A 107,232-nucleotide genomic window follows, 5' to 3' on the forward strand; every position below is an offset into this window, starting at 1 on the left:
TTTCTGGACTAGAAGCCACATTGAAAGTTCTAGGAATTTTCCGGGTTGACTGACCTTCACATATTAAAGTAATAATGGACTGTCCTGGGGCCTCATGTACAAAGACTTGCGTGGATTTGAAACGTGGCCAACGCTCAGATCCAGAAGCACATTTCCTTTGTACATCCCAATCAACGTGGAACTGAGCGCACATGTTGTACTCGACCCCTCCCTGTCCACGCTCTCATTTGAATATGCAAATTATATTTAAAATTGACCCTGCACCTGAGATTCCCCTCTCTGCACGATCAGAAAATTAAAACATAAGAATGAGTAAGACGGGAAAAAAGAAGAACTTCACAGAAAGTGAACTGGAGACGCTATTCACTGGAGTGGAGGTGCGCAAAAATGTCCTCTGCAGTGGGAGAGTGTGTGTGAGGCCACCTTGCCACAATGTTGGTTAACTTCATGTGCACATCATATATGATCGGTACACTGATCAAAATAAAACGTTTCCTGTTGACATATACAAATTCATCATGTGATAGAGGCTTTTGTAGCAATGGGTGTGCAGGCGAGAGCTCAGATTACATTCGGGAAATCAGAATCAGAATCAGAATACTATACTACTAGTTATAATAGAATAAAAGAGCAAATACAATGAAATAAAAGTAATACAAAAATATATAAAAATAAAGTAAGATCCATTCAAAGTAAAAGAAACAATATTGCACAAGTATTTACAATATACAGAAGTAAGAGGTTGCAAATAAATTAACAGCATCTGAATGAAGTGTTAAAGGTGTTAAGAGTGACCAACACTCAGCAGGAGGAGTTATAAAGTTTGATGGCCACAGGCAGGAATGACCTGGCGTTCTGTTGTACATTTTGGTAGACATGAGTCTGTTACTGAAGGTACTCCTTAGACTGGCCAGTGTGTTGTGGAGTGGGTGAGATGTGTTGTCCTGGATGGTCTCCACGCTTGCCAGCATCCTTCTCTCAGACACTGTGTTCAAAGAGTCCAACTCCACCCCGACAACATCACTGGCCTTGCGGATCAGTTTGTTGAGTCTATTTGCGTCTGCCACTCGCAGCCTGCTGCCTCAGCATGCAACGGTGTACAGGAGCACACTGGCCACCACAGACTCAAAGAACATCCTCAACATTGTCCGACAGATGTTGAAGGACCTCAGTCTCCTCAAAAAGCAGACTCGACGCTGGCCCTTCTTGTAGAGTGCCTCAGTGTTCTTTGACCAGTCCAGTTTATTGTCGATGTACACTCCCAGATACTTGTAGTCCTCCACAATGTCCACCTGGGCCCCCCGGATGGTAACAGGGGTCAGCGGAGCCTTTATTCTCCGCATGTCCACAACCACTTCCTTTGTCTTCGTCACATTCAGCTGAAGGAAGTAGTCCTCGCACTATGTGACAAAGTTTCCCACCACAGTTCTGTACTCATCCTCCTCCCCATCACTGATACGTCCTACTACCGCAGAGTCATCAGAAAATTTCTGAAGGTGGCAGGACTCTGTCTGGTAGTTGAAGTCCGCGGTGTAGACGGTGAAAAGGAAGAAGACTGTCCCTTGTGGAGCACCAGTGCTGCTGACCAACCTGTCAGACACACAGTGTTGCAGCCGCACATACTGTGGTCTTCCAGTGAGGAAGTCAACAATCCAGGACACAGGGGGGCATTAACCTGCATAGCTTTGAGCTTGTCACCCAGAAGAGTCGGCCTAATGGTGTTAAAAGCACTGGAAAAGTCAAAGAATGTGACCCTCACAGTGCTTGCCGGTTTATCCAGGTGAGCATATGCACAGTTGAGCAGGAAGATAATGGCGTCCTCTACTCCAAGTCGTGGCTGGCGAACTGGAGAGGGTCCAGTTGAGTGTCCACCATGTCTCACAGCTGTCCCAGAACCAGTCGCTCGAAGGTCTTCATTATGTGGGAGGTCAGGGCCACCGGTCTATAGTCGCTGGGGCTGCAGGGGCGTGGTGGCACTCGGACGAGGCATGATGTCTTCCACGGCACAGGTACCCTCCGTATGCTCAGGCTCATGTTGAAGACCAGTTGAAAGACTCCACACAGCTGAGTGGCACAGGGCCTAAGCACTCTGGGGCACCACCCAGGCCTGCAGCCTTTCCTGCATGGAGTGTCCTCAGCCGTCGCCTCACCTGGTCAGCTGTGAAGCAGGTCGTCGTTATTTAGGTTCATTGGTGATTCTAAATTGGTTGTAGGTGTGAGTGTGATTGGTTGTCTGTCTCTCTGTGTTAGCCCTACGACAGCAGGACAAGTAATTACAGAAGATAAATGAATGAATGAATGAATGAATGAATGGTTAATGATGTTTTGTGTAGAAGCAGCCTTATTCAAGACAGTAGCTCCACCTACTGTTAAAACTAAATAGTACAATGCAGTCGAGCACAAGTTTCATGTTGCATTATATTTTTAGATGGTAGTATGGTAGAGTGTGTTACCCACAGCCAAGCAATAAACTCTGTGGACAGGGTAATTTTAGTTGCGCTATATTTAGAATGTTATCACCATACTACGTTGCCATCACACAAAATTTTCTGGTAGGGAAGTGAAGCTGTGATAGCCACACTCTCCTCAAAGCCACAAGACAAAATGACAAAATCAGAAATTTGAGAAAGCGTGAGTGAATTAAATGCATTTAATCACGCTGGTTTGATGCTTTGCTGTAAATGATAGGAGCGCAGTTACTATGAATGGTCATAGCAGAAGTCCACCGAGAAACATTTTTTTCAGCTGCGAACACCAAGTGAATAATGAACAGCGCTAAAGGGCAGAATAAATGCTTTCTGTTTTATATTAAAGCTCTCCTGAGGAACAATCCCTTCCCCTGTTTTGGACTACCACATGTTTAATGTCAGGGGATCTCTTGGCAGATACTGGAAACATCTTTGGAAACAAGCAGCCAGGTTATTTCTGACTGGATGTTGGACGTGCTTTGGTAATGTGACCCCTGCCCGGTCAGTGTTTTCCAGTAAGTCCCTCTTACTTTCACTTTCTCCTTGGTGGTTTAAAAGCAGTGCGGCAGAAGAGTTTCACAGGCCCTCACTAAGGGAGACAGCTCTAAGGTCACATCAAATCTGTTAACGGCACATTGGAGGGGTTTGTGAGAGCAGATATAATGAGAATCTAATCTCTGTATATATACCTGAGGAGGACTGAGGGGATTTCTGATAAGGCAGCCACTTGATTTGGGGAAACACAGGAAAATGTGAGTTTTACAGACTATTTTTTAATTTTTTTTTCACAGACGTAAACCGTGCACAGTAAGTACTGGCTGCTCTGACTTGTGTGGATGATGTTGTTTTTCTGAGTGTGTAATGTTTTCCATGTTCACTCACAATAAAATTGTGTTTTTTGAAAAACACACTTTGTACCTTCAGTTGTTGAGACACTTTTAATGTACTGTTTATTTTTTGTGAATTATTTTAGTGATGAAGAGCAGATAAGAGGGAAGACAACAATGACAATGAAGCAGCCAGAGGGGGAGAGAATCTGAAACCGGATCTATGACTGACAGCAAAGGTAATTTAACATTTTGTAAACAACATTGTATGAAATACACCGATCAGCCACAACATTAAAACCACTGACAGGAGAAGTAAATAACATTGACCATATTGTGACAATTCAGTGCTGGGAAACTTTTGGATTCATTGGTGTAGATGTTACTTAGACATGTAGTACCCACCTAGACCAGACCAGGCACATGAAGAACAGCACAAGGTTGACCTGGCCTCCAAATTCACTAGATCCCAAACTGATCAAGTGTCTGTTTACTGATCCACAGAGGCCCCTCCCTTCAAAGCTATATTTAGAATATTATCAACATACAACGCTGCCATCACACAACCTTTTCTGGTAGAGAACTGAAGCCACACTGACAAAAAAAACAGTAATTTGGGAACATGTGAGTTAGTAAAGTGAAATGCATTAAATCAAGCTGGGTTGATGCCTTGCTGTAAATGATTTGACGGTGGTTACTATGAATGGTCAGTGCCAACATCAAGTGGAAACTGAACAGTAGAGCCCGACCGATAAAGGATTTTGAAGGCCGATACCGATACAAATATTTGTTGGTTTTAAAAACCGATATTCCGATATATCGGCCGATATTTTTTTTTTTCAGAAACGCGCTACAAAACATTAACAGATTTCCCTAACATTAGCTATTTGTAGTTATTTATGAGTTTTAACTAAAATAATATGATAATGCATCCCTTTACCTGCACTTTTTAAATTCTTTCCATCAAGCTTCATCAAACCATTTTCAATCATCAGTTGCTGCCTGCCTTCTAAAACCTACTATTTAGGATCTAAATCCATTATGTGACTCGTTAATGCTGCGGCTGAACGACAGTCTGCAACGCACACTTGGTGTCACTGGATTTCACACACGTGTAAAAGAAAAGCTGCACAAGCTACGTTTGATACTTTTTCTCTATGTCTAAATGTTCACTCCTCGCAAGTCTAACTTACATTTTACAATGCAGGGACTGTAACTGGAGATATGCTAGTTATAAATACAGTAATCATCACAGTACTTTATTTAGACAGAATAAGTTCGTTGTGGTTTCCAAGCTCATTAATGTTAACGTTAGCGGTCTTCCACTGACAGTGGCATTAGCTAGCTTTGTGGGTAGCTAGTCTATGATGAGCCATAATTTAGCAATGGATAACGTCATACTGCAAATTGTAAAACATACATTTTCAATATAACAGGCCAAGGAGAGATGATACGTCTCATTGCTATAACTGTCACGCTATTAAAGAAATACTTCAGTCACATTGTCAAAAGTTAAAAGGACAGTCAGTCAACTACACTGTAACAACGTAACGTAATTAGCTAATTCCGCTTCACTCTCGGCTTATTTAACAGCAGCAAAACTGGACATGATAGTCACGAATTTTGTCATGCTTATTTGAGTTAAGAGAACTGATGGGGATGTTCTTTTAATTGTTATTCAAGCAATGTATGTCTCCTGACCAACTCACCATGAACACACTTCACCGATGATCTTACTCGCGGATAACTGGTTCTCTCTGCCCGACTCTGGCTGGATCAGCACGAGTTATACACGAGTGTTGCCAACAGGGACGGTGTAGAGTGCCCTCTGGTGGACAAATTAAACTATACAACGCCAACACTCATGACATGGTTGAAGGGTGTTTCGTTTTTATTTTATTTTTGAAATATTCATTTATCGGCCATTATAAATGCCGATACCGATAGTTTTGAAAATGCCTAATATCGGCCGATAATATCGGCCGGCCGATATATCGGTCGGGCTCTACTAAACAGTGTTAAAGGACAGAAGAAATACTTTCGGTTTTATTTTAAAACTCTCCTGAGGAGCATGAGTGTGTTGAATGTCAGCGGCTCTCCTGGCAGATATTGGAAATGTCTTTGGAAATAAACAGCTGTGTCACTGGAAGTGTGTCAGAGGTTATTGTTGAGTGGATGTGTTAATGTGTGTGAACAGCCTTTTTAAATTCCACTTTTTCTCTATTGGATTGAGGCCTGGGCTTTGACTCAGCCACTCTTAAACCATGTCTGCATAGATTTCTCTGTTTGGGTCATTGTATTGCCACAGTCGTAGTTCTCTTGCAGTCTGAATCACATTATCCTAAAGGATTTCCCCATATATTGCTGCATCCATTTTACCCTCTACCTTTAGAAGCCACCCAGAGCCTGGGTGGCTTCCTTGCTTGGCCTTGGCCTTGCTTTTTTTATATAGCGCTTTTCTACCTATTGGTACTCAAAGCGCTTTACAGTCATAGACACATCTACCCATTCGCTCACACAAGCACACACACATTCACACACCAGGCACCACGCACTGGGAGCAACTGGGGGTTCAGTGTCTTGCTCAAGGACACTTCGGCATGTAGCACATTCCGGGGATCGAACCGCTAACCCTCTGGTTCGTGGACAACCCGCTCTACCTACTGAGCCACAGCCGCCCCTGCACCACTGCTGCCACCACCATGCTTCACAGTGATGGATGGTGTGTTTGTTGGTGGTGTGCAGTGTTTGGTGTATGCAGCATTTTGGAGCCAAAGAAGAAGATTTAATATTTTCTTCAACACTATTCTATAGAGCTTTGACTGGTGAAGAACCTGTCCTACAGCTGTTGTATTCAGAGTCTTCCCAACTACTAAAAACTATTTGAAGTCAGCTAATCTAAGTAAATCTAATCTGGAGAACTAATTATTGCATACATTTCTTTTTCTTAGTTCTTAGATCCAATGAATGATCCTCATAAAGTTCAGTGCTCAGAGAATATGGATAAAACCATGTCTACGTTAGCTGCAAGCAAAGACAAAGGTAAGACTTCATAATTAATTTTATGGACTATATTTCCTTATCAAATTTACTCTGACGTCTAACTTATTGATGTTCTTCTGTTTGTTTTCAGTGGTGCCTGACCTCACACTTCTGTTAATCGGTGATAAAAATTCTATTGAGATTGGACCAAAAAACATCTTACTTGACCATGACGAGCAAACAAGTGTGGAACATTTTTCATCCAAACTATATGATTTGTGTGGTCGGCACATCTCTGTCATTAACATGCTTGGTTTTCCAAACACTGACAGAATCCCGTTCAATCAGGGAGTTCATGCCTTTCTCTTACTGCTACCAAATGGTCTGCACGTCAACCATTACAAGTCAGCAGTGCAGAGGATAGAAAAAGCTTTCGGCAAAGACTTTCTTTCTTTTGTAGTGACAATAGTGACTCATAAGTTGGATGAAAAATGTGAACGTGCGCTGGAAGACCTTAAAGATTTCTCCAGTTTTGCTGAACAAAGATTCCACACATGTATAAGAAGTATGACAGATGCAGTAGAGATAATAGATCTGTTGGAAAAAATAGACGTCATGGTCTCTGAGAACAATCAGCTCTGCTACAGTAGACTGATGTGTGATGAGAATAAAGAGAAGAAAGAACAACTGGAACACAAAGAAGAAAGCGCAGGAACAGGTGAGATCTGAATGTGGATGGAATTAATTGTACAACATGCAGCCCAATTAAAATGACACCATAAACACATCAAAGCTTTGATTTTGAGCTTCTCGAGAAAAGAGAAAAAAAAAAAAATAGGTAATTTCTATTTGCAGCATTTTGATTTTTAAGTATTTTAAAGTATTTCCAGTTTTGGTGTACACAGGACAATGACCTATTTTGTCTATTTTGAGGACTTAATAAAAACTGTTATCCTGCAACCGTTCCGTGTCTAATAGCCATACCACGATGCAGTCTATATGCACTCTGATGTTGACTAACCAATAGGTGAAAAGCTAACACTGACACATTGACGCGCAACAAAAACTATAACCCACTCATCTGCATAGTGAAGCTGAAGGACTTATCCACAGATTATTATTGTCAAATTTGAAGCAGTTGACTGTGGTGGTTTGTGAGATATAAACATGTTGCCGTTGTAGCGCCCCCTACAGGCCGAATCTCACAAAACTTGGCATGATTGTACGCAAACATATTATAATGATGGTTGCTATAGCTTCATAAAGATTGGGTGAATACTTCAAAAGTTATAGGCCTTAAGGTCATATGAAATGTTTGTGTGTCACCTGTAGCGCCCCCTGTTGATGTAATGTCACGCAATTTGATGGGCATCTAAACAATATGTTACAGATTGTGTATGGCAAATTTCATGAACTTATCTATTGCAGTTTTTGAGATATTGAAATGTTGCTTTTGTAGCGCCCTCTAGAGACCAAGGGTCACAAAAGTTGAGGTGCTTGTACAGAATCATATTATTATCAATGATATGAAGTTTGATTAAGTTTGGGTATATACTTCACAAAATATTAGCTTTGGAGTTATACTGTTGCACACCATTAAAAATGAATTACCCATTAACTTTGTAATCAATAACCCTGCTAAAGTTCTTTTGAAGAATTTTCATTATATTTGGGTTAGGGTTAAATAATGTTAAATAAAATACAGACTAAAATATCAGTTTTATGAATGAATGTAAGCATTTATAGGTAATATTTTCATGGTGCATGTAATGACACTGTATGTAATATATGTAATTTTTTTATCTAATCATAAATTTTCTGGTCCTCCATATGAAAATAAATTAAAACTGATACTCAAACTAACTAAAATAAACTAAACAACAACAATAAATACCAAACTGAAATGACGAAACAAAACATGACTTTGTCCAATCTGTTTTTTCTTACATTATCCTGGAGCTGCAGAGAGGATGGTTACAGCTGAAGCAAAGGAAAAGGTAAGATTGTTCTCAACTTCCTCAGTGATCACAATTCCAGCAAACAGTTTTTTGGAATATTTTGGATCAGGTCTACAGGCTACCACGTGAACAGTTCCAGTATTTATAGTTAAAACATTAAAAAGATTGTTAACTCCAGATGCTTTAATCAGTTGAAGTAAAGTTGACCTTTTTTCTTAGTCTGCTGTAGAGAATGAAGCTGGTGCAGCTGAACACTCTGTGAAGACTGATGAAAACACAGAAGGAGACTCTGTCAAGTCTCTACCATCTGAACCTGAGGAGAAAGGTAACGTTTGAATGAATTTTACCAAAAAAAAAGACATACATACTCATTCAAGGGTTCTTTAGTTTCCTTTTCTGGGATATATAACAAAACTGAAGACATCTATACTTCTCCTGGAGGTTGTTCACATCTACATCTAGGGAATGTGTAGGAAGTACAACCTCTTTATGTACAGTTCTCTATTTTCAAGGGCTCAGAAGGGAAGAAGAATTAATTAAACTAATAAACCTAAATAAAGGGTTCATTTTAAATACTTTGTCCAGAATCATTTGTCTACAATTAGTCTTTCTGCCTCAATAACAGCAAATTCATACAACATACAGATAATGTTAGGAAATCATACTGTGGACAGTTAATCTCACAATGTCTTGTAAAAAGTATCGTCGTATTGACCCCAGCTGGTAATACAGTCCGAGTAAAAGTGTTTGGAATACATCCACAAATTTTTGCTTGTGAGCCTTTACAGCTAAGCCCAGAGCAGCTTACATGGCAGGAACGCTTCATTGTTGATGTGTATTCGATGCTTGCTGAAACAAAATGTGGCTTCGCTTTACTAGCGTCGTCACTACCTATGTACACGGAACAAGGAGGCTGTTGTTAGCCGGGTAGGCATCACTGACTGACAAGGCAGAGCGATCTAGTTACGTCACAAATGAGTCAAATTTGGAACGGCTCGCTGAATGACACATTTCCAGTCTCAGACCATTCATAACAAACTGACTGCATGACTTTTCAACAGCTTTTCTGAACTGTCAGACATGCCACACACCTGCTAAATGCAGGGGTCTCATCAAAGTCAATAGTGTAAACTTTGAGGAATCTATAATCTGCAGCAGATTTTGGTTTGTTTACAGTTTTTTTAATGAAAAGAAAAATCCATATGTTATTTCGTACATTCATGACTTCAGTATTGTTCTACATCGTTGAAAATAGTAAAAATGAAGAAAATCATTGCTTGAATGAGTAGGTGTGTCAAAACCTTTCACTGGTAGAGTCTATATTTTCTAGGGCCGGGACTTTAACGCGTTAATTAAGATTAATTAATTACACAAAAATAACGCGTTAAACATTTTTTACGCATTTTAATCACACTTATTTTTGCACCGCGGAACGTTTCTCACTGGATGAGTTTCGGCGGACCGATTATACTGGAGCACCAACTAGCGTTCATTACTTCAGACAACAACAAACCACAGTGAACATGAACGAAGAAGCTGATGAGACCACTTTGGTTGGCCCCGTGGATGGGAAATATCAGTCATTATTCAATGGTATACTAAAAATCCATATGAAAAAAATTACTTCTCACTGTTCTCAGGTCAAATATTTATATGCGATTAAAATGTGATGAATTTCGATTAATTAATTACAAAGCCTCTAATTAATTAGATTAATTTTTTTAATCAAGTCCCGGCCCTAATATTTTCCTTATGTGTTGTAATTTGATAAATAATTTCTGTTTTGCAGAAGAGAGCATCAGAAAGAATTGTCAAAGAGAAACTGAAACACTGCTCAGAAGACTTCACCTTCAAGATCAACAGAAGTTGTCACCAGCAGACTTTCTCAAAATAGGACCACCTGTTAAACAGAGCGAAGAAATATCTGAGAAAGATCTAGCTTATACTTTTCTTCAGAGGTTAATGATATTAGACTACAGAGCCAGGTATATTCCTGAAAGACAAGACAGTACTGATCTGAGACATTCGCAGTCTGTTCCAGTGTTTGAATCGGATGACAATGACTTAGATGGTCTTTTTAGCACCACTGCACATGTTGATCAATCAAAACAAACTAATTTCCATCCAATGGATGTTCAAATGGCAGTATTTCACTGCTCAGACAGCTTCCTTAAGCAGAACATGATAACAAAGTTATCACAGTGTCAGTACGCCTTGCCTTTCCTTTTTCCTAACCCTGACACCGCAGCAATTGAATGTCCTCTGTGGACATTTCGACAAATAATCAAAACATGGAAGACAACTCAAATCAAAGATGATTCAAAACTTGTCACGATGAAGAGTATGCCCATCTGCAATGCTGAGACACACATGGTGTCATTTTTTCGCCTGGGTTCAATATCTCAGTCTAAATCACAGCTCATGAACTCTTTGATCAACGACCGTCACCACACCTTCTTCCATAGAAACTGTCCAGGCAGCACCAAGTCTCGCCATCTGATGGATGGTGTGGCAGAGATTGCCTGGTACTGCCCTGCTGGAAAACCCAATGATTCCTTCACTGACTGCATTGCCTTCTGTAATCTTCATGGTGATGCTCTGATGATTGAAAAACAAACTAAAATACTGATTGAAACTTCTTCAGTCAATGTAGTTCTTGTACCAACTCTGAAAAGAAGCCACAGAAGTACAACGGTCATCTCAGATCTTTACAAGTCTCTGAAGCCTCTCATTATTCTCATTGCTGATAATGATTCTGATGCAGTTCAGACGAAACCAGGAAAGTACAGAATGGGTCTGGAAGACAGAAGCCAGTCAGATGTTTCTAAAAAACTGAAAGCAATTATTGGACATTTTTTGTCTGGACTCCAAACCTCCTTCCAGCTCAAATCTATAGCCAACATCTCTGGAATCAGAGTGGATGAAGACGACCCAGTGTGTCAAAAAGGAGAAAAGGCAGCAATGAAAATATTAAATTTGATTCAGGGGATGGACATCTCAAAGATCAAAGATACATTTCTCCCCTGTCAAGGACAACTGTGGCACAAGTGGTCGAGAATAAAAAAAGAACTGTATCATCTCAAAGGAAACGTGGAGAAGGAAAAAAGTCAAAAGAATCAGCAACTGATGAAAATCAGACAAGAACAATGCTCTGCTTCCTGTAGTGAACTGATGAAGTCATTCACTGAAAGCCTCATTACTTTGTCATCCCAGGAGAAAGAGTACTTCCTGAAATGGACTCAGATCTTAATAGATGCTCTCTGCACGGACGATCTGTCTTCAATTCTCCAAAGCTATGATGAAAAGTGGTCTGAGGTCTTGGTTCTGAAGAAGAAACACCCCAAATCTCCACTGTTAGAAGGTAAACAAGATGAGCTTGAGACAATATCAAAAAAACTGCAGTCAGCAACTTTTGGATTGGAGCATATCTTTAGAGAAATGGGACAGATCTATGAAGCTCATCAAGCTCTGAAGAAACGACCAAACAGTGGACAGACCAACTGGTCCAAATACCCAAAGCTGGCTGCAGATCTGATGATATCAGGACACCCGATGGAGCTGATGGATGGAGATGCAGGTCATGTGCCTCTGACATGGATATCTATTGTTTTAGAAGAAGTCATCAAGAAACTGGGCGACCAGAGAGTTTTTGTGTTGTCTGTTCTGGGCGTACAAAGCAGTGGAAAATCAACAATGCTGAATGCCATGTTTGGATTGCAGTTTGCAGTGAGTGCTGGTAGGTGCACCAAGGGTGCCTTCATGCAGCTGGTCAAAGTGTCAGAGGAAATCAAGAAAGATTTCAAGTTTGACTATGTTCTCGTAGTGGACACTGAAGGACTACGTGCTCTTGAATTGGCAGGTAACGCCACTCTTCACCATGACAACGCACTGGCCACATTTGTTGTTGGCCTGGGAAACATGACACTGATCAACATCTTTGGTGAGAATCCAGCTGAGATGCAAGATGTCCTGCAGATTGTTGTCCAGGCTTTCATGAGGATGAAGAAAGTTAAGCTTTCTCCGAGTTGTGTGTTTGTTCACCAGAATGTTACCGACATTGCAGCTGCAGAGAAAAACATGGACGGAAAGAGACGACTGCAAGAAAAACTGGACCAGATGGCTCAGCTAGCTGCCAAAGAGGAGGTGTGTGATGTTGAGTGTTTCAGTGATGTCATTGCATTTGATGTACAACAAGATGTGAAATACTTTGCCCAACTATGGGAAGGAAGTCCACCAATGGCTCCTCCAAATCCTGGTTACAGTGAGAGTGTCCAAGAACTGAAGCGCATCATCCTCACTAAGGCTTCACAATCTGCTGGAATCCCTCTCTCACATTTTAAAAGCAAAATTCAAGACCTGTGGAATGCCCTGATGAATGAACAGTTTGTTTTCAGTTTCAAAAACACGCTAGAAATTGCAGCATACAGAAAACTTGAGGTCCAATATGGGAACTGGACCTGGAACCTCAGGAGCAGCATGCTGACCATTGAAAACCAACTTTACACCAGGATTGAAAATGGAAAACTTGACAAGGTTGACCGTACTTACCTTTTGAAAGAAATGAGCAAAACATATGAAAAAATCAAGAAAGACATGACGTTGTACTTTGAGGACGACAGAGACAAAGACATGTTGGTTCAGTGGCGAGGCCGATTTGAAAACAAAATCAAGGAGTTTCATGAGGAACTGGTGAAAGAAGTGAAAAGGAAACTGGATGAAGTTATCCAGCAGAAGAATGCTTGTAAAAAGCTCGATGATAAGAAGCCAGAGTTTGAGAACAAACTGCTGCAAAAGAGCAAAGAGCTCGCTCATCAGTTAAGAGACAAGGCAAAAGATGAAGAGGAGCTTCAAAAGCAGTTCAACTCTGTCTGGACAGACTGCATCAGTGAATTAACTGGAGATATAAAACCCATTAAGGACATAAACTTGGAAGGAGACCAATTTTTCATCCTTCAGGAGCTGGGGATTGAATGGTCTCTCATAGATGAATCCAACAGCAGTGGAAGATACAAAAATATATCAAAAGTTGGGAATTACCATTGTTATATAACCCATAAGAAGTACCAAAATCTCTGTAATAATAACCAACAATCTGAGGGAGGTAAGAAAGGAACCAACACAAACACAACAAATCAAGAAAGACAATTATTTTCAGCAGCATTAAAAGCTGGGTGGAACATTGCTCAACATATTTTGGGATTTGGCAGCACAGCAACAGCACAACAAAATGTTTTTCCACATGAAGAAGAGGAAGTGATCAGAACCTTCATTAACAACATTGACCAACAGTCCTTTGATGCAATTAAGACCAAGCCTGTAGCAACAAGAGGCTACAGCCCAACTTACCTACAAGAAATGGCCAAAAGTATTCAAGAAAAAGTGACAGAATTTGAATCACAGATTAAATATTCATTCAAGAAGGAGTTTACAGTTGACATCTTGTTGTATGTTTTTGAAAGGTTGGAGAGCTGGCTTTCACATTCTCACCAGACATTCAAAAAGAACAACGATGCTCTCACTTACTTGAACAACAATAAAACACAATATTACAATGTTTTCAGAAGCTTCTGCAAAGGAAACTCATCTGCTGTGGTGTTTGGAGAAATGATCCGTGAAAAACTAAAGGTTTCCATTGTTGAGGCTGTCTGTAACAAGACCGCCATTGATCTTGCTGGAGAGATGAGGTGCAATTTCCCAGCATTCAGTGGGAACAGGTTGGACTTGGAGAAACATCTGCTGAAATCACTTGCAGAGAAAGAAGAGTTTGATGATTATATCAACTACATCCGACATCCAAGGAGACAAGTAGAGACTTTTATAAAAGAAGAAGTTGAGAAATACATCTTCAGACAACAAAAAGGCAAAGCACAGAAGACACTGAAGAAAAATGTTGATGACATCAGTCAGCTTGTGAGACAAGCTTTATTTGAAGCAACAATGAAAGTCAACACCCAGAAAGGAGGCACAGAGATGTGGGTGAAGGAATTTTCCTCTTTCCTCAAGGATGAGCTGCCACTTGATACCATTTGTTGTCAAAACTTCAAGGACATAACCAACTTTGACTTTCTTAAAGAAGAGATAGAGAAAGGTCTGGATAACATCACTCAAGAGATGAACCAACTCTCCCTGGATAAGATGAAGGAATTCAGGCTGAGACCTGATCAAATCCTCATTGATCAACTGTGTAAGTGCTGCTGGGAAACGTGTCCATTCTGTGCAGCTGTTTGCACCAACACCCTGGAAGATCACAGTCCTGATGACCACAGTGTCCCTTTTCACCGATCTGGTGCAATCAAAGGTCGGCACTACAGAGATACAGTCACAATGAGTGTTGATTTCTGCACAACAAAAGTTGCAAGTGATATGAGATTTTACCCTGATGAAACTGAAAAATGCATTCCTTACAAACAGTATAGAAATGCTGGACCACCTTTTGATAACTGGAGAATTACCCCTGATGAGTCAAAGCTGAAATACTGGACATGGTTTGTGTGTCGATTTCAAAAAGACCTGGAAGACTACTATGAGTTAGAATTCGAGGGCAAAGGTGAAATTCCCAGCGAGTGGAAAACACACACAAAAGAAGAAGCTATTCAGAGTCTGGATGAAATGTTCAAATATTAATGACCAATGACAACTACAAGTCTGCTGAAAATCATGACTATCATGCAAATGCTAAATATGTACACCAATAAATCGTAACACGCTATAGGTAATTAAATCTGACAAAATGATGAGTGAGGATTTCTGGAAAGAGAAGTAAAACAAAATATACATTGATGGTTTCAAATTCCAGGTAAACGGTGAAATTCCCAGCGAGTAGAAAACACACACAAAAGAAGAAGCTGTTCAGAGTCTGGATGTTCAAATGTGAAGTGAAGTGAAAAAACGTGAAGTAAAATCCTATAAAACGATGTGCACATACTAAATGAGAGTCCATAAATCATCACAAAAATATAGATGATTATACTCAAATGCAAAAAGAATACCGAAACAGTAGTTTGCAAAAAGTGAGTCATAAAATCATAAATATTAAAGACAAAATAAATCACTGTCACTGACAATGTTGGCGAAGAGAAGCATAACAAAATAAATTGATGTTCTTAAAGAGAAAGTCAAGTGCATGCTGCATGTGAGGTTATTATATTTTATTGAATGAAAACAATTTAGTTTTTTGTTGAGACATACTGTTAGTGATGAGTTTAAGTCAAATCAAACAATATTAGGTGTTTGTAGTGTTTAAGTTGTATTATCTGCATTTTAAGTTGAAACATGTCAAAGAACATACTGAGGTAGAACGATCTAAAGTGTGTTTTATTAACATCATTTCATATAACAGAGTTTTTCTGTATTTATTTTTAAAACACAAACAATATGTCCAAAAACTGTTATAACTGAACCGTTAATTGACAACACAATTAATGTTGACTTTGACTCTGCATGCTATAGTGAGAATGAGCTCCAATAACATAACTGCTTTTAATCTGTTGAAAGACCAGGTTTGTTTCCATTTCTTTTTGTAAGTCTAAGTTCAGAGAAATTAAAATAAAGAATAAACTTATTTAGTTGTCAGTTTGTATGTAGTGTTCTTTTGTTTTGTTTTTTTCACATTTAAGGGTTGATTCATACTATCATTAAGAACAGAAGAAAACAGTATTTACTGTTACATTATTGTTTTAGTTCATTATAATCTTGCTTAGTTTGAGCTTTTAACCTTAATGCAAATAATGACAGTTATATGGAGACAATACGTATAAAAATTATCTTGTTCTGAGTTGTTCATTCATTGACAACACAATGTTGACTATGACCTTGCATGCTATAAATGGTGAAAATGAATTTGTAATAAAGTTGTAAATAAACAGCTTTTTATCTATTGAAAGTCTATTTTTTTGTGTTCCTGACAAAGTCTCAGTTTCTCGATAGAGGCCACATTCAAAGTTCTAGGAATTTTCCAGGTTGACTGACATTCACATCTTAAAGTAATAATGGACTGTCCTGGGGCCTCATGTATAAAGACTTGCGTGGATTTCCTACTGAAACGTGGTGCACGCTCAGATCCAGAAGCACATTTCTTACAATTAACGTGGAACTAAGTGCACATGTTGTATCTGACCCCTCCCTGTCCACGCTCTCATTTAAATATGCAAATTATATTTAAAATTGACCCTGCACTTGAGATTCCCCTCTCTGCACAATTAGAAAATTAAAACATAAAAATGAGTAAGACAGGAAAATAGAAGAACTTCACAGAGAATGAACTGGAGACACTACTCACGGGAATGGAGGTGTGCAAAAATGTTGTCTTTGGCAGCAGCTGTCCTCCAGCATAAACAATAAATGCAAGAGGAGTGGGAGAGTGTGTGTGAGGCCACCTCACCACAATGTTGGATAATTTCATGTGCGCATCACATATGATCTGTTCATTGATCGAATTAAAATATTTCCTGTTGACATATACAAATTCATCATGTGATAAAGGCTTTTGTAGCAATGTGTGTGCAGTCGATAGATCAGATTCCATTCAGAAAACCGCTCTCGCTGCAAATTGCCCTTTAATGTTGATGTGTTCAGATAAATTTACGGGAATTTGATAAACCTGGTAGACACGCAGGCGGAAAATTCAGTCCCATACGGCTGGCATGGCTCTGCTCAGGGTCAACCAGCACAGTCCCGATCGATCGGTCGGACTAATTGTTTTCACATTTATGACAGTTTCCCAGCATTAACTCTCAGTGTCACCAAAGGATCAACAGCTGTAGAAGACATGTTCACGGTCATTTCACTCTTGATACATCTGAACTTTTCCGTGAACAAGAACGTACGGAACATGCGCACGCGCCCTTCGTACATGAGGCCTCTGGTTATTTTGTGTTCATGACCAAGTCTCAGTTTCTGCCCGAGAGGACTTAGGCTGCGTTCAGACTGCAGACGGATCTGATTCAAATCTGATTCCTTCTCATATCCGATTTTTAGGGCTGACTGTTCACACTGCCTTTAGCAAGTGTCCAAATCGGATATGGTTCTGTTCAGACTGGGCCACATTCTTCACCGGTCTGATAGGTTGCTGTAGCAACGAGCGGAAGCGTCATTCAGCACGTGTATTTGTCAGACGTCATATAATTGCGACAGCGACAAGCAAAACAACAACAAACAACACGATGGATGTACGTCACGTCAGTGTAAAGATTTATAAGGCATGCAGTTTCTTCCTCTGTCCAAGGCGAATTGTTTTCAAAGTCCTCCTCCATTGTGATAGCTGTAATATCACTGTCCGTGGCCGTAACGTGGCTCCTCCACAACGGAAATAGGCACGCGGTCTGGCGCATTGGTTCTGGCCTGGCGTCGCGTAAGTGACGTCACGGACAGTCAAAACCCATCTGAGTGTTGGGAGCTGTTCAGACTGAGACGCATCTGTCCATATCCGATACGAATGCGATATGAACACCTCTGGATGTGGTTTGCAACCGTTTGGCAAAAATCGGATTTCATGTGATCTGTCACTGTTCAGACTTCAAAATCGAGATCCGATTCAAATCTGAATGGGCTAAAAATCGGATTTTGGCTGGCAGTCTGAATGCAGCCATAGAGTTCTAGGAATTTTCCAGATTGACTGGATGGGATGAGGTTCTGATGCTGGAATGCAGTGGTTTCATCTCCAAACATGATGCCTGTTTTTAATTCATTCGCAAAAACAGAGTTATGCAAAGGTAAACAATAATAAAATGTCTTTGCAAGTTTTATTTACCGGCCAGCTGGGAGAGGAACTGTCACTGAAAAATTATCTGGCACTGGAGGGAAGCCACGGCCAGCCTTTTAAAGAGAGTTGATTGGTGATAGGCCACAGCTGAGTCGGGTGCTCCTGCCAGTTTCCTGCCCAGGTGAGCCTTATGAGATATCTATAAATGCTACAAAATGGAGTCACAGTCTCTTAAGTGGAGTCACAGCAAGATTTGGGGAATTATAATCACCTGGATCAGGGATAAAGTCAGGGACATTTGTGTAGTTTTGACCTAAAGGTTGGAATGCTGTCATCTGATGAGAGACAGAGTTATCTATTGCTCTGACAACGAGTCTTCTAACACAGGGAATAACAACAGCCACATTGAGCTAGCATTGCTATAGCTATAATGAGGCCAGTGAGTAGAGAGAGGATGAGAGTTTTTCATTTACTAAACACTGAGTCAAACCATCCAGGGAGAGAAGTGTCAACTAAATTTTCTGCCAGCTCCTCTTGCAGAGAACGTAAGCCTTCTAGTGCACAGGTTACTGACCCAGTAGGAGATGTGTTGTTGGGAATGTATGTGTAGCACGAATCACCTATCATAGTTTGGAGTTAGCTGTTCTGCTAAACCTTGAATGGCATCTTGAAATGTCTAAAATTGGTGAATCACTGTTGATTATAATACAAGTAATTGATCCAATCTACATTTTTATTGATGGTTGGCCACAAGAATATGGACTCAAACCCTGCTTTTACTTGGTATCTAGCCTTATATTCATCTGGGAACCCACAAGGGACTCCTATGGCATCCATGTACACCTTCTTATCAAAGCTTCACTTCAGTTCAATTCAATTTTATTTATAATAGCAACAATAACAATACAAATTGTCTCACAACGCTTTACAAAATCCAGTCTGTAACCCAGCCTGAAACCCCCAGAGCAAGCCTGAAGGCGACAGTGGCAAGGAAAAACTCCCTTTTATCAGGAAGAAACCTTGAGCAGGACCCAGCTCATATGGAGGGACACATCTGCCTAAAGCCAGAAAAGAGAAAGACAGAAAAGAGAGACAAGAGAGAGGATAGGAGGAACAAGATAAATATACATCTAACTAAAGGAGAGGAGGGGAGAGAGCGACACACAGTAGTTAACATGCTATACAGTAGTAGCACAGAACTGCATGACTAGTAATAAGGAAGAAATTAGATAAAAAATTAGAGGACATGTGCTCAGTGCATCATCCCCCAGCAGCCTAGGCCTATGCCAGCATAACTAAGGGCTGGTACAGTCCAGCCTTAACTATAAGCTTGATCAAAAAGGAAAGTCTTAAGCCTGACCTTAAAAGTAGAGAGAGTGTCTGCCTTCCGAACCCAAAATGGGAGCTGGTTCCACAGGAGAGGAGCCTGATAGCTGAAGGCTCTACCTCCCATGCTACTTTTTGAAATTCTAGGAACCATAAGTAGGCCTGAACTTTGAGATCGAACGATATTACGCAGGTGAAAGAAGGCATAAAGGACATAACCGCATCGAATAGAACACCAAGGTTTTTCACAGTAGCACTGGAGGCTAAGGTAATACCATCCAAAGAAAACCAGGTGATTAGATAATGAATTTTTGAGATGTTTAGGGCCAAATACGATGACTTCTGTTTTGTAGCTTCCTTCTGCTATGTCACGTTTATGAATGGTGTATTCCGCATGAGTGAAATGATCAGCTGCTATATGGATGTCATACACAAATATCCACATGGATATACATCCTGGAGTGAAAGGACAATAGGTCCGGTTGCAAGGAATTAGATTCTTCTTGCAGCCCACCACTGTGTCTCGCCCCCATGTTACAGGCACAGTGATATCACAGTGAGCAGCAGTAGATGTGCCTTGAAGCTTTGGGGAGGTACAAGTGTGGCATTGGTCTGGTTGTAATGGAAAATCGGATTTTTGTTTTCATATACGCCGTTTGCATTACTTATGTGACCTTTAAGCTCACATGTGAGTTCATATTATATAAGTTCATGATAAGTGTTAGGTCCAACTGCAGACATGTCCTAGCCTGGCTCCGCCTGCCTACGTACTTCCGCTCATTTGCATTCCCTACAGTACTCCGTCTGGAATAGCTTGATCCGCTAACGTTTACTCCGGCCAACTGGTTGGCGAACCAATCAGCGAACAGAGGGCGGGTCTGAGAGCGATTACGTTTCAGTTGCGCGCCGAGTTTGAAATGTTTACACGAACGGAGACGGATATACTCGAAGCCATTCGCTCCGTTGTGGATATGCTTCCTGGCATTACAGCACTTTTATTCCAATTTCGCGTCCTTAATTGCAATGGGGGATGGTAGAGTAGCGATTTGTTTACTTGTTGCGTTCTTGAAAGCGGAAGTACGAGGCAGCAGAGCCTGAAGGCTCTGGCGCATAACATTACCAAACGTTAGTGATTGGTTAAAGGAACTCCGATGATTTTAAACCTCAAACTGTGCCCTCCCACCAGGAAATAAGCGTTTGCCAATGGAGCTAGGCCAGACTCTCTGCGAAGTCAGAGAGTCTGGTATCCAGGCTAGACATGTCCTGCAAATTCTGCAACAAGCCACCACCCCTGCACACCTTCTTTTTAAGGATAACGGTACTTTCCACTGCTCTCAGACACGTAGTCACCCCACACTCAGTGTGACATGCTGTCAGGGCTTTACTCTGTGTGTATGTCTCCTTCTATGCAGAATCATTGCAATAAACCAACTGAAGTAATCACTGAGTTTGAGTCATTTCCAGGGGTGGAAAAAGTACCAAAAAAATCTACTCAAGTAAAAGTACTGTTACCTTGATGAAATTTTACTTAAGTAAAAGTACTGGTGTAAAAATCTACTCAAGTAAAAAGTATCTCATTTAAAATGTACTCAGAGTAAAAGTTACATAGTTACTTCTTAGGCGGGGTGTATAATCTCTCCCCATGCAATAAAAAAGTACAAAAACATACACAAAACTCAAACTCACTTTTTTATTAAAGAAAATACATAGATCCCAGATAGATCCAGATTACAGTTCCTCTTTAAAGTTCCTCTCTTCTCTAAAAGCAGGTTGTTCAACCACAGCAAATGGATGAAGGCCCACAAATTAAGTTAATCAGAACCTTGTCAACTTTTGCTTGCGGCACACATTTGGTTCCACCCACCGCCACCAAGTCAGATATTTTTGCTTGCTTGGGTTTTTTTTCTGGTTCCAGGGTCCCTCTGTGCTGCCATGAGGTCAGTGTAGACTTTCATCTTTGATGGATGTTTCCTCTGTGAATAAAGAACAAACATCATCGTATAAATAATCAATACCATGTTTTTATTAAACATACAGTTAAAATATTTTTATATTAATAGATTAATTCATATTTTGAAGTGACATGTAGAAAGAGTAGACTATATCATGGATAGGTCACTGGCAGACTTTAAGTGTGGTCCCAGATCACCTGGTTTTATCCTGCATATAAGATTACTGAATGAAAACATTCACCAATATATCAATCAATCAATCAATCTTTATATATATATATAGCGCCAAATCACAACAAGTCATCTCAAGGCACTTTACACATAGAGCAGGTCTAGACCACACTCTTTAATTTAATTTTAAAGAGACACAATATCAGAACAACACTAGAAGATTTTAGCCAAAACTTTTTGGTGCATTTTTCAATGTGTTAATACACTCATAAGCAATTTTCATCGCATATCATAGCAATAACAGCATAATTTTGTGTGAAATTAAGGAATGAGTCAAATTTGATTGTTTAAAATATAGCTTACTAGCTTACCAAGTTAGCTAACGTTAACTAGCACTATGAAGCTGGCTGCTAACACTGACGTTAGCATACCATGATTGAGTAAAGTTATTAATTGCATGTAATGTTATTTAGCTTCATGTGAATTTATCGTACATGCTTGCGCAGGTTGGAAGCAGAGTTTTTGTAGGTGGATAGCTGCGTCTCTTTCGGCATACAAAGTTTACATTGCATGATGAAATTGTTGTCATTCGCTAACTTGAACTCAAAGAAGTCCTTTAAGTATGGCCTGGGATTGGCCTCACGTTCTCCGTGCGTGTATCTGTGTCCCAAATTCGACCCTTCTCCATCAATACACTTGCCTCCAACAGTCTCCATCATCTTTTAGCTAGCTCCTCTGTGTCACCAATGTCTCGACGTTTCTGACCTTCTGGCGCTGCAGTTGTCCAGAGCCAATCAGATGGACAGTTAGTGGCATGCAGATGCAGTGCAAGTTCATCTATTTTTATTTATTTATTTTACTTTGTAACGGAAGCTATTTAAAATGTAGTGAAGTAAATTACTTCCAACAATATGTACTTAAGTAAAAGCAAAATTACTGATTTTAAAAATTACTCAAAAAAAGTGCAAGTACACAAAACTACTCAATTACAGTAACGAGAGTAAATGTAACTCGTTACTTTCCACCCCTGATGTGTTCAGTACCTTCTCAATACATGTAGTTAGTGTTTTCTTGTAAGTCATGAGGTCTCAAAAGGAAAAAACTCCCTTGCTTGCACTTTCCCCATCACTGTTTTCCAGCAGTCATGCAGCAGAGCAATCACATCGCATGTTTAGGGTTAATGGGAGGGGTTTGTGAAAGGCTGGCACTGCGCTGGGACATAGAGCATCACAGTCATAGACATATACACAGTCTGGCCCACAGCTGGTGCCGGAAGTAAGAATCCAATGCAATTTCTCCATTGACAGTTCGGAAATAAGCCATAAAAACTTAACTGCACATGGTTGACTTAAAACCAGCTACGGCTGTACTAAGCGATTGTATATGCTCATGTAGACACCAAAAGTTCATGGGGCACTAACCTTGTTTTGAGATAAATGCCTTTTATTCGCGATGTCTTGGATAAGTACTTCATTACCCACAATCCTGAACAATCCCACAATCCCACAGTGATGCATCTGATTGGTGGAACTCGTCTGGTTAAACCCCGCGAAGGTCCGAGAAGACTGAAGAGTCTGTGCTGCTGTGTGGGCTACTGTAACGTTACTGTCTACTGTACGATCACAAATAAATAAATAAATAAATAAAAAAGAACCTGTGTTGCGTTATTGCACGGTAGACTTATCAGTGCAATCATGATCTCCTTGGCTGCCATGATGGCTTTTTTCAAGGATGAAAACAAGAGTGTCCAGAGGGGTGAAAACCACTTCAAATCGGGTCATGTTGTTGAGCGTAGCGTGTCCGAGGGTCGGTTTGTGGGGTTTGTAAGGGCGAGCATGAGAGATAAGACCTACAAAGCACTGCACCATGTTGCTAACGTTATAGAATTTAAAATCCTCCTCCTTACATACAAGGCCCTTAAAGGCCTAGCTCCATCGTATCTTAAAGACCTTATTGTACCATATCATCCCAGCAGATCACTTCGGTCTGAAAGTGCAGGCCTACTTGTGGTTCCTAGAATTTCAAAAAGTAGAATGGGAGGTAGAGCTTTCAGCTATCAGGCTCCTCTCCTGTGGAACCAGCTCCCAGTTTGGGTTCGGGAGGCAGACACCCTCTCTATTTTTAAGGTCAGGCTTAAGACTTTCCTTTTTGATCAGGCTTATAGTTAGGGCTGGACTAAACCATCCCTTAGTTATGCTGCTATAGGCCTAGGCTGCTGGGGGACGATGCACCAAACACATGTCCTCCTTCTTTCTTCTCTCTCCTCTCTCGCATCCTCCACTTTCTTTTCTCTGGCACAGAGCTCTTGCCCTCTAATTTCCTATATACTACTGGTCATACAATTCTGTGCTATTACTATGTAGAATGTTTACTGCTGTGTGTGTCCCACCCCCCTTCCCCCCCCCCCTTCCCCCCTCTTCCCCCCTCTTCTTGTGAGTATCTCTGGCCTGGAGTGGTGTGTTTCCTGTGGAGCTCTATACTACATCTGTTGTCGTGGTCTCATCAGCCTGCCCAGTCTTCATGGAATCCTGCAGTTATCCACTCCTACCTGAATGAACAATTCTCCAACCTGCCTATGATTCCTCTTACATTTTCAACTGTCATGTAACATCATCAGTTTGTATCATAAGATTCCACATGTACACTTTAGTCAGACATGTGTATCTATGACAGATGTATGTTTATCTTGCTGTTCTCTTCTCTTCTCTCTTTGCTGTTCTCTTCTCTCTTTCTTCTGTCTGTACCCGGCTGGCCTTAGGCAGATGGGTCCCTCCATATGAGCTGGGTTCTGCTCAAGGTTTCTTCCTGTTAAAAGGGAGTTTTTCCTTGCCACCGTTGCCTTCAGGCTTGCTCTGGGGGTTTCAGGCCGGGTTTTTGTAAAGCGTCTTGAGACGATTTGTATTGTTATTGACGCTATATAAATAAAATTGAATTGAATTGAATTGAATTGAATCGTTAACCGCTTTCACACACGCACACAATATAAAATACACGATGCTAAATATACAATTCAATACACAATACCTATATAAAACGCTATTATTGACACGATTACTACTGAAAGAACTGATATTAACTGCACATTCACTATATAAAAATCACTGGAGGAAAAAGTTCGCGTGGCCGTCGTCAGATTTGGAAGTCGCTGAAAAGGCTCTTTCGAGGTTGTGGCTTCAAGTCGACTTCAGTGAGGCGCAGTGGTTTATGGGATGAGTAGTTCCTTCTCTCGGAAATGAAAACATGTACACCAGAGCTGCCAACTCTCACGCTTTCGCCGTGTGACACACGGTTTTGCCTGTTTTCCCACGCACTCACGCCACACATCCAATTTCTCACGCAAAAAAAAAAAAAAAAAAAAATCCGATCTTGGTCCGAGACTCTTCCGTTCCTTTTCAAACTCCACGACGGTAGATGGCGCTGATGAACGCCCCTGAACCTTTGCGCTGCGCTACACCTGCAGTGCACCCCTTTACTATCTATGCCTGCACCCCGAAGTAGACAGAAGAAGAGATACAGAGACATCGCTAGGACAGCAGGAGAAACCAGAAACTACTTTGAGAAGTCTGATAAAGAAGAGAATCTGAGCTGAGACTAGGCCAGTATAACCATGCACACAGATCATAGACAAGGACTTTACCCAGCTTCTGATCTGCATCTGATACTGATTATGCCTCATTTTAGCTATTTTTGTAATGCATTCATCAGTTTTATTGCTTGAAAAAGTTGTACTGTTTAAGCACTTTATTTGTTGCACTTTATTTGTCTCTGATGGACCATGTGGTGGGAGACTTTGAATGAAGAATAATGTCCCTCCCTAACTAATGTTGTGTCGTTTTTGGCTGAACATAAATCATTAAGTGCTCTTAAGAATACAATTATTCACAACATAGGTTAGGTTTTAGTTAAGAATTAGTTTAATACCATTTTAATCAAAATATCAATCAACCTACCTAGGTCAAATCTTAAACACTGATCTATGAATAAGGCTTTATTGTCATTTAGGCACACCGATAGTTTTCTGGTTGAATGTTCAGATCAAGTCTACAGACTAAGACCTACAAGTCATGATGCCGAACATGAATCAGAATAAGTTCAGGTATCGCACATCTTTAGCAGACCGCCCAAAAATCCACTAGAATGCTGGAAACCACATCTACTTAATCCAAAATCTCCTGGGGGTGGACCTTCAGCTATGTCTGCTTCACAGAATGTAACTAATATTGTCCATCTTCAGTGGGCTGCCCCTATCAACAGCTTTGGACCTCCCCACAAACCACCAGAATGCAGGGTACAACATGGGTACAACATCAGTTAATTCCAATTATCTTATATCTGAGCCACCAATTTGTGTGACTGCATGCACGGCATAATTTTGGTCACCCACGACAAAATCTCACTCCAAGGTTTTTTGAAAAGTTGGCAGGTATGTGTACACAGTCTTGTACCTTTGACTTTTTTTGGACTTTCTCTTCGTTTTTTCACTCGAAATGATATGTTATATGCTTATGAGTTCAGCCGTAGCTGGTTATCCTAAGACATGCTCTAAAACTCTTTAGATACGGATTTTTCCAAAAGTCAATGAGAGAAATGAATGGGAACCGTACTTCCGGCACCACCGCTCTCTTTGGCTGTGGGCGGGACTGTGATGCTCCAATAGAGCGGGACTGTGATGCTCCAATAGAGCATAGAGCTCTACATTTGAGGGTGACAGAGGATTACAGATAAAGCAGCCACGTCTGCACAGAGCAGGGAGAGCTGAGGAAACGCAACAGGTGAGTTTTTGCAATGCTAGTGTTATGCAGATGTAAATGCTTTCCTTACCCTAGTGAGTCGAAATGTTTGATATGAAAAAGACCTGTTGTGTGTTTTTAGTTATTGTGAAATCAAAGTCGACTCAAGAATCATGGATCTAGACATCTATTTAACCGACTCAGTTGAGTCCTACCACATTTAATTGATATATAATCAATCAACGACACCATTCAAACATCTTACATCTCTCTCGGCAGAGAAACATAATGTACCTGACCACTAGCAAGCAGCGCAAACTGGCACTCAGCCACTCAGCCACTCATTCACTTACGCACAATATGCAGAGAAACGAAACTCAACCGACTCTGCTGGATTCTTGCCTCACCGAGAGCAGAGTTAAGTTTCGTTTCTCTGCTGAGTGAGTGGACGAGTGAAGCGCCATTCTCATCTCAGACAAAACACAAGTGCTCTTAATCTGTTGTCGCCCACAGCCAGTCAAAAGACGAAAAAAAAACGGACCATATTTTATAATTTATCACAGACACGAATGTCTGTTTCTTCTAGACTGTGAGTAACGTTATGATAGGCCTACTGAATCTCACTCGGTAGCAGGGACGCGCACCATGACCGTACAAGTTTCACATGTCAGTGGCGCCCTCTCTGGACATGCTGAATAAAACGGGATACTTTTTATTATCCATCTAAAATCTGTTATTATAGGAAAAGTGGTACTTCTTATGAAGGTTGTGTATTTGCAGGTTTGAGGGTTGTTGTTTTTTTGCATTTGTGAATGAATTTAATGAATAAAATAAAATCTTTTCCTTAGCTTGATCCAATGAACAATGAAGCTCAGCACTCAGAGACGAATGACAGAACCACAAGAGTGGTGACTGAAACAAAGTCTGCATCAACTGCAAGCAAAGACAAAAGTAAGATTTTAAATAGGAACTCTGATTATAAAATGGATTTTAAAGATTTTATTATGGCATTTCATTTCCTCCATCCATTGTAATGAACCTGGTTGTCTAACCTACTAATGTTCTTCTGTTTTCAGTGAAGCCTAAGATCACACTTGTGTTAATCGGTGATACAAATTCCATTGAGACTGGGCCAAAAAACTTTTTACTTGACCATGATGAGCAAACAAATGTGGAACATTTTACATCCAAACTGTATGATTTGTGTGGTCGGCACATCTCTGTCATTAACATGCTTGGTTTTCCAAACATTGACAGAATCCCGTTAAATCAGGGAATTCATGCCTTTCTCTTACTGCTGCCAAATGGTCTGCACGTCAACCATTACAACTCAGCAGTGCAGAGGTTAGAAAAAGCTTTCGGCAAAGACTTTCTTTCTTTTGTAATGACAATAGTGACTCATAAGTTGGATGAAAAATGTGAAAGTGCACTGGAAGACCTTAAAGATTTCTCCAGTTTTGCTGAACAAAGATTCCACACATGTATAAGAAGTATGACAGATGCAGTAGAGATAATAGATCTGTTGGAAAAAATAGACGTCATGGTCTCTGAGAACAATCAGCGCTGCTACAGTAGACTGATGTGTGATGAGAATAAAGAGAAGAAAGAACAACTGGACCACAAACTCTACAAAGAAGAAAGCGCCAGGACAGGTGAGATTTGAATGTGGACAGAATTTTGGAACCTTTTTTCCAGGAAACTGTAGATTATTCCTAATCATCGACTTTGGACGTTTTCAAAGATCTGAAAAACTTCACACTTGTACTTAATTCAGTTCAATTAAATTTTATTTATATAGCGTCAATAACAATACAAATCGTCTCAAGATGCTTCACAAAAACCCGGCCTGAAACCCCCAGAGCAAGCCTGAAGGCGACGGTGGCAAGGAAAAACTCCCTTTTAACAGGAAGAAACCTTGAGCAGAACCCAGCTCATATGGAGGGACCCATCTGCCTAAGGCCAGCCGGGTACAGACAGAAGAAAGAGAGAAGAGAACAGCAAGATGAACATACATCTGTCATAGATACACATATCTGACTAAAGCGTACATGTGGAATCTTATGATACAAACTGATGATGTTACATGACAGTTTGAAAATATGAAGCCATTTGATACCAGATTGGAAGAAAAGTATGTCTGATGTTGGTGTACACAGAAATATTACTTCTTTTGTTATATTTTGTTTTCTATGATGAGTGAGGACTTGATAACAATAAAAACTTAACTAAATATTTTTAATCAGGACAAATAAACTGAAAATGTAAAATGGAATAAAAACAAAAACTACTTAAAAATGAACTATAACTTAAATTATAGGTCTGCTGGGGATGCTTAGCTAATTCAGTTATATATAAAACCACGACATTGTCGTCTGCTTTTTCTTATTTCAGTAGAAGAGCTGGAGAATACAGATCAAACCAAGGTAAATTATTCAAATATTGTGCATTATTGTTCTTAAGTGTTGTTTGTTTGTTTAACTCTGTTTTTTTTCCTGACATGATGACTACACCATTATTCCAAATGTTCTAGCCAGGGGAAGTAAAGCTAATGTCAAATGATATTTTTCTTAGAGTAACGTATTGAATGAACCAGAGGGAACTGAACATTCGGAGAAGACTGATTACAACACAGGAGGACAATCTGAAACCGAGGAGAAAGGTAACATTTTGGTGAAGGATTACTTTTGAAAAGATTTGTAAAAAACATTAGAGGTTTTGCAAAGATACATCTGATATTAGAGCACATTTATTATTCACTTATTCTCAAATTAATGATGTATAAAAATGTATAGGAACGTTATCCTTAATAAGTGTAAAAAATGTTTTATCTCCAATGAATTCAAGGAAAACATTCTACAATTATCCATTTGTACAGATGAATAATTGTAGAATGTTTTTCTCTGTGTCTTAATAAATTGCTTTTTCTGCATGATTAACATTTTCACAGCACGAAATGCTTTTGTCTGTACTGACCTACGTGTGATCTGAGGCACTCTTAAATTTAGAGTTTACCTACTCTTAAGTTTATTTGCATATATTATTTATATTATTTACTCTAAGTTTATTTGCATATATTTAGATCTGTATGTTTGCACAATCCATGCATTAGGGCAGGGGTGCCCACACTTTTTTGGCTTGTGAGCTACTTTTACAATGACCAAGTCAAAGGATAGATAGATAGATAGATAGATAGATATACCCATGTAGTCATTGCTACAGTGTTAAAAGCTCTATCCATTTTGTTTTTATTTTTATCAAGAAAACTGGTGCACTGCACCTTTAGAAAAATAGCGCTTTCCCTTTAAGAAAGACGGTAGTCTTGAGTAAAAAAAAAAAAAAGATGAACATTTGTCTTGCTGTTTGTTTTGGAAGTGCAACAGATAAATGGTTAGACTAACATCTAAAACTTTTTTTCCCAATGGCACGCGATCTACCGTTAAAGGTAGTGAAAGTATGACAGTAGAGATAATAGATCTGTTGGAAGAAAAACTTACGTCATGGTCTCTGAAAACGATCAGCGTTGAATTAATTGAACATGCGCTTAAGATGAAGGAACATTTCAAAGTAACTTGAAATGAGGTCAATGCCAAGTGATGCAGAAATATCAGTTTGTACTGCACACAAAATTAAGTCTCTAAAGTTGAACAGAACACATAAAATATTGTTTGTAACTTAAAAGTATAATCTAAATCAATCAATATTTTTTATTGCATTGTGACAATGCATTTAATTAAATGGTTGTAACAGGTCCTCTGAATTGTTTTTTAGAGTGCAGTAGACTGATGTGTGATGAGAATAACGAGCAGAAAGAACAACTGGACCACAAACTCTACCAAGAAGAAAGTGTCAGGACAGGTGAGATTTGAATGTGGACAGAATTTTGGAACCTTTTTTCCAAGAGACTGTAGACTATTCCTGATCTGAAAAACTTCACACTGGTTCTTGTGTAAAACCACGACCTTGTCGTCTGCTTTTTCTAATTGCAGTAGAAGAGATGGAGAACACAAATCAAACCAAGGTAAATTCTTCAAATATTGTGCATTATTGTTCTTAAGTGTTGTTTGTTTGTTTGTTTGTTTAACTCTGTTTTTTTCTGACATGATGACTACACCATTATTCCAAATGTTCTAGCCAGGTGAAATAAAGCTGATGTCAAATTATATTTTTCCTAGAGTAACGTACTGAATGAACCTGAGGGAACTGAACATTCAGAGAAGACTGATGACAACACAGGAGGACAGTCTGAAACAGAGTCTTCAGCTGAAACCGAGGAGAAAGGTAACATTTTAGTGAAGGATTACTTCTGAAAAAACGTGTAAAAAAAACAGTCGAGTTTTTGCAAATATACATCTGAAACCGTCAGGCAAGTACTGTATATGTGAATATATTGTGTGTACTTTTTTACAGCACAAAATGCTTTTGTCTGTACTGACTTACGTGTGATCTGAGGGACTCAAAAAAATAATTTTTTTTAATCTAAATTTAGAGTTAACCTACACTAAGTTGAGGAATGCTGGAAAAAAATTCTTGGAAGAATTCATTAGGGACTTTGTGGTGTTTTAGCTTTGATTTTAAAATGTGATCTGTTACATGGAGAGTCAGACTTCTCTTCTGGGAACTTTGTGCAGCTTAGTTTATATTCCTGCAACCAGTCTATGCCAAGCCTAAGCCAGCAAAAACATTTCTACCTGTTTGCTGGTGAGTCTGCAATAAAACGCTAGGCGATGACTAGCCTGTACTTCACACAATGTTGGGTGGAAAAGAGCGACTCATGTTGGAGTTCAAGTTAATAAATGTAGATCAACACTAACTTGCAATGAAATCAGTGAAACACAGAACAAAGAGTAGACATCTGAGTAGATGGTTTGTAGGAGGCTGAACAAGGCAGAATTCAGTGTAGGGCTGAACGATATGAACAAAGTTTCATATCTCGATAAGTATGCCAGATATCTCGATATCGAGCGTCCGAACCATTTTTTTAAAGCCCTCTTTCGAGACTGTGTACACGGGTACCATGTCTTTTGCAATGTGGTATGTTATAGCGTCTGTAATGTGTTTATGTCTGGTGGACGTCGACTCATACGGTGTAATGCTACTGAACACATCAGCAAACAAACTTTGATTGGGCTTATTTTGGGATGACTGAGAAGTCCCCGGTGTTTCTCTCATTGCAATACACTCTTCGTGCAGCACGCAATGTATGTTTGTCATTGGTCTATATCGTTTATATCGTTGCTTTTTCAATATTAATATCTTGACTGTTCATATCTAGATATAGATATGATAACGTTATATCGTTCAGCCCTAATTCAGTGCTTGTCCGGCCGCTGAAACACGTGAACAAGGAAATGTATGTCAGACTAATCAGTTATGGTCTGCGTCTCTGCGACGCATAGTAACATTTCTGGCGAGGTGCAAATCAAGTGATGGCGTCATTGTCATGCGATTATACATTTTGTCTAACACGCCACTAACTGAGACTAAACAAGTCATTTATCCAGCAGCTATGACAACACAGACTGCCTGTTAAGTTAAATCAATGAGGGCAACAAACAGGTCAGCGCTTTGATCTTTGGAAAGAAATCAACGGAGCAACATGTCTATTCCAACTTGAATCATCTGAACAAGGCACAACAAAGACAGCATTCCTCACTGGAATTGCAACTTTTCCCACCTGGCTCAAAAATAGGCAGTTACCATCTAATGAAGCAGCACACACTGATGTTCTCAGTTCCTCTAACGGACTAGTAACTATCTTGGCAGACACATTTAAGATAGAGTAACTGTGTACACGTGGCTTAACATCAATTTGACTCACTATTGTCAGTATTATATTATTGGGTAATTCCTTTTTCCTCACTCCTGAGTTAAGGTTTATTCACACAAAAGCCTTGCATGCAAATTCTTTTTGCTAATCATTATTCTATCTACATACACACATACATTTATAACGTACAGAAGAACTTATTGCCAATTCACCATCTCTAAAGAAAAACATGATCCAACACTTACTTCGTGCAATCTGCTTTTTCTTACATTATCCAGCAGTTGGAGAGGTGGAACATTCAGCTGAAATCAAGGTAAATTGTTCAAAGCTAAAAACTGTACATCTAGCATACTTTTCTTATTTTTTCTTGTTTAACATAATGTTGATGAAACTGGAATAAAATTACCTTTTTCTTAGTGTAATGTATTGAATGAACCTGGTGAAGCTGAACACTCAGAGAAGATTGATGGCAACATAGGAGGGGAGTCTGAAATCAAGTCTACACCATCTGAAACTGAGGAAGAAGGTAATATGTAAATAAATGCTTTTACAATAACTTATAACCTATTTAAAAAATAGAACTAATTAAGGAAGAGTGTAATACCAATATTAGACAAAGATACAGGTATACATGTTATTTATTTATTTTAGTTCTTTTATAATTTATAGAACTGAACTGAAAATACCAAAACTATAAAACATGTTTTATTAAAAAGTCTAAACAAACTAAGCCTTTCAACATATGCTGAGCGCTTGATGGTAGCTCTTAATTGCAGGTATCTTCAACTTGAACCCAAAACCAAGTGTTGCACCAAAAGCTAATAATAGCCTCACTTAAATAAAAAACTAAAACTTGAATGAGTAGGTGGGTTCGATCTGATGATTGATACTGTACATGTTTTCTATGTCGTTCCCTGTGGTAATCTGGTAAATTGTTGTTCTGCAGAAAAGAACAAAAGAAAGAAACATCAACTGGAAACACTGTTCAGAAGACTTGACCTTCAAGATCAACAAAAGTTGTCACCTGAAGACTTTCTCAAAATAGGTCCACCTGTCAAACAGAGCCAGGATATATCTGAAAAAGATGTAGCTCACACTTTTCTACAGAAGTTAATGATGTTGGACTACAAAGCCAGGTATATTCCTGTAAGACACGACAGTTCTGGAGTGAGACATTCAGAGTCTGTTCCAGTGTTTGAATCGGATGACAATGACTTAGATGCTCTTTTTAGCACCACTGTAGATGTTGATCAATCAAATCAAACTAATGTGCATCCAATGGACGTTCAAATGGCAGTATTTCACTGTTCAGACAGTTTCCTTAAGCAGAACATGATTACAAAGTTGTCACAGTGTCAGTACGCCTTGCCTTTCCTTGTTCCTAACCCGGACACTGCAGCAATGGAATGTCCTCTGTGGACATTTCGACAAATAATCAAAACATGGAAGACAACGCAAATCAAAGATGATTTGAAACTTGTCACCATGAAGAGTATGCCCCTCTGCAACGCTGAGACACACATGGTGTCATTTTTCCGCCTGGGTTCAATATCTCAGTCTAAATCACAGCTCATGAACTCTTTGATCAATGACCGTCACCACACCTTCTTCCACAGAAACTGTCCAGGCAGCACCAAGTCTCACCATCTGATGGATGGTGTGGCAGAGATTGCCTGGTACTGCCCTGCTGGAAAACCCAATGATTCCTTCACTGACTGCATTGCCTTCTGTAATCTTCATGGTGATGCTCTGATGATTGAAAAACAAACTAAAATACTGATTGAAACTTCTTCAGTCAATGTAGTTCTTGTACCAACTTTGGAAAAAAGTCACAGCAGTACAATGGTCATCTCAGATCTTTACAAGTCTCAGAAGCCTCTCATTATTCTCATTGCTGATAATGACTGTCATGCAGTTCAGATGAAACCAGGAAAATACAAACTGGGTCTGAAAGACAGAAGCCAGTCAGATGTTTCTGAAAACCTCAAAGAAATTATTGGAAAGATTTTGTCTGGACTACAAACCTGCTTCCAGCTCAAATCTATGGGGAACATCTCTGGAATCAGAGTGGATGAAGATGACCTCGTCTGCAGAAAAGGGGAAGAGGCAGCAATGAAAATGTTAAATGTGATTCAGGGGATGAACATCTCAAAGATCAAAGATACATTTCTCCCCTGTCAAGGCCAACTGTGGCACAAGTGGTCGAGAATAAAAAAAGAACTGTATCATCTCAAAGGAAACGTGGAGAAGGAAAAAAGTCAAAAGAATCAGGACCTGATGAAAATCAGAGAAGATCAATGTTCTGCTTCCTGTAGTGAACTGATGAAGTCATTCACTGAAAGCCTCATTTCTTTGTCATCTCAGGAGAAAGAGTACTTCCTGAAATGGACTCAGATCTTAATAGATGCTCTCTCCACAGACGATCTGTCTTCAATTCTCCAAAGCTATGATGAAAAGTGGTCTGAGGTCTTGGTTCTGAAGAAGAAACACCCCAAATCTCCACTGTTAGTAGGTAAACAAGATGAGCTTGAAACAATATCAAAGAAACTGCAGTCAGCAACTTTTGGTTTGGAGCATATCTTTAGAGAAATGGGACAGATCTATGAAGCTCATCAAGATCTGAAGAAACGACCAAACAGTGGACAGACCAACTGGTCCAAATACCCAAAGCTGGCTGCAGATCTGATGATATCAGGACGCCCGATGGAGCTGATGGATGGAGATGCAGGTCATGTACCTTTGACATGGATATCTAGTGTTTTAGAAGAAGTCATTAAGAAACTGGGCGACCAGAGAGTTTTTGTGTTGTCTGTTCTGGGCGTACAAAGCAGTGGAAAATCAACAATGCTGAATGCCATGTTTGGATTGCAGTTTGCAGTCAGTGCTGGTAGGTGCACCAAGGGTGCCTTCATGCAACTGGTCAAAGTGTCAGAGGACATCAAGAAAGATTTCAAGTTTGACTATGTTCTCGTAGTGGACACTGAAGGACTACGTGCCCTTGAATTGGCAGGTAACGCCACTCTTCATCATGACAATGCACTGGCCACATTTGTTGTTGGCCTGGGAAACATGACACTGATCAACATTTTTGGTGAGAATCCAGCTGAGATGCAAGATGTCCTGCAGATTGTTGTCCAGGCTTTCATGAGGATGAAGAAAGTTAAGCTTTCTCCGAGTTGTGTGTTTGTTCACCAGAATGTTACCGACATTGCAGCTGCAGAGAAAAACATGGATGGAAAGAGACGCCTGCAAGAAAAACTGGACCAAATGGCTCAGCAAGCTGCCAAAGAGGAGGTGTGTGATGTTGAGTGCTTCAGTGACGTCATTGCATTTGATGTGCAACAAGATGTGAAATACTTTGCCCAGCTATGGGAAGGAAGTCCACCGATGGCTCCTCCGAATCCTGGTTACAGTGAAAGTGTCCAAGAACTGAAGAGAATGATCCTCACTAAGGCTTCCCAGTCTGCTGGAATCACTCTCTCACATTTTAAAAGCAAAATTCAAGACCTGTGGAATGCCCTGTTGAATGAACATTTTGTTTTCAGCTTCAAAAACACGCTAGAAATCGCAGCATACAGAAAACTTGAGGTCCAATACGGGAATTGGACCTGGGAACTTAGGAGCAGCATGCTGACCATTGAAAACCAACTTTACACCAGGATTGAAAATGGAAAACTTGACAAGGTTGACCATACTTACCTTTTGAAAGAAATGAGCAAAACATATGAAAAAATCAAGAAAGACATGACGTTGTATTTCGAGGATGACAGAGACAAAGACATGCTGGTTCAGTGGCGAGGCCGATTTGAAATCAAAATCGAGGAGTTTCGTGAAGAACTGGTGAAAGAAGTGAAAAGGAAACTGGATGAAGTTATCCAGCAGAAGAAAGCTTGTAAGAAACTTGATGATAAGAAGCCAGAGTTTGAGAACAAGCTGCTGCAAAAGAGCAAAGAGCTCGCTCAACAGTTAAAAGACAAGGCAAAAGATGAAGAGGAGCTTCAAAAGCAGTTCAACTCTGTTTGGACTGACTGCATCAGTGAATTAACTGAAGATATCAAGCCCATTAAGGACATAAACTTGGAAGAAGACAAAATCTCCATCCTTCAAGAGCTGGGGATTGAATGGTCTCTCATAGATGAATCCAACTGCAGTGGAAAATACAGAAATGTATCAAAAGATGAGGATTACAGTTGTTATATAACTCATAAGAAAAACCAAGATCTCTGCAACAAAAGCCAACAATCCGAAGACAGTGGGAAAGAAACCAACACTCACACAAGCAGTTTTACATTTGTAAATGTATTTAAGTCAGGACTTAAATTTTTTAAAAACAAGGTTGGCATTGATTCAACACAACAACAAAATGCTTTAAAACATGAAGAACCGGAATGTATCAGATCCTTCATTCATGATGTCGAACAAGAATCTCTCGATGCATTTAAGAAAAAGCCCATAGCAACAAAAGGCTACAGCCCAACTTATCTTCAAGAAGTAGCCAAAAACGTTAAAGAAAAAGTGACAGAATTTGAAAGAGAAATGAAATATTCATTCAAGAAGGAGTTTACAGTTGATCTCTTGCTGTATGTTTTTGAAAGACTGGGGAGTTTGCTTTCAGATTCTCACCAGAAATTCAAAATGAACAATGATGCTTTCACTTATTTAAACAACAAGAAAACACAATATTACAATGTTTTCAGAAGCTTCTACAAAGGAAACTCATCTGCTGTCGTGTTTGGAGAAATTATTTGTGAAAAACTAAAGGTTTCCACTGTTGAGGCTGTCTGTAACAAGACCGCCATTGATCTCGCTGGAGAGATGAGGTGCAATTTCCCAGCATTCAGTGGGAACAGGTTGGACTTGGAGAAACATCTGCTGAAATCACTTGCGGAGAAAGAAAAGTTTGATGATTTCATCAGCTACATACGACATCCAAGGAGACAAGTAGAGACTTTTATAAAAGAAGAAGTCAAGAAATACATCTTCAGACAACACAAAGGCAAAGCACTGAAGACACTGAAGAAAAATGTTGATGACATCAGTCAGCTTGTGAAACAAGCTTTATTCAAAGCAACAAAAAAAGTCAAAACCCAGAAAGGAAGCACAGAGATGTGGGTGAAGGAATTTTCCTCTCTCCTCAAGGATGAGCTGACACTTAAAACTATTTGTTGTCAAAACTTCAAGGACATAACCAACTTTGACTTTCTTAAAGAAGAGATAGAGAAAGGTCTGGTTAACATCACTCGAGAGATGAACCACCTCTCCCTGGATAAAATGAAGGAATTCAGGCTGAGACCTGATCAAATCCTCATTGATCAACTGTGTAAATGCTGCTGGGTAACGTGTCCATTCTGTGCAGCTGTTTGCACCAACACCCTGGAAGATCACAGTCCTATTGACCACAGTGTCCCTTTTCACCGATCATCTGCAATCAATGGTTGGCACTACAGAAACACAGTCATAATGAGTGTTGATTTCTGCACAACAAATGTTGCAAGTGATAAATCTTTTTACCCTGACCCAAGTTCAAAATACTCCTATCCTTTTAAACGGTACCGAAATGCTGGACCAAGTTATGCCAACTGGAGAATTACCCCTGATGAGTCAAAGCTGAAATACTGGACATGGTTTGTGTGTCGATTTCAAATAGACCTGGAACACTACTATGGTTACAAATTCGAGGGCAAAGGGGAAATTCCCAGTGAGTGGAAAAAACACACAAAACAACAAGCTATTCAGAGTCTGAATGAAATGTAAAACTGTGAGTGGAACAAACAAATCACGATCATTTCCTAGTAAAATTCTGTAAAGCATTGTGCACACAATTATAAATCGAAAAAAGAATATCTGATCTTTTGTATTTTTTATACCATTGTTCTTCATTCAGAGTTGAAACAACCATCTGTGATGGAAGGATATTTTTGTTTCTGTCCTCAATCCTCTTCTGTGCAGTTTGCACTAGGATTGTGGAGCACGGTGCTTTTACAGCTTTTTCAGTTTCTACACATTCAAGGGTTGTTTCATAATTTATCACTTTGCTCAGAATTTATTATATATACCTAACTTTACATAGGAGTTTTTCATCGTTCATTATTTTCAATCATTCTTTTGCTTTAATTGATCTGCAGTCTTAAGGAAAGCCACATTAAGAAAATATGTTTACTCATACTCATTTATTACAGTATTCCTTCTGTGATACAAATAACCATGTCTGCTATAAATAGTGATTATGAGTTGTAATAAAATAACTGCTCACTGAAAGACAAGATTTTATTTTGTTGCTGACAAAGTCTCAGTTTTATGGTAGTATTTTGTTCCTGTAAGGAATCTCAGTTCTGAATGTTTTACTAGAATTCCATATTAAATTCATGAATCATCGAAGATGATATTTGTCTGTTTGTTTGTTGAATCTCTAAATCTCAGGATTCTGTCAAGACTTTTGTTTTTATTAGTGTCACTAGTCATACAGAAGAAAACATATTTATCTGTAGGATGACAACTTAGTATTTACACTGAATCGAAATACTGTGCTGAACATTCACTACTTCTGGTGTCATTGGAGGAAAATGTGTCTGATTTTTCCTGAAGTTCCCTAATACTAACTTTCTCTTTTTTGTTTTATATGTAAATGTAGTCAGAACAGAGTATAGAAATGTCATCTCAACGTGTCCTGGGGTGTTCACAACTGTCTTTTATGTTGGCTAGTTGCAATTGGATTCCCCAAATTGGATCTTAATGCAAGGTCTGAACAGGCCCTAAGATCCCAGACACAAGGATGCATGCTGCAATATTACTTGAAAAGAAGATACCTTTGTAAAAATAAATAAATAAATAAATAAATATAAAAATGAAAAAAAAAAAGAAAAAAGACATTTACTTCACTTAGATAGATAGATAGATAGATAGATAGATAGATAGATAGATACTTTATTAATCCCAAGGGAAATTCAATTATAAACTGTAGAACACTAGGCCCAGTTTAATATAAAACACAATTTTATACAATAGTAGTAGAGGGTCCAGCTCTATATCTCTGTCAGTTTAGGGGCCCTTGCCCTGAAAAATGCTGAAGACCACTGGTTTAAGCAACATTTGTGTTTTTAAATCCCCTCTTGCCCAGTAGCAGTTAGCAGTTAGGCAGCTAAACTAACTACAAACAGAAGAGTTCTGAAAGGGCAAGGTTATTGCCTCAGCATAGCTATTTATTGTTGGGCAGGGACTGCATAGAGGTGGACTAATTTACCTTCTGAGCTGGAGAATAACTGTAGCACAATAATTAGTTTCAACACAATTAGTGACAACACACGTACTCGTCGACTTCACAGTTCGAATATTAAGCTCCTTCACCAGTTCACACAGAAAGGTTACCAAGACCCCGTTGAGAGCTTGAATTAACATCCGCATCTGCAAATCTATTCATTTTTGCTCAGTTTCAGATTGACCAAGCAAACTCACAACTTCTGCTGTCCCCTGGAGTCAAAACTTTTAACTGTGGCTCAAGTTACTATGGTGAGATTATGATTGTGTATTTCCTCTGTCAATGTGTACACATGGCGGGGCTTTGGCCAATCCAGTGTGTTGGCCCTAACCTGATTTGCAAAGGAACAAAGAAACTACACTAGAAAAAGTCTTTTGGACCGTTAACTCACTGTTACTTTAGACCTCTATCCTTCTCTAATTAATTGATCCTTCATATATCATAATTTATGAAAGCTTGTCATTTATTTTAGAAACCGAAACATTTGTAGATGTAATTGTTCTTCTCATTAGACATCATTCCTTATTTATTTCAATTGATCTTTTTCAGTGTATCGTACTCCAAGAATGGCGTAATACTGTGAATGTGGTGCTTACATATAACCATGGCTGGATAGCAGCAGGGATTGTCAAGCAAAAATCCTCTGACTGGAATTTGTGTAACTGTCAATCTACTCTCAAGATGAGCTGCAGTCGGATATTGCAACATAACGAACGGAGCACGTCTTTATGAAAAGAGCACATAGTGAAATATATATCATAAATCATAGGCTTATCATGTTACGAGGTAAGGTGAACGACTGCGTATAAGAGGCAAGATCTAATGCTGGGCTCATTTTTGCATTTGACCTTTTATCTTCATTTTTTTGGTCAAATTATTCAATTCAGTTCAACGAAGTTATCGTTGTTTTTGCAAAATAGTACTTTTTAATTAAAGACACATCTTGTAATGATTAACATTTCTTACAATTACTGGCCTACTGGTCTCAAAGTCTCATCTTTAACCAAACTGTTAAACACAGCAGTCGTGTCTCTTGGGAGATCTTGAAACAGGTCAGTCTGAAGTGCCCTGCGACTCTGATGTACATGACATCCATTCCAACATGGTTGAGAAACTGGACTTCATGTCCATCAGCAGAGGTATAGCATATTTTCGGGGATGGCACAAAATAAATATAAAATCAGATTATTTGTTACATTTATATGAACGAATATCAATCGCCCTGCACGCTGCTTCTCAATTTGATGATTTCACTTGGTGGGCTGAACTTTCTGATAAGTAGGCCACCTAAGTGGACCTCTGCAGTAGACTACTATGCATTTAAAATGACACCATGAAGCATTGTCTAATGACCCACTCATTAACTCATTCATTATACTGTTATACTACATTATACTGTAATATAGGCCCACAATTTCACAGACAATTGCATCCATGTGCCAAAATTTATCATCATCTCTCCCCTACCGAGAAGACACTGGCAGGATGGAACTGAACATCTGATTCTGGTCTGGACTAGATAGCAAAGAGACTGAACTCACGTCAAGCCCAGTGGTAGTTATATTTCAACCATTTCAACTTTACCCTAACCTACCATCCTGGAACTAGGAACTTCAAACCTGACGCCCTCTCTCGCCACCTGTGGGGGAGGAAGGAGACCATCCTTTCTCCATCCAGTGTGGTTGTATCCATTATCCGGGAGATTGAGACCAATATCAGGGATACCCGTCAAACTGAACCCAACCCAGGTATCTCCTGTCACCCATCATACCTTGGCCAGCCTAAAGCTGCACTTCTGGTGGCTGGTGATGGTGTCCTACTCAACATAACAGTATGTTTTGTGACAAACTGAACATTTTGCGGGTGTCCACTGCCTATTATCAGCCATTAGACCAGGAGGTTGTATTGTTGTTTATATATTGTACTTGTATCTATACCAAGACGAATTCCAACTTGTACTAATACAAACTCTTGTATGTATAAACATATGTGGAAATTGATCTAATTCTGCTACAGAAAGCTGCAGAAAAATTACATGTGTATTTAAGTGTCACATTCACAAATCACATCTGATCCTGAAGTCGAAGACACATTTGCCTCCACTTCTCCCCAGTAGTATTCTGCAGGTGTGTTCTATGTTATTAATATTAAACAAACTAAATTACTTGCATGGCTACGTATCATCAGGGTCATCATATCTCAGATCCACATTCTTTAGTTTAAGTTGCTGAGAAAAACAGATGTGTAGTTTTCAGTTCAGTTAAATTGCTGTTAGTCACTGAGGCATTAGGCAGTCAAACAGTGATGTCTGAAGGGTTTCAATACAACAAAAACAGCACTGTATGAAGGTTGTTTGATTTAAATGATCATCATTAAAGAGGAAATACACATCATTATTATTGTTTACATTTATTACAATCATATCGAATACTTTCATAATCAATAATAAATCAACTACAAACAGTCATTCGCTAGTTTGACTCCTTTGATACGCTGCAGGCTCTCACTGTGACCACCAGGTGGTGGAACAAATTTTAATGTCTTCTTTTGTTAAGTGATGTGCACTTTAAAGGTTAAGCTTTTAATTTTGTTGTGCAATGACAATATTTTATTTTATTATGAACTTCCATAGTTTAACCTTAATTATGTCTCAAATAATGAGTTACATGGAGACAATATGTCTAAAAATAATTATCTTGTACTGAGTTGTTCATTCATTAACAATACAATGCTGACTTTGACCTTGCATGCTATAAATGGTGAAACTGAGTTGTAATAAAAAAAAGTTGTAAAACAGCTTTTTATCTATTGAAAGTCCATGTTTTTTGTGTACCTGACAAAGTCTCAGTTTCTGCACTCGAGGCCACATTCAAAGGTCTTGGAATTTTCCGGGTTGACTGACCTTCACATCTTAAAGAAATAAAGGGCTGTCCTGGTCTTGTCTCTTAGTTGAATTATTCTTGTCATGATATGGATTAAAACAGCAGCTGAATGGTGCTTTTCACTATAGCGATCTGTGTACCACCCTACATCTGTACAATACAACTGCGGGTGTCAAACGTATTAAGATAAGAAGTTCTACACATTCACTCTTGACAAGACACACCTAATGACTACCTCATGAAGCTGACTGAGATTGCCAAGAGTGTGCAAAGGTGTCAGTGACACATAAAGGTAGCTGAAAGTAGACAAAGATAATCCAATCAAAACAATGAAACTGCATTTATTATTCAAGAAAACAAATCATTTGTTCATATCTGGGAGTTGCAATGGTACATGTACGCTTGTTTTCAGTATCTGCTGTGACCTCCTTGTGCAACAATAACAAACTAAATATTTCCAGTAACTCAGTTATCAGTCGTCTATAGCAGCTTGGAGGACTTTTAGCCCATTCCTCAGAACAGAACCACTTCAGTTCTGAGATTTTGGTGGGTTTCCTCACATGAACTGCTTGCTTCAGGTCCTTCCACCAACATTTCTATTGGATTAAGGTCAGGACTTTGACTTGGCCGTTCCTAAACATTCATCTTGTTCTTCTTTAACCGTTCCTTTGTAGAACCACTTGTGTTCTTGAGCTTGTTGTCTTGCTGCACGACCCATTCTGTCTTGAGATTCAGCTCATGTACAGATGTCCTGACAATTTCTTTTAGAATTCGCTGGTATAATTCAAAATTCATTGATCCATAAATGATGACAAGCCGTCCTGGTCCAGATGCAGCAAAACACTAAGACATTACCACCTCCATGTTTGATGGATGGGATGAAGTTCTGATGCTGGAATATAGTGTTGTTTCATCTCCAAACCATGATGCATTTTAATTTAAACAAAACTATTCTAAAAAGTAGAGTTATGCAAATGTGGCAAAGCGGTGAGATGATTGGTAAACAATAATCATCTTCCAAAAATGGTCATTAGTTGACTTAAAGATTTCAGAATGCTTTATTTGTTTTTAACTGTGCTCATGGCCTCACTGCACAGTATCTGTCTGACCTGCTCCAGCCGTACACTTCCTCACACTCTCTCAGGTCAGCAGTTCTGTCACTTCTGATCGTCCCTAAGACAAAGAGGAAGTTGAGAGTTGACCACACCTTTTCAGTCGCTGCCCCTAAACTGTGGAACGACCTGCCTTCGCACATCAGGCAGGCTGACTCACTTCTTCTCTTTAAATCCTCTTGTAGCCCACTTCTCCCGATTAAGTCAGAGAAAGGACCATGAGTTTGTAAAGAAACTAAATGCAACTGGCAATAAACCCTTTTAAGCAATATGTGTGACTCTCCCCTGATTTGTAATAATTTTGGCTGTCCTGTGTTGCTTTAATATCTTCTTAATAACCTAAATAATAGTAATAATAATGATAAACACACAGGTAAGAAGGTCACTGTGCTCACCTTTAACTCAAAAAGGGGCGACGAACATAAGTAATATTACACCAGACTGTGTTTGAGACATCAGTAATCAATTATTTACTTAAACTTAAATGCAAACAAACAGAAACCAATACACTTTTATGAAAAAATATCTTAAATTCTTTGTTCTCATCCTTTGTAGTCAGAAACAATTAAGGCACAAAAAAGTTGAAGTTGAAATAAAATTTACCTTCAAGCTACTCAAAGTATCTTTTAAACACCCGAGATATGTAGCTTTGTGTTACAATCTGTAATAACTAAAACTCAGTGGGCCCACACAACATCAGCACACACACAGCCGACACAACCGAAATAAAACCGTGTTTGCAGGCCTGAGTTTACGACGCTTGAGTGCGAGGAAATCCACAGTTTTTAATCCGCACGATACACAGAACAGTAAAAGGAAAAGCGTTACCTCGAGTGCAGCTCAACTCCGGAGAACAATAGTTTATCCAGTCCGAGTCCCTGATGAAAGGGCGAGGCTTAAGGTAATGGCCCAATATGGAAGCAGACAGCTGAAAGAAAGATGGAGTCCACAGGCAACCCGCGACGATGTCCGACTGATGACTTGGCAAATGAACACAATTCTATGTGTTGGTTTAGCTACGCAGCAAAATGTGCACAACTACAAAAGAAACTTTGAGTAGAAATGACTCTAGTTGTCCACAACCAGGTGTAGCTCAGCTATCCAGGTCCAGCATGTTGAGCAGACAGTCTTCTAGATACTGAAACTACTAGTTTATCTCATACAATTACACACTATTGGCAGGTGACCCGTCATCTCTCATTCCAGTTCACTCTTTAATTTTTCACACTCACTCTCTCTTCCAGGTCTGACCCCATCAATCACACACCTTTGACCAATTAAGGACCAGTATTATCCTCTTTCTCGATTGGTACTCCCTCTCTCACCACGAGCTAGTTCAAAATAAAATAAAATATTTAATAATGCACCTTTGTGTCTTTTTAAAAACATTAACATTAAAAACATTTATTATTGATTACCATTTATGTGGGTAGGGATTTCAGCAGGGTTACACTCTCTTAAAACATATTTTTTTCTCTTTGGCTTTTAAATCAGTTTGAGATGTTTGTTCTTATTGTTTTTATTGTTGGATTGTTTTATGATTTTAATCTTGTTTCTAATTCTTCTCTGTGTTTTATACATTCTCATGTCTGTGTACAGCACTTTGGCCAACCGTGTTGTTTTAAAAGTGCTTTTAAAAGTACCAATACCATGCACAGTTAGAGTCCAATCAGTGTTTTCTTGTAAGTCATGAGGTCTCAAAAGGAATCAGGTCCCTTGCTTGCACTTTCACTTTTTCCATCACTGATTTACAGCAGAGCAATCATATCGCATCTATGTGTTTGAGGTACATGGGTTTGTGAAAGGCTGACACAGCGGGACATTGAGCTCTATATATACTTGAGGGTGACGGAGGATTTCAGATAAGGCAGCCACTTCTACACAGAGCAGGGAGAGCTGAGGAAATGCAACAGGTGAGTTTTTACAATGTTAGTGTTTTAGTATGCAGATGTAAATGTTTTCCTTACCCTAGTAAGTCGAAATGTTTGATATGAAAAAGACCTATTGTGTGTTTGTAGTTGCTAAACTTTCTTCCTTTTTGGGATTATCTGCAAATTATAAACTATCTCTAGACTGTTGATAGTCTGGCCCTTCTCCTCGTCAGATATCAGTTTTTATGTCTGTGAATGTTCCAGTCTGTTTGTGTTTATTTTTATGTTGTTTTTTTGTTTGTTTGTTCAGAGTGTTATTTGAGTTTTTGTACTTCTTTCAGATTTTTGTATTTGTATTTCTGGTTCAAGTCAATCTCATCTCATATTTGTAGACTTCCTCCTGCTAACCCTCTTTTAAACAGAAACATAAGACCCCATTTATTTTCTGCCGTTTAAAAAAATATTTTCCATGCTCAGACACATTGAAAATAGACATAAAGCGATCATTTGCATTTCATGCCAAATAATCTCTAAAACACTCTACATGTTTCAAATGTATGTGGCGCCCTCTCTGGTCATGCTGAATAAAACAGGATAAACACAATTTGGCAGCTTTTAAAATAACTTTTACTTTTTATTCTCTATCTAAAATCTGTTATTATAGGAAAAGTGGTACTTCTTATGAATGTTGTGTATTTGCAGTTTTGAGGTTTATTTGCATTTTGTGAATAAATTTAATAAATAAAACGAAATCACCTTTTTTCTTAGCTTGATCCAACAAATGATGAAGCTCGGCACTCAGAGACGAATGACAGCACCACAAGAGGGGTGACTGAAACAAACTCTGCATCAACTGCAAGCAAAGACAAAAGTAAGATTTTAAATAGGAACTCTGATTATAAAATGGATTTTATAGATTTTATTATGGCATTTCATTTCCTCCATCCATTGTAATGAACTTGGCTGTCTAATCTACTGATGTTCTTCTGTTTATTTTCAGTGAAGCCTAAGATCACACTTGTGTTAATCGGTGATACAAATTCCATTGAGATTGGACCGAGAAACATCTTCATTGACCATGACGAGCAAACAAATGTGGAACATTTTTCATCCAAACTATATGATTTGTGTGGTCGACACATCTCTGTCATTAACATGCTTGGTTTTCCAAACATTGACAGAATCCCATTAAATCAGGGAATTCATGCCTTTCTCTTACTGCTGCCAAATGGTCTGCACGTCAACCATTACAACTCAGCAGAGCAGAGGATAGAAAAAGCTTTCGGCAAAGACTTTCTTTCTTTTGTAATGACAATAGTGACTCATAAGTTGGATGAAAAATGTGAAAGTGCACTGGAAGACCTTAAAGATTTCTCCAGTTTTGCTGAACAAAGATTCCACACATGTATAAGAAGTATGACAGATGAAAAAGAGATAATAGATCTGTTGGAAAAAATAGATGTCATGGTCTCTGAAAACGATCAGCACTGCTACAGTAGAGACATGTGTGATGAGAAGAAAGAGAAGAAAGAACAACTAGACCACAAACTCTACCAAGAAGAAAGCACTGGGACAGGTGAGATTTTCATATGGATGTAACTTTGGAACCTGTTGGGGGGGGGGGGGGGGGTCGTAAATTCTTCCTAATTGTTGCCGTTCGATTTTTTCAAAGATCTGAAAAACTTCACACTGATACTTATGAGGCCATTTTATGCCAGATTGGAAAAAAAGTATTTCAATATTACTTATTCTGTTAATTTTTTAAGTGATTGAGGACTTGATAACAACAATCATCCTGCAACTGTCCAGTGTCTTATAGCCTGACTATGATGCACACTTCAACCAAAACATACGAGTTGCACAACTAACAGCAGTGAACATCATGACCAATGCTGAAAACAACTATTAAACCTTTTAATGTACAGTATACATTGGCAGTATATCCTCTACAATATTCAGTAGGTAAATCAAAGGATCAAGCTAATACAAACCTAAATATTTTTAAATTATCAAAACTAAGCTGAAACCAAACAAAAAAATTAACTGACAAAGTTACACAAGTTAAAAATAGGAAGAAATAAGAAACAATAAGTAATCTGAAAAGATGAGCTATAAATGACCTTGTGCAATCTGTTTTTTTTTTTCTTACAACAAGCTGCAGTTACTATTGCACCTCACAGACATATAATATTGGCTCATTTTTCTGAATAAACAAAAATACAATAATATTTCATTTTATTTATGAGTTCTCTTTCTCTGCTTTTAGGAAAATCTGCTGAATATTTTGAATAATTTGTATGTAAAAAAGGAGAAAAGGGAAGGGCACACAAACATTTAAGCGGCACCATACATGAAATTATGCAATGAACAAAAAAGCACAAACAAATCATGTTTAAAATTTAAGTTTTCTCAAAACCCGAGAGTGAGTTTGTTGCTGGGTGCTTTCCCAACAGTCTTGAGCAGTTCCTACATAAGTTAAGCACTTGTTGGTTGCTTTGCCTTCGCAATGCAGACTAACTTATCCCAAACCATCTCAGTTGGGTTTATAGCAAGTGATTAAGTAGGCCAGGCCATTGCATGCACCACTCTGTTTCTTGTTGTTGCTTTAAAGGGGAACTCCGGCGCAAAATGAACTAGGGGTTAATAACACATGTGTACCGAGTTCGACCATTCTCTGGTATTTGTTTTCATGCATTTGTTTTGTTAGTCAAATGTGACCAGTTTTCTTGCAAACCGCTATTTAGCGTATAACGCTAGCCTTCGGGGCACACCTACACATAAAAAGAAATCGCTATTTCTATACCACTAACAAGGCTCACAATATCACCACACTTACACGGTAGCATAACTAGGGTCTCTACATGTAAACCAAAGCATTGAGAACTTTGCAAGTATACAGGCAGTTTATTAAAAAAGGAACACAGTACCGTTGGCGTCTGGCTCGCATATCCAGGCGGGCGCCATCTTGGGGAAACTGAACTCTCTTCGTTCAGTGCTTCTCTATGCTCTCAGTGCTTTCTTCCGGCAACAGACAGTTCAGTTTCCCCAAGATGGCGCCCGCCTGGATATACTTGCAAAGTTCTCAATGCTTCGGTTTACATGTAGAGACCCTAGTTATGCTACCGTGTAAGTGTGGTGATATTGTGAGCCTTGTTAGTGGTATAGAAATAGGGATTTCTTTTTATGTGTAGGTGTGCACCGAAGGCTAGAGTTATACGCTAAATAGCGGTTTGCAAGAAAACTGGTCACATTTGACTAACAAAACAAATGAATGAAAACAAATACCAGAGAACGGTCGGACTCGGTACACATGTGTTATTAACCCCAGGTTCATTTTGCGCCAGAGTTCCCCTTTAACTGCTGGAAAACCAATGAAGGTCCCATTAGGCCTGGTCCCATTACGTCCATGGCTGTCCTTATGAGAGACAGTTTAACCACACAGTGAACTAGAAGAAACTGAGTGCTTGAAAATAAACGAAAGGACAATACTTGAGACAAGCAATTCCTGCCGTAAAGCAGTTGAATAGAGCTGTCCAGTATTTTTCATAGATTGACGTATTCAGCATGTTTGACTGGTACTGTCCATTTTTTCCATATCTGTTCCTGTGGTAATTTCATTAATCATTTCTGTTTTGCAGAAGAGAGCAACAGAAAGAAATGTCAAAGAGAAACTGAAACACTGCTCAGCAGACTTTACCTTCAAGATCAACAGAAGTTGTCACCAGCAGACTTTCTCAAAATAGGTCCACCTGTTAAACAAGATGATGATATATCAGAGAAAGATCTAGCTAATACTTTTCTTCAGAGGTTAATGATATTAGACTACAGAGCCAGATATATTCCTGAAAGACAAGATGGTTCTGATGTAAAAGATTCACAGTCTGTTCTAATATTTGAATCAGATGACAATGATTTAGATGCTCTCTTTAGCGCCACTGCAGACGTGGACCAATCAAAACAAACTAATGTGCATCCAATGGATGTTCAAATGGCAGTATTCCACTGCTCAGACAGCTTCCTTAAGCAGAACATGATTACAAAGTTATCACAGTGTCAGTACGCCTTGCCTTTCCTTGTTCCTAACCCGGACACTGCAGCAGTTGAATGTCCTCTGTGGACATTTCGACAAATAATCAAAACATGGAAGACAACTCAAATCAAAGACGTTGCAAATGTCATCACCATGAGGAGTATGCCCATCTGCAATGCTGAGACACACATGGTGTCATTTTTCCGCTTGGGTTCACTATCTCAGTCTAAATCACAGCTCATGAACTCTTTGATCAACGACCGTCACCACACCTTCTTCCACAGAAACTGTCCAGGCAGCACCAAGTCTTGCCATCTCATGAATGGTGTGGTAGAGATTGCCTGGTACTGCCCTGCTGGAAAACCCAATGATTCCTTCACTGACTGCATTGCCTTCTGCAATCTTCATGGTGATGCTCTGATGATTGAAAAACAAACTAAAATACTGATTGAAACGTCTTCAGTCAATGTAGTTTTTGTACCAACTCTGGAAAAAAGCCACAGAAGTACAATGGTCATCTCAGATCTTTACAAGTCTCAAAAGCCTCTCATTATTCTCATTGCTGATAACGATTGTGATGCAGTTCAGATGAAACCGGGAAAATACAAAATGGGTCTGAAAGACAGAAGTCAGTCAGATGTTTCAAAAAAACTGAAAGCAATTATTGGAAAGATTTTGTCTGGACTCCAAACCTCCTTCCAGCTCAAATCTATGGCCAACGTCTCTGGAATCAGTGTGGATGAAGACGACCCAGTGTGTCGAAAAGGGGAAAAGGCAGCAATGAAAATATTAAACTTGATTCAGGGGATGGACATTTCAAAGATCAAAGATACATTTCTCCCCTGTCAAGGCCAGATGTGGCATGAGTGGTCGAGAATAAACAAAGAACTGTATCATCTCAAAGGAAACGTGGAGAAGGAAAAAAGTCAGAAAAATCAGCAACTGATGAAAATCAGAGAAGATCAATGCTCTGCTTCGTGCAGTGAACTGATGAAGTCATTCACTGATAGCCTCATTTCTTTGTCATCTCAGGAGAAAGAGTACTTCCTGAAATGGACTCAGATCTTAATAGATGCCCTCTGCACAGACGATCTGTCTTCAATTCTCCAAAGCTATGATGAAAAGTGGTCTGAGGTCTTGGTTCTGAAGAAGAAACACCCCAAATCTCCACTGTTAGTAGGTAAACAAGATGAGCTTGAAACAATATCAAAGAAACTGCAGTCAGCAACTTTTGGTTTAGAGCACATCTTTAGAGAAATGGGACAGATCTATGAAGCTCATCAAGCTCTGAAGAAACGACCTAACAGTGGACAGACCAACTGGTCCAAATACCCAAAGCTGGCTGCAGATCTGATGATGTCGGGACGCCCGATGGAGCTGATGGATGGAGATGCAGGTCATGTGCCTTTGACATGGATATCTAGTGTTTTAGAAGAAGTCATCAAGAAACTGGGCGACCAGAGAGTTTTTGTGTTGTCTGTTCTGGGTGTACAAAGCAGTGGTAAATCAACAATGCTGAATGCCATGTTTGGATTGCAGTTTGCAGTCAGTGCTGGTAGGTGCACCAAGGGTGCCTTCATGCAACTGGTCAAAGTGTCAGAGGAAATCAAGAAAGATTTCAAGTTTGACTATGTTCTTGTAGTGGACACTGAAGGACTACGAGCTCTTGAATTGGCAGGTAATGCCACTCTTCACCATGACAACGCACTGGCCACATTTGTTGTTGGCCTGGGAAACATGACACTGATCAACATCTTTGGTGAGAATCCAGCTGAGATGCAAGATGTCCTGCAGATTGTTGTCCAGGCCTTCATGAGGATGAAGAAAGTTAAGCTTTCTCCGAGTTGTGTGTTTGTTCACCAGAATGTTACCGACATTGCCGCCGCAGAGAAAAACATGGATGGAAAGAGACGCCTGCAAGAAAAACTGGACCAGATGGCTCAGCTGGCTGCCAAAGAGGAGGTGTGTGATGTTGAGTGCTTCAGTGACGTCATTGCATTTGATGTACAACAAGATGTGAAATACTTTGCCCAGCTATGGGAAGGGAGTCCACCGATGGCTCCTCCGAATCCTGGTTACAGTGAAAGTGTCCAAGAACTGAAGCGCATCATCCTCACTAAGGCTTCCCAGTCTGCTGGAATCACTCTCTCACATTTCAAAAGCAAAATTCAAGACCTGTGGAATGCCCTGATGAATGAACAGTTTGTTTTTAGCTTCAAAAACACCCTAGAAATTGCAGCATACAGAAAACTTGAGGTCCAATACGGGAATTGGACCTGGGACCTCAGGAGCAGCATGCTGACCATTGAAAACCAACTTTACACCAGGATTGAAAATGGAAAACTTGACAAGGTTGACCTTACTTACCTTTTGAAAGAAATGAGCAAAACATATGAAAAAATCAAGAAAGACATGACGTTGCACTTTGAGGACAACAGAGACAAAGACATGTTGGTTCAGTGGCGAGGCCGATTTGAAAACAAAATCAAGGAGTTTCATGAGGAACTGGTGAAAGAAGTGAAAAGGAAACTGGATGAAGTTATCCAGCAGAAGAATGCTTGTAAAAAGCTCGATGATAAGAAGCCAGAATTTGAGAACAAACTGCTGCAAAAGAGCAAAGAGCTCGCTCAACAGTTAAAAGACAAGGCAAAAGATGAAGAGGAGCTTCAAAAGCAGTTCAACTCTGTCTGGACCGACTGGGTCAGTGAATTAACTAAAGATATAAAACCCATTAAGGATATAAACTTGGAAGAAGACCAAATGTTCATCCTCCAAGAGCTGGGGATTGAATGGTCTCTCATAGATGAATCCAACTGCAGTGGAAGATACAAAAATGTATCAAAAGTTGGGAATTACCATTGTTATATAACTCATAAGAAGTACCCAGATCTCTGTAACGAAATCCAACGATCTCACGAAAGAAAGAAAGAAACCAACACACACACAACCAGACAAGGAAAAAATGTAGTCAAAGCCGCATTAGGTCGTGGGTTGGAATTTGCTCGACAAATGGTAGGAAGTGGTTCAACACCACAACAAAATGCTGGACAGGGTGAATTGAAGGGTGCTTTTTCACATGAACAGGAAATGATCAGATCCTTGATTAATGATATTGATAAGCAGTCCCTCGAGGCAATTAAGACCAAGCCTGTGGCAACAAGAGGCTACAGCCCAACTTACCTACAAGAAGTGGCCAAAAATGTTCAAGAAAAAGTGACAGAATTTGAATCAGAGAGGAAATATTCATTCAAGAAGGAGTTTACAGTTGACCTCTTGTTGTATGTTTTTGAAGAGTTGGGGAGATGGCTTTCAGATTCTCACCAGGCTTTCAAAAAGAACAACGATGCCCTCACTTACCTAAACAACAATAAAATTCAATACTATAATGTTTTCAGAAGCTTCTGCAAAGGAAACTCATCTGCTGTCGTGTTTGGAGAAATTATCTGTGAAAAACTGAAGGTTTCCACTGTTGAGACTGTCTGTAACAAGACCGCCATTGATCTTGCTAAAGACATGAGGTGCAGTTTCCCAGCATTCAGTGGAAACAGGTTGGACTTGGAGAAACATCTGCTGAAATCACTTGCAGTGAACGAGAACTTTGGTGGTTTCATCAACTACATCCGACATCCAAGGAGACAAGTAGAGACTTTTATTAAAGAAGAAGTCGAGAAATACATCTTCAGACAACAAAAAGGTAAAGCACAGAATATACTGAAGAAAAATGTGGATGATATCAGTCAGCTTGTGAGACAAGCTTTATTTGAAGCAACAGTCAAAACCCAGAAAGGAGGCACAGAGGTGTGGGTGAAGGAATTTTCTTCTTTCCTCAAGGATGAGCTGCCACTTGATACCATTTGTTGTCAAAACTTCAAGGACATAACCAAATTTGACTTTCTCAAAGAAGAGATAGAGAAAGGTCTGGTTAACATCATTGAGGAGATGAACCACCTCTCCCTGGATAAGATGAAAGAATTCAGGCTGAGACCTGATCAAATCCTCATTGATCAACTGTGTAAATGCTGCTGGGTAAAGTGTCCATTCTGTGGAGCTGTTTGCACCAACACCCTGGAAGATCACAGTCCTGATGACCACAGTGTCCCTTTTCACCGATCATCTGCAATCAATGGTCGGCACTACAGAGAAACAGTCATCATGAGTGTTACTTTCTGCACAACAAAAGTTGCAAGTGATAAAAGCTTCCGGCCTAATAAAACTTCAGAAGTACGAATTCCTTACAAACAGTATAGAAATGCTGGACCACCTTTTGATAACTGGAGAATCAGCCCTGATGAGTCAAAGCTGAAATACTGGACATGGTTTGTGTGTAAATTTCAAAAGGACCTAGAAGACTACTATGGTTACAAATTCGAGGGCAAAGGTGAAATTCCCAGTGAGTGGAAAATACACACAAAAGAAGAAGCTATTCAAAGTCTGGATGAAATGTTCAAATATTAGTGACCAATGGCAACTGCAAGTGTGCTGAAAATCATGAGTCTCATGCAAATGGCCAATAAATCATAACACGCTATCAGTAATTCAATCGCGTCACTGAAAAAATGGTGAGAGAGGATTTCTGGAAAGAGAAGTAAAACAAAATATACATTGATGTTATATGATATATTTATTCTAATTAAATCTAAGTATTTTGAGTTGGGTTTTCTTTGTGACATAGTAGTCACAGTTGCCTGAAAGTAAGGCATATTTGTTGATTAATCTGTTTTGCTAACTTTTATGTTGAATTTTCTCCATTTTACGCTGAAACACGATCAAGAACAAACTGTGATAGAAAGTTTGTTGTATTTAAACTGTGGTGTAATGACCTCTTTTTATTATTATAATCTTGTTATTTGATTTCCAGCCTTAATGCAAACAGTGAAAGTTATAATGTGGAAATTTGTACAAGAACTGTCATCATTTACTGAATTGTTCATTCAGTGACAAAACAATGTTGATCATAAATGGTGATATTGAGTGATAATAACTGCTTCATATCTATAGAAAGAGAAGATCTGTTTTTGTTGCGTTTTGTTCGTCTTGCTTTACATAAGAAGTTTTTTCAGATTAAACATGGAATTCTGAAAAAAAAAATTGAAAAATTAAGAAACGAATCTCTGTATTTTTTTGCTTTTATGTAGACTAGAGTGGCTTTATTGCTTTCAAAGTTTTTGAACATTCAGTGGTTATTTCATACTTTCAGTAACAAATCAGAAGACAGCATATTTGTCTGTATGAGTGTTATATTAATCCCATTTAACACAGTATTGTTTCTTGTTTTTCTTTTTAACATGATCTTGGGCTTTAGACTTAATGCAAACACAATGTTGACTTTGAACTTGAATGCTATAAATGTTTGCAATGAATTATTATGAAATAATGGCTATGTATTCCTTGCAAAGTCTCAGTTTTTATAAGAAGATTTTTTCTCTTTTTTCAAATATTATTTTGTAGACCACAGTGCCTTTATGTCTTTTGTTTTCACATCCTCAAGTTGTTTTGTAAAATCAGTTAAAATAAATATATTTGTCTGAATGACAGTATTTGAACTGTGTTATATTAATCTACTTTTACAGATTTTCTTCTTTTATTATGAATAAGATACTGCCTGTATTGTTCATTCATTGATAACATTGATAATATTGATTTTTACATTGTGTGCTATAAGTGGACCTGGTTTATTTGTGTTTCAGTTTTACAATAAAAATTTCCCAAACTTATATGAAATGTTGAATTTGTGTGCTATAAATGGCAATTATGAGTGAAAATAACTAAAATAAAATAACTGCTTCATATTTACTGAAAGACCCGATTTGCTCCTAACAAAGTTTCAGATGCGTTTTCATCTAAATTTTAAAATTAAAATTGGAATATTTGTTTGATTCACCAAATTCTAACTGTTTTCTCCAAATATTTTATTTTCTATTTGGAATCTGATACCAAACTCCAAATTCTGAAGAGTTTGAACTCAACTCAATCTACTAATAAACCAGAACTGAAGAGGGTTTTCGTACTTCATACCCCCCCCCCCCCCCCCCACACACACACACACATTTCAAGATTAAATACAAAATTCAGAGAATTCAACATAATATACAGTATTCAAAATTCAGACTTTTTTCCTCCAAAAATCCATTATTAAATTTAAAAAAAATAATAATAATTCCACTTTTTTTCTTATTCCAAGATCTGAGCACATTTGTCTGTGTGGATTTAACGCATATAAAGTGTAAAATATAATAAACACAACAGCTACCTATAAACAGACTAATTAGTGAATAACCATATTAAAATTTTGCTTTAGTCAAATCAGCTCAAAGTCAAGCACTTCCATCAAGTTTGCAAATGTATTAAAATCAAATTTAGAGAACTGAAAACTCCTCTCAAACAGTAGCACAGTTTGATGATGGACGGATTACACCGGTCAATGCTTCTCTTTAAAACAGTAACTCTTTGCAACGGTTCTTCTGTTAAAAAATTGACACGGTGAGTTCAAGAAGACTTATTAAACATTATCGTCTAAAACGAGCAATGTCAACGTGAGAAGGGAGTTGGAGTTGGGAGACTTTACACTGAATTAACCGTTTAAAATCACGAGGAAGACTTTGGTTGAAGCATAAACATGATAAATGTGTCAACTTGATTAAAAGAACCTCTTGGAGCTCGCCAGGGTTTTTGCCAAACAAAATGATAGGGCAGATTTGTCATCTCTGTAGGAAATGGGGGTGCTGAGAAATCAACACGTAATCTAAATTAAATTAAAATAAATCGTTCTCTCTCATGAGGATACAGAAAATGCATACTGAGCTAGCTGTTAGCTTCTTAAGTATTTTTAACAACAACAATGTAACGTAGTTCATTACCGAACAAAATAAAAAATTGCAGAAATATCTGGCACCAAAATACCTGCACATTTAAAATAAAATTACACCAAAGTGATAAATGTCACATACCTGTACTGAATGGAAAAAAAATGGGGTAGAGCTGTCATTTCTGTGGTCTACAGCGCATCCCCCTTTGTCTGGAAAGATCACGCTAACGTTAGCTAACTGCAGTTTAGAGTGGAGTAAAACACAAGAAAAATGAGAAGTTAGCTCAGCAAAGACACGGTCAAATTAATTAGCTTAACTTTTAAGAGCTTTATATTTAACATTGACAGATACGTTACCTCCGGGCAAATCCTCTTCGCTTTGAAGATTACCGGAAATCTGTGTGCTTTTGATGCTTGCCATTGTCTTCACGTTATACATGTTGCCATTAGGCAAGATTATTAGAAAACATGACATAAACTTTCATTGCTATGCAGACGACACCCAGCTATATTTATCCATGAAATCAGATGAAACTAATCAGTTGGTTAAACTCCAAGCATGCCTTAAAGACATAAAGGCTTGGATGACCTGTAATTTCCTACTCTTAAACTCAGACAAAACAGAAGTTATTGTATTCGGTCCTAAGCATCTCAGAGATTCATTATCTAATCACGTGGTGTCTTTGGATGGCATTACCTTGGCCTCCAGTACTACTGTAAAAAACCTTGGTGTTATATTTGATGAGGATATGTCCTTTAAATGTCACATAAAGCAAGTGACCAGGACTGCCTTCTTTCACCTGCGTAATATTGTCAAAATTAGGAACATCCTGTCTCAGAGTGATGCTGAAAAACTAGTTCATGCATTTGTGTCGTCCAGACTGGATTACTGTAATTCATTACTGTCTGGCTGTCCAAATAGCTCTTTAAAAAGCCTCCAATTGATTCAAAGTGCTGCAGCAAGAGCATTGACAGGAATTAGCAAGAGAGATCATATTACTTCAGTTTTAGCTTCTCTTCACTGGCTCCCTTTAAAGTCTAGAATAGAATTTAAAATCCTCCTCCTTACATACAAGGCCCTTAAAGGCCTAGCTCCATCGTATCTTAAAGACCTTATTGTACCATATCATCCCAACAGATCACTTCGGTCTGAAAGTGCAGGCCTACTTGTGGTTCCTAGAATTTCAAAAAGTAGAATGAGAGGCAGAGCTTTCAGCTATCAGGCTCCTCTCCTGTGGAACCAGCTCCCAGTTTGGGTTCGGGAGGCAGACACTCTCTCTATTTTTAAGGTCAGGCTTAAGACTTTCCTTTTTGATCAAGCTTATAGTTAGGGCTGGACTAAACCATCCCTTAGTTATGCCGCTATAGGCCTAGGCTGCTGGGGGACGATGCACCAAACACATGTCCTCCTTCTTTCTTCTCTCTCCTCTCGCGCATCCTCCACTTTCTTTTCTCTGGCACAGAGCTCTTGCCCTCTAATTTCCTATATACTACTAGTCATGCAATTCTGTGCTATTGCTATGTAGAATGTTTACTGCTGTGTGTGTCCCTGCTCAAGGTTTCTTCCTGTTAAAAGGGAGTTTTTCCTTGCCACCGTTGCCTTCAGGCTTGCTCTGGGGGTTTCAGGCTGGGTTTTTGTAAAGCGTCTTGAGACGATTTGTATTGTTATTGACGCTATATAAATAAAATTGAATTGAATTGAATTGAATTGAGTTGCAACCTGTTACAACTAGTTGCAGAATTAGACAATGGCGCCATCTGCTGTCATAAATAAAACGATAAAACTGTGACAGCAGATGGCGCCATTGTCTAATTTATAGGGATTCAACCTGAACATTTTCTATGTTACACATAAAACCATTGGTTTATGCTCTTTTTATTTCTAAATTAAACTTAAATTGAAATGTTCAATTCAATTAAATTTTATTTATATAACGTCAATAACAATACAAATCATCTCAAGACACTTTACAAAACCCGGCCTGTTGGATTTAATAGACAGTACACGTGTCATGATACCATTTATTTATTTATTTTTGATAATTTTTATGTCTAAATGGATCTAAATTAAAAAAAAAATTTGGAGCACTTAATTTCTGCTTGGTTTAGGAGATTAAAATAAATATACTTTTTCTTTGTCCTGACTTCCAATGTTACTGTTGCTAGGTTTGACAAACAATAGCAATGTGGGGGTCCATTCCCATTGAAAAACATTAGCTAGCATTAGTTTGCTATACAAAGTTAGCAAACATTGGAAAAAATGCTGGTCTTTTGACCAGTTTTTAGTTTTTACAAATGGTTGCTTTCCTATGCTGTACCCACATTTGATAACTGTACGTTTTTGTTTTTTTAAGAAATTTTAAAGTGTATAATCAACCTTTCAAAAATGTAAAAAAAAAATAATAATAAATAAAATGATTTAAATGTTAAAATTTATTTCATTTTGCACAACAGGACTTTTTCATCAAAGACACATTTACTTGTTTTAATGATGAACATTTCTTACAATAACTGAACTTGTCTCAAATTCTTATCTTTAACCAAACTGTTAAACACAGGATTCATGAGTCAAAGCAGTTGTGTCTCTTAGCAGATCTTGAAGCAGGTCAGTTTGAAGTCCCCTGTGACTCTGATGTAGTTGATGACGTCCATACCAACACGGTTGGGAAACTGGACTTCATGTCCATCAGGAAGCTCCACTTCAAACACGTCTCCAGCCAGCTTCAACACAATCTGAAACAGAAACCTTTTTAGTTTCAGCCAAGAACCACAAACTAAACTACATTCATTGTTAAATATCATCAGGGTTAAGTAAGAACAGCATTTGTTTTTATTTTTTTTTAGCTTTCCTCACCTTTACATCAGACCCCCTCTGTAGAGGGTTGTGTATTTCTCGTTTCTCATCACCCCAACATCCATCAGCCTTGGAGTTGCACACAAGCACAGCACCATCAGTGTCATCGTGGAAACGGGGGTTAAAGTGCAGCGCCAGGTCGTCTACATCAGAGCCGAGGTCAATCTGGAATCTGAGTGGATCAGAGGTCATTCAAATGTAGTGTTAGTTTTGAGAGTCTGCAAAGCCTGCATTGGTACAGTCCCTATAAGAATGTCAATTTATTTAAAATAAATAAAATAAATAATGTAAAATAAATTACTACATGAGTAATCAATGCAAGATGGCGCCGGTGAGGTCAGCGGCCGTCGTTCCTGCTCCGACACTTTAAAACATTTCACTGTGCATTGTACTGTGTATAACTGTGCATGTGACAAATAAAACCTATCTATCTATCACCCCCTTCAAGTAAGTATTTAGTAGATGCACCTTTGGCTGCAATCACAGCGCAGAGTCTGTGTGGCTTGAAGTCTTAATCAGGCTTGCACATCTGCAGACTGTACTTTTTCTCCATTCTTCTTTCAAGTTGCACAGGGGATCAGGCATGAACAGTCCTTTTTTAATCCAGGCACAATTTCTCTATTGTCATTATGGGTCTGCTGCAGAGAAACATGATGCTGTTATCCCCGTGTTTCATAGTGTAAATGGTGTGCTTTTGATGCTTGCAGTATTTGATGTCCGCCAAACATAGTGTCTGAACCTTCTTCCATTTGACCTTGAAGTCTCCCACGTTTCTTTGGGTGAATTCTAGTCTAGAGATTTATTTTCTCTGTACTATTCTCCCATAAAGCTTTGATTGTTGTATAAACTATAATATGGATAGTCTGTCCCATCTCAGCTGGTGAAGCTTTTATCTCTAGGCAGATTTCTACATGTGCCATAATCCTTCAGTTTCTTAATGATGCATTTAACTGAACACCAGGGTACAATCATTGACTTGGAATTTTTTTCTTTGTATCCATCCCATGAGGTTTGTTCACTTTTAAATATCCTCTTCTCTGAGTTGTGTTCTTTTGTCTTCATGGTCTAATTGTAGTCAGGAATACCGATCAAGCAGTGAATCTCAGCTTTCAGCCACAAGTGTCTTAAGACAGAGGACTCACTGGCTCAGGTGATTTCATACTATGAGACTGCTAGCACCAATTGGCTGGACCTCTGTTGAATAAGGTCAGTCACATTAGAGGGGGTGATTACTTATGCAGTAATTTATTTTACATTATATATTTTAGTTCATTGATATTACTTTTATTTATTAAAGAAGTCCAATTATATTGACCATGATTCCATTTATAAAAGCGATAAAAGGGGAAAACATCCAAGGAGGTGAATACCTCAAATAGAATAGAATTGAATTGTATCTTACTGCCAGAATAACTTCATAATATTTTGATTTATTTAGTTAAGAAGTTACATGTGTTGTGTTTGGTTAGCTTACCTCTCAGCATCATGCAGAATTGTCCCCTTTATTTTTAGCTGATCTCCAGGTCTCAGATCCACGTTTTTTAGTTCAAGTTCCTGAGAAACACAGATGTGTAGTTTTCAGACAGTTCAGTTAGAAAAGTTCTTTTTTCTTTTTCAATTCAACATATAATAAATGTAAAAGTGCCAAAAATAGTCACAAACTTAAACTTACCATGCTCATGGTGGGTGCTGCTGAACAGTCCTGGACCCTAATGGAAGATGGTCTTAGCAGACAGGCTCCTGGGAGACGAAAGGTAAGTGACGTGACTTTTTACAAATTTATAATGTAGGACACATTGACATGATTTTAACACAATGTGACACAATCATCGCAGTCACATCAAAGTCCATTCAATTCACTGTGCTGCCTTTTAATCATCCTGACTATTTTGTTTAACGATTCATGATGAACAAACAAGCTGTGAGTAACAGCCTCTGTAAAGTAATCTGCTTAATTTTAGATTGGAAGCCATTTTGCACTGTTTGATTTATGAGCTTAATCATTAAAGAAATACATTCATGGTTATTATTGGTATTTAGGTCTATGTTCTTTATTATAATAATACAACACAATTTAATAATTAAAAATAAATTCACAGTGCTGTGGCAGTTTGGCAATTTTAATTCGTTGTAGGTTCACAATGTGGCCACTGGGTGGCAGTAAAACATGGCCGGTAAAACAAGTTCAAATACACTGAATCTTTTTGTAGGATTATTATTGGTCATTAATAACCGTTATAAACAATACTAGGACATGGCCAAATTTCACATTCTACAGTTTTGTGGATAAACCGTCTCTATTCTCACTTAGAGATTTTATTAGTTTAAAAGTTTGTCAACGTTGATTTAATGCAGCTCCTCACTTTGACCACTGGGTGACAGTAAAACGCACGATTAAATTCGCGAAATGATATTTTTTTAAATCATTGCGTTGATTGATTAATAAATTAATGTAGATTCATACACTCGTATAAACATCTAAAATATTCCCACGGAAGAATGTGACGTTGGTGTTTCTTACAGTTGCTAACAGAAAACTTCCTAAATAACAACTTCCGCTATACAACCCACAAAAAAACGAAGAAGAAGAACTTCCGTCACGTAACCGGAAGTGACAAAATAAAGTAAACACTAGCTGTCATTAGATCCAGAAGTTAAGATAATTGCAAATAAAGGGGGCGATTATAAATATATATATACATGTTTGTTTTTCTCATACGGACATCTATATGACAACCTTGTGCGACGTCTAAAGAAGGTAAATCATTAACGGTCTGTTAACGTTTCTAAACGGGCGACATCTGCTATTGCACCTGCAATTAGCATACAGTGGCTAGCAGCTAATGAGGCAACGTTACCAAGCATTTTTTGACGTTAATTTCCGTCACTGTACTAAATTGTTACATTGGCTGTTTTTACCGCATCGATCGGTCTTTTTAGTTTAACCGCGACTCCAATTTAGATCAATTTATCTCGTAAATCTGAGATAGAAAGCGCTGCAGGTTACCAGATGTTTCTGCTGCACCAGCTAGCGTCTTCTCACTGACTGCACAACAGTGGGTTCAGAGCATCAGTAGAGCTAGGATTCAATTTAAACCGGCTTCTGTTTATATTTTATTCTATTTTGTATTTGGTCTTCCTCTTGATAATGTATTATTTTTATTATTTCATGCTTATAGAGCAGAGAAATCAGTCCTCATGTTCAGCCAAAGAAAATGTGTCTTAGTGTTTTTGTTATGATCACCAGCAGGAGTGACACATTCCTGTGATGTTCACAGACATGGACTATGAACTGGAGGAAGACAAACTGTGAGTCACATCTATCTATCTATCTATCTATCTATCTATCAAGTTAAACCCATAACTTAGTAGAAGTGTGTGAATTCAAGTTCTGAACTGATCATGCGTCATGTGTTCCTCTGAACAGGGGGATACCAACAGTGCCTGGTACTGTTACATTGAAAAAAGACGCTAATAACCTTATTGGCATCAGCATTGGTGGAGGAGCTCAGTACTGTCCTTGCCTGTACATCGTCCAGGTAGGTACGCTACGCAGTAGTTGTGTTTGATAGATATGAGTGTTTACATCCCCCAAAAACACCAATCACTAAAGAACTTTACTGACAAAGTAGTTCTGCTGCTGTGGAGCGTCAAATCTGCAGGAAATACTGACAACACTAGACTGATAGAGTAGAAGAAGAAGAAGATGGCCAAGATCTAGTCTCCACGTCTTCAGCATTGCTGTCCACGTGGACTCCAACTTGGTTCTTCTTGTTTCAACAACTGGTCGTTTTTCTACCTCCATGTTTCTTCTGTCCCTCCTGGAAACTTCAACATGGAGCAAATATGCTCAGAGAGAATGGATTTATTCCAACAAAGAGAGAAACCAGCAGATCAGGACTTTACATGGTTATTGGTAGATCAGATTATCAGAGGTTTACACCACATCATCATTGAATATTTCTTCTGATCAGGTCACTCTGTTCAGATTGAAGTTGTTACTTTAGCCGTTTCCTTTTTCTGTTATTAGTGGAATATTGATGTCCGTGTAAATTCAGCAACTGTTAAACAGTTAATCTATAATAATCCTCCTAGTTTTTCTTTATTCCTGATATTCCTGAATGTCAGTTATGTGTTTTCAGCCTTCACGACTTCAGTCTTTAACTTAACTTTGGTTTGTTTTTCACCCAAGTAGTATCTAGTTAGTTACGTAATACAGTCTGTACATTTTTGTATAGACTGTGGTGTGGTGGTTAACACTGATGCCTCATAGCCAGAAGGTTCTGGGTTCAAATCCATCATGAAAGGAGAACAGAAAGTCCGCACACCAGAGAAATGCTCCTCAGTTCTTTTAATGATATATCACCACGTGTGACGTTTCGGGCCCTAGCCCTTCATCAGACATGAAACATGTGGGGAAATCCATCATGGCCGACTGGGCCTTTCTGTGTGGAGTTTGCATGTTCTCCCTGTGTCTGTGTGGGTTCTCTCCAGGTACTCCAATGTCCTCCCACCGCCCAAAGACATGCTGGTTAGGTTCATTGGTGATTCTAATAGGTGTCTCTTTCCCAGCTGGGATATCCTCCAGCCCCCATGTGACCCTCCAGAGTACAAGCGGTTACAGAAAATGAATTAATGCATTTTTGTACCTTTATATAGTTTTTCTTCTCATTGCCTTATTCTGTTTCGTGTCAAACTTTTATTTTTGTCCTGCTGCTGTAACACTGAAAAGTCTCCTCATGTCTTCTCATATCTAATCTTCTAACTGGATGTTTCTATCATGTTTTAAGTATCAATTGTAACGACTTATTTCTCTGTGAAGCATGAAACTGAACACTGCAGTAAACGTCAGATTGCTGAAGTCATCCTTACCTTCTAAATGCGGTTGCCGTTTGTCTCTCAGGTCTTCGACAACACCCCAGCTGCTCTGGATGGGACGCTGGCGGCAGGTGATGAGATCACAGGTGTGAACGGGAAACCGGTGAAGGGAAAGACTAAGGTGGAGGTGGCCAAGATGATTCAAGCTGTCCAGGTACACAGGCTGTGGGGATGGAGTCACTCTGCATAGTTATTAACAGCTCTGATCAGTACAAACAGATGGTTGAATGAAACCACTGCTTTTAGATACAAAACTTTAAACACATCTTATTTATAAAACAAGGTGCAGAATTTAGAAACTGTGACATGCAATCACACAAGCACAAATTGCAAAAAGGAATAAAAGATAACTCACTTATATGTGTTCTGCGGTGGCTGCAGGTTTATCAGCGAATAGTCCGACTGATCAGATCGGCCTGTGCAGAAGAGAAAGGGATTTTACCGACTCGCCAGGCCGTGATAAAAAAAGATCCAGACAATGGCCCCGTAGCATGTGGCGCAACGTCACCAATGCAGAGTGGCTGTGTTGTTTTTGACGTCCTTTGTTAACACCCAGAAAAATTCCATGACTTCCTGCAGGACCGAATAAAGACGAGGTTCAGTACTGGAATTAAAGGATTAGATTGTGTTGCTGTTGCCCTTTGAGTGCACAATGCTGCACCACGAAGTCTGCACATTATTCATTTTAGCACACGCAAAAGGATAACACATTTAAATTTTACTCCTAATTTTAGATTTTCATGAAATAGAGATGTTCTCCCTTTCTTTTTATATCTTATCCAATATAATTTTCTGTCTATCAATCTCTTGATCTCACAGGGAGAAGCAGTTATCCACTACAACAAACTGCAGGCCGACCCGAAACAGGGGAAGTCTTTGGATATAGGTATCTCTTCCATTAGTCGCATACACACAGCCACTTTGTATTATGTTTTTTAATATCACACACTGCATTCTTACATCTCCACATGTCTTATTCGCTCCCGTTGTGTTTGTTAAACACATGTTTTTGTGTAATTCAGTGCTGAAGAAAGTCAAACATCGCCTGGTGGAGAACTTGAGCTCGGGCACAGCAGACGCTCTAGGGCTCAGCAGAGCTATCTTATGCAACGGTAAGATTTCCTTTTCTGATTCTGTTTATTGATATGGAGAGATTTAAAGCTCAGCTCGTGTAACCTGTTTTTTATTTTCCAGATGGACTGGTCAAAAGGCTGGAAGAGCTGGAGAAAACGGCAGAGCTGTACAAAGGTCAGTTTAATGGGATAGTTGCTTTGTTTTAGGTAGAGCGTGACTCATTTAGTATTTTTTTGGGTCCATTTCAGTCTATTTGCCTTTATTACATACAGACTGATAAATGACTGTATGTATAAATGAGCGGCTGCCACATTAATATTTAGACACTCGTCCAAAAGCTTTTACAACTGCTTACCTTTATCCCAAGTTAAACAAGTTGCCTCCTCAGAGTAATGGAGCCTGTGCACTGTTGTAGTAGCAGTGTTGGGTCTTGGCACCAAATTCATGATGTTAATGTCCCAAAACTAAGATAAGCGGTTTGGGGCATCAGTTCCTGCCCCACCTCCTTTTAGGTGCTGTTAAATCATAGCAGCAGAAGAAGAACGGTGACGCAACCAGATGATTTCACCGAAAAGTGAACGCTCAAGTCACAGAGAACAAACTGAGGCGGAAATACGATGATATCATTTATAATCTGCAACAATTTTTAATTATCATAGACCATACGTGTCAAACATACGGCCCGGGGGCCAAAACCGGCCCACCAGAGGGTCTAATCTGGCCCGCGGGATGAATTTGCGAAGTGCAAAAATTACACTGAAGACATTAACTGCAATTTTACCAATAAAAGTAACTGCTATTCCAAGGGTTCATACATATCTGTGGACATAACAACTGAGACCTAGAACTAAACATAAATTGCATTTCTGTTTCTTAAGAAATGTGGGGTTTAGGGAAACATTTGGAGTTGTCGTTATTTATAGGTAAATATGCTATCGTGTTATTGGTCCGGCCCCCTTGACATCAAACTGGGCTGTCTGTGGCCCCTGAACTAAAATGAGATGACACCCCTGTCATAGACAATGATCAAGTAATTCTCTACGTCAGGGGTGTCAAACTCATTTTAGTTCATTTAGGTGCAATATACAAACACAATTTGATCTCAGGGCATAATAACCTGTAAATAACAACAACTTCCTCTTTGTTTTAGTGCAAAGTAGAACAAGTGCATAATGAAAATGTTTACATTTAAAGAAAATGTGCAATTTTGGAGCATTGCTGCAACAGTTTGGCCCTCTAGTGGACAAATAAGGAATAGCAAAGTTACATTTATTGAAAAATTTCAAGTTAATGTCTTCTATGTCATTTTTGCACTCTCCACATTCATCCTGCTCGGCCAGATTGGATCCTCTAGTGGGCCGGTTTTGGCCCACGGACCGTATGTTTGACGCCCCCCAATCTAGAGAAAATAGGGCCCTAGAGACGTGTTGTCAGGAGGAAGTTGGTGGTATTTATGATGAAAAGAAAAAATGATTGTTTGTTAACTAAGAAGACATCTATTTCATGTCATCTTCAGCTATTGAAACTAAATTAATATTGTCCAGTCCAGTAAAATCCCACGACCGATTTAACCGTCAGCTCTGCTTTTAAGAGTTTGTTCTAAGCAGCGTCTCATTGTGTGATTATAGGTTTGATGGAGCACACGAAGAGACTTCTCCGAGCTTTCTTTGAGCTTTCTCAAACTCACAGAGGTCAGTCATTTAAAACAGTTGCAGAGTCTACATTTCGTTCTCTCAGAGGACGGAGAGCTTTATCCACACCACTTTGTCCGACGGGTGCTTTGACAACGTGTCTTTTCAGCATTTGGAGATGTTTTTTCTGTCATCGGCGTGCGAGAGCCTCAAGCTGCGGCCAGCGAGGCGTTTGTAAAGTTTGCCGACGCTCACCGCAACATTGAGAAATACGGCATTCAGCTGCTGAAGACCATCAAACCCGTGAGTACGGAGTTAAATCTGGCTCTGGATCGCTTGTTGCACTGGAAGCACACCGGCCTCGGGTGTTTTTCTGCATTTTAATATCACTCTAGTTTTAAATTTTAAAGTGGGTTTGGAAAAGTGATTTGTAAAAATGTTTGTATTGAGTCTGCATTCCTTCCTTGTGACGCTAAAACATGTGCAGCCTTGCTCTGAAATCAGCATTTTAAGCCACAAACAGACTTAAAAACTATTTCTACGTGTGTAGCATCAGGCTGCCAAATCAAAAACTTTCTCTGCAGTCAATATTTTATTTACTTATTATGTTTTTACACAGTTTTATTCACAAATTACATTACCAGTTGACATCTTTCATATAATTTATTGATATCTTATGGTTTTTATTGATTGAATAGTTGTCACTCATTCCAGACGCCGCACTCTTAATCTTTTATATTCTTGAGCTGTGACGATAAAGTCTTTTATCTTCATCAGACATCATGTATTATCGTTTTCTTTCTGCGCAGATGCTCCACGATCTGAACACGTACCTTCACAAGGCCATACCAGACACAAAGCTCACCATCCGCAAGTACCTGGATGTCAAGTTTGAATATCTGGTAAGCTCTCAGATACCTGTCTTCACACCTGGTATTAAAACACGTCTCCCCGTTCGTCCCCAGACATCACCTGAGATCTGATCTCAGTTTCTCTGAACGCAAATAACACTGACGTTATTTCTGGGACCGCATATAATATTAAATACAGCTGCCGTCTCTAATAGATCTCTACCTACAGTCAGAATCAGAATCAGAATACTTTATTAATCCTTCAAGGAAATTGTTTTGTTGCTGTTGCTCCCTTGAAGTGACAGTTGCTAGTTGACAGAGCAAATACAATAGAATAAGAAAGTAAGATGCATTTAAAGTAAAAGAAACAATATTGCACAATATACAGAGGTAAAAGGCTGCAAATAAAGAAACGGCGTCTGAAGTGTTGAGAGTGTTAAGAGTGACCAACACTCAGTGGGAGGAGTTACATATAAAGTTTGATGGCCCCAGGCAGGAATGACCTCCTGTGGCGTTCTGTGGTGCATCTGGGTAGAATGAGTCTGTTACTGAAGGTTCTCCTTAGACTGGCCAGTGTGTTGTGGAGTGGGTGAGATGACTTGTCCAGGATGGTCTCCACTCTTCCCAGCGTCCTCCTCTCTGACACTGTGTTCAAAGAGTCCAGCTCCACCCCGACAACATGACTGGCCAACAGCTGTTTGTTGTGCCTGCGCCATGACGTGGGGAGATGATGCTTATTTTGGAACAAGCTCTGATTTAGAGACAGAGCTCGGATAAGAACTGAAGCTTGAAAACTTCACATCTTTGCTGTTTGAAGCCATAATAAAAGTAAATAAAGACACACAGTGTACTCATATGAAATGATTTAATTATTCATTTTTTAGTTTGGTTCTCAGCTCCAAGGACAGAATATTTTAAAAGGTTCTCATTACTAATGAACAGGCGTCACTTATTCATGTGGTCATTTTTAATAGTGGTTGAATGAATGAGTTAAATTTCCACAGATCAGCCCTGTTGAGTCATACTTCCTCTTAGAGAAGAACCTTCCTCTATCAGGATTAGAGTCTGTCTTTCTGTGTTCAATGTTTCTGTAGCATATATATGTTTTGTAGGAGTTGGGGTTTCTGGCCTCAAGCCCAACCTTCCCCCATTTATGGGTTCGGGATTGTTTTTGGGGGCTAGGTCTGTTGGTCCTCTTCCCTAACCTCTAGTCCTCCAGGTAACGGATTACAGTCTCGTACCACATGAGACCAGACAGGTGTCGGGTCGAGTACAAGCTGCCTCGGCACATCAAGCCCGGCCAACCCCTGCTACTGTGTAATCAAGGCTTCCCCAAGAGAAAACATTTCATACCAGCAGCGCGAGACAGCCTGTTGAGTAGGTGGTCTTTAATGTGACCCGGGACTCATTGTGTGTTCACACTAACAAAGGAAGGAGGTCAAATGTGTCCCAGACCACCTCCACATGTGTCCTGCAGCAGAACAACAGCATGATTTCTTTGTCTTTCAGTCGTACTGCCTGAAGGTGAAGGAAATGGATGACGAGGAATACAGCAGCATTGTGAGCAACCGTTTTAATTCTTCTATGTTTTCGGATGTCTGCACTCACTCAGCCTTTGTGTGATCCTCTGACTGATGCGCTGTCCTCCTGCAGGCCATAGGGGAGCCTCTGTATCGCGTCAGCACCGGTAACTACGAGTACCGCCTGGTGCTGCGGTGTCGGCAGGAGGCTCGGGCCCGCTTCGCCAAAATGAGGAAGGACGTTTTAGAGAAGATCGAGCTGCTGGATCAGAAACACGGTTTGTCCCGGTCGCATTTTTCAACACTTTCTGTGGGGTTGATTGATAAACCAAGTCGGTGACGTTAGGGCCGCGACGCACCGAGCCCATAATAATAACGTATTTACATAAAACCAGCTCCATGTTGGTTTTAATGTTTCATGATGAAGTTTCCAATAAACAGAAATATTTGTTTGGCTTTAGGAGCGTTTGTCAAACGTGTATTATGTTCTTCTTTTTGCTCAGGATGTCCCAGTCTGATACCGATCTAAATATTCAGTATCGTCCCATCCAAGACCTAATCTGATCTTAAATGATTCCTAAAGTCTTTCCTTGTCTTCTCCTAGAGTCGACTGGATTCAGTCCAGTAAATCTTTCTGTCTGGAATATTTTTCTCCTTGACGCCGTCTCCAGGAAACTTTTCTCTTCTTTTAAACGTTCAGTGTTTGTTGTTTGACTGCAGCCTTTATCTGAGGTATTGAATAATGATCAACACCGAACAATTTATCTGACTGACTTCATTGTCCAGAGTGAAGTTTTTCCACAAGTGGTTCTTCTTCTTTGATTTTTTGGCAGCTTGTACGCAAGCCAACCACCATTAAAACAGAAGAAGAAGAAGAAGAAGTTTTGACATATCCAAAAAAGGTTTAAAAAAGGCAACTGGACTTGTAGAGTTTTTTTTTTTTTTTTTTTTTTGAGAAGACGTTTCACCACTCGTCATCCGAGTAGCTTCTTCAGTTCTAGGGGACTGGTGGGAAGTTTGAGGTTTAAATAGAAAACTTTTACTGAAACTTGCTTGTTTGTGTAAACAACCAGAAACCGGTGCAGCTAATTTTGCCTTTTTAAACCTTTTTTCATGATATACCATGACATGGATGACTGAGGACCTTCACAGACATAAGAAGTTTTGACCGTACAGAGGCGTGGTTTTGGTTTATGACGGAGCTAAAATAAATGACTACAAATCGATCCGATATTCTTTTATCTGCAGCCTGTTTACAGTCATCTCAGTGCGTTCTACCAAAACCAGCCAAGAGTTTGCAAGTCTGCAGACTAGACTTCAACAGGTTGTTGAGATATTTGCAAACGTCACAACAGCGACTTTTCCAGAAGGTGTCTGTTTCCTCTTTGAATCAGTTTTATAAATGCTTGCAAACACTGGAATACTTTCTGCACCTTGATTCTCCTATAATTGCGTCTTCAGTATATTACATTTTTGTCAGGATCTAACATCTTTTTCTTTCTTTTGCACACATACTTGCTGTCAGTCGTTTATTTACATCCATTTCTTCTCTTCTTCTTCATCTATCCACAGTTCAGGACATCGTGTTCCAGCTGCAGCGCTTCGTCTCCGGCATGTCCCACTACTACGACGAGTGCTACGCCGTTCTGAAGGAGGCCGACGTCTTCCCCATCGAGGTGGACCTCTCCCGCACCATGATCAACTACAGCAGCCAGTCGCTCGCCTACACCGACGAGGACGAGGAAGAGGACGGAGGAGGAGGAGGAGGGGAGGAAGGAGGAAGCAGTGCGTGCAGACAAGCGGAGAACGGCGCCGAGAAACTGATCGATGACGAATGAGAGTTTAGTTGTCACTTGAATTTAATGTCAACACACTGAATACTACTTAGAACTGCTGCTGCTGTGATGATGATGATGATGGTATGTTGTGTTTTCTCCCCGTGATTCTCTCACATCGATTATCATTTTACTTTTTTTCGACTGTGAGCGCTGTGGATGGGTTTTAATATGAGGTGTGCCTTCTAATGTGTCCCAGGCTGCGTCTCAGTGTGATCAACGTTACATATTATACCTTTATATTTATTTATTTTCTGTGTCATGCATCCTGCTGCTTCTTTCGGACAGCCCGACGTGTTGTGGTAAATGTGTAAACTTTTCAGTCGGCAAGTTTAACTCGAGCTGTTTGTTGAAGACAGTGACTCAAACGCAAACTTGCTCCTGCATGAGGTGTTCGTGACGTTTCATCCAAGTCTTCAGTCCTGAATGGATGGAGGAGAGTTTAGGTTTTTATTAGAAACATCTGTGGGGAAACTGGACCAAATGTAAAACGAGATGCCCAAATATAGACTTCTTGTAGCTTTTTTTTCTGTCTAGAAATGGGTTTTAATTAATAGTCTTGACTGTCTTTTGAGGCCTCAGGATGTGCAGGCAGACGTCATCATTTCTAGATTACTCAGTGAATCCCTAGGGGTCCCTCAAGGTTCAGTACTGGGGCCACTCTTATTCATTTTACATACAGCGTTTTCTTAGTCTGAATAACAAAGATGACGGGTTGATGTTTCTCAGAAACATTTCTTCCAAGTCTTTAGTCCTAAATGACTGGAGGGGAGTTTAGGTTTTTATTATAATATGCTGTGGGGAAATTTGACCAAATATGAATGTAGTTTTTCGTCCGAACTTGGGGTGCTAATGGAGGTTTAAAGACTTCTGCAGACTGTCTTGTAAATTGATGATAAATTCCTCAATGTTGCATAAATAGCTTTATTAACGCCTCTTTCAAACCATGTGTCTTCTGCAGTCGTTTCAAGTGTGCGCCGACGCCCAGTTGTTCCCGATAAAAACCTACACCTTGTATAAAACTGAAGACTTGCATGAAACGTCTACAAAGAAACTCTAACTGCCTTTGTTTTACCTTCTTTTATTGATATATATGATTTTAAACTGCACACATTCCCTCCGCGCCATGATTCCTCCTTCCAGCTGTTCCCTCACAGTTGTTTAGGAGTCTAGGATGGACACAGCATAGGAAATATTTTAAAATTTAAATGTAAAAACTATATGCAAAGGGAAAAGGTATCATTTTTCTGTTCATTTCCTCTATTTATTTATTCTTTCTTTTCTTTTTTCCAAATATATTTAAATGTTTGTTTTGGAAACATCCAGTAGGGGGCAGCATTGTACCAGATCCCACTGGACTACAGAAACGAGTGCCCTTCATTATTGAATTAAAGGTTTTTCTGTATAACTGGAATGCAATTAAAGGGAACTACTGTAAGCTTTTATTTTCTTTTACACGGACCGGTTCATAAATAAAGTACCGCATACTAGCCGCAGTTTAACTTGTATTTATTTGGACCAAAACATATTATCGTCTGTAAATTGTATTAGTGTGCAGTGTCCGTAAGAATGTAAAATTTTATGTAATATATAATTTAAGTATTATATTATGCTTATTATTATCTCATTAGATGTCATAAACAGTTCGTGACTCCCATAAAATAACACGTGATGACGTAGTGACGCCGCAGAGCCCCAGTGGCCTAATGGATAAGGCACTGGCCTCCTAAGCCAGGGATTGTGGGTTCGAGTCCCATCTGGGGTGGACGTCCTTTTACCTTTTTCGAGTTTCATATATTTGAGAACACATGTGATTTTAAGTTATGATCAGTATTTATAGGTGCGTTGGCAGTCTGACTCATATTCACACACGCCCTGGTTATGGTTCCCTTTTCCTCGTAGCCAATCAGGAAACGCTCCGCTCCCGTGACTCTCTCAGTCTTCCTCGGACTTTCCCTCCCGTCGCATAACCCTTCATTTCCTCCTCGCCAGCTCTGCTTTTGTCCGTTTGGCTTCTTTTAGTCCTTCATTTAGGATTTACCTGCACTCTTGCAGGCATGTTTTTAACCCAGAAGCTTTGTGTTCTTCTTTTATTCTGTGTTGCTGAGACCTTCGCCTCTGCTGGCAGTAAGTAGGTAGAGTTAATGAAAAATCACGAGTGCTTGTGTAAGGATCTAATTTAAGGATCTGAGTTGGGAACATATTTTTAAGATTTTAACGTAAAGTAAAATGTGCATGCAAGTTTGCATGTAATTTTGTACTAAATTATATTCTTTTACTTCCCGTCATCTGTCGTGATTTAAAATGATTTGGAGTGTGCAGGGTAATCCCCCAAATCATCAGGGAAACTGTCATTCAAACATTTTACTTGACTTTCATTTTCGTTTCAATCCATAAACCCATATTATGGATTATATTAAATAATACGAGGAAACTAGATGCATGGTAGAGATGCACAAATGCAGACTTTTCCTTTAGCTTTTTTCTGTCTAGTAAACTTATTATCGATACACAAGGTTAATGAGGGAAAAAAATGAAGCTGCAGTTGGGTTTTTGTTCTAAAATCAAGTCCTGACTGTCTTTCAAGGGCTTGGCATGTTTATGCAGAAATATCACATCCAGTTTACATAGTGAATCCAAGTGGGTGCCTCAGGGATCGGTACTGGGACCCCTCATATTCATTTAACATACAGTATATCAGCAGTCTTGGATCAAAAATATGTCTTACACATACTTTTATGTAGATGATACTTCTCTTTGTTAGCTAAACAGTTCAAATGTAAAACGAGATGCCTATATATAGACTTTTCTTATTTTTAGGAATGATATCATCTCCATTATCTTTCACAACCATCATTTATCTTGTTCTCCACAATTGTTCTCAGAGTTCACAGCAGCCACTGTGTACTGGGACCCACAACACAAGCATGTTATGCTGAAGGAGGGGGTCCTGGAGGTAGAGGGGGATGCATATGGGTACCTGAATGATACCCTGTCCAGTACAGGATGGAGCGTCCTAGAGATCCGTGCCGGGTACGGAAAGACAACGAATGATGAGCTTACTTTCTTCCTGGCTGGCTACCTTGAAGGTTTCCTCACTGCCCAGTAAGTGTCATTAATGTTCCTGCATTTCTTCATGTGATATAAAGAAAAATCTTTCTGCAGCTGAAAAAAATCAAAACTCACTTGACTGAAGACAGCACCAAACCCAATAAATCACTTTCTTTTACGAGTGTAAACACAAAATCTTTGGTTTGTCAGAATACATTTTTCGTTCAGTATTCACACTTAATCTTCCTACTCTACTGAGGCAGATGATGGACCACTACACCAACATGTATCCGCAGCTGATCCAAGACCCAAAGGTCCTCGTCCCTGTCCAGAGTTTCATGGCGTGAGTTGCTTCTCTTTTCCTTTTAAAAATTTTAAACCACTTCATCTTTCATATCCTCTTCTCGGAGAAAGTTCAGCTCAGCTCGATGTGTGATGTAGCCAAATATTTAAGCTTTCTCTGCACCATTTTGTTGCTGTTGACCACACCACAGCTCGACAAAATTCAGTCCTGATATTGACAAAAATTGCAAAACGCAGGAGCAGATCACATTTGGTGTGTTGTTTTCTTACTGGTGCAATGTTTGAATATGTTTTAAATGCCCCGACCAGATCGTATTTCATTACTTACATGAACATATCACTTCTAGTTTACCCGGTGTGCCCCAGGGATCCACATTGGGACCGCTCCGATTCATTTTAGACCTACGATTATTTGTGTTCCTGAGAATGTTCTACATTTATGCATAAAAATTACTGTTTGTAGAAAAAGAGAACCAAATCAAACAAGTGAAACAGAAATATTATACTTTATGCATTTAATTATTCAGGGAAATTAGCCAATATTACATATCTGTGAGGTGCAAAAGTAAGTGAACCCTTCTTTTCACTTTCTGGTGCAGCACTAACAGCAGCTAAGTGTTTCTGGTAAATGCTGATCAGTCGTCTACAGCAGTTTAGAGGAACTTGCGTTTGCTCCTCACAGCTATGTAATATTGGCTCATTTTCCTAGGTAAATAAATGCATAAAGTATAATATTAATGTTTCACTGGTTTGTTTCGGTTCTCTTTGTCAAGTTAAAGTAATTTTATGCATAAATGTAGAAAATTCTAAGGAGCACAAGTAACTGTAGGTGTAAAATAAATCGGAGTGGTCCCAATGTGGATCCCTGGGGCACACCCTCGAATACAAGTAAACGAGAAGTGATATATAATAACACATAGTTATAATATTTCTGTTTCATTTGTTTGATTGGATTCTCTTTGTCTACTTTTAGGACTTGTGTGAAAGTTTTGAGTAATTTTTAAGCAGAAATGTAGGAAGTTCTGAGGCTCTGCATGTCAACAAGCCAAACAGGATTATATTTCCTTACATGCATGACTCCTCCTCAGGTTAAACCAGTTTACTAGCAGTCACATTTTGGTTAAGCATTTATCACTCTTGTACTTGCAGGAAGCAGGACTCGTGGGTCAGAGAGCAGGTGAAGCTGAACAAGAGCTCCGATCCGTTCTGGAAACATACAGGTTTCATCGTGGCGCAGATGGACGGACTGCAAGCAGGGGTGGCAGAGTGGGCCAAGAAACAAGGGAAAAAGGTATTAAAAAAAGTACTTTTCAGCATTTTCGTCCCACAAAAACACAACTGCTGACAAAGAACAATAAAAATTTATAAAACACAGAGCGAAGGCACAATTCCAAAGTTCAAGTTTCCCCTGTGCTCATACTGTTGGAAAATCTTCATAGAAGTAAAAATCTTTATAACGGAAACTAAAAATCACCTCATCTTATTGGTCCACCACATTTTTTTCAAGTTCTTGTTTGAAAAGAGGAAGCTCCGATGCAAACCAAACTTGTTATTTGACATTTTGCCAATGACTCAGTTGCTAACCTTTATTCACTTTAAGCCTCAGTTTAATTCACAGTTTGTCAGTTCTTTTGTAAAAAACGATGTTTGTTCGTATCATTTTCATTTCCTGACCAGCTGTTTATCTGGTGTCCTTCCCATAGCCGCTGTCGCTGTTTGCCATCCAGTTCCTGAACGCAGTGGGAGACCTGCTGGATCTGATCCCAGCCTTGGTCCCCAGCTCCAACCCTCCTCCCAGAGACTTCAAACTTCCAGGGATGGGGCACTGCTCTGCACTCATAAAGGTCAGGGTTCAGAACACGTCCTAATCAGGCTGCAACTGAAACTGTTCTCTTTTATCTTGCAACGCGTATTGACTTGAAATATAAAGTTGCATGTTCCCTGTCTTTCCCACTATAGACCTTACTGTTTGCAGAGATGCAGAAGTGTTTGTTGTTTCATTTGCCACATGAACTAACAACTCCCACACACACTTGTGTAAATGTGTGTGTGGGCCAGGAAAGGCTCAGTGTTCGCACATCCTCCTGTTTTGTCCGTTACAAATACACATGACCTGCAGAAATAAGTCGTTATAATGTGGAAAGAATACAGTTAGATCCATATGTATTAGAAGACATTTTTTGTGAGTTGTATCTGCTTATTAAAACTTAAAAACAAGGTACAGTTAGATAGTGAATATGGGCTTAACATGCAGCTTTAATTTGAGGTTAGGTGTTCACCATAGAAGAGGTCTGGGACCCGTTGATATCACAGAAATATGTTACTTCCCTCGTGATCTTTTGCCCGGCCTTCACTGCAGATGTCTTTAGTCGTCATTTGTTCTTTCTATTTTTAGTTTTGTCTTTAGAAAGTTAAATGCAGCTGGATGGAATAAACATATTCCACCTCCACCTGCACCTGCACCTGCACCGTGAAGTACCTTACACCATCTTTGCTTCATCTATTAGCATTAGTGACCCGGTGAAGCCCACTAGAAGCCATGCATGCATCCCGCTGCCTCTACTTTTTTTGTTTGTATTAATCAGATCATGAGCCGTTCCAACCATGTCATTCTGGTTCATGTTCATCAGAGATTCTTCTCAGCTGTAAAGGCTGCAGTAAAGGGTCATAAGCTCCGCCTCCTCCATGTTAGTGGGAGGGGCTTGGCCCAAACTAAAGCACTAAAGTACACATCAAATAATATCAAATACTTTTAGGTAGTTGATATAATACCGATGTATATTCAAGTGTCCATTTTTCAGAGAAGTTATTTGACGCTATAAAAACAGGATGTGACATCACGATGACTGACAGTTGCCACTGACAACCGCTCCCTGAATCAGTCCCGTACAAAGCTAAATAAGTGTATAATCCAACATTTCCAAGATGGCGCCGCTCGTGTCCCCAGGAAACTAGCATCAGTTTGACCAATGGGAGGAAGTAGAGACACGTCGTTAATTTTTTTCTACAGCCTTTGGTCCAAACAGCCAAGTGTGTGTTTTGCAGCATTTGTGAATTAATTATTAAAACGTGCAGCTTTCATTGTTGAGAACTGTCACAGTGTGGACCGGCTTATTCCAAGATATTACAGAAGCAATATGACCCTTAGCAATCATTTATTTATTTATTTATTTATTAGGCCTCCATTAATCTGATGCCGTCTGTATGATTTTGTTCACATATATGACTGAGCTTGATATTTTGGGCTTCTTCGAAAACCTCCGACCCCTCAACCAGATCGTTGGTTCCTGATCTCCGCTCCCTGTCCTCCTCCTCAGATGCTGCCCGGCTTTGAGAACCTCTTGTTTGCCCATTCCAGCTGGTACACGTACGCCGCCACCATGAGGATCTACAAACACTGGGATTTTCACATCAATGAGCCCCACGCGGCCACCGGGAAACTGTCCTTCAGCAGTTACCCTGGTATGCAGGTCCCTCTGCAGAAGAATTCCCTCGAGATAACAACGGCAGCAGTGATACTGTAGCTATGTGCAGTCACAGCTATTTCACCTCAACAATAGGTTTACACAATGAGCACAAGATCAGCTGTTTTGCTCTGCTTATCGCCTGATTTTGGCCAAAGGTTTGTGGTCTGCTACGTCTGTATCTCAGGTTATCTCTTTTAATCTTCTGCTATCTTCAGGTTTCCTGGTGTCGCTGGATGACTTTTACCTCCTGGGCAGTGGTCTGATGATGACCCAGACCACCAACAATGTGTTTAACTCCTCCCTTTTTCAACTGATCACCCCAAAGAGCCTGCTGGCGTGGCAGAGGGTCCGGCTGGCTCACAGTTTGGCTCGTACCGGAGAAGAGTGGGCCAAGACCTTCTCCATGTACAACTCTGGTTAGCTAAAAACACACAAACTGATTTTAAGATTTGCTTGTGTCTTAGTAAACTTCATAACACGCCTACCAACTTTCTTCCACGGTCCACTCTCGCAGGGACTTACAACAACCAGTACATGGTTCTGGACAAGAGCAAAGTGAAGCTGGGACACAGCATCGATGACGGCGCTCTGACTGTGGTGGAGCAGATCCCTGGGTTGGTGGAGCATTCAGACCAGACACAAGCTCTGCGCAGAGGTAACAAATCTCCAGTGTTTCTTTGCACCACAAAGTCAAAGTCTGCTTTCTTGTCAATTCTGCTGCATGTGCCGGACATACAGCGGTTTGAAACCGAGTTCCTCTAAGACCCATGGTTTTAAACAAGCACTAAAAACATGTACATTTAAGATAAAAATAATAAATATGAATATAAAAACTAAAGCACATAGCAGATTGAAGTGACCTAAAGGATTAAAATGTCCAAATCATAGACTGTAAAAAAAGTGGACGGCATGACAGTAGAGCTCCCCCTGGTGGCTTGCTGCAGTAAATCTCATAAGCACCGCCTCCTCCATGTTAGTGGGTGGGGCTTGGGCCAAACTAAAACTTTATAGTACACGTCAAATAATTATTTTTTCGAGGATGTTTTCTGTCATTTTTGGTAGTTAATATAACGCTGATGCACTTTTTTTTTTTCTGAGATGTTTAGTTTCAGTTATTTGGCACTATAAAAACAGGATGTGACATCATGATGACTGACAGTTGCCACTGACAACCGCTCCTTGAATCGGTCCAGTAGGAAAGTGAGAGGCGTGGCCCGTATCCCCGGGAAACTAACGTCAGTTTGACCAATGGCAGACGCAGCTCTTGAGTTTTGCAGCTGCATAATAAGATAAAAGACAGACGTCAGTAATTATAATAACATATAATATTAATTACACAGATTGAAGTGACATAACAGATTAAAATTTAGTGTCTGAAAGCAATGTTTGTTGTTCTTTATGCCTGTGATTGGAGATATTCAGCCTTTATCTTGACCCATACTGATGCATCTTTGTCTCCTCTTCACCACAGGTTACTGGCCGTCCTACAACATTCCCTTTCACCGAAAGATCTACATGCTGAGCGGTTACGAGCAAATGTGGCACGAGTACGGCGATGACTTCTCCTATGACCTCTGTCCCAGAGCCAAAATCTTCCGCCGCGACCAGGCCGGAGTCAAGGACCTGGACTCCTTGAAGCACATCATGAGGTTCAACGGTGTGTTACTCCCATCTCCATATCCGCTGGGACCACGAGTTTCTTCAGCTTTGTTCCAGTGAAATTAACTCAGGACATGTTTGTTTGCTCACCTTCAGACTACAAGCACGACCCGTACTCTAAAGGCGACCCCTGCAAGACCATCTGCTGCCGTAACGACCTGAGAGCAGAGGGGCCCTCACCGGGAGGTTGCTATGACACTAAGGTAGTCTCCATTTTCTGCAAGAACCTTACATTATGTCACATACACCGATCAGCCATAACATTATGACCACCTCCCTAATGTTGTGTAGATCTCCTCCTTGTGCCTCCAAAACAGTTGTGACTCATCAGAGAATGGACATGGACCTTCTGAGGGTGTCCTGAGGTGTCTGCCTGTTAGTGGGAGGGGCCTTTGAGGGGAGGGGCCTCTGTGGATTATCCCACAGACACTTGATCAGTTTGGGATCTAGTGAATTTGGAGGCCAGGTCAACACCTTGTGCTGTTCTTCATGTTATTTTGAGTTGTTCCTAAAGTGTTTTTGTGGTTGCATTCTACTGGGGATGGCTGCTGCCATCAAGGAGTGTCATTGCTATGGGGTGGGGGTGTCTGGTCTGGTCTGGTCTGGGTGGGTGCTACATGTCTAAGTAACATCCACATGAATGAATGCCAGGTCCAAAAGTTTCCCAGCAGAACACTGAATTGTCACAAGATGGTCAATGTTATTCACTTCTCCTCACAGTGGTCATAATGTTATGTCTGATCGGCGTATGTCTTGTAAGATCTACTCAGATTTCCTCTGGTTTGTGTCGTCCTGCGTCCAGGTGACAGATTTCTCCATGGCCGGTGACTTCGGTGCGGAGGCCCTGAACGGGCCGACTACGCAGGGCGGACTCCCGCCGTTCTCCTGGGATCAGTTCAGCAGCATGGCTCACCAGGGCCTCCCACCGTACTACAACTTCACCTTCGTCAAGATGAAACCTCGTCTCTTCGTGCCATGAGGTGTTTGTTTACGCAGCTGTACGATCTACAATCTACAAAAGTACAATCTGATGCTCCTTGTAGAAAATGATTTTCTTTGAACTGTTTGTTTCCCAGAAAGAAATATGTGCTTTTACAGCTTTTATAGGAAAGTTGGTCTGGTGTCTCTCCGCTGGGAACTGATTATGCTCGTGCAAAGATCTGCCAATCAGATTGTTTGGGGGGCGGGGCTTTATGCGGCAATGAACAGAAGAGTAAGAATAGTCGTTCACGTCATCTGAGCACCGTGGAGTTGAATTAGTTTCCCACAGAATGGCTGCTTAAGTCAGCATTTGAACACGTATATGTTAATCAGGGTTAGCGGCACGTGCTTCCATTTGTGCCTTGAACACATCAAAAAAGAAAAAAGAAATCATTAATGCACTAAATCAATAAAGTAGATTCTTGTCCTCTTTTTTAGTGGTTTTTAGGTCAAACACTATCATTCTTAATGTTGATTTAATTTGATTTGAGGTGACTTAAACAATCCGTCCCATGGTTTCCTCAGGGCTGTTGATTCTCTCTGGTGATTTATGTGTCTCTATATCTTGTTCTGTGTTAAATGAAACTATCTCAGGTTTGTATTTTTGCACGAGCCTGACCCTTTTTGTAATGATGCACATCACATTTGTCATTATTAAAGTTTTACACTTGTACCATCTGTGTTCTGTGTGAATCATTTTACACTTCACCGTTTATTGTGATCTTATTTTATCTTATTCTATCTCATCTTTTTCATATCTCGTCTTTTCTTATATTATCTCATCTTATCAGCCTCAGGAACTCTTTGTTTTTGAAACAGAAACACTCTGTCTCCTGTCTTGCTGCCCCCATGGGACACAAGTAGTGATTCACTCTTTCCTATGAGTTGGAGGAACTGAAACGTCTGTTAGGCCTTCTGTGTTCATTTCATGAAACCCTGCCGTGTCGCACTTTCTTTTTTGTTTTTTTTTGCCACTCCTCCAAACGCAAGTTGGGGTGTAGAGGAAGAGTAACGCTGCAGCCGACCTCAGAGCAGATTCCTGTTTCTGTGTTGGATGTGTGCTGCGGCCGAGGTTTGACATGCAACTCCCCAGGAGTGTGGCAACGCTTTCTTCGTCTACATCTCTCAGTGGCACCGGAATATCTCTGCTGTAACTCTGTCTGTGAATACAGAGAATAAATATTAAACAAGGCCACTCAACAAAGACAAGCTGCTCCTGCTCCAAAAATGGAAAAAGAATCCTGTGCTGAGGGCCAAAAGTGGGATTCCCTCCTACGTAGATGTATAGTCGTACCTGGGGCTAAAACAACAACAGGTGAGTTTCACTTGACCAATTTTATATTTTTTTTAACCCTCTTGGAGCGTCCAAATCACATGACCAGTTTAAGACGATGTAGCACCGTTTCAATTTGGGTAGAAAGTGCTAACTTCAAACTGTATACCAGTTTTTTAATTGTGTTGACAGGCCAAGTAAAACTGGACTTATTAAAACTAATATACGGCATGCTTTTTCCTGAATATTGTCATAATGTTTGGTGCGCGTTTAGATACGTCGAAAAGGAAAACGGCAGCAAGCGGAGACCGCTAGCCGGCTTCAGGTGATCGAAAGCAAAAAAAAAAAAAGCAAAAAAAACATGACACCCTCTTTCCTATTGGTGGAAAAATGCATCACATCAGCCAATCAGAAAATGATATGGTAATGGTTGCTAAGGAAGAGGGAAAATTTGTGGGAGTGACGCTATATACAATCTATGGAGTTTCAACGGTGAAGAGAGATAAACGAGTTTTGAGATTTGAGACATTTGTGATCTTACTTATTTACTTACCTTACTTATTAGATATTACTTACTGTGACGCCTGATAGTTTTGCAGATGGTTGTAAATAGTTGTGCAAAAAATGCCTGGTGCATTTCCTGTATTTCAATGTAAATAGTTGTAAATAACTTTGTTGTTTGCTAAATTTTTATATAAGCTTTTGAAATTTACAGTTTAGATTTGCGTTCTAAGTTAAAAAAAAATGGTTCGTTAAATATGTTTGTGGTTTTCACAGTGAAAAATCTAGGTTTTTCCTACTCGGATTTTATGTTTTTAGTGTGGTTTTAGGTCCACTGTGTTAATACAGTATGTCAGAATGAAACAATAACTGTAAAATCACACATGTGAGGTTGTGCTGAAAAGATTGACTCCCAACAAGGCAAGGTAAACTGTTTTTAAGATGAAATATAAAGGTAAAACCAAAAGTAGTAAAAAGCGGCCAGTTATACAAAAGGACCTCAGAGGGCCTCCCGAACGGAAAGAGATTCAGATTTTTTCCATCTGGTCCATCTGTATTTGCCCTCTTTAGCTCATGGCTGCCAATAGTCAAATATCTATGAGGTAATGCATCACAAAAACAGCTTTAGTTAGCTGTCTGCTAAAGAGATGAGATGAGATGAGATGAGATGAGATGATAAAAAGAGAGGTGAGGTGAGATATGATATGATAATATGAGATAAAAGTGAGATGAAATGAGATAAAGTGAGATGAGATGAGATTACGTACAATACGAAATAAAGTGAGATGAGATGAGATAAATTTATATAAGGTGAGATGAGATGAGAAAAAAATTAGATGAGAAATGAAATAAAGTGAGATGAGATGTGATATGATAAAATGAAATCAGATGAGATGAGATGACATACAATACGAGATAAAGTGAGTTGAGATAAATTTATTCAAAGTGAGATGAGATGAAAAAAATTTGATGAGATAAAATGAGATAAAGTAGGACAAAATGAGATGAGATCTTAAGCAAAGCTAAAGCAAAGGCAGCTGTTTGAGGTTTTCTCGAAGATGTTCCATCCAAGTAGCTTCGTTTTAGTTAAACCACAACTGAGTATCTTCTCAGACTCTTTAAATTTTAAATGAGCAGCTCAGACCGTCGACCGTCCCTGCAGAATCACTGGCGTAACCCTCAGATTTTGCCCTTATCCTATAAAATAACTTTATTTTAGCAGATCAGGAAGTTTCTCCTCCTATTTAATCTGACTGATCCTCTCAGGGCCACCTGTCACCACTGCTGTGGAGCAACAACTGAGGTCCACGCCAGCTTCCATGCTCGTGGCCGGCCCACCGATGGGGCAGAGTCAGGTTCTGTGGCTCTCTGTGGTCTTGGCCATAGTGGGCTCCATCTTGGCTCTGGTTCTCTGGTTCATCATATTCAGGCAACAGAAAAGACGAAGCTGCACCCCTGGTAAGTGACATTAATATGACTCACTTTATATTTTTCTTATATGTAAAATGCGTGACTCATTGTTCTATTAGTGTTTACAGCTTCAAGCATTTGTGCTAAAGGCAGGAGGTGGTGGGGGGGGGTCTGAGAGTCGTGTGGGGGAAATGCACTTGCAGGCGTAAAGGTGATGAAGTGTGACGTTCATCTCAGTAGAAACTCCACAGTTTCTGTTCTCTCCTTCTGAGGCGTCCCAAGAGTCAGACCTCGCTCTCTTAGTAGCTATTCTGGTTTCAGCACACATCCGTTGGTTGGGCAGGACGCATTATGTCTCCACACAACCTTGAAAACACATAAACTGACTGCTCTGTGATATTTGTGAACATTTAGATGCTGAATCCACAAGGATGCATGTGACTAACTTAACATGTCTTGTCTTGTCTTAGCTTTTCTTGTCTTGTGTAATCTCAAATTGTCTTGTCTTGTCTTAACTTGTCTCATCTGGTCTGGTCTGGTCTGGTCTTGTTTTGTCTTGTCTTCTCTTGTCTTAACTGATCTTGTCTTGTCTTAACCGATCTTGTCTTGTCTAGCCTTAGCTGATCTTGTCTTAACTGATCTTGTCTTGTCTTGTCTAGTCTTAACTGATCTTGTCTTGTCTTAACCGATCTTGTCTTATCTTGTCTTAACTGATCTTGCCTTGTCTTGTCTTGTCTAGTCTTAACTGATCTTGTCTTGTCTTAACCGATCTTGTCTTATCTTGTCTTAACTGATCTTGTCTTGTCTTGTCTTGTCTAGTCTTAACTGATCTTGTCTTAACCAATCTTGTCTTGTCTTGTCTTAACTGATCTTGTCTTAACCAATCTTGTCTTGTCTAGTCTTAACTGATCTTGTCTTGTCTTATCTTGTCTTAACCGATCTTGCCTTGTCTTGTCTAGTCTTAACTAATCATATCTTATCTTGTCTTAACTGATCTTGTCTTGTCTTAACTGATCTTGTCTTGTGTTATCTGATCTTGTCTTGTCTAGTCTTAACTGATCTTGTCTTGTCTTATCTGATCTTGTCTTGTCTAGTCTTAACTGATCTTGTCTTGTCTTAACTGATCTTGTCTTGTCTTGTCTTGTCTTGTCTTGTCTTAACCGATCTTGTCTTGTCTGATCTTGTCTTGTCTGATCTTGTCTTATCTTATCTTACTGTATATTGTCTGGTCTGGTCTTGTCTTAACTTGTCTTGTCTTGACTAATCTTAACTTGTCTCATCTGGTCCGGTCTGGTCTGGTCTGGTCTGGTCTGGTCTTGGCCGAGGCACAAAGAGTCCTTCACAACTTTGCTGTTTTTTGTTATTTTTTGGTTCTCCTGTAAAAGGGATTTTTCTGGTTAAATAAAAGTCAAAAAATAAATTAGATCATGAAGAAGTTACAGGTACAACCACAAATCTTATGTTTTAAAAAGATTTAAAGTTAAATCTTTGTGACTAGAAATCACTCTTTTAGCTGAAAAGTGTTTTTAATTCCATCAATAATCTTCTGATGTTTGTGTTCAGTGCCCGGCGAGGACCCTCTTCCCAATACGGAGCCTCCGACCAAGATCCACCCTGAGAAAAACGGTCAGGGGGAGCCACTCCACATTGAACCGGGGGCCCCTCCGTTGTGCCACCTGTACGTGGGGGCCCAGACAGGCTCAAAGAGGGAGGACGGCTTCACCACTTGCAGGGGACCCGAGGGAGGCGGAGTTCTGCAAGCATGCAGCTTCCCACTTCCTGCCACAGAGTTGGGCGGCACAGCGCTGGTTACAACTAAAACTGTGTAGGGCTGTGTGTGTGTCTTACTGTTATGGTAGGGACGTACTGTTTTTAGAACAAGTCCTCATAATGTGAATCTTGGTTTAAGTCTCCAGGAAATGTCATTGTGCAAGAGCATACAGTGAGATTAAGAGTCCTACATGCACATCAAGTTGCCCTGAAGAGATGGAAACACAAGAGTTTGTTCTAGAAAAAAATTCTCTTCTTTGTACTCAGTCTGCTGAGATTCCTTCTTTCTCTACCATGTTTTTTATGGTTTTTAAAACATTAGAATCAGCTGTTCTATTTCTCCGCACTGCTTTAAAGACAACACAGCGAGTGTCACGATGCCATAAGAATGTAAAGTGTATAATGTTCTTGTAAAGACGACAAAAAACAAGAGGCTTTGGCTTTTGTGCCATATTTCAAACGTTATTTAATAAAAGGGAGAAAAAAAATCATCACAGGAGTATTTATGACATCGTGTAGCGAGAGCTGTGCTGTGAAGCAGAAATATTCATGAGTGTCTGGGTTCAGTTCCCCTCGACGATGCCTGTTTACACAGTAAATAATTTTTCTATCGGTCAACTTCCTGCAGGCGACCATGAACGATGGAGGGCTTTTCAAAATAAGAGTACATTTCATTCCTGAAATATACACGTGGTGCTTGGATAGAAAATCAAAGGGAAAGCACTGCATTCCTTTTAGCTGTTGCAGTGACCAGGAGCGAGTAAGCAGACACCAGTCAGCCATAACATTATGACTACCTAACCTAATGTTCTCCTCTGGAGCTCTGCAGGTGTGCTGTGGTACGGTATCTGGCACCAAGACGCTAGCAGAAGATCTTTTCAAGTCCTGTTTTAAGTTGAGAGGTGGGACCACCGTGTATCAGATCAGATGCTGGGTTGGACTGAGATCTGGGGAGGATTTTGGATCCAGGGCAGCACCTTCAACTTGTAGTCGGCGTTCCTCAAACCATTCCTGAACCATTTATATCCTACTGGAAGAGGTGGACGTGGTCTGCAGCAATGTTTAGGTAGGTGGGCCACATCGTCCAATAGTTCACCCTGGTGCCATGTGTTTCTCCTGGTGAGCGGTCCACCAAGACTTCCACGTAATCCTTCAAACTGGAACCACCTTCTGCTTCCATGTCTCCGTGGTCCAGCTCTGATGTGTCCATTGTAGGAGCTTTCATCAGAGGTCAGGGGTCAGCATGGACACCCTGACTGGTCTGCAGCCACTGTGTGTTCCTGACTCTCCTTTCTTTCTGTCAGAACCAGCATCAACTCTTTATATCTGCAGTTCGAGCTCCGGTAGCTCATCTCTTGGATCAGAACCACACAGGTCAGTCCATGTGCAGTGATGGCCCTGACTCCAGCTCATCTCTTTTCCTTCCCTGGACCTCTTTCGATAAATACTGACCACTGCAGACCAGGAACACCCCACAAGAGCTACAGTTGTGGTCAAATTTGCTAAAATCCATTTTTCCTGCTTCTGTCATCAACTCAAAATATTCACTTGTCCTTATTCACTCGGATATATCTCTATATTTACTGACAGGAGCCACGATGACCAGACAATCAGTGATATTTGCTTCACCAGTCATAATGTTATGGCTGATAGGTGAATGTTACAAATTATATTTTTAAAAAAGCAGGTGTTATTTCAGTTGGTGCCATTTTTATTTGAAAGGAAAAAAAAAAAAAACGGTTTCAGGGACAATTTACAGCTGGGAAATTTTAAATGTGTGACTTTCCGAGCAGTGACATCAAAATACAGACGTAAAGACACGCTGCCTACGCGGTTCACAAGACACTGAAAGAGGAAGATCTTAAAATAAACAAAGCAAATGTTTTAAATTGTACCTGAGGGAATGGGGGACACGCTTCCTTTTACTGATCGAAATGATGTCTTGAAAAGCATTAATTTTATGTGGTAATGAAGACTGGAAAAACACAGATGAGGACGCTTATCAGAACATCAACACATACATTAAGAGTCTCCCCTTCAACACTCCTTTTTTCTTCTTCACCGTCACTCCAACCTGAACGAACAGAGCTGTCCAAAACACAAAGAAAAACGGATGTGACAAACGCCTACAGCGTCTCCTCTGCGATCACAGGTAGGTGCTGGGGCTGTCGGTGACCGCCAGGTGGAAGTACTCGGGCGGGCTGTCTTTCTGCAGGCTGCTGTTGGTCTCTCTCCGGCGCACTTTGGTGGAAAGGGTCTTCCTCTTCTCGAAGGCGTCGCTTCCGCCTCCACGCTTCTTCAGGCTGGACACGATCATCTCTGCCAGGTCCTGCTGGAGCCGCTGGAAGTTCTCCCTGAGACGGGGAACCATGTGGTTAATTTGGATTATCTTATATGCATGTGAAAAAAAAAGGTACATTCATACTATTCTCAATCAAGCTGTACAACAACTCACCTTTCTGTTACAGATAACTCTGTTATTAACGTTAATGCACATGTTGTACCTTTTTAATCCTTTCTAAGTATATAATATATCTTTACTTCTGTCTCTACTTCTTGTACATTTGTTCATATGCAAATTTTGTAAATTATTTGCTTATACTATTTTATTTTACTAGATTTTTTTTAATTTTTATTTTTACCCTTGGTTCTCAAGAGTATTTTTTACGCGCAACTGAGCTACTGTGACTGTTTCCCTTGTGGATCAATAAAGTCTAATAGGCGGTTTAGGCTTCTGCGTTAATTTGACGCAGAAGCAACGTAACTGATGTACACCTCCCCAGAAATGCCACGGCGACGCAGACCACAAGAGCTGCGACTGGTCCGCTTGGTAGTAGCGTGTTTCCGCTTTAGTATTTCCGGCTGTTTCTCCATCTCTGCAATTTTTTAATTGACTGATTTGGATCAATAAAGATGAAACACATCGCGGAAAGGTTAACTGAGGAAGTTCAGATGATACAAACATTTGTACGACTCGTCTTCGGCGAAATTTTGGCTAAAGTTTGAACCCAACTGGCAAAAAACACAGAGCGCCGACTAGCGTTTCGGTCGTGTTTTTTTGCAGAGCGAGCCAGACTGAAGAGCGCACAAACATAAACGGCTTGCAACGGCGTAGGCTACGTACGTAGGTTATGGTGTCAGTGTCCCGCAGTACCTTTAAAGGGCCTTCAGCACATTATCTTTGTCTCCCTCTTCTGGCAGTGAGGGTAATTACACAAGCAAAAATTGTGCAATTCTTTTTTAATTGCGAATAAGGATGTTGTACTGCACAGCTACTTCCCTGAGAGTTGATAGCGTATGTTGTATGGCATTTTGTGATCTTAGTTTATCTATTTTTATTTCTATCTTGTTTAGTTATTTTAATGTTCTCGATTTTATTTATTGAGTTGCACTTGTCTGTCACTTATGGGAAACAGTATTTCGTTCTTCCCTGGGTACGCAGATACTCAGTGAAAAATGACGATAAATAAATCTTGAATCTTGAATTCTTACAACCTCATAGACATAAGTTGATGTAAGTTTCTGAAGCTCAGTGCAGTGTCTCTGGCCGTCGCCATCTTGGCAGCGCGTGACTCAACCTAACCTCCAGCTAAGTCATAAATAGTCTAAGATAAAATAAAGAGGTGTGAGCTGAGGCAGGCAGCTAGCAACTTGTGAAGGCGCCTGTCACTCAAAGCAGCCACACCCTCAATTATGCAAAACTTGATAACTCCTTGATTTAATTTTAATAGTTGAGTTTGTCAGAGATGGACATATTAGTTTTAGAAACCTGGCTGTAAACAGTCCAAGTTGGACATTTTAACATGGAGATGGAGACATCCTCAAGTGGACATTTGAGGAACTGCAGGTTTCTGCACTGAACTCTTTTTTTAGCTTAATCAACAATGTGTGAACTTGCAGATATAAACGTAACAGATCTTAATTTATTCCGGCACTACAGCTTTAATACAAGTTGACAAAACCAGAGAGTGACTCTTGAATATTTTAGTACATATGTTTGTTTACGTAACTCCAGATAGGACTATACTCACGCTGTTGGTGGTGTCGGCAGGTTGTATTTCCCCCCATCCACCCCTGTTAACCAGTACGTCATTTCTTTGCCTTTACCCTGTGGGTCAAGTGCATAAGGACACACAAGCAGAGGAAAACAAAGTACTGACCACTTCAGTTCCATTTGATGTAAAAAAACAAAACAAACAAAAAGCACAAATGACAAAGAAAAACCAAAACATACCTTCAGGTACGTCTCTCCTCTCAGTTCATACTCAAAATTGCAGTCCGTCCTCTGCAGGATGTTAATGGTGGACTGGCTGACGTGAATTCTCAGAGCTGGGGAAACGACGCAAAACATCAGCCATCTTAAAACTGCCATTGGTGTAATTGTGTTGAAATGTGTGCGTGTCTTACGCAGGCCTGTGGACTCCATTCGTGAGGCGGTATTGACTGTATCTCCAAAAAGGCAGTAGCGAGGCATCTTGTTTCCGACAACTCCTGCCGCACAAGGTCCTGCACACAAATACAAGCAACCAGACATGACTTATTTTTCACTGACATCCAGTTAATTAATATTGTTCTGCACAGCGCATTAAAGATTATTTGCAACAGACATGTAATGCAAAATCTTCATGTAACAGTCTTATTTACAAAATATCTGTATGAGCTTAAACAGCGCCCCTTAAAGGTTTTTGTTCCCTTCAGTATTTTCTAAATTTCTGCATAAAAATAACTCAAAAGATCAGTTTGTGCATCAGACATATCTATGAGGTGTATGAGTAAATGAACCCATGTTTCCAGTATCTTGTGCAGTAATAACATCAACTAAATGTTTACGGTAACTGCTGATCAGTCGTCTACAGCGGCTGGGAGGAGCTTACTTTTACACCTCACAGATATGTAATACTGCCTCATTTTGAGTCATTTTTATGCAGAAATGTACAAAGTTCTGAGGGGCGCACAAGGGGCACTGTGTGCCTACTAAGTGGCCACTAGGTGTCAGCAGAATCATGAAGATGGAAGGACTTTAAATATCCTGCTCTTATAAGAAAAAGAAAAAGATTAGGACTGGAAAATGTTGTTTGAGTAAATGAAAAACAGATAAATGTGTTTTTAGAGTCACAAATACATATACAGGTATATTTTCAAGCAAGAACAAAAAGGACATCGACATCTTGTACCTGAATGTACACCAATACGGATCCACAGAGGGATCCCGGGCAGGTGCTCCAACTCAAACGTCCCTACAAACGCCAGGATGTCCAGGGCCATGTGGGCGATGTCCACTGCGTGCCTGTTGCCATTGCGTTTGGGCAAACCTGACGCGACCATGTACGCGTCTCCTATTGTCTCAACCTGATGTGCGATAAATAAAGTTTGCAGAACATTTTAAAGAGTAATACATTAGACTCAACTTCCGGTACGTTTTAGCTTAATGTTTCAAAAACTACAGGAGCACCGGAGCAGAAACTACAACCTCTTTGTAGTCAAATGCTCCATCACCAGTAAAAGTCCTTCGTTAAAAATCCAATTTAAGTAAAAGTAGATGAGTATTAGCGGCAATATGTAGGTAAGGTATTCTGAAGAGATGTTTTTGGATCATTTAAGCATTAATGAAAATGAAACCACCAACCCAAACAAGTCAGTCTTCTCTGGAGCTGTTAACAACTCATAGAAATCTGAGATGTAACCGGAACTACACTCTGCAGTTTGTAAGAAGCCAAAAAAGTTTGGAAACCGTATTGTATACCATATCATATTTCCTTCTAGCATAAATTGCAAATACTCCCTCAAAACTGTACTTCATTGCAGGGCTCCAGTATATCTACTCTAAACTCACCTTGTAGACGTCGTGGTGATCAAGGATGCTGTCAAAGTTCTTGTAGATGTCGTTGAGCATGTCGACCACCTCCATTGGCGTGCTGTAGTGGCAGAGGGTGGTGAATCCCACTATGTCGCTGAAGTAGATGGTCACCTCCTCAAACAGCTCCGGCTCCACTCGGCCCGTCTCCTTCAGGGAACGCACCACCGGACTGAGGAGAAGGAAAATAACTGATGAAACTAATGACATAAACCTGAATCTGAATCTGATAAAAGAAAAAGGATGAGGTAGGGACCAACGTTTTGAACGTGGGAGGAGCTTTGTGTTTAAAGCTGAGGTTAGTTCGCTTCACATCTTCTTGAAAACAACTTTAAACACGCTTTTATTCAACCTTATTATGGCAACACACACAATATAAACCCACCGAGGGAGGAGCATGAAGTTGAGGTGATCCGCTCTGTCCCGCTCAGCTTTGTACAAAGAGGTTCTCTCCTCCACCAGATGCTCCAGAGTCCTTGAGTACATCTGCAGACGACGGATCAGGTTGTCCATATACGTTTCAGTGGCTTGGTTGTGCAGGTTACTGCAGGTGTCAGATCAAAAATGTTTAAAATGTCATACTCCAAGACTTTATCCTACTACTAGATTTGTTCAGCTACGACGTAATCTGTTGTCTATTCATACCTGAAAATCTTTCCCAGCGTTAACTCTATTCTCCTAAAATCTGGCCTCCGTTCTGGGTCTTCATCCCAGCAGTTCTTTATGAGCATGTACAGCTGCAGACACACAAACACAGTCAAACAATTGTCTCAGTGCTTAGAGCCTGTTACTGCAAAAGCTCCTTGGTTTTTTGAGGCTCGTTTACCTCGATCTCCCGGTCGGACGCACCCTCAAAGTTGAATTCCGGTCTGAAGACGTTGTTGTCATTGGGGTACTGCACTCTGTAGATCTTCTCTGAGGGATTGCACAACAGACCATCACTTCTTACAGTAAACTGAAGTCTGGAGACAACTATCATCTTAGCTAGCTCGGCAGCATCACAGTAAAAACTGCAAACTAAATAATGAAAAAGGTCTCCTACCTATTTTATCAGAGCAGTACTGCGTGTAGAACACAGGTTGTCTCGTAACAATCTCATGGGCGATGATGGCATAGCTGTAGACATCGCCTTTTTGAGACACGCCGTCATTGCGAAGATGCTCCGGGGCTGTCCACAAATCTGAGAGGAGAGGAAGAGGCTAAATATTGATTTCAGTGTTGAATCAGTAATCGACATCAGTGATGACTGATGGAAAAACTCACCTCTGCCTGGCTTCAGGATGGTGTGGCAGCCAAAGTCAGTGATCTTGACCACCATGCGGTTGTCAACCACACACTTGGTGGACTTGAGACGACCGTGGACTCCAACGTTACTGGAGTGGAGGTACGACATGCCCTATAGATAGATACAGACACACAGAGAAAGAGTTGTTGTTGCTCATCAGGCTGGAAAAGGTCACAAAATCACCTCTAAAGAGTTTGGAACCAACAAATAATCCATAGTCAGTTAAGACAACTGTTCCCCTCCACAGGAGTGGTCCACCAACTAAGATCACTCCATAATAGTCTGAGATGTCCCAAAGGAACCCAGGGGAACTTCTAAGCAGCTAAAATCCTCTCTCACATTGGCTAATGTTAATGTTCATGAATCCACCATCAGGAGAACATTGAACAACCATTATGTGATGGACAAAGACACTGCTCTCCAAAAAGAACATTTCTGCCGTTTCATCAACATCATGTGGACAAGACAGAAGACTATTAGGACAATGTTTAATGGACAGATGAGACCAAAGTAGAATAGTTTGGCTTAAATGAGAGGCGTCATGTTTGGAGATGAAACAACAGAACCTCATCCCGTCCATCAAACATGGGGGTGGTAATAATGTCCTGGTTTGGGCCTGTTCTGCTGCATCTGGACCAGGACGGCTTGTCATCATTGATGGACCAATGAATTCTGAATTCTACCAGTGAACGCTAAAAGAAAATGTCAGGACATCTGTCCATGAGCTGAATTTGAAGAGACAGACTGGGTCATGCGGCAAGACAATGAGCCCAAGAACACAAGTGGTTCTACAAAAGAACAGTTAAAGAAGAACAAGACGAATGTTTAGGAATGGCCAAGTCAAAGTCCTGACCTTAATCCAATAGAAATGTTGTGGAAGGACCTGAAGCAAGCAGTTCATGTGAGGAAACCCACCAACATCTCAGAACTGAAGAGGTTCTATTCTGAGGAATGGGCTAAAGTTCCTCCAAGCTGCTGTAGACCACTGATCAGCATTTAGCAGAAATGTTTAGTTACGGGTAACTGCTGCACAGGGAGGTCACAGCAGATACTGGAAACAAGGGTTCACTTACTTTTGCAACTCACAGACATGAAGAAATGATTAATGTAAAGTATAATATTTAATTTTAATGTGTTTGATTGGGTTGTCTTTGTCTGCCTTCTTAAAAATGGGAAAATAAATGCTGGCTGTACTTTGGTTTTAAGAAAAATGTGCCAACTAATTACACACTGAAAAAAACTTTTACCTTTGCTATGTCATACATGACTGATATCTTAAACTCCATGTCCATGAAGGTTTCATCTGGGTAGGAGATCCTGTCGTTTAGAATGAACTGAAAAGACAATCAGATAAAAAAGTTTGTGGACATGTTAAACAGTTAACCAGGCTGCGTGCATTCATGCGCACACAACTAGTGTTCTTTAAACTCAGTGTCCAAAACTTATCAAGGGAACAGTAAAGTCATTGTGAGCAGAAAGAGGCCACCGTCATAAACAACATGAGGTAATTAACATTGCAGCAGAAATGGTCAAAGTTGCATCAGTGTGCGCACATGACATCTACCTTGTTATTATTTTACTTAAATAAGATAAAACCGGCAAGGACAGGGTTACTGCAGTTCTCAGGGGATACACTGGAATAACAATGCACCATGGCACAATGCATAGTCTGTGCAATTCAATATTTTCCAGAGCAAATAATCTGTGACAGCTGTAAGTTTTGGCTGTTTTGAATGTATTCTCTCTGTGGCATCAAAGTATGTTAAAACAGCTTCACACACACACACACACACACACACACACACACACAGACAACCCACCAAACAGAAATGTAATGGCTCTATCTGCTGGACTGTCAACATTTGAAGTGAATCCAATCACCCTGACAGTAACAGCAGGTCACGCTACAAAATAAGACATTTCCTGTTCTCAATAGGTGGCACTACAATAATTGTATAATTATTCTCTCTGTGGCATCAAAGTATGTTAAAACAGCTTCACCAACTATTACAGGTTAACCAACACACACACAGTGACTCATTTCAATTTCACAACCAGAAAGGGCCAAATTTTAACGAAAACTCACAAGTTTCACAGTAAGTCATCACAATGAGCATAAGTCCGTCCTGACCAAATTTTAAGAGGATCCAATCACCCTGACAGTAACAGCAGGTCACACTACATACACAATACAAAATCAGACATTTCCTGTTCATAATAGGTGGCGCTACAATAATTGTATGAATATTGACATATGGATGTGTGCAGTTAGGGACCATTAACAATACTGTAAAGTTGATGCACTTTGGACTGAATTACAGCACGTTTAATGAAACTTCCTGTTTCATGGCGCGTCATGAATCTTTGAGGGGCCAGAACACCCACGCCACTTCAACGAAAAGTCAAAAACTTATGTCAGTTTCCTTTGCCTTTCTTTCAACAACTTATTTCCAAATTTTGAAGTCAATCTGATAAGGCATCAAGCCTGAGGGCAACCAAGACACAACCAAAGTTTTGTCCAACTTTCACAGTTTTATCAAAATAACAGACTTCCTGTTGGGTTTAGAATATGGCTCCAGTTGACTTTTTTGTCCGCGCTGGGATGTTACATACATGTGACATATTTCCAGATATTTAGACACAACGGGCTTCAGGGGGTGGTGCAATAAATTATTAGACATTTCAAAGTTCAAAATTGATCAAGATGGAGTTGTCTTACCCTGAGGGAGCCTCGCTGACAAAGCTCGAACACCCCAAACACGCCATACTCAAACTTCACCGTGCCGTAAAACTTTGTCAGGTTGTAGTAGTCCATGCGCAGCAGCTGGAAAACAAAGACACGGATGAAGTGACAGGGAGGGTTAACCGTCTATTTCCATTCATATTTACTACATCTAGATGAACCGCAAACGTATCTCACAGAGTTGAGCTCTATTTTCTGGTCATCTGTGAAGTCTCCATCATTGCGTTTCAGCTCTTTCAAGATGACGGGCTGCAGAATACAAAGAAACAAGGCTTTGTAAAGATCCGACACAATCATCTCCTTCTATTGAATCCTTTTACAACTAAATCTAGATTTTCAAGGAGCTGTAGTGCCGGTACCTTTCTGTCGTAGCGGCCTCGGGAGGAGAAGTACGTACTGTCCTTCCTCATATCTTCATCAATCTGTTACGTAAAAACATATTTGATTTCATGTTCATGTTTCCAGTTTCAAATAACGTCAAACAGCCCTAAATGTGTTGATCTAATATTTGATGTTTTAACTTACATGATTCAAATCAGTATCATAAGGAAGATGAGTTGAGTTTATTAAATTCCAAATAAGAAATAAATATGAAAAAATGACTTTTTTGACAAAATTTTTTTGTTTTGTTTTGTCATATTTCAGGGTTTAAATACAGATTTCTGAATATCTTCACAACTATTATGAGTTCTAAACTTTACATGTGAAGTTGATTTGAGGTAAGAAACGGAGGTTCTGAGTTTAAATTCAGAATCCAGAATTTTTTCATTCTTACAGAATTTTTGCGATCGAAAGTCTGGTTTCCAATTCCGAATTTGGATTTTCTTTTTATAAGAAATTGACTCAGAATTTCTCATTTTCTCGCAGGTTTATTTATAAAAAATAAAAATTTTGACAGAATTCAGAAATCTGACTTTTTTTTCCTCCAAATTTTCTTTTGTTTTTCTATTTTTTTTTACAGATTTTTTGCAAGAATTCAAAGTACTATCAAATCCTGAATTTAGAGTTTTCTTTCTCAGAATTTTGAATTTTCTTACAGATTTTCTGTATAAGAATACAAAATTTTGACATAATTCTAATTTTTATTCCTTAGATTTTCAACTCCAAACTCTTTTTCTTAAGAGATGAAATTCTCCAAATTCAGATTTTTGTATTTATTTACAATAAATTTGTAATTAAAATTCTGTATTTGGAGTTTTCTTTCTCAGAAATTGACTTTCTTTTCTCAGAATTTTGAATTTTTTCACATATTGTTTTCATAAGAATACAAAATTTTCTCAAAATTCTATTTTTTTTACCGTTGAATTTTGATTTATTCCTCAGGTTTCTCACTCCAGTTCAGTTTTGAGATTATTTTTTTATATATAATTTCAAAATTTGATTTAATCCCTTAGTTTAGATTCAGAATTCTGGAAAAAAGTTACAGCTCAAATCATTTTTTAATAAGAGAAAACTGAATTACGGCCTACAGACATGATGGTTACCTTCAGAGAGACCTCCCTCTCATCCAGAGGAGCTATCAGGTGTGGTTCGATGTGAGACCACCTCTTCTGAATGAGACGCTCTTTCCTGTTTTGCCTGACAACATAAACAGCGAACACATACATGATGTTCACAGAGGGATGTTTGTTCGTGGGTTGGCGCTCTTTAGTTTCAGACTTCTCGCTCAAAGTCACTTTCATGATGCCAAGATGCTACATTATACATTCAAATGTGTCTTGCTGTTTACCTGTAGAAGATGAGAGCGATGACGGTCACCACGACAACACTGAGACTCAAAACAATCACAATCACATCCTGCGTGCTTAAGCCTGGAAGCAAATGCACACACAACATCATTAACAAAGAGCATTTTATCTATGTTTGTGGGTGTTATCTTTAAATTCTAATGTTGCCTAGCTGAGTAGGGTGACTGGAGCTTTAATGGGGATTACCGTCTTGATTATCTGGCTGGTCATTGGGTAGGGCAGCCCCTCTCCAAAACAGGGCAGGGTTTTGAAGAAAATCAATGGTTTTATTCTGCGAAGTATCGAACACCAGCAGCTTTTCGTACTGGAGAGAGACAGACGAATAAAGTAAATCAGCCGTTCCCATTGACACCGACTGATCTGACTGTTGAACGGGCAACGGTCTCACCTTGCCAGTGAGAGTCGATGTGTAAATCACAGATAAGTTGACGTCTCTGTCGCCATATTCATCGAGCACGTACTGGCCTCCCATTCCTGCTCACAGAAAAACCCACGTATTAGAATAGACAATAAAAAAAATTCCCAGAGTTCAAGATGACAAATAATCTGTATGACAAAGATTTGAGAAGGTGGAGCCACTAAGTGATAATTTCACTTGAAAAAAATTACTTGAATTCATGAACTACTATTAAAATGATATAATCTGAGCTCACATAACATGCAGCCGTGTCTGCAAACATGTTTCTAGCGTTCATTGTAGCGTTCATGACCATGTGACACCAAACATTTACCCAGAAAAAGTGGTTGAAAGCTGAACCAGAGTCGCTCATTGTTTGCTTTTAGACTTTTTTCTCGTGAAATAAACCGAGGACAAAATTCAGGAGTTGGAGCGTCTCTGCTGACTTTTCAAATCAGGCGGTATCTGGGTTAGCAGACGCCAATAAAACTGACCATAAAACCAGTGTGAGTAGTGATGCAACGCTCCGTGAGATGATTCTCATGTTACACAGGACAGAGAACAAGAGTCAGTGTTAAGCTGGCAAAGAGAAAATCAGCTTAAAAATTGTTATATTTATGATTTATTGTCATTTCAGCAGCATAATTCTGCAAGTAACTCGTTATATTCTTCACCTGGAGCATCCTAGCCTGTCGATTTTTTTTCTCAACATTGTGACTTTAAACCTTCTAGAAAAGTCCTGGATTTTTAATCAGTATTATAAACAAATCTGAAAGCTTTCACAGAATTCTGTTTTTTCTCACATCTACTTCCTCTGAATTCTGAATTCGAAATTTTTATAATTCTTTTTTCTTTTTTTTATTGAATTTATATTCAGAAATCCAGTATTTTTTGACACATTTCAGTTTTTTCCCACCAGAATGTTTCATTCTTTCTCAGATTACTGATTTAAAAGTTTCGGGTCTGAGTTTAAACTTCAGATTTTTATTTTTGGTAAGTATAAATTCATTTTTTTCCTCTCAAAATTACAAATTTAAATTTAGATTTTTTTTCATTTTTTTTTTAAATTTCATTCTTGGATTTTTCTTCTTCTTTTCTTCTATCTTCTCTTGAATTTCTGAATTTAAACTCTTTAAAGTTTTCTTAGAATTCATATTATTTTTTCTTTCTCAGAGTTTCATTTCAGATTTTTGTTTTATTTTTCTGAAAATCCTGCTTTTACATTTAAAATTCAGATTTTTTTATTAGAACAAAATTCTAATAAAAAAGTATTTTCAGAATTCTTTTTATAGTGCATTTAACCTGCTGACTACCAGGAAGTAAAATATTGTAAGTAAGTAAAATAATTCCCTAATCTTTGTGATGTAATTAGAATAAATAAAGAATTTATTTTTAAGATATCATATAACTGATGGACGACATTTTTCTTAATGAGAAAGAGAAAGGTACCAAAGCCCCACCCCTTCACATTTGGTCTCACTGAAAAGCCCTTAATGTCCTCTGTAGACAGCAAAAGGAGTTAATTCAGTAGTACGCAGTGGGTGGGAGATATTCAGGTTTACAAATGTCCTACAAATGTTTACAAATTTGAATTACTGGTAGTCAGGAGGTTAAAACCTGTTTTGCCATTTTGTCTTGAACAAAACCACTGATCAAACCTTCTGGAGAAGAAATTCAGAATTTGGACATTTTCCAAAGAGTTAAAAGTCGTGTTTTATTTCTTGTATCGCTAACGTTGTAATAATCAACCATACCCACCACCAAAGGAGACATTTCCAAATGGGTTGTTGCTCAGAGGCACACCACTGGATCCCTTGTTCGTTTGCTGACTGAGCATCCTCTCTCTGAGCACTTGGCCGAACAGCAGAGCTCCGTCATGATATCCAGCCACGTAGTCATTTATCTGCCCCGTTGGAATAACATTACTATCTTTATAAAACGTTTCCCTGCATGATCTTGATTGTGTGCTGGAGGTGCAGCTCACCGTGTTGTTGGAAAAAGAGTAGGATCTATTGGTATAGTTCCTCTGAGGCAGAGTGACCACCAGGACATCCTGCATACCCACGGTAGATGTTGTGTTGATATAATACTCAGGACTAAAGAGGATAAAGGGGTCATTTAATTTCTACTCATGCACAATGTCACACAGCTGGAGAAGTGGTTAACGTAGCAGCCAGGCTTACTTGTAAAAATCGAGGAGAATAAACATGATGTCTTCGTTAACAAAGCCCACCTTCTGCTTTATCGAAACCACATCGTCAACATTTCCACATAAGATGAAAACTGAAAGAAAGGACCACAGAGATCAGTATTCATTTATTTACAGCTATATCAGCGTCACAAAGTAGTAGTAGTTGTAAAGTAGTGAGCTGTAGGCCTGAAGCTATCATAGCGCACAGTAAAATAACCACTGACTAAATGTTTTTAGTCACATTTTCAACAAAACGTGATGGAAAAACAGGAGAAACGCCACGTGCCAGTGTGGGGCTGCTGGGAATGTTCATAAATGTCTGTAGTAAAATGTAATCTGGGAACCCCAAACGGTTTTCCAATCCATCCAGTTGACGTTGAGTTATTTTACACGGTAAGTTAAAACGTATAAGACGTGGGGGTTACCAGATAGAGTAAAGCTTGATTTATACATAGCCAACGCCGCTGTTAGGCATTTATACTTGTGCACTACTTCTGAAAGAAGTTGAAATGAATAAATGTTCTTTTACAAAAATTACTGCAACGCAGAAAAGGCAATGTCAAATAAACACTGTTAAATGTTATAGATTTGTCGGCACAATACCACATACCTTCATTACAGTAAAATATCCTAGTTTGAATTGCATTCTGGGTAACATATCATATTAACACCTGTGGTTAGCTGTAGACCTGATGATAACCTGCAGACTTGGTGAGTTTATTTTTTTTGTGTCAGCTTTTACCAAGATGTTTTAGGATTTCACACCACAACATAGTTTTATTAGTGGTTGTCCAGACTACTTGCTAGTGAGCCCCGTGACTTCCTAGCTAACCTTGTGGCTTTAGTTTACATAGCAAGGCTAAGCTAACCTCTCAAAAAGAGTGAACAGTAACCAAATAGCAAAGGTTGATTTTTACGTCAAGACTTTGATGGAAACAAACTTGTAATTCACATCATTCACATTATTCTGTCTCTACTTGCTCTCTGTGATTTAGATAAATAACATAAATATACAAGAACATTTTTTACAGTGAAATCAAAAAGTTTGGGGAGATTGTTTATTCTTTCGGATAAACTTTTACCAAGATGTTTTAAGAGATATGATGTTTTTTCTGTATCTACTCTCTCTCTGTGAATTAGCTTGGAGTGAATAAAATACATATGACTAAACTTTTATATTAAGAACATTGTTTGGATTTATATTAGAATTTTTGTTTGATTTATAAAGTAATCTTTTCCATATGCTTATAAACACTTTCTATGCTCTTAAACACTTTCTACACTCTTAAACATACATATGTAATAATTTTAACAGCAAAAAAAATCTAATATGCACTAATGCACTATTTTTTTTTCTTTTAATATGTGCTTTAACTGATTTTTTTTTTTTTTTTTTACTGTTTTTAATTTTTTAGGATAGAAAATGCTTATTGTACCGCAGAAACAATTAAAATAATAAATATATAAATATATTTCCAGAGATATAGTAAAATTTCCGCGAAATAAAATTAGATATGTATGAATTAAAAACCCGCGAAGTAGTGGCGAGGGACGACTGTACTGTAAAATACAGTAAGAATACAGTAAACTATTGTTTTGTACGGTGTTGTTTTAAATACTAGATATATTAATATATACGAGAGTACAAGTAGGTGACTGTGAAGTTCTTTGCAAGTTCTTGTGCTGCCAAGAAAATTATTTAAAATCAACAAATAAAAAACGAAAAACTCACTGTTACTATGTCTGCCCTTATTCTTCACAGCATCTATCAGGTCTTTCTCCGCTCGCAGCATCTCTCTGTCAGTACTTGAGGCAAAGCTAGCAGAAGGTGCTTCCAGTGCGTTGATGTACCTGAGGCCAAAAAGCAAAGAGATGAAATCGAAAGGCAGGAGTGCGCACTAAAGCAGTCGAACAGCTTTGCGCGCACGCGCTGGCTCACCAGAAGCAGTCCTCGGACACATTGATGGACTTCTTGTACACATACACACGTTCCCACTTGGTCTTAAACGGCAGCGTTTCGTTCATGAAGTTGACTAAGAAGTTGGAGACCTTTCGCGCCGGGGGAAGAATTCGGGTCAGTTTGGTCTTATAGTCGCACGAGAGGCCGAAGCTCCCAGCAGAGATGATGGGGATGCTCAGTCTCAGGCCATTTTCTTCACTGGGACACACCACAGACAGATGAGAAGACAAGTCAAAAGTCTGCAAGTTAGGTTTGATTAAAGAGAAACAGAGTAGTGACTGTACCCTCAATCATCTTTTCTGGACTTGTCCCAAACAATATCATCTATCTGTAGATATATAACTGACAGTCTCTTAGGTTTGGCCTGTTCATTGCAGAAAGGGTTATACTGAGGGAGTGGATATCAGGCCAGATCTTACATTAACATCTCTACTGAGTGATCCAGTTGCAAGTAACCATCTTAAAATGCAGGTGTGAACACAACCAGGACACATTACACATCTTAGTCCACATGTGGAGGTGGTTCTGGGACACATTTGACCTCATTCCTTTGGTTCCTGGGTCGCGTTAAAGACCACCCAAGAAAAAATAGCGTAACTGTTCATTAGTAATGAGAGCCTTTTACAATATTATGTCCTATTTGCTGTTATCTAACTAAAGAAGAAATAAATGTCGACTACAATTATTTATGTAGATTCTGTCATTAAAAAAATGGATCAGCATGGTGTGTTTATCTACGTTTATTACATGAGGTTTTTCTGTCACTGGTTCAAACAGCACAGTGGTGGAATTACGGTGTGTACGGAGGTTTCCAGGGTTCAGTTAAAATCAGAGTTTTGTCTCTAAACTAACTAATGTGAGGGCGGAGGTCATGAAATAAAGAAGACCCTAACAGGTGTGCTTCCAGTGAGTGAGAGAGAGACTTTACGGCTTGTTCCAAAACACGTATCATCTCAGCAAACATGACAGCTGTTCATGGTTCTGAAACAGCAGCAGGTAGAGATCCGTTAGAAACAGCAGCTCTTGTAATATTCTCCCATGCCCCAGATAATGTTGGTGGTTATTTACGTACAGGGAAGTTGAGATCAGATCTCATAATAGCTGGGGACCATTTATTACAACCTGAACCTTATTTCTGGCATAAAATACGATCGTTTGCTCACCCATATAACTTTGGTGTCATTTGGAGTCGTTCGGAAGATATTTAGATCCAGCGGATCACCGCGTATATCCATATAGTGGGAGTGACTGGGGCACCGAAACGCAGCCTCTAAATAACGCATGATCTGCTGCAAAACTCGTTCATTTCACCAAGATTTTGTTATGATATGCTAGTGCTATTCCCCAGGTGGCCAAAGAACAACAAACTGCTGCACATCTGCGAAAAGATAACAGGTAACTCCGGACTCAACAGAGAATAGCACTAGCGTATCATAACAAAATTTTGGTAAAAATGAACAAGTTTCGCAGCAGATAATGCGTTACCTAGAGGCTGCGTTTTGGTGCCCCGGTCACTCCCACTATGTGGATATACGCAGATCTAAATATCTTCTGAACGACTCCAAATGACACCAAAGTTATATTGGTGAGTAAACGATCGTATTTTATGCCAGAAATAAGGTCCAGGTTGTAAAAAACTGTAATTCCCCTTTAAAGTTAGGTGTGAACACAGGTACGTAAAGCTAGACACTGGCCCAGGACGGATGTTGATGCAAAGTCTGATCTGGACGGGGCCTCAGTCTCCCCACCTTGTTTTTAAAAAAATGTCTGAATGAAATGACTTCCTGTCTGTAACTTAAATAAACACATTACACTCTCTCACACATTTATTGATCATTGTAAAGGACATAGTGACCACTTTCACTAACTACATAACTACCACCGCTTTGACTAACTATGCATGTACCTATTTCACTGTCAGTCCTGTTGTTGGTTGATGTCTTCTTTGGCAATTATTGTTTTTTAAAATATAGCGAGAGTCATACTTACTCCACCAGCTGGAAGGTGGCATAAGTGCAGGACGGCCCAAGCATGACGCACCCAACTTGATCACTACTCTGCAGAGAGAAACAGCACATGCAGGTATCGTCACACAGATGTTATTAACAACACTACCCCTTAAAGTCATTCATTCATTCATTCATTCATTCATTCATGCAACTATTCAATCTGTCGTTTCCCACATTTCCCAGAATCCATATTACCTGTGGGCCGGTTTAATTTCAGCTGCGATGGAGGAAGGGCAGCAGGATTTGTGAAACAAGACTAGAAATAATTTGACTAAATGCATCATTTACATCCACTATAATCCTGTCACGCAGCAATAAATGTGTGACTGCTCCAGTTAAAAGGTAATATAGGGACAATAAAGTCAAACCACAAAAAAGGGAACTTGTAATTGCTGTGAAACCAGCATCCCTGGAATCACAGAATGATTTTATGAGTAATATTGCCAGAAAGTTCGCGTAAATTTAAACATTTTCAATCGTTCACACTCACATACAGCCTCTTGAGTATGGCCACCCCCTCGCAGGTGCTGCTCCCACAGCCCTGCCGGTTGTACACGGTGGTGTTGAACCCGTTGTAGTTGGCCGTCAGTGTGAAATTCAGGCCTTGAGACATAGAAACAAAAAAAATAAAAAGATAAGAGTTGTTAATTCCAAAAGAGAGAAAAAAAAGGACTCATTAATCTCTTTGGGGTTGCTACGATTAGATTAGACTGACATTATCAGTAAAATATGGTCTGAGAATGTCAATAATTTATTTTACATCAGATTTTGATTAGACTGGAGCTTCTGAAAAAAAATAAGTGGGTGTGAAAGGAAAGGACGTGATGTTTTTTAACGAGTCACAATGAAGGTTTGAAAATCATTGTCTGGTTTTCAAGAAACAGATGTAAAGAAATTCTTAAGAATAAATTCATGGAAGTGGTTAATAGACTAGCTGCTGTCCTAAATGAAACTTGATTAAAGGTACAGTACGTGACTGGATGAATCCCTGGTTTATGTATTTAGTAGAGCAGTCAAAGTTAACGCGATAATAATAAGTTAACACACGGTCCTTTTATTACCACTAATTTTTCCACAGAACATAAAGAACAATAAAGCCATTAATCAGTTTGGGAATTTGGTAGTTTGTGCTTGATGGCTTAGATGCTAAAGTATGGACAGGAGGACGTTGGGACACCTGGTTGTACCAAGTCCGCGTAAGTTACCCCCTGAAGAGTCCTTGATAAAATGGGTGGGGCAGGAACGCTTCCTGGTATTTAGACTGTACTTTGTCAGATGGTACTTTGAATTAGAACAGTACTTGAGCAGCGACTGATGATGTAAATAAATGTTAAAAAATAGTCTTTTGCCGGATGTTTTTCTTGAAAATGACCAAAGTAATCTACCATTTACTATTTGAGTTACTACTGGATAACTTTGAGTCTCAAATACATCAAGGTGTGGTTGCTCTCAACAAAGATCGACCACGCTGGACCGCCTTTTGCCTCGTGAATTTTCTCAGTCTTTAAAGCAGAAACAAAAGCAACTAGACTTGTAGAGATTCTTGAAGACGTTTCATTCAAGTCGTCAGTTTTAAAAGTTTGGTGTTTGTGTCTGGGTTTTAACAGGAACATCTGTAGGTGTCCATCAGAAGCTCTTATGACTAGAGTCTAAATGACTAGATACTCGCCTGTAAATGGAGGAACCAGACCATTACCCTATGAAGTCTACTATTCTTGGGGGACAGCTGTGATCTAGTGGATATAGATCCACAAAGAACTCTCTCGTTTCAGCTGGATTGGACTTTCCTAGACCTGGTTTTCAACTGGTTCAATCCCCTCTACGTCCATGACTGATGTTCTTTAATCAAGCCTATAAAACCTCCTCAAAGTGGTCTCCATGGCTGCCCACTGCTCCTGGAATGCTCATGTTTGATTTGGTAAAACAACCAGATTTAACCAAAATATAATATGAAATATCCATGTACAGTTAGGACAGAAACAAGTCTGCATTCAAATATTTTAATGGAGCCACTGTTCTCGTATTTAGCTTTTTATTAATGTGAATAATGCACATTTGACTGAAGCAATGCCTTGGTCGAAGCTTTTACATAATCAGAATATTTATATGACGTCTCGGCAGAAAACAGCATCTACAGTACGTGTTAGCAGGGGCCTACGGCCGTTTATTTTTAGCTCGGACGTCCTGTAACATGAGCCAAATTTGTTCGTCTCGCAGGCGACCTCATTTACTACTCGGCTCTGTTATCGTCATGGGATCAGATCTGGACTCGTGTTTTGATTACGCCACAGTTTCGGGAGCCATAATCTGAATCTGGTTGTAGCTGCCTATAGTGCACCTAAATGGGACAACGCCTGCAGTGACACGAGAAACAGAAGAAGTTTCTGTAAAAAATCCAGTTCAGTTTAGTGAGTTTGTCACATGTAGACGATGAATATGGATTAACCTGCACGAAGGAAAACAAATAAAGTAACAGATGCAGCAGAGAGATGATGTAAAATGGACCTGGATGTTTGACTGTGTGAAAGGACAGGACGCATATATATTTTATATTTACATACGTATATCATATTTGCCTTATATTTTTATATCCTTATATACTGTGTACTTGATATGTGCATGTTATATTTACCTCATAGCCTCATATCCTTGTATATGTTACATATACTATTTGTACATTTTGCACTGATGGCACGGGATCTATCTATCTATCTATCTATCTATCTATCTATCTAACAGAAATTATTATGGAAGAGGTCGTTTTCATCACGTGTATCATTAATTTTTAGGTTAATTCACATAATCCTGGCTAATCTCAAACTTTTAGTAAAGATTCGGACTAAACAGAACGTTTCCAAGAATGTTTTTTACCGAACACTTTAGCCGTGCCGTGAACTGGACAAAAAAGATGGCACGTCTACCTTAGAGGAAACAGTTTAGCCCGCTAAAAGCACTCCGGTGAGCGACAAAATCTAGATTAGGAGCCCCAATCGTTGTGTATAAACTAATAAACCAGCTGTTAGTACATGTAAGTATCTCCCAGGGTTAGATCACAGCTTCTTTCAGTCGTTATTAATCAGTAAATACGTCCAATGAGCGATGAAGCTACAATGAGACGGCCTCAGACACGCATTAAGTGCATTAACATCACAACATATTTCATATAACCTGTGGTTTTGTCTATAACTCTGGGTCTTTTTGTGTTTAAGTTATTGAGCAAGGTTTATTTTTGGATTTGGGTTAGGGTTAGGGTTAGGGTCACGGGATACATCACGGGTTCAGTCCTGAGACGTATCTCATGACATTTATCTAAAGTTTTCTATTAAAACATACTTTTAGTTTTTTTTAAAAAATGTTGTTTTACATGCTGTTGTGCATAAATTTGGAATAAAATATTTTTTACCTCTTCTCATGAAACAATGGGGGTTTGTTTAAATAGGAACAAAAAGAGGAACGCGTCTGAAAATTATTCCAAATTTATGCTCAACAGTGTATTTCTATTCAAATAAAAACTCACACTTAGTCCTGAATCATTACCGGCCTTCTTGATTTTGTGGTTCTGTGTTTGATGTTGTGTAACCCCCGGCCCCAGCACTGATCCCACTAACTGTTGTCATTACCATTTTAAGTCCATACCCTTTTTAATGTTCTCCTGCCTGTCCTCTTCAATAGCTTTCTTCACGGCCGCCTCAACGAACGGCCGACTCCATCCGTAGTTGTTGTCCTCCAGCAGCACAACGTTCATTGTGTAATTGCGCTTGGACTTCAAGCACTCGTCCAGCAGGTCGTTGCCGACCACCGCCATTATCAACACGCTCAGGTAAGGAAGCGTGTGTGAGCTGTACATCTTGATCCTAGACATTTTGTGTTTTTTCCTTTCTACATGTCAGTAGATCCAACAAGAGACTGGAAGCAAGGTTTCACCGCCGACATAAATCCACACAGAGACCAGAGAGGTGTCGGTGACTAAGCAGAAGTCACACTTTCTCGTACTTAAGCATCCAGATAAGAGAACAAAATCTTTGAGTGCAGCTTGAACCCAAAGACTTTTGGCAAATTCACAAGAAAACTTCAACTGAAGACAGAAAATAAAACAAAAACAAACAGAAGTCTCTGTGGTGCTTGTTCCTCTAGGTAAAGCCTGGGCTCAA

The 107,232-nt window shown here is 39.5% G+C and overlaps 7 protein-coding genes and 1 pseudogene across 10 annotated transcripts; 6 read left to right on the plus strand and 2 right to left on the minus strand.

Annotated features, from left to right (window-relative positions):
- Positions 1-8,897: 8,897 nt before the first annotated feature.
- Positions 8,898-15,105, plus strand: LOC311506507 (interferon-induced very large GTPase 1-like). Its single transcript, XM_084570488.1, has one exon. It carries the CDS (start codon positions 9,988-9,990, stop codon positions 14,857-14,859), a length of 4,872 nt encoding a protein of 1,623 aa, XP_084426614.1. The 5' UTR covers positions 8,898-9,987; the 3' UTR covers positions 14,860-15,105.
- Positions 15,106-25,713: 10,608 nt separating this feature from the next.
- Positions 25,714-39,024, plus strand: LOC311506506 (interferon-induced very large GTPase 1-like). Of its 2 annotated transcripts, XM_084570486.1 has the most exons (11): positions 25,714-26,156; positions 26,963-27,065; positions 27,191-27,766; positions 28,506-28,537; positions 28,686-28,773; positions 29,883-29,969; positions 30,101-30,132; positions 30,287-30,392; positions 32,160-32,194; positions 32,299-32,407; positions 32,828-39,024. In XM_084570486.1, the coding sequence occupies exons 2-11, from the start codon at positions 26,972-26,974 to the stop codon at positions 37,633-37,635; spliced, it is 5,967 nt and encodes a 1,988-aa protein (XP_084426612.1). In that variant the 5' UTR covers positions 25,714-26,156; positions 26,963-26,971; the 3' UTR covers positions 37,636-39,024. The 2 variants fall into 2 exon arrangements, with proteins under 2 accessions (XP_084426612.1, XP_084426613.1); XM_084570487.1 differs by having other exon boundaries at positions 25,714-27,065; positions 32,163-32,194.
- A 6,010-nt stretch (positions 39,025-45,034) lies between these two features.
- LOC311506733 (interferon-induced very large GTPase 1-like) lies at positions 45,035-53,486 on the plus strand (annotated as a pseudogene). The gene is made up of 5 exons: positions 45,035-45,043; positions 45,770-45,872; positions 46,002-46,577; positions 48,640-51,924; positions 52,083-53,486. The product of its transcript is annotated as an interferon-induced very large GTPase 1-like (transcript).
- A 4,936-nt stretch (positions 53,487-58,422) lies between these two features.
- LOC311506081 (galectin-2-like) lies at positions 58,423-61,718 on the minus strand (the record flags this gene model as incomplete). Its single annotated transcript, XM_084569961.1, has 5 exons — positions 61,698-61,718; positions 60,363-60,430; positions 60,165-60,244; positions 58,691-58,862; positions 58,423-58,569 (listed from the first exon to the last, which is right to left on the minus strand). Exons 2-5 carry the CDS (start codon positions 60,369-60,371, stop codon positions 58,423-58,425), a joined length of 408 nt encoding a protein of 135 aa, XP_084426087.1. The 5' UTR covers positions 60,372-60,430; positions 61,698-61,718.
- Positions 61,244-71,984, plus strand: pick1 (protein interacting with prkca 1). Of its 2 annotated transcripts, none has more exons than XM_084569960.1 (13): positions 61,244-61,448; positions 61,938-61,999; positions 62,118-62,229; positions 63,594-63,722; positions 64,388-64,454; positions 64,591-64,680; positions 64,763-64,816; positions 66,271-66,333; positions 66,443-66,576; positions 67,083-67,175; positions 68,634-68,684; positions 68,778-68,922; positions 70,217-71,984. In XM_084569960.1, the coding sequence occupies exons 2-13, from the start codon at positions 61,959-61,961 to the stop codon at positions 70,480-70,482; spliced, it is 1,245 nt and encodes a 414-aa protein (XP_084426086.1). In that variant the 5' UTR covers positions 61,244-61,448; positions 61,938-61,958; the 3' UTR covers positions 70,483-71,984. The 2 variants fall into 2 exon arrangements, with proteins under 2 accessions (XP_084426086.1, XP_084426085.1); XM_084569959.1 differs by having other exon boundaries at positions 61,941-61,999.
- Positions 71,985-72,110: 126 nt separating this feature from the next.
- plbd1a (phospholipase B domain containing 1a) lies at positions 72,111-80,613 on the plus strand. Its single transcript, XM_084570984.1, has 11 exons — positions 72,111-72,606; positions 73,365-73,584; positions 73,790-73,873; positions 74,983-75,124; positions 75,537-75,677; positions 77,151-77,295; positions 77,516-77,716; positions 77,815-77,955; positions 78,772-78,957; positions 79,056-79,162; positions 79,762-80,613. The coding sequence occupies exons 1-11, from the start codon at positions 72,537-72,539 to the stop codon at positions 79,936-79,938; spliced, it is 1,614 nt and encodes a 537-aa protein (XP_084427110.1). The 5' UTR covers positions 72,111-72,536; the 3' UTR covers positions 79,939-80,613.
- A 136-nt stretch (positions 80,614-80,749) lies between these two features.
- Positions 80,750-85,669, plus strand: LOC311506867 (uncharacterized protein). Its single transcript, XM_084570985.1, has 3 exons — positions 80,750-81,255; positions 82,981-83,172; positions 84,688-85,669. Exons 1-3 carry the CDS (start codon positions 81,168-81,170, stop codon positions 84,951-84,953), a joined length of 546 nt encoding a protein of 181 aa, XP_084427111.1. The 5' UTR covers positions 80,750-81,167; the 3' UTR covers positions 84,954-85,669.
- A 1,330-nt stretch (positions 85,670-86,999) lies between these two features.
- Positions 87,000-106,943, minus strand: gucy2ca (guanylate cyclase 2Ca; the record flags this gene model as incomplete). Its single annotated transcript, XM_084570589.1, has 27 exons — positions 87,000-87,248; positions 88,926-89,002; positions 89,129-89,223; positions 89,302-89,400; positions 90,069-90,243; positions 90,728-90,920; positions 91,134-91,292; positions 91,394-91,485; positions 91,575-91,663; positions 91,791-91,928; positions 92,012-92,144; positions 93,281-93,367; positions 94,753-94,857; positions 94,954-95,025; positions 95,136-95,198; positions 96,261-96,354; positions 96,506-96,587; positions 96,711-96,828; positions 96,913-96,998; positions 98,680-98,824; positions 98,906-99,017; positions 99,105-99,204; positions 100,845-100,963; positions 101,052-101,270; positions 103,062-103,129; positions 103,572-103,684; positions 106,718-106,943. The coding sequence occupies 27 exons, from the start codon at positions 106,941-106,943 to the stop codon at positions 87,041-87,043; spliced, it is 3,267 nt and encodes a 1,088-aa protein (XP_084426715.1). The 3' UTR covers positions 87,000-87,040.
- Positions 106,944-107,232: the final 289 nt, after the last annotated feature.

Source organism: Chelon labrosus (genome assembly GCF_963514085.1).
Source record: "Chelon labrosus genome assembly, chromosome: 21".
Taxonomy (NCBI): Eukaryota; Metazoa; Chordata; class Actinopteri; order Mugiliformes; family Mugilidae; genus Chelon; species Chelon labrosus.

Bases quoted from the DNA above. Each gene is read 5' to 3' on its own strand.
- LOC311506507 (XM_084570488.1), top strand. From the start codon at position 9,988: ATGTGTTGTAATTTGATAAATAATTTCTGTTTTGCAGAAGAGAGCATC.
- LOC311506506 (XM_084570486.1), top strand. From the start codon at position 26,972: ATGAACAATGAAGCTCAGCACTCAGAGACGAATGACAGAACCACAAGA. The intron at 28,538-28,685 runs GTAAATTATTCA...TATTTTTCTTAG, and splicing joins AGAATACAGATCAAACCAAG to AGTAACGTATTGAATGAACC. The intron at 28,774-29,882 runs GTAACATTTTGG...ATTGTTTTTTAG, and splicing joins ATCTGAAACCGAGGAGAAAG to AGTGCAGTAGACTGATGTGT.
- pick1 (XM_084569960.1), top strand. From the start codon at position 61,959: ATGTTCACAGACATGGACTATGAACTGGAGGAAGACAAACT. The intron at 66,577-67,082 runs GTGAGTACGGAG...CTTTCTGCGCAG, and splicing joins TGCTGAAGACCATCAAACCC to ATGCTCCACGATCTGAACAC. The intron at 68,685-68,777 runs GTGAGCAACCGT...GTCCTCCTGCAG, and splicing joins ACGAGGAATACAGCAGCATT to GCCATAGGGGAGCCTCTGTA.
- plbd1a (XM_084570984.1), top strand. From the start codon at position 72,537: ATGTTTTTAACCCAGAAGCTTTGTGTTCTTCTTTTATTCTGTGTTGCT. The intron at 75,125-75,536 runs GTATTAAAAAAA...TCCTTCCCATAG, and splicing joins CCAAGAAACAAGGGAAAAAG to CCGCTGTCGCTGTTTGCCAT. The intron at 79,163-79,761 runs GTAGTCTCCATT...TCCTGCGTCCAG, and splicing joins GAGGTTGCTATGACACTAAG to GTGACAGATTTCTCCATGGC.
- LOC311506867 (XM_084570985.1), top strand. From the start codon at position 81,168: ATGGAAAAAGAATCCTGTGCTGAGGGCCAAAAGTGGGATTCCCTCCTA. The intron at 81,256-82,980 runs GTGAGTTTCACT...TGATCCTCTCAG, and splicing joins TGGGGCTAAAACAACAACAG to GGCCACCTGTCACCACTGCT. The intron at 83,173-84,687 runs GTAAGTGACATT...GTTTGTGTTCAG, and splicing joins AAGACGAAGCTGCACCCCTG to TGCCCGGCGAGGACCCTCTT.